Here is a 140,921-nt window from a genome sequence, read left to right on the forward strand (position 1 = left end):
CCCCCCCCCCCCCCCCCCCCCGCTCTGGAATGCTACCCGCCCCCAGCTGAGTTCCTGGCCTCCCTCCTGGCGGGGAGTCAGATCTTGCTCCAGCGCTGTCCCATCCCTTTCTAACAGCCAGAGTGTCCCACCCTCCCCATTTTTCTTCCCTCTGCTTTCAAGCGTGTCCAGGGCTCCCGTATCGTGAAAACCGCATCACTTGAACCCACGGCCCCTTGCCTCACCATCAGGGCCCTCCCCCGCCCTCCTTAGCTAAACTTGCCGGGATTATCTGCACTTATGTGCAAGTTCCCCGCCTTGACCCTCACAGCCGCTCTTTCCCAGCTCCCTTCACGAGGCGGCCACCGCATCTCCAGCCACCCTGACCCTTAGCCCTCCTCCCACTTCTCTGTTCTGGCTGTCAACCCTGGCTGTCCCCGTTGGCACTCCGAACACAATGGTGCAGTCAAATTCATTGTCTTCCACCCACGCTTCCATCTTTCTCAGGCTTCGAGACCAAGACCCAAGACCCAAGATCACACAGGTAGTGTGAGGCCAGTAGAGATTTCCCCACATGGGCCAACTAGGAGCCACCTGCCCAGTAGCCAAGCTAGATCCTGTCCCTGGAGGGCACTCACCTCTCTTTTGGGGAGAACTCTCCAAGTGTGGTGAGTGGGACTCTTCTCATAAAAATGGAAAAGCCATTTGTAAACTGGTAAGTTATCTACACAGAACAGGTGTTAAGACTATCAAAACTTTCATCGGCCCTTCTGGCTTTATATAAATGCCTTCAGCTTCTGGTATCTTTGTGTGAGCTTTTCCCCTAAAGTAAAAGGCAGAGCCAGATTCGAACTCACGAGAGCAGAGTTTTCTTCTCACCAAGCCCGCTGCCCTCAGCTCTTAGAATTTTCCCCAACCCAGATATCCCAAATTGTCTTGTGAGTCTGTGGGGGTATTCTATGCATGATGTCCGGATATTTGGGTCAGAATCTACCAGTTTTTTAAGCCCTTGTTCTTAGGAAAACATCCAGATAACAATACCAAAGGAGCCTTGAAAAGCCCAGACAGCAGAGGTAAACCAGCTGCGAAGCAGCTGTCAGGATAAAAGGTCACTCGCTTTGCCTCTCTGATTGTTAGGGGCTTCGGAGGCTCATCAGGACATTTTCTGTGCATCCCAAATACATGCTTTGAAAGCGGCCAGAGAAGCAGGCTGGGGTGGACTGGGAGGGCTATCCAGCAACAGGGGCCACCAGGGGCGGGAGCAGAAGCGTTACCTGAAGCCCTTCCTGCTGGGGCCGGGGCGGCTAAGGGGACAATTGCCCTAAGAAGGCACAGTCCAAGGGCCAGAGGTCAGCCCCGGATCTGCCCCCCATGGGAAAGCCACAGAGAGCTAAGGAAATGGAGGACGCTGGGTCCTCTGACTGTTTCTGACAAGGTTTAGTGAGCCGACCTTGGGGGGTGGTTGGTGGCCTGTGAGGACATGGCCAGAAAGGGGGGACCGTGTCTCCCTCCACCAAAAGGAGCAGGAATCAGTACACGTTGTCATAGGCCCAAATATTTGTTTTTTCTTTGTTTAAACCACAAATGCCAAGTCAGGATATGTTTTATTCAGGGGAGAAGGCAAGAGACCCCACCCAGCAATCACAGACAAAACATGGGTGAGAGCCATCCGCATTCCCATCAGGGCTTGCCTCCAGGGCTGGCTCTAGACTCCCCAGCAGCTCGCTGACTCAAGCGATGGGGCGCTCACCACTTCCCTTGGGAATCTCGCCCAGGACTCTGTCTGCTCCTCATTCGAATGTTTTCCCAGTTACTGGGCCACAAGCCCCTTTCCTGGGGGCACCGCTGCTTTTCTCCATGGGCCACAAGTTTTGACTCATCCTGGACAGAGACTGTGGCAGGAGGGGAAGGATTACGTGCAGGCATTCAGCTGGGGGTGCTGTCGTCTGTCACTGGCTCTTCTCCTGGGTCGTCAGCGGGACCAAGCAAAGGTGCCCCTTCTTGTGCTCATTCTACGCCCCGAATGAGAAGTGTGTCCCCAACTCCACCCCACTCCTTTAGACTTTAAACTTCCTGAGCTGGGAACCGGTCTCAGTCATCTCTGTATGTTGAGGGCTCAATAAACGGTTGTATGAAGTGGACCCCCCAAATCCCCCAGGTTGCATTCCGGAATGATAGGGGCCTCCTGGACAAGACTTTCCCTTGACCTCCCACAAAGACCCTAACCCCAGGACTGATGCTTTCTTCCGAGGAGGAGAGGAACTGAGCCTATTTGTAATTTGACAAAGTGGATTCAAAGCTTTTATGGCTGCTTTAGACCAGCTCTGCCCCCAGTCCTATCTGTCCCCAGAGAAAAAGCCTTGAACTAGCTCCCCTCAGTGAAGGCAGCCCCCCGCCCCCTCCCCTGCCATGGCAATTATAGGCCATTCATTTAAGGTTGCTGGACCTGGTCTCATAAACCCCATTCACTGTGAGGTGAGAAAAGTCGTAGAGAACCTCCGGCCCAAGGCAGCACAATTCCAAGGAAGCCTTTCCCTCTAATTAGTCAGGTATTTGCTAAAACAGCTCTTACTTTCCTTATTGTAAAAGCCAGAGGACAATAGCTCCTTATAGCCAAGCCAATGTGGTGGGTTCCTGGTCCCTCACTCCCTCATGCTCCCTGTGGCCCCCTTCCCCCACTAAAAGGGGGAAGCTGTCACCTTGTTTGGTTACTAATTAAGAAAAGGCAAAGCCTTCGATTATTACTATTGTTTTGTTTTGTTTCCTCACTGTACTGCATTCGAAGGCAATTTCTTTGGCAGGGTGACCTCCTACTCACTCAGGGAAGAGAAGGGGTTTCAGAATGTAAAAAAAAAAAAAAAAGGCATTTGGAAGGCACCCTGGATCCTTGCTGGCTGCTCTCTGTTGGTGCCCTGTTACTGGGGTCTGGAACAGGGTCCAGCAGCTGCAGCTTGAGCTTCTGTCTTCTGTGAAGCCTTGAACTCCCTGGACAGCTCACCCAGGGGTGCTGTGAGCTAACTTACCAACAGGACTTGGGGACCTCAGTAAAAGTATTTAAACATCGGTCTGGGCTCAGGCTAAAAACTGGGCTCTAGGGACTTTTCAGACTACTAATTCCCTTTAGTAAATATGGACGGGTAGTGCCAATTTTCTATGCCTCAGTTTCTCCATAAAAAGGCAGGCCAGTATTTCAGCCTGTCGCACCAGCGATCAGAGGATGCATTTCCCATTAGGAAACATTTCACTTGGTGAGCCCCCTCCTCCACCAGATTTCCTTATCCCTGAGATCTCTGCTGGGTGCTGTAGGAGAAGGGTGGGGGGTCCAGGACTAGGAGGGGATGACTTGGGTTTGTAAAGCGGAAATAACAGATCACTCTGCTTCTTTGGGGGGCATTCAAAGGAGGATGAACGCGTGCGAGTGGCTGGTGTAAATGGAAGAGCTGTTGCTGTATCCCTCTCGGCTCTCAGAACCTCCAGCTCTGCAGCGCCCCGAGTTCCGTGCTTCCTGGCAGGAGCGCTGGGTGTCCCGAGGGGGCTGCTGGAGGGGTGAGTCCCGCAGGTCCTCTCGGAGGACCAGGTCGAGTTCCTGGAGAAGGAGGCGGCGGGTGTGCTGGGCCGGAGGAAGGGGGCGGGCGGCGGGCCTCCGGGGGGCGGCACTGGCACCCCCGCGTCGAGGCCCGGGGTCGTTCTGCCGAGGGGCCGAGGGGGCGGGCGAGTGCGCCCGGGCGGCGGGAGGCAGGTGCGGAGGTCACGGTCCCAGCGCCTGGGAGGAGCCCTGAGGAGGGGTGTCGCGGGCTCGGCCGGTGGGAAGGAGCTAGCCGGGGGCCGGCGCGGCTGCCGGGGGGCGGGGAGGAGGCGCGGGAGGCGGGGCGGAGGCGGCGGAGCCCCGGGGATCCACTCGCCCAGCGCCGGCCCCTGCACTCCGAGCCGCGGCCACCACCCGCCCCGCAGCCAACTTGGGGCCGAAACTTCTTCGGGTCCCGCGCTCCGGAGGAGAGCGCGCGGCCCTGCGACGACCGACGGCGGCGCCCCTAGCCGGGCGCCCTGGGCCCAGGGCCTCCCTCCGGCTCGGCCGCGGGCTCCGCTCCCCGACTGCCCCCGCCCGCTGAGCTCGGGGGTCCCGGGCGCCGAGCAGGGAGCACCCTCCCTCCCCCAGCCGGCGACAGCAGGGTGCGCGGACTCCGAGACTCAGGACCGCCCCGGGAGGAGGGGCGTTGCGCGGGGCCCGCGGAGGCTGCCCCCGCATCTGGGGGACCGAGCAGACGCGCCGGCGGGACCCCCGGAGGGGAGCGCGCCGGTCCGCGCCGCCAGCCCCGCGCCGGGCGGCGGATGACGAGGCCAGCGCGGCGGCCCGAGCGGCCCGCTCGCTGAGAGGAGTAGGCAGGGTCTGCCCTGGGCGCCCCCGGCGGGGCAGGGGTCCCCCGACCGCGCGCCGCCGCGCCCGGCCGACCCAGCGCAGCCGGGCGCTGGAAGAGCCGGGCCGAGCCGAGCGGCGAGCCGGAGCCCGCGGGCCTGCCGGGCGGCGCGACATGCAGGTAAGCGCCCGACTGCCCGCTGTGGGAAAGGGAGCCGGCGGGCCCCCGCCGCCGCCCCCGGCCCTCGGCCGTCGCCGCCCGGGAGGCGTCCCCTTCCCGGGTTCGGCGGCCAAAACTTCCCGGAGCGCCCCGGCTTCGCGGCGCGCGGCTGCCGGCCGCGGGGAGGGCCGAGGGGCGGCGCGGCGGCTCCGGGGAGCGGGGCCCTGCGCTCGGCGGGGGACCGCGCGGGGCTCGGGCCGAGCGGGCGGCCGCGGGTCAGGTGGGGGGCAGGGAGCGCCGAGGGAAGCGCAGTTCCCCGCCCCCGGCCGCGAACAAAGCTGGGGCGGCGGGCTCTCGGCGCACGGCTGCCTCCAGCGAGCGTGCGGGGCTGGGCGCCCAGGGCGCGCTCCCGGCCGCGGGCAGGTAGGCTGGGGCTTGCTCGCCCTCCCCGCTGCAGCCCCGGCGTCCGCGGCTCTGCGTCCCCAGGGGAGGGCGGCCGGGACCCGTGCGAGCCCCTCGGAGCTTCTCGCTCAGTTTTCCGGGCTTGGTCGGCCCAGCTGGACTCCTGTGCTTGAGGTTTGCGCCCCGCATCAGCAGACTGGAGCGAGGGCTACATCTGGATTATTTTAACCCCCACGAGCAGGGTTAGTTTGGTGCCCGAATTCCTGCCTAAGCCTCAGAGCAGGTAAAGCCCTGAATGGAATTGCGACCTTCCTGTTTTCTTTCATTGCTTTTCCGCTCCTCTGCCTCATCCATCTCTGCCCTGGGAGAAGTGAGAAGTGACCTCTTTCTCCATCTTCTCGTGGAGCCTCCGTGGCTATTTGGCCATGCCCTCCAGTCAGAGCCAAATGTCCTAGATAGTTCCATCCTGCAGATGATTCAGTGTGCATGGAGCTTGATTGCTTCCGTTTTGCAAGAGGGAAACCGAGGTGGCTCAGCCCGGGGGTTGGTTACCCAGCTGTGAACGGAGGCATCTGCTCTCCACTCTGCCCAGCCCCTCCTTCCCTGCTCTTGCCTCCTGACCACATTGGCAAAAGCTTTCAGTTACTACCACCTCGGGCAGAGTGTCAGCCTGGTACCTGGAGGAGAAAGGCTCAGGATCATGTTACCAGTCCTCTGAACTGCTACAGTCACCCAGGAACGTGCCCACTGGACAGAGCTGTTTTGGGACATCTGTACCATGCCATCAATGTGGGTGCAGAAAGCTCTGGGTCAGTGGGGCAGGGCCCAATATCAGCACTTAGGCACACACATGGGTGGAACCTTAGGGTGCCTCCTGTGGCTGGCCCCTAAGGCAACAGAGGGCAGGGGGAGCAGTGGACCCACCCTCAGAAAAGCCTGGGGACCTTTTCCTGGACCCAGCCACTCCTGCTGCTGTCTGATTCACATGTGGGCTTGACTTATCAAAGGCAGGACTCCCAATCTCAGGCATGGATGAGTGGATGCCAGGCCCCAAGCTTGTGCCCACACGCCTGTCCAGGCTCACACACACAAGTCCTGGCAAACATACCGACCTATGAAAGGCTGAGTGGTGGTTTTCCTCCATTTCAAAATAGTGTCTGTTCTCTCTTTGACACAGAAGATTTGTGGTTATAAATGGCAAGAAGGAGGTGTGTCTCCTGGGAAGGGAAGGCAATGCTGAGAGACCTCTTTTGCATAATTGTGAGGAGTGATGTAGCTGTGCTCTTCATGGTGATGCCAAGTCCACGAGCCCAAGGGAAGAGGCAGACTTAACACCAGGTCTCAGCACTAAAATGTGCAGGTGGAGCTGACACCAGGGTAGGAGCTGAGTAGAATAAAAGGACCTAAAGAGACGATTTGTGGATAAATACCTAAGGGCAGCCACAGCTCCCTTTCCTTTCCTAAAGAAAATCAGACCAGGGGCGTGTGGCACATTGAGGGCCAGGCGGGGAAGGGGCTATGTGTGTGGTGCGGGGGTGGGGGGTGGTTCTGACTGCCGGGGGGCAGAAGCCAGCCTTGGAGGAGCTGTCTGGCCCTCTTCCATCTGTGGATTTCCTACTTTCCCAGGCTCTGGTTCCTTATATATTTGAGTATGAATATATGAGCGAGGGCGTGTGTGTGTTAGGGGTTTGGTCAGGGTGCCTGAAAACCAGTCTCCTCTTTAGTCCATTTGGCAGTTGTAGTATCTCGAAGGGTGTCTTACTGACTTGAAAAAACTGTTTCCTAAAATTTTTTCTAACCCCAAAGCATAAGTGAAAGAGCTATTGCCGAATTGCTGGGCGCCGTATGCTGTGAAAAGCAGAAATCACCTGCATATTTCATGCTTCCCCCTGCTGCCCCTCCACCCCCGACTCTAGCGGCGGCTGAAAGATTTTTTTGTTTGCTCTTCTTCAAGAAGAGCAGAGGACTAGTTCTAATTTTTACTTCTCGGATAGTTCTGCTGGTTTCTGGACTGCCCCACCTGGCATCTCCAGCAGGGGAGGAAATTTTTATATGAGGTGATAGTCCTTGCCTTCTCTGAAATAACAACCAACAGGTCCACAAAGGCGTTCCTGTTCGCTCTTCTGATTTTGTTCTCCCTAGCTCCTTTTCAAACTGTCATTTATCTCCTTAGTCTTCTACACACTCCTTCCCTCAGACACCACCTGTGTTCCAGCCCCATAGCTGAATGCAGTCCTCAGCTGTGCTGGTGCTGGTGGGTTTTGTGACTCCTCAGGTCGCTCAAGACCCACAACAGCACTGATAGAAAGATCCCCTAGCAGGGAGAGAATGTGGGGGTTCCCCAGCCTCATCTGGGCATCCTTGGCTGGTTTCTTTTTTTTTTTTTTTTTAAGATTTTATTTATTTATTTGACAGAGAGAGAGAGATGGCGAGAGAAGGAACACAAGCAGGGGAGTGGGAGAGGGAGAAGCAGGCTTCCTGCTGAGCAGGGAGCTGGATGTGGGGCTCGATCCCAGGACCCTGGGATCATGACCTGAGCTGAAGGCAGACGCTTAACCACTGAGCCACGCAGGCGTCCCTCTTGGCTGGTTTCTACTGAGCATCTTCAAACTGTGTGCCTGAGTCCAGAAAAATCCAGCAGAGGGGTTGGGAATAGAAACTGTGATAGAGATGAGAAGATCTGATAGTTTCCAATCTGAGCCACCTTTTAAAGTAAAAATAACCTTCTCCCCAGTGCTGAGGAGCAGCGTGACCCCGTTGTTGGCGGAGCCCCGGGAGCGGACCTGGGAGCGGGCCTGCTGTTTGGGGACGTTCCTGCCGCACCCTCCCTGCAGCGAGAGGTGCCCAACTCCGTGGAGCAGGTGACTGCTTTGCTGCTACCAGGCCCTCTCCTCCCGCAGAGGCCCTGTTCACCTGGCTAAATTTACCCTCCACCCCTCTCCATCCCAGTTCAACCCACTGGCTGGTGGGCTGGCCACTGGGCTGGCTGCTCCAGCAGCATTTCCTGACTTCTTTGCCCCTGTGGTTGCAGTTGGGTCTTTTTGGGCTACATGAATCCTCTTCTAGACTTTCTAAAGTCGGTCTCTCTCCTCCCTGCTTCTCCACCCATGTGGCTTTCTTCCCAACTCTTTTCCTCCTGGGTGACTTGGCACCTGGTTTGGAACTTGGGGGAGACCCTCAAAGTGCCATGCACGGAGGTTTCAGGACACCTAGACTCAGGCTGCCACCAAAGGTCCCCAGGGCCCATGCTGACTGGTCACTACCCAGGCCCTCCCGCCCGCCCGGCTCTGGGACCCCTATAAGAGCAAGTACCGTGCTGGCAGCTGTGCAATCCTTAAAGGCACAGGGGGGTTTTCTCAGACTTTCTTTTTGCACCCCCAAACCTCCAAACCTCCCAAATCCCAACCTGTCTGTTCAGTTCTTGGCATAGCCTCTTTTCCTGAGGTGTTGCCGTGAAGGTTATATGGGGGTGGGGGGGCTGGGGGTTGTCGGGAGCGGGGTGCATTGTAGCCTCTGCCTTTGGGGTGTCAGTTGTCGCTTCCATAGAGTGAGGGCGTTGGAGGCCCCTTCCAGGGCTAGCATTCTGTCGTTTTCAACAGCTTTAGCTCGTTCCTGTTGGAAATCCGTCTGCTCAGGCCCAGGCCTGGGGGGGGGCGGGAAGCAGCCAATCAAAGGAGGTGCGTTCCCACCGGAGGGGCGGGCTGGGCCGGCTGCCTTCACAGAGTTACTGTTTCACAAATCGAGCTCTTGCAGGCAGGGTTTGTGGTCGAGCAGGAGGCTCTGGTTGTGCTCCTGGCTTTGGGCTCAGGCCTGGCAGGGGCCTCTGTGGTTAGTCGGCCTCCCGAGGAGGATTATGGCGAGGCTCTGTCTCCAGCTTCGGGTGACTTGGGGTTGGTGCCTGAGTTCTGGGGGCAGGCCCCCGGAGTCCATTCTTAAAAGGGTTTCCAGTCCTTTCTCCTCTACAGCCCCCTTGAGCCCCAGAAATGCTAACTCCGCAAAGGTTGCTCTTGTCTGACTAATTGATAAAAGGTCAGGAGTGGATTTCCCCAGGCCTGGAAACCGATAGCCGGGCTTAGTTAGAAAAGGCAGTGGATTAGAAGTTTTTGGTTTGCAAACTTTAGCCCCGAAAGGTCACTTTAGAGTTATCTAGAATGTTCAGTCGGTAGGTTTGCTCTGATTCCTGCTGGGGGAGTGAAAAATACGGCAGCAAAGCTTTTCTGACACGAGCTGGGGGTAATCCACTGCTGCATCTCCGCTCTGCCCTCTTCCACGGAGGGGGAGTCAGGACTTTAAGGGGAGAAGCTGCACAGCAGCCTGAGCTCTTGTGCCTGCATGTGGGGCGTCTCCTGGGTCAGGACCAGGACTCCGGCCCCAGCCGGCATTTCTCTTCCCAGCAGATACCCCGCAATGGTAGGAGGCTGCTATCGCGGCGGGATGCTGCAGCTCAGATGAGTCCCTTCATAGATCATCTCTAAGATTATATACTTCACCACTGGGAAATTTCTCCTGGGAAAATTTCAATAATGAATTACTAAAAACTTCACACAAATTTTGTTTGGGGTGCAAGAGCTGCAATCCCGGTAATCAAACCTTTAAAGAGATTTTGCACATAAGGTTAGAACTAGAACATTCCAGGTGACATTCAGGAGCAGGAGCTGGTGAATGGGGCACGGGCAGGGGGAGGGGAGAAGAGGCCAGGGAGGAGTTCTGGATTGTACTATCAGGATATGCCATGATACGAGAGGCTGTAGAGAGCTAAGACAATAGAGACCAGCGCGTGGGAGTCAGGCTGCCTGGGCGTGAATCCCAGCACTCCGTAGCTAGCTATGTACTCTTAGGCGACACAGATTACCTGACTTCTCCGTGCCTCAGTTTCCTCCCTTGTAAAGTAGAAACAGTACCTTTATACTTATGTGATTGCTGTGAGATAGGCTGTAGTAAGCTCAGTGTATATAAAGCACGGCAGCTGTGCCCAGGACTTTGCAGGACCGTTAACAGGGCTATTGATGAAGGCCTGTTGACCGTGCAGTTAGAAGTCCTCCCCTGTCCCTGACCCCTGCTCGCTCTGCATTTAAAGGTGGAGCTGTTTTGTGTGGGACGCTAGCAGCATACCTGTTGCTTAAGTCAGCCTGTGCTGGCCAGTTCTCGAAGACTCTCATGAACATGATGGAGTCCAATCAAGCATAGATATTTTGTCTTAAAGGTTTTATTTATTTATTTGAGAGAGAGAAAGTGAGCACGAGCAGGCGGGTAAGGAGCAGAGGGAGAGGGAGAAGCAGGCTCCCCCACTGAGCAGGGAACCCGACTTGGGGCTCGATCCCAGGACCTGGGATCATGACCTGAGTTGAAGGCAGTTGCTTAACCGACTGAGCCTCCTAGGCGCTCCAAGCATAGATATTTTGATCATTACATCAGTGGGAATTGAGGGTCCCAGTTTGTGGGATGACCCAAGCCCGGAGAGCACAAATGTTCAGGGTTGGCTGTCATGAGGGAGGGAAAAGTGGGACAGTCTCAGGAGAGTGGATGTGGTCCTGTAGGGTTGAGATAGGAGCAAGTCCCTGGCTGGGAGGGAAGGGGTCTTGCTGACCCCGTCTCAAACAAGTCCATTGTTTTAACTAAGCAGATGCTGATATAATCCCTGTGTTTGGAAACCACTCAAATTCTTGACATGTTGTATTTTCTTATTCTATTATTAAAAGGGTAACCTCTATAGTATCAAATCTAAAATAAGTTTTAAATATAAAGGGGAAGATGAGAGTTGAGAGTTTTCCCTTCTCTCCTGGGCCAGGTCTGGTTCCCACTGTGAGACAGAGTCGTACAGTATATATGCAGATGGAAACACTGCAGGGTCTCCCGCTCCCAAGTCCCTGGGTGTCAAGCAGGTAGCCAGATTGAGTGAGGAAGTGAGGGTTTATAACACAGTAGTGGGTAAAGCAGAGCTCCCTGTGGCAAACTTGAGAGTGCCTTCCCATTTACAGGCATTCCAGTTCAGACATTTAAAATTCACTGTCCACCCTCCCAAACACCTCTGCCCTTGCAGAGACTGACTCGCTTTCCTAGCTAAGAGCCCTTCTCCAGAATGGAGGTGAGGCTGCCCCTAGGGGGTTGGATTGGGTCCTTTAGTTTGTCAAAACCCAGAGGTTACCCATCGTCAATCCTAAAGTAGTTGCTCCTTACCCAATCTGCCGGATTCTCTAAGACAAAGGCATCTCTTTCAGAGGTGTCAGAAACAGAGCCATTACAAACAGGGTTTCCTACAGAGTTTGTGTATCATTCCTGAAATTCACAGGGAGCTTTCACACTTCCTTACCCTCCTCCCCTCCATTGCAACTTAAAATACAACCCAGCCCTGGGGCACCTGGGTGGCTCAGTCGGTTAAGCATCTGACTCGATTTCGGCTCGGTCACGATCTGAGTCTCTGACCGACACCCCTCGTGTCGGGCTCTGTGCTGAGCATGGGGTATGCCTGAAATTCTCTCTCCCTCGGCCCTTCCTCAGCTCCTGCACGTGCACACACTCTCGCTCTCTTTCTCTCTCTCAAAAAAAAATTAAAAAATAAATTAAGAAAAAGACAACCCAGCCCTGCATGAAGGTCTTCCAAGCCCTCCACCGCCTGGCTCGTGCCTCTCCAGCTTCATCTTGCACTTCTCTCTGTCACACCCAGTTCCTGCCACACATGGGTGTGCATGATGCGGCTCAAACACCCCAAGTTCGTTTGGGGCCTCTGCACCTGCTGCTCCCTCTGCACCTGCTGCTCCCTCTGCCTGCACGGCTCTGGCACCTCTCTGGGCCCGATGGCTCCTCCCCACCCATTCAGGTCTCAGCTTCTCAGGCAGGGCCTGCCAAGCAGAATTGCCACCTGCCCACGGCACTCTCTGTTTCCTCTGGAGCCCTTCCTGCCCTCTGTAAGTCTCCTGTTCATCTATTAGTTCTTGTTAAAAGTCTATCCCTGCCCCATGTTTGTCTGGCTCTGCACTGCATCCTCAGAGCTAAAACTGTGGCTGAACAGTGTCTGAGCTTAAAAGATGTCCAAGGTAGGGGCGCCTGGGTGGCTCAGTCGTTAAGCGTCTGCCTTCGGCTCAGGTCATGATCCCAGGGTCCTGGGATCGAGCCCCGCATCGGGCTCCCTGCTCAGCGGGAAGCCTGCTTCTCCCTCTCTCACTCCCCCTGCTTGTGTTCCCTCTCTCACTGTGTCTCTCTCAATCAAATAAATAAAATCTTTAAAAAAAAAAAAAGATGTCCAATGTATACTTGTTATTGTTGATCTAAGGGCAACGAACGTTGGAATTGTATAGCATGTTCATTGCTAGAAATCGGTCCATTTTGCCAAGTAAATATGCCATCCTTTACTGATTTTCTGATGATGATTGGATTATTCATATAACAAATATTGATCTGGGCATGCCCCAGGTGCTGGAGATGCAAGATACAGCTTCTGAACTTCAGTAGCTTTCCTCTGGTAACTTCTCCAACATGCAAGTAGCAAATGTGCAGTGTTCCCAAACCTCTCAAGTCTTTTATCCTCCCATATCCTGTGCTTCAGACCCATCTTATGATTGTGCACGTCACAGGTGGTTTGGGCATGCGGTATAGGGTGGAAATGCAGAAAGAACAGGAAGCCAGAAGAAACCGTCCAGGCCAGGCAGAGAGGGAAACTTGGAGACCATGTGTCATAGAGGAGACCCCTCTCCTGGCTCATTCCACCAGCAGCGCTCTCTGGGCTCGCAGGGATGGACTCCTGACTGGTCTCCCTGTTGACCCACCTCAGATCCTGCCACTCTCCCCCTCAGAGCCCACCGATGGCCTTCCGTCTGGCACAGGGAAAAGGCAAAGTCCCTACAGTGGCTCCCTAGCCTGGGCGGCCTGACCCTTGCTTCCCTCTATGACCTCGTCTATTCTCTCCCTTCGCTCCAGCACAGTGGCCTTCTTGCTGGTCTGTGAGCCCCACGGGCACGCTCCTGCCTCCTGCCTGGGGGCTTTGCTGTTCCTCTGCCGGCACTGCCCCTCCTCCCTCCCCCTCCCTCGTACCTATTTTCGACCCTCTTCTCTGCCTTATTTTTCTCCATAGTACTTATAACCACCGAACATACATATTTTTATCTATTTTACATATTTGGTCTCTTGGCCGCTTCCTCTTACTAGAATATCAACACCCCAAGAGCAGGGATTTTGTCTGTTTTGTTCAGTGCTGTATCTTGAGCCCATAAAACAGTGCCCAACACATAGCGGGTGAAGGGATTGAAGGAGCCACGGGGGTCTCCCGCATTGACTTGGAAGAGTCTGCAAGTGGAAGAGGGGGTTCTTCCTCTGCTCTGTGGCTCCCCATTCTTCTTCCCTCATCCCTCACCAGATCCCAGAGGCAGGGCACTCGGGGAGGAATCTGTGGCCCCAGGACATACCTCTCTTTGTTCTAACTGATGAGATTAAGACGTGCTCACTGAAAAACACAGAATTGTTTTCATTTTTCAATTCATCCTTATTTTCATGGAAAAACGCGGAAAAAAATAAAAATATGAATTCCAAGTTAGAGACAGTCACTGATAATATATTGGAGCATTCCTTCTCAGTCTTTTCTGCACACACGTGTACAGGCACATCTGTGTTCCTAGACGTGTGTGTGTTTCTGTCGTGCTTTCTCCCTTCCCGCTGGCGAGGCCTCGAGGACAAGGACTGTGCCCGTTCCCATCTTCAGTGCCTCTCAGGGCCTGGCCTGTAGCAGGTGCACAAACTTGTCGATGAGAAGAATGATGAACAGGTGCGTGGTCTGTGCTGAGCCAGCCCCAGGGTTTCTTTGCCTTTTCGTCTCATGAGCGGCAGGCCCAGGGTCCCACCTTTACCACTTTTGTTTCCTTGTGGTCCTAAAACGGTGTTTCTGAACCTCACCCCTATTGATTATTTTGAACCTGATCATTCTTGGTTGAGAAGGGCTGTCCTGTGCATTGTAGGATGTTTAGCAGCATCCCTCACCTCTCCCCAGTAGATGCCAGGGGCACCCCCCTCCCAGGGGTGGTAAGGAAAAGTGTCCCGTGGGGGCCAAGTCTCCTCTGGTTAAGCACCATTGTTCTAAAGTGTCTCTCCTGTTCCCCTTGTTTTCGTGTCCCCTAAATCCTTTGGAAATGATATTCGTCTGTGTCACTGCCCAGGTGCGAGTTTTTATGCACCACACGTGAATTATGGCCCCAGCTTTCCCACCGGCTGTTTGTCCCTGGTCCGCGCCCCACAGACACCGCTCACCCTGCTCCCACACGAATCATGCTGTTGCTCCTGGTCCCTCTCCTGCTCAGAATTTATGGGTGACTCCGCATTTCCCTGCTGAAGAGATATCTTTACGCTGCTATTCAGTGCCCTTCAAAATCTTACCCTGTCCTACCTTTCCAGATCTCTCTCCTGCTACTCCCCTATACTGTAGCCAAACTAGAAATCTTGCTTCTTAGTGTTTGCTCACACCACTGGCTCCTCTCAGATCCCTTCCCCTTCCTTCTCTTCCTCGTCATACCTACCTGTTCCTCACGGTACAGCTCAGATGCCACCTCCCTGGTCGCCTCTGCCAGCAATGATCTCTCTGTGGCTGGGAGCTGGCTCCCCGAAGAGCTCTTACAGTTCAGGGGACATCTGTGACAATGGCCCTTTCCACACTTTGCCCTACGTTGTAATACCTTGTGCTCACGCCTTTTTTCACCACTAGTTGTGTGGTTGGCTAAGCTGTCTTCCCACATGCAGCTAGGACTGTGCCCAAATCACCTCCAAAAGGTGAACAGCCATCCTACTGATCAAACGGGTCCCCAGATTGGGTGAGTTGTCCGGTAGTGGAAGGGGTTTTGTTGTTTTCTGTGTCATCGTTTAGATAGAACATCAGCCTTCTAGACTTCAGGTTAGTGGAGCAGTGGTTTTCAAACGTTGAAAAGCCTTCATCCTCCCTGCTTTCTGTCCCCTGTCCAGTAGAAAGCACATGGCCTTTGGGGGGCAAAATGGACTCCGGTTTGAACCCTGACCAACCTCATGCTGGCTATTTAGCTTTTCTGAACTCCCCGTTCTTCATCCTTTAAACATTATTAAAGGGTTAATAATGCCCAACTTATAAGGTTATTTTGAGAATTCAGTGTGATAATGTATGTGAATCAGGGCAACTCCTAGCACTTAGGAGTCTGGGTCACATTTCCACTTCTACATTGCCGAGTGCTGGGCACCAAGCACTCGGTGTTAGCTCCTTTCTTTAATTCGTCACTGAAAAAGAAAAATGGGTGTCAAGAAATTGTCACCAAGATGCTCCAAATACCTGCTCAGAATTTGGTCCAGAAGAACTGAGTGTTTCGGGGCGCCTGGGTGGCTCAGTTGGTTAAGCGACTGCCTTCGGCTCAGGTCATGATCCTGGAGTCCCGGGATCGAGTCCCGCATCTGGCTCCCTGCTCAGCGGGGAGTCTGCTTCTCCCTCTGACCCTCCCCACTCTCATGCTCTCTCTATCTCATTCTCTCTCTCAAATAAATAAATAAAATCTTAAAAAAAAAAAAAAAAAAGAACTGAGTGTTTCATAATTTGATTGGTCTTGACCTTGAGGAGACAAAGGAGACCTGAAAAACACTGTTCCAAGCTCTGCAGCTCCTGGCTCTGAGAGGTGGGTTCTGAATGCTGGTGATGATGTCTTTACTCATCTTTGCTCCTCTCTTCCACTGATGGGCCCAGCACTCAGCACTGTTACTGCTTAATAATACTGATAAATTAATGAACTGGTGGCTTCCACAGAGCTTATAATCCCCAGTTTGAGAAAGCTGGTCTTGAATCATCATATTTCATCAATACTAAGATACATTTTCGTAGATCTGAGATTAGGATGCATCTTAAAATCAATGGGTGTCATAGTTTAATTGTGAGAATTTTTCTTTCTTAGTGGTACGAAATAATGGTGCACTTTAGAATCTGTAGCATCTAATAAGTCAGGTAGCGTCATTGATCACTGTTTACCAAGATGACCCATTGTCATTTCTTGGTGCCTGCCTTAGTGTTCCCTTGGAAATGTGCTTCTGTTATTTTGCCAAATAGGATAGTTCGAGTGTCACCTTCGTGTTGAATATCTCCCCACTAAGAGTTGAAATTGAGATAGGAAATATTGGGCAGAGAGCAGATGTCCCATGGGGCGTGGCCCCTGGTGCTCCGGGATGCTCAGCCTCCCAGCAGTCACCGGGGAATCCAAAGTCTGTGCTTTGTGCCCCTGTGTTACCAGGGAGCTTGGGCAGAAGATACCTTGGACAAGTCTCCCTGTCCTCCTTCTTTAATGGGTTCACAATGTAGCCCCGCCTTGCCTAGCTCACAGAGTAGTTGTTAGGATTGAGACGGTGTGTATGAAAGTGGTTTATAACCAGTGTAAGGCACTGTTCCTACCTGTAGAAGTGGAAATGTGCAGAGTGGAAATGTGACCCAGACAGAGACTTTTTAAATCCACTGACAAGACGAAGCCCCGGGTGACTCAACAGTGATTCATAGCTGGCACTTGTCTTCTTATTTCTTTATTTCTAGGAAAGAGTCTTTGAAACTTTGTAGAAGTCTGTCTGGCCAGGTGAAATAGTATCCCTAAGGATCAAAGACAAATTACATCCTATAACTAGACTGTGTACGCTTTTTTCCTTTTATTCCTGTTTTGTGTTTTCCTGTTTCACCGCCTTGGCATTGGAAACTTCGCCAGATAAAGTATCATTAACATTAAAACAAATATGGGGCTCCTGGGTGGCTCAGTCAGTTAAGTGTCTGCCTTCGGCTCAGGTCATGATACCAGGGTCCTGGGATCGAGCCCCACATCGGGCTCCCTGCTCAGCGGGGAGTCTGCTTCTCCCTCTGCCCCTCACCCCGCTTGCGCGCACATGCTCTCTCTCTCTCTCTCTCTCACACAAAAATAAATAAATAAAATACAAAAAAAAACAACACAAATATCTTGCTCATGAAAGAGTGGGTCTAATCTCTTATGTACAGTGCTGAAGAAATCAATCAGGTTCTGCAGCCCAGTAGGTGCTGGTTCAATCTCAGCCCTGAAACTCACCAGCAGTGTGAATAACACACAGAGGTGACCTTGAGCAGTTACCCCCAAACCCACTTGACCTCAGTTTTCTTGCCTGTTAAAACCCTTAAAGAGGCCCTGGTGAGAATTACACAGAGTGCATGGAAAGCACTTCGCAGGGCCTTGCGTACGGAAATCACTCCGTAGCTGTTTGCTCTAATTATGCTCCTAAACCAGCAGGAAAACTGCTATTGTGCAATCGCCAGTGACTTATTCTGCTGACATCATCAAAAGCTTGGTTGTGTCTGGAAAGAAGGGATGGAGTTAGTGTTATTTTCATAGTTAGGCATGGCTTTAATAAGCTACCCAAACATGTCGATTCCGCAGTCATTGGACCTCAATACCATTGCATTATTGGATACATACAGTTTATTATACTGTAACCGGATCAGGGGAATCCTGGTCCAAAGTTTACCAGACAGGTTTTAAATACTTTCTTTCCAGTGAGATTCTTTTTTTTTTTTTCTTTAAAGATTTCACTTATTTATTTGACAGAGAGAGACACAGTGAGAAAGGGAACACAAGCAAGGGGAGTGGGAGAGGGAGAAGCAGGCTTCCCGCGGAGCAGGGAGCCCAATGTGGGGCTCGATCCCAGGACCCCGGGATCATGACCTGAGCCGAAGGCAGACGCTTAACGACTGAGCCACCCAGGCGCCCCTCCAGTGAGATTCTTGAAGTGTACTGTTCACCATCCATGTGCTGAGGACTCGTCTTCAGTGGCATCCTCCTTTCATCCTTAAAAACTCGCTCTGGCTGCCCTCAGAGTGAGCTGTGGGGAGATGGTGTGCCATGGCTACCTCGGTCCAGGAGGGAGCACACACTTCTGAGAAAATGTTGTGAACTTACTTCTACAGTCTGTATCTGGGGGTTAGGCTAAGTCTCAGGGCCCAGACTCGTACACTTCATACGTTGTATCCTCTGTTTCTTCCCACACTGCCCTATATTGCCATAGCTGAGCAATGGGGATGCTTCGTACTTTTCCTTTTTAATCAACTGTATTGAAGTATAATTTGCATACAGTAAAATTCACTGGTTGTAAGTGCACCCTTCAGTAAATTTGGACACCCATGCAACCACCACCCCAATTCTGTTTCTACTTCCTGAGAAAGTCCCCTGGACCCCCTCACAGTCTCCACAGGCCAACCCTTCCCCCCACCTCAGGTAATCACTGATCTGATTTATGTCATTCTAGGTTACTTTTACCTGTTCTAGAATTTCACATACATAGAATTGTATCAGAATTCTCAGTTTTTTAGCTCTTTGGTGTCCGGCTCCTTTTGCTCAGCATAGTATCTGTGAAATGTGTCCATGTTATCAAGGTATTTTGTTCCTTTTTATTGCTGAATAGTAGTCCGTCAAATGAATATGGGAACAGTTTGTTTATTCCCCTTTGATGAATATTTGGATTATACTAGATATTTGGTTAATATAATAATCTTTTATTTATGTTTTTTAAGATTTATTTATTTTAGAGAGAGAGAGCACGAGCGGGAGGGGCAGAGGGAGAAAGAGAGAGAATCTCAATCAGTCTCCCGACTGAGCACAGAGCCCGATGTGGGGCTCGATCCCAGGACCCCAGATCATAACCTGAGCCTAAACCAAGAACGGGCTGCTTAACCAACTGCATCACCCAGGCGCCCCAACAATTTGTCTTTTAATTGAGATATTTAGTCTATTTACATTTAGTACCATCTTTTAACTTTTTATTTTGAAATCATTTTAGACTTACAGAAATGCTGCAATGGTAGTTCAGAGAATACCTCTATGCCCCTCCCTTAATTTCCCCTAGTGATAACAATTTATCAACCATAGAACGATGACCAGCAATAAGAAAGTCACATTGCACTATTATTAAGTCATTCACAGATCTTATTCCAATTTTGCCTATTTTTTCCTATTGTGTTTCTCTGTCCCCAAGTCTAACCCAGTGTCTCACCTCCAGTCAGTGACACTTCCTCAATGTCTCTTATGTCTTTCATGACCTTGACATTTTTGATGTGCACATTTATAGAGTGTTCCTTGGTTTGCGTTTGGGCTTGTCTGATGTTTTCTCAAGATTAGATAGTGGTTACACATTTCTGGCAGGAATACTACAGACTCGATGTTGTGTCCTCAGTTCATCATATCACAGGGTACATAATGGTGGTATTTCTTACCACTGGCGATGTTAACTTTTGATCATACAACGTAATTTTTGATATGGTTTGGCAAAGTCTACCATGTTGCTATTTGTTTTCCGCTCATCCCCTCCCATTTTGTTGTTGTTGTTTGCTTTTGGTGGGCCTCTAAGGCTAACTACAAGCATCCTTAACTTATCAGGGTCTATTTAGAATCCACGTCGCATCTCTTCACAGTCCACACTTTACAGACGTGATAAAGTTACAACAGTGTAATTCCATTCACCTGCTCCCATCCCCAGATACTGTTGTATCTTTTCCCTCAATATGTGTTACAGACTCCTATTTACAGAGTTAGTACTTTTGCTTTAAATAGTCAGTTGTCTTTTGGGTAAATTGTGGGAAGAAGGAAAACAAGTTTTGTATACTTATACTCTTATTTATCATTTCAGGTGCTCTTCATTCTTTCCTGCAGACCCACATTTCCAGCCTGATGGATATCCTTTAGCTTTTATTTTATTTTTTTATAGTACAGGTCTTTTGAAAGTGAATTCTCTCAGCTTTCATTTATCTGAAAATGCCTTTATTTCATTCATACTTGTTTTTGAAGGATAGTTTTGCTGGATATAATTTTTTTTTCTTTCAGCACCTCAAAGATGTTGTTTCTTTGTGTTCTGTCCTCTGTAGTTTTTGATGAGAAGTTGGCTGTCTTTTTAAAATGTTTTGTTCCTGTACATAATGTGTCTCCCCCACCCCCATTCCCCACTGCTTTCAACATTTTATCTTTATCTTAAGGAATTTTGACTATGATGTGCCTAGGCATGGTTCTTGCAGTTTATCCTTCTTGCAGTCTAGGGAGCTTCTTACAGCTATCAGTTAGTGGTTTTCATCAAATTTGGGAAATTTTTGGTCATTCTTTCTTCCAATATTTTTTGTGTGTGTGTGTGCCCCATTATCATCCTTTTACAGTGATATTTTAATTACACTTGTATTAGACTGATTGATACTATCACTCAGGTTCCTGAAATTTAGTTCATTTCTCTTTAATCGCTCTGTCCTTTAGATTAGGTAGTTTCTATTGATGTGTCTTAATGTTCACTGACTCTTTCTTCTACTGTCTCCAATTCGATGTTAAGATTACCCAGTGAATTTTTCATTTTAGTTATTAGTCCTTAAATTTTCATTTGGTTCTTTTTATAGTTTCCATTTCTCTGCTGAGGTTTCTTTATTTCCATATGAAGCCCATATTTTTATTAAGTTCGTTGAACATATTTTCCTTTAATTATTTAAATATAATTATAATAGCTACCTCAAAGTCTTTGTCAGCTAAGTTCAACATCTAGGCATGTCAAATTTGATTTCCTTAAAGATTTTATTTATTTGAGAGAGAGAGAAAGAGCGGGGATGGGGAGGGGCAGAAGGAGAGGGAGAAGCAGACTCCCCACTGAGCAGGACCCTGAGCTCATGACCTGAGCCAAAGGCAGAGGCTTAACTGACTGAGCCACCCAGGCACCCCTCAAATTTGATTTATTTTGACTATTTTGCCTAGTGATTTTTGATTGAATATTGGGTGATCATATGTTTTAAAGACTCTGGATTTTGTTAGCATTCTCTGAAGTGTGTTGATTCTTGTTTTGGCAGACAGTTAAATTGCTGGGTGATCACTTTGTGCCAGTGTAGGTTTGGTTTAACACTTCATTAGTGAAGATCTGAAGAAAGAACAAACTTTAACTTGGCAGGAATCATACCCTAGCTTCATCTTTCGTGCAGATCTTGTTAGGGCTTGGTTTTAGACTTTATTAGATTGGGTCTAGAGGAGGCCTCCCTGTAGGGCATGGCCCTTACTCCTAAGGCATGTGTCAGCTGATTCCAGGGGTGTTAACTACCACCTACTTTATATATACATATATATACACACATTATATATATACATATGTATATATATATAAAATTTTATTAAGATATAATTCACATGCCGTACAATTCAATGATTTAAAGTGTACAATTCAGTGGTTTTTATTATATTCACAGAGTTGTGCAACCATCACCACAATCAGTTGTAGAACATTTTCATGTCACCCAAAAGAAATCCCATACCCATTAGGAGTCACTCTGTTTTTCCCGTGTCCCCCTACCAGTCCCAGGCTGCCACGAGTCTGCTTTCAGTCTCTATAGATTCGTCTGTTCTGGACATTTCATAAAAATGGAATCATGGAATATGCGGTGTTTTGTACTAGATTCTGTTGGTTAGCATAATGATTCCAAGGTTCATCAATGTTGCAGCATGTATTGGTACTTCATTTCTTCATGTGGTGAACACTAGTCCCTTGTACACATTTTCCACATCTCTTCTTTTATCAGTTGATGGCCATTAGGGTTGTTTTTACATTTTAGCTATAATGGATAATTTTGTTACCAATATTTGTGCACAAGTTTTCAAGTCTCTTGGGCAGATACCTAGCAGTGGAATCACTGGGTCATTTGGCAACTCCATGTTTAACATTTTGAGGAACTGGCAGACTACTTTTCACAGTGGCTCTACCATTCTGCAGTGCCACCAGCAGTGGATAAGTGTTCCAGTTTCTCCACATCCTCATCAGCACCCGTTATTATCAGACTTTTTTATTATAGCCATCATCGTAGATATTGGTATAGACTGATTTATGTTCCCCTCAGATTCACATGTTGAAGCCATAACTCCCAGTGTGATGGCTATGGGGCCTTTGGGAAGTAATTAGGGCTAGATGAGGTCAGAAGAGACACGAGAGTACACAGAGTCTCTCTTTGCCTTGTTGAGGACACAGTGAGAAGGTGGCTGTCTGCAAAATAGGAAGGGAGCCTTCACCAGAACTTGACCACGCTTGCATCTTCATCTTGGACTGCAGGCTCCAGAACTATGAGAAAATCAATTTCTGTTGTTGAAGCTACCTAGTCTATGGTAAGAATAAGACATGTCACTTCATAGTGACATTTCATTGTGGTTTTAATTTGCATTATTGGCCATTTGCAAATCTTCTTTGGAGAAATGTCTATTCATCCTTTGCCCATTTAAAAAATTGGATTATTCGTCTTTTAATTATTGAGTTGTGAGTGTTCTTAGTACCTCATAGCTTACCAGATTTTATATTTGCAAATACTTTCTCCTGTTTTGTGGGTTACTTACTCTTGAGTGCATTGTTTGCACCACTAAAGATGAAACTGAAACATATTGAGTAGCTAAAACAGGTCTTTGAGGCATCCTACATTAGTTGTCAAGAGAGGAAGCGACCTGAACGTCTTTAGAGAAGCCAGTCAAGCTGTGATAAATTGCCAAAATATGAATCTCTTATGTAGAGAGAGTATTTAATGTTGTTTTCTTGTATAATAAGTAGAAAATCCTGTAATTGTCACTAACCGATATTGTTAGGGTCCCAGGAGCTCAGAAGCCTAGGGACTTTGCTTTGGAACAGATGACTTGTGCATGAAAGGCCCATCTGACAGTTGGCTTGTTGAAGGGGAGTGTTGGCTGAGTGAGGCACCTAGTGGTTAGAGCTCAGGGATCTTAGGAATGTCCAAATTCCACAGTAACTTGAGCATTTATATCCATAGCGTCTTTTCATAATTTTAGAAGCTTATAGGCGAGTGAAAGTCCCCTGAAAATAAAAGCAGACTTTTTGGAATGGAAGCATGTGTCATTACGTGTTGTGAGAATTCTTCCCTCGCTTCTCCCAAAATACTACATGCTGTGTGTCTTTTAAATGTGAATTGAAATTGAGTTTTGTGTTTCACGACAACTCTTAAGATAATTATCTTAAGATAATTAGAGCTAGGGGCGCCTGGGTGGCTCAGTCGTTAAGCGTCTGCCTTCAGCTCAGGTCATGATCCCAGAGTCCTGGGATCGAGCCCCGCATCGGGCTCCCTGCTCCGCGGGAAGCCTGCTTCTCCCTCTCCCACTCCCCCTGCTTGTGTTCCCTCTCTCGCTGTCTCTCTGTGTCAAATAAATAAATAAAATCTTTAAAAAAAATGATAATTAGAGCTGATGCGAGATAACACAAAATTCTAATTGAGTATTATCATCTTGTTAAATATTCTGAAAAGCATTTCCAGGAGTCATATTTCAATGGCATGTCCGTCACTGGGGATGAGTCAAGTCTCCCACACCAGCCTGTTCTTTCCGTCCGCCAGCACGCTTGTAGTTCATGGGAATCATCTTCCCAGAGCAGGTGATAATATGATAATGCTTCACATGTGTGTGTGACCTCAGGCAAATCATTTCACTCTGCCATTTGCCCACTTGTGTGGTAGTAAGAATGCTTTGAGGTGTTTGGATTAAAGATGAGGTAGACAGGTCCTGACTCGGAGAGGTCTGGAGGCGAGAACTCCCCATCTGACCCCAGGCCAATTCTTGCCTTTCCTGAATAACGGTTGCCTGAGGAGCCCTCGTGGGCCCCCCACTTCCCTGAGGTGTCGTGAGGATCGATGAAGGGATATGTGTGAGCGGACCTTGAAACCGGCCCTCGGGTCCTCAGATGTGGAGGATCATAGGAGATGCTGTCTGGGCTTGTTGTGGGGGGTGGGGGGCGGCCCCCTTGTCGCGCAGATGGCCCACACGGGAATGGGCGGTTCGAGAACCGGGAGGCCCTGGAGAAGGAATGTGGGAACTTCCCGCTTCGGGGCTTCCGCGAGGTCTCCACACTGACTGACGATGTGGTCGCAGATTGTTTCTGTACAGCCCTGTTTACTAAGCTCTCTGCCTCACGTGTGACTTCCACCGGATGGTTTCTGTGGTCTCGGGAGGTCTATGAATCCTGTGTTCTTAGCTTGCTGTCATCTTCGCTGCAGGGGCTTGTCAGCGTTTCGGCATGGCAGATCCATTTAATCCTTACGGACTTTCTCCTCGGCTCTTCCCTGGGGACACATTTTCTGTCAGCCACCCCATATTAAACGTACATACATGCCTCAGGCTCAGGATTTAGGAGGGTACATGAGGTGAAGTGAATTAAATGAATTCCTGCGGGCAGCCGGCTTCCCGCCGACGTACTCTGCACTTTCTTCAGAGGAGCTCTTTCTCCACAGGGGAAATAAAAACCCTTCTTGGGACAGGTAACTGGGAAATGTGGCTCACACCCGTGCATTAGGCTACGTGTGTGCGGTGCCCGCTTGCAGAAGGCCAGTCGGTCTCCTGGAACACAGCTGGAGCCGCTCACTGCGCGGCTGGGGAAGGGCTCCCGCCGTGAAGGCGCAGAGGAGCTGAGAGTGGGGATGGGGGCTCCGGGTTCCGCAGAGGAGTCGCCAGGCCCCATGGGCCCATGGGCGCCGCGGAGAGACCGGCGTCAGACGTGGGCTCCGGCGCGGCCGTAGAGAGCCACCGCCTGCCCCGGGCCGCTCACCTGCCTCCGGGGCTCCACCCCGGGCCCCCTCCTGTCGCTGGTTTTGGCGCGCGCGCGCGCGACTAGCCCCTTGGCGGTCACATGGCCTTCGTTTCACAAGTGTTGGTGCCGGGGTGGCTGGGCACCCAGAGCCGAGCGGCCCCGCAGGTCAGTCTGAGCAGGCCGACCAGCCCTCTCGCGGCTTCTGATTTTCCCACAACCCGCTGCCGGCCAGGAGGGGCGCCACTTGGGTAACTCTTGGCCACCTCTGTGTGGGCCATACAATCAATCCTTCTTTCTTCTTGCTGTGTCCTTTGGTACCTTTTTCTCACCATCCTCTCTGACGTGGCAAGCACAGTTGGCTGCTAAAAATGCCAAGCAAGAGGGGCTCTTTTGATGAAGATTATTTAGTCCAAGAACTGTTTATTCACTGTCTATTTGTGGCGTGATGCTGTGCTAACTTCTGCCGACTACAAACATGACTGAGACGTGCTCCTTGTCTCTAAGGAGCTTATATTCTTTTTTTTTTTTTAAGATTTTATTTTTTTATTTATTTGAGAGAGAGAGAGAGCACAAGCCGGGGGAGAGGCAGAGGGAGAAGCAGACTCCCCATTGGGCAGGGAGTCCGACGTGGGGCCTGATCCCAAGAACCTGGGATCATGACCTGAGCCAAGGCAGACACTTAACCGACTGAGTCACCCAGGCGCCCCTAAAGAGCTTATGTTCTAAAGGAAGACTTTTTTTTAAAAGGCAAAAGTTACTGTATTACAAGTCAGAACCATCTCTCAACTCTGAGACCTTGGGAAAGTCACCCAACTCTGAGCTTCAGCTTCCCGATCTCTAAACGGGGTTATGAGATTGCACCTCCAGGAATTATTGTGAAGTAATTTAAGAATGAAAGAAAGTATTCTTCTTTCAATTTATGTGTATCATCTTTTCAAATGGCTACTAAGTTTTTGGAGCATTAAAGGCTCATTAACTTCTTTGGACTTAACTACTGAAGAAATTGATCTATTAGGTATTTCTTTTCTTTTTTAAAAAAAATATTTAGGGCACCTGGGTGGCTCAGTTGGTTAAGCGACTGCCTTTGGCTCAGGTCATGATCCTGGAGTCCCTGGATCGAGTCCCGCATCGGGCTCCCTGCTCAGCAGGGAATCTGCTTCTCCCTCTCCCGCTCCCCCCTCTTGTGCTCTTTCTCTCTCTCAAATAAATAAATAAAATCTTTTAAAAAAATTTATTTATTTGAGAGAGAGTGCAAGCATGAGCGGGGGGGAAGGGTGGAGGGAGAGAGAGAATCTCAAGCAGACCCTCTGCTGAGCTGGGAGCCCAACGCGGGGTTTGGGGGCTGGATCCCAGGACCCCGAGATCAAGACCTGAGCTGAAGGCAGCCGCTACACTGATTGAGACACCCGGGCGTCCCCTGCTATTGGGTATTTCTTTTGGCCCGGGCACTCCATGAAAACGTATTGGGAAGCTAAGCTTGACATGAACCAAGAGCTTATTGACTCTAAGATGCCTTTGGTTTTACATGCTACTTTTATTTCTGTGTCGCAAAGAAAGACAAACACTGCCAATAACCTATGATACAATGCCTCTGAGATAACCCTGTGGAACACAGGAACTGATGCCAGGCTCGCTTGCTTTGCGGTTTCTTTCCTATCTTCCATATGATCTGAGGGATTCGTCCATTTCTCTTGCCTCCAGGTGCATTGTTTGGCCTGTAATCAGCATATCTTTGTAGGAAGTAACTTAACTTTTCCTACCTGTGGGTATCTTTCTTAGGTCCCACAAAGCTTTATTGTTTTGCAATAAAATTTGGAACTTTGGTCATTCCTCCAGTGGCAAACATGTAATGTAAAATTTACATTCTGTCCTTCTGTTTCCATGCCTTGCTATGTACCAATGACTTTGGGTTTCAGTGCTGAATCACGGTGTCATCGTTTTGAAGACATTTAAAACGGCAGTTAAACTCAGTGTGGGTAGTACCAACGGTGCACATTACTCAGACGAAATGACAACAATATAAAAACCGTGACCGGGTGCCTGGGTGGCTCAGTTGGTTAAGCGACTGCCTTCGGCTCAGGTCATGATCCTGGAGTCCCTGGATCGAGTCCCGCATCGGGCTCCCTGCTTGGCAGGGAGTCTGCTTTGCCCTCTGACCCTATCCCCTCTCATGTGTTCTCTCTCTCTCAAATAAGTAAATAAAATCTTTAAAAAAAAAAAAAAAAAAAACTGTGACCGAGTTCTGCCCAGAGGCAGCAACGATTATGTCACAACTGCATAACTGCAGCATTGAAATGTGTTTGGCTGGCAGCACTGACATTTGCGCTCAGATTTCAGGATTGTTCAATTGTGATAAAATAAAATGTATGCTTCAGTGTCATCTTGAGTGTCGACTTTCATTGACTGATGCTGGCTCCCTTGGCTTGTATACTTTATTAAGAAGGATCGTGAGGCCAAGTGTGGGTTCGGCGGGAAAGAGTGCCCTAATCCATTACTGTTGTCTTCTGATTGGCGTCTGAGCAAATTCAGAAGAGAGGGGCCTGTGTGTGACCTCCCAGAGTTTGAGGATGGAGAACATTTAGGAGGCCACTACAATAAGGGTCAGGTGGCACAGTGAGACTCCAAAGGGTGGCACAGAGGCAGATTTGATGAGACTTGCCACCTGCGTAGTCGCGGGCAGTGACTTGCTTGGCTTCCGTCTCGCAGGCCCGTGGTCCCCGAGGACATAACTTCTCTTACTTTGGGGCAGAGTGTTCTCTTGAAGTTCCCCTGAGCCCTCTCTCTCTCGGCCTTTTTTGGCACCCAAAGAATCTCTGTGGGACCCTCAGACATTTCCAAACTTTCCGAACTGATTGGGTCCTTTTTCCCTTCTGATGGAGGTTTTCCTGGCTTTAGCTTTCCACCAGTTTGTTTTCCCCTTGGGACTTTTTCAGACTTTCTGCATCGTTTCTGTCCTCACTCTGGGCCTCCCGCGTGACCCCTTCCCTTTAGCATCTCACCCCGCTTCCCGATCCATTATCCTCGTAGAATAACTGTTAGTGTGTATAAAACCCAATTATATTTCAATTACTCCAGTTCCAGCCCGGTGACTTATTCTCAATCCGTACAGCGGTGGGTTTTAATGGCTGAAAGGCAGGCTGGAAACCGTCTCATCCAGCACTTTCCCACATGTGTTCCTCCCTAGAGGCTAAGAGATATTTGGTGGGGGAAAAAAAAGAATTGTGTGATTAAATGAGTTCGGAAAATGCTGGTTTTGACCAAATTAAACACTTTTGTTTCCCCCACCACCACCACCACCACATAACTTTAATGTGTTCATATGCACTGTGAATCCCTCAGGCGGAGGAGTGTTTCCCATGCTTATATGACTGTGAAACCCTCTTGTTTGAGCACGTCACTGCCCTAGTCCATTGCCATATTTAGTAGATGAGCAAACTCACACGGACTAAGCATGTGACATCACTGAGGTTATTCGTCTTCAGCGGACTCCAGTGACTGCATCATGGCCACTCTGGGGGATGTTTATGAACCTCTAACAGTGCATCCAGCGAGGGTTCGAACGCTGCCGTGATGCCTGCAGAAAACTGTTCTGAACTTTCCCGGCTGAAAATGAGAATTGGCTACAGAATCTGGTGAGCTCCTAGCCAGCGTAAGCCCTTTTACTAGGGACCCAGGAGCAGCTGGATCCTCCCTCCCGAGTGTGGAGTTCCAAGCCCTTCCTGCCCGTGGGCCTTTGCACATTCCTTCCCCACTGTTGGCAGCGCCCTTTTGCACCCTGCAAGCCTCTCAGACGACCACGTTTACCACTAGATTCCTTCAGAGGGTTCTTCTTTTCATGCCTCCCTGACCTCCCCAGGCAAGGTTGCTTTCTCCTCAGAGCTACCAAAATCCTAACCCCCAAAGTCTAACACGCAATCTAGCACATTCCTTTAATGATTTGATTTTCATTTGTTCCTTCACCAGACTGGGGCCCTTGAGGGCAGAGATCCCTTCCCATTCACTGCTGTGCCCGTAGCAGCTCACCATGCCTGACCTAGAGTAGATCTTGGTGAACTTGGTTAAATGAATGCTCCTTCTCTGGTGAGGCTCGCCGGTCAGAGGAAGTGGCGGGAAAGCCACCAGCATGGGAGATCCATGGGAGCTTTTCAGAGACAAATGGCTTTGGAGGAAGCACTCGGAGGAAACCATCCAACTGGCAAGCAAGAGAGGTGCAGGGGAGAGTGGAAAATGAAGATGGTGGAGGTGTGTCAGGGAAAAGGAGCAAAGAAGGCAGAAGAAATTATTCTCCTGGACAGAGTGGGGAAGTGAGGTAGGACAGAAGAACAAAGAAAAGATGTGATCTGGCAAAAGAAAGGGTGGAGGGCTTTGAAGGCCCAACGTGCTGTGCAGGGAGGTAGAGGGAGGCAGAGAGGGGGGTCCTTGCCAGCGGGGGAGGCTCCGTGCCCATCTGGCCTCCAGCAGCAGAGTGGTTCTCTGGCCAGTGCCTCACCCAGATGTTCGTTCAGTGCCCAGGCCAGGCACTGAGTGAACATCCAAATAATGGAAACCATCTCCGAGGAGGGTGTATTTTTAGCCAGGGGCTCTGGCTGTGGTAGGTGATCACTCTAATAGTCCAGATAGTCACTGCAGTGGCAGAGAGGCTTGGATGGCCAAGGTAGATTTGAATTCTTTTTTTTTTTAAGATTTTATTTTATTTATTTGAGAGAGAGAGAATGAAAGACAGAGAGCATGAGAGGGAGGAGGGTCAGAGGGAGAAGCAGACTCCCCGCTGAGCAGGGAGCCCAATGCGGGACTTGATCCCGGGACTCCAGGATCATGACCTGAGCCGAAGGCAGTCGCTTAACCAACTGAGCCACCCAGGTGCCCCGTAGATTTGAATTCTAATTCTGACCTCCCTCCTGACAGACTGTGAGGTTCTGGGAAAGTCACTTGACCCTTTCTTCTTGATCACGCTTTGCCATTCGTACTGAGGGAGAATGGCGAATGCCCATACAAAGGACTGAACTGAAAAAAAAATGAATAGAGGACATTTCCCATCTAAAAGATGCTACACCAGAGTGTTAATAGCAGTTCTCTCTAGGTAATAGGGTTTTAAGTGTTATTTCTTCCCATTTCTTATTTTCTAACATTTCTGAAAGTAAACAGGTAATAGACTAAAACCCAAAATTACCTTTAAATAGGCAAATGCTAATTATTTGTAATAAAAAAAAAAAGAACCCTTAAAACATATAGTATGTACTGGAATAGCAGCTAAGACCTGGTTTTTACTTGACTTTGACATGGACTTAGTATTTGGCAGTCACTTAACTTCTCCATACCTTTTCTGTGTATTAAAAAGAAATTTAGGGGCGCCTGGGTGGCTCAGTTGGTTAAGCAACTGCCTTCGGCTCAGGTCATGATCCTGGAGTCCCTGGATCGAGTCCCGCATCGAGTCCCGCATCGGGCTCCCTGCTCGGCAGGGAGTCTGCTTCTCCCTCTGACCCTCCCCCCTCTCATGTACTCTCTCTCATTCTCGCTCTCTCAAATAAATAAATAAATCTTAAAAAAAAAAAAAAGAAATTTAGAATGCCAGTTGTTGGGGCTCCTGGATGTCTCCGTCAGTTGAGCTTGAGCGTCTGACTCTTGGTTTCGGCTTGGGTCGTGATCTCGGGGTCGTGGGATTGAGCCCTGGGTCGGGTTCTGCACTGGATGGGGAGTCTGTGTCCCCTCTCCCTCTTCTTCTGCCCCTCCCCTGCTCATGCGCATGCTCTCTCTCTCTCTCAAATAAATAAATCTTAAAAAAAAAAAAAAAAGGAATGCCAGCTGATAAAACAAATATTTATAGTTCATGCCAGTGGTACTTTGCCACTGAAATTAAGCGACAGTACCCCTGGTTGCCATGTGTGTTTGGTCTCTGTCTCAGAGGGCCGTGGTGGAGGTCTCATTTCTGTGGCAGTGGGAAGGAGGGAGCCAGTTGGGAGAGTCCTCATTTCTCCCCCACTATGGGCAGTGTTGCCTGACCTCCCTGGAGCATTGTATCAGTTCTGAGGGTCCCCTAATCATGCAGGGTAAGAATGTGTTACATGTGAGGTCGCAGTCAAAAAGGCCTCCGTGTGTCTTTTGACCCAAGGGGTGCTGCTAGCTATGAAATGGGGCAACAGAAAGGGGGACACTCTCCTTTCAACCTAGCTTCGTATCCGGGGGCAGAAGAACTTGGCCATTCACTGAGCTGAAGACGCCGTATATTCTGATAGGGACTCGTGGGAAAAGACCTTTAATTTCTTCGATTACTTGACAGGTTCACAGACTTTATTGTGTTGTTGTTTTCTTTTTTAAACACAATAAAGAAATTGTTAATGCATGCAACATAAAATTTACCACTGTTCAGTGTACAGTTCTGTGGCTTTAAGTATATTCACGCTGTTGTGCAACCATCACCACCATCCACCCCCGGAACTCTTTTGTCTTCCCCAACTGAAACTCTACCCATTCAACACTAACTCTCCAATCTCCCCTCCTCCCTCCAGCCTCTGGCAACCACCATTTTGCTGTCTGCCTCTGTGAATTTGACTATGCTGGGTGCTTCACTTAAGTGGAATCTACAATAATTGTCATTTTGCGTCTGGCTTATTTCACTTAGCATCATGTCTTCAGAGTTCATCTACGTGTCATCTCATGCACATACCACATTTTGTTTATCCAGTCATCCATCGTTGAACATTATTGTTTTTTGAAGTTTCTCTAGTTAAGGTTCTTAACACCTGATAGTGTTTCTCTTCCCTATGGCACTGTAAGCTCCTTGGTGATTTTATTCATCTTTGTTCTCCTGGTGCAGTGCATTGGTCAGTAATGTGCTGAATGAGTGAATAAACGGGTGAGCTGTCTGGGGCTTGGATTTGAATATTTGCCCAAGAATCAAAACCAGCTCTTCCCTTGAACCTGATGTTCTGGATAAAGGGAGCTACAGATCTTTACTTCTCTGAACCTTCTTATCTATGACATTGGGACGTCAGACTCACTACTCGATTGTTTGCCTGATCCAGCACTTTCTGAACTTTTTAGGTTAAAGTTGCTATTGAAACGCTCAGGAAATTAACACATGTTTTTCCCCCCAGAACTCTTCTTGAATTTAAGAAATTCAAAAGTGGCTCCATTTAAAACCATTCAAAACTTGCCATGGATTTATGTTTAAAAAAATTATTGTTATATGAAAAGAAAATAGCTTGAAATATGCCCAAACCCATGTCTTTCTTTCCGTTTCTGTTGTTGCCAGGGCTTCCCCCGCGACATCTCCTCTCCTGGCTCCTGGGCCCCCAGACTCACCCAAGACCTCTCCTCTCTCTGCGTCCTTTTCTGAGACCCTAACTTATGTCGAGTCTGCCTTCATCTCTCTTTTCTTTTCCTAGATGATTTTTTTCACACTGCATCTAACCTATTGTCACTATCAGGGTGATTCCCAAAACTTAATCTCTGCCCAGACTTCTCTCCCGAGCTTCACTTCTGCGCTCCAGCTGCATCTAGATATTTCTATCTGGAGAAGTTCATGTGTCTGACGTGAAACCTACATTTCTTCCTACATGCCGCCATCCTCCCCACGAATCCATCTTTCCTCCTCCTTGACCCTGAACATCTCATTAATTACCCAGCAAATCTCTTTTGCTGCTGGATGATACTGAATGACAGGTGCCAGGCACCGTTCTCGGCACATAATTAGCGGGTTCGTCCAACAATTCAGAAAGTGAATCGCCAAGCCTCTAATCCACAGTCTCTAACAGTTCTCTGGCTTGTTTCCTTTGCTGTTCCAGCGTGTATTTGTTTCCTAGGGCTGAGGGGACAAAGCGCCACAAAGTAGGTGGCTTAAAACTGCAGAAATATATTGTCTCATGGTTCTCGAGGCCACAAGTCTGAAATCAAGGCATCAGCAGCATTAGTCCTTCTGAGGCCTCCCATGGAGAGTCTGTTCTGTGCCTCCGTCCCAGCTGCTGGTGGCTTAGCGGCCATCTTTGGCTTCCTCGGCCTGTGGACACACTCCAGTCCTCCACCTTCACGTGGCAGTCTCCCTGTGTCTCTGCACACAGCCTTCTCTCCGTGCATGTCACTCAATCTGAATTCCCCCCCGTTTTTTAAAGATTTTATTTATTTATTTATTTGAGAGAGAGCATGTGCACAAGCAGAGGAGGGGCAGAGGGAGAGGGAGAAGCAGGCTTCTCGCCGAGCAGGGAGCCTGATGTGGGGCTCGATCCCAGGACCCTGGGACCATGACCTGAGCCGAAGGCAGACCCTTAACTGACTCAGCCACCCAGACACCTCTGAGTTTCCCCTTTTTTATAACCGTACTGGTCGTATTGGATTAGAGCCCACCCCAATGACCTCACTTTAACTTGATTACCTCTGTAAGGACCCTATTTCCAAATAAGGTCACATGAATGAATGAATGAATGGATGGATGGATGGATGGATGGATGGTTAAGTGAATGAATGAATGAATGAGTTGGTCTCAATCTGCCTTTCCAACCTCTGTGCCATCATTCCCATCCAAGCACTTTGTCCTCTGGCCCAGTGTTTGGCTTCTGTTCTCCATGCTATTTCCTTTCCCAGCCCCCGCAAGTTCAGATGCTAGCCCTTGGCTAAGGCCCATCTCAAGTTGGCGTCCATGCTGCCATGACCCACTGCCGTCTGCCTTCTCCTCACCTGGTGGTGCTCTGCCGGTGCCTCCTCCGTGGCTCTGTTAGCTTCAGCTTCGTGGCACAGTGATGTACCACAGAACTTTACTCTTGTTAGAAGCCATCTTACAGAGGGGCCAAGACCAGGATGTCTGCATGTGACCACTTGGGGGCATCTTAAAAACCATGACAGATCCCCGAGCCCCACGCTTTGAGATTCTGACCAGCAGGTGTGGGTGGGGGCCTGGAATCTATAGTTCCAAAAGCTCCTCCAGGAGATTCCGGTACCCAGTCAAGTATGAGAACCACTAATCCAATCCAACCTCCTTATTTTACTTACAGGGAAACTGAGCTCCAAAATTGTTGTATGACTTGCCCAAGGTCACGTAATTAGTACCAGAGTCATCCAGTGATATGGTTCCCTTACCTTCTCAGTCAGGTTGAAGCAGCTGAGGAGCAGAGTCTGTACCTCTCTTATCTTTGTAACCTATGTGCTGCCATCACCGTACATCAGTCCAGACAAGCAGTTCACAGTACGTGCTCTTGCTGAGTCACAGACTAGTGGTCATACCAGAAGCTCCAAGAGCACAGCTACGAGATCTGTCTTTGCTTACCTGGCATAGTGCCTGGCAAAGAGGAGGGTGCTCGGTTAATACTGGTTGTATGCACAGAGCATCTACCATGTACCAGGCACTGTAGTAGATGCTTTGCATACATCATCTCATTTCACTGATCTCAACTATGACCCTGTGAAGTGGGTTTTAATATTCCCATTTTACAGACAAGAAAACTGAGGGCCAGAATTTGGATAACTTATTCAGGGTCGTGCAGCCAATAATTGACATAACTGAGTTTTAAACCCTAGCTCTGTCTTCAGTGCTCAGCTCTCTTCAGAAGCTGTAAGTCACCCCCAAACAATATCTAGTGCAAAAGTATTTAAAAGCCCCCAGATGTTTAGAAAGCTCAGCTTGGTTCTCAGCTCTGACTCAGCCTCGCTGCCCCATGAGGTAACAGGAAAGGTCGGTCCACCGAGAGTTTTATTGTGAATGTTACGGAACATACAGTACCTGACCATTTGTGTGCTTCTATGAGTGTGACTCAGCGCTATCAAAAGCTTTTACAAGTGTTTCTTCCTCTGTCCCTTACTTTTCTAAAAACGCTTTTAGGATCCCCCTCCTTTTGTAGGGCAGAAGTGACAGGACCAGGGCAAGCAGAGTTCAGAGAGTGTCCCAGCATGAACTATTCTAATACCAGGTTTCAAATAGGAGCTGATGGCTGGGAAACCTGAGTAGGGGGTGCGAGCGGGCCCCACACACCCAGTCCCGCGCCCAGATCACTTGCGCGGTGAGCGGGTTTCATCTGTACCAGAGGCATCACGTGTCAGAGACTCCGTGTCTAGAAATGGCAGGGCTCTGATCCGAGCTGTCAGGCATGAGAGGAAAACCTAAGTAGCCACATCCCAGAGACAGAGTTTCAGTTTTGTCATCTGAAATGTTTCTGTTATTTTTTCTCTTTCCAATTTGATGATGTTTTACTTGGATCTTGGCCTTGAATCTATTCTCCATGTCGACGATTTCCTAGTTCCTTGTGGCCTCCTTTTCATTGCTTCCGAGACCAGTCCTTTCTGGGACTGTAAGGTCACCCACCCCCCACCCAGCCTCAGGGGCCTAGGGGTGAGTAAGGGGGTTGCTGCACTGGCAGGGTCTTTCAAGGAGGGGCCAGCCTCCCACTGTGATAGCTTACCTCCTCCTACTTCCAAGCAGGCTTCCACCCTGTCCCTGAATTTTTCAAATATGTACATACATTTGTTTCAAATTCTTACTTATCCTCCTGTTTTTTAAAGGGCCTCCAACATAATTACTTTAAGGACTCTGGTCTTGTAAATAACCAAGGAGGAAGCTGGGATGGTGAGCCCACGCCCAGAGGGGTCCCATGAAGCCATGGGTGGGCCTGGGGAGTCCTGACAGTTCTTTGCTCAAGGGTAGTAAATTGCCTGACTACCTGAGGAAACCGAATGAAATGAGGGGGTCCCGGGGAGTAGTGTTCCAGTGTCGGGTTGTGTTAATACGCAGCCACACTTATGGTGAGGGACTTGGAAGCCATCGCCTCTCTGCATTATCGGATCTACCACCACAAGGCCAATATATATATATACTATAGGCAAAATCTTTTTTTTTTTTTTGAAAGATTTTATTTATTTCGAGAGAGAGCGAGTGAGCAAGCAGGAAGACGGGCAGAAAGAGAGGGAGAGAGAATCCCAAGCAGGCTCCACGCTCCGCACAGAGCCCGATGCGGGGCTCAGTCTCACGACCCTGAGATCATGACCTGAGCAGAAATAAAGAATCAGATGCTTAACGGACTGAGCCACCCAGGCGCCCCATAGGCAGTCTTTTTACAGTAAAATCGAAAACACCATCCAAATTCCTTGGGAGTATAGCACTAAACTCTGGATGAGTAAGTCTTACTGGAGTTTGTAGACCATGAGCTGAATTCTAGTTTTGTTTTGTTTTTTTTTAATTGTAGTGATATGTGTTTAATGGAATCTGACCTATATTACTTCTGCCAAGAGGGAATTCAGAATTACCCATTGGAGTTAATGTGGTACGAAGAACCCCAAACTTCTCATTCTCAGGATGTGAACAGGAGTGAGTCTTTAATGAAAGCATTGAGTCAGTAATTTTTGTGGTTTAATATTGCCACATGTAGTTCTGTAGACTCAGAATATATTCTCCGAGACCGGATGCTGTAGTAGAAAGAGCAAGAGATTAAGCATCCAGAAAGTAGATTAGCCCCTGGTTCTGCAACCCAAGGCAGTTTACCTAACTTCTCGGTGTACCCATTCTGTTGCCTATAAGATGGATGGGCCGGGCTGGACAGGTGGTTTTTGAGACAGTTCTTACTGAGGAGCTAGTGTGGGGATCCTTTCCCTCTCCAAGTTTCACCTGCATAAGTGCCTTTATTTCTTATACTTCAACATGTGATTTTAGTAGAAAAGCAGAGTTCTAGCTCTTAAAAAAAAAAGTTTAAAACTACTGGACTAGATCATCACCATCTCTATATCTTTGTGATTCACTATAAGGTCTACCTGTCAAATTATCTACACCTCTGGATGGTACTCTCATGTTTTTAGGAAGGGTCTCTACACCAAAAGCACGAGTCAGCCAGGTTCAGCATGTAGGCAAGCTCATGCTTTGGCACCTTTCTAGTAGAGTCTAAGCCAGAAGGTCCTTTTGGGCAGCAGAGAGAGGGTTCTTATCAGTGTCTTTGGACAGGGCGCAGGCAGCAGTTTCTAGAACAGTCAGAAGAGACAAAGTTCTCTAACACCTCGACCATCCTGGCTGGACTAAGGCAAGCCTAGTACAGAACTTTGGAAGAGAAAATGAGGTTCCACCTCTCTGGACTTCCTAAGCTGCATAGTACAGAAGTCAGTCTCTGTGGCTCTGAAATGAGGACCAGGAGAATTGGGTCCCATCAAGTTGACAAGGTAATTTGAGAAAAGGCAATGTGAGGTGTGATGATGGGACAATTGTTTCTTGTTATCAGCTTGGCCTCCTCTTGACATATGCTCTTTCTGCCCCCAGTCATTCTTTCTTGACCCTTGCTTATGATGACCAGCCACCGGGAACCTTCCTCCATGCTGAGGAGGGGCAGCCATCCCTGCTCGGCCGGTTCCGTTTGCCTCAATTCTGCTTCCTTCCAGCCCTTACGCCCAGTCCTCTTAAATGTTCATGAAAAATTTCCCAACTCATGGAAGTGAAATGATCCAGCTTAGATTGTAAACCAGGAAATTATTCCTCTGGACCAGAGAGAAGAGAGAAAAACAGGAAACACAACAAACCCAAATGGAATATGTGAGAGGAAGACATACATATTCTATAGTTTCCATTAAAACAAAAGCTCCATGGGGAAGGGAATTGCAACTGTGAGATGTGCAGTGGATTTCTTTCACATATGGGCACTCAGGAAACATTATTAATGAATGATAATGATTTGTCAAGTGACTGAAAGTGTTTCAGGGAAAGAACAGGGAAGGAAAAATGGAGACATTCTTATATCTCAGTGGGGAATTGCTAGGCAGGCCATCCAGATGCCTTTTCTTTAGGGGGTTGTGAATTCCTTGTGTGTCCGGCCATCACTGTAGAACCTTAGTTTGTTCTCTCAGAACTATATGCAATCATTATATATATTGTCATTTTATACACACACACACACACACACACACATATATATACACACATATACATACGCACATATATATAAACATATACATGTATATATAATTTAAGTGTGCTTCTTTGAGGTCTCTTGGGGCTGGGCAATGCAAAGTATAGTCCCGAGACATTAAGAATAACCTAGAATAGCGATGCCTGGGTGGCTCAGTCGGTTAAGCGTCTGCCTTCAGCTCAAGTCATGATCTCAGGGTCCTGGGATCAAGCCCTGAGTCGGGCTCCCTGCTCAGCAGGAAGCCTGCTTCTCCCTCTCACTCTCCCTCTGTGAGCTCTCTCTCTCTAATAAAGAAATAAAATCTTAAAAAAAAGAATGACCTAGAATAATTACCTTTAATACTATAATCATAATAATCTTAAAAATATCTTCATAAGGGTGAGAAGTAAAGAACACAGTAAAATTCTTACAGAACTATGGAACAGAAAAGGAAAAGACGGGTGCATCTTTATACGTGCTAACAGAATCAGTGTCATCTTCATGTGCCTATGTGTATGTATTTATAGAGAACGTGTCTGTAAGTTGAAGCAATGAAATAGCCTGAACTTATCCTCTTTGTCTTGCCTTATCCTTTTTCTCCTTTTCATTTTTTTTCTAAGTTGAGGAAAGGTAGTGGTGGTTTGTGTAGATTATTTGCGTGGTGAGGGAACCACCGGTCAGAGAGTGGGAGAATGAGGCAGGGAAGGGAAGGCGGCCAGTAACAGGTGGGCTGATGACCTGGTTACCACTGGGGGCCTTTGAGCCTGAGCCCTCTGGAGAAGGCAGCTGGCATGGGGGGCTGGAGTGGTTATGGACCAACTGCTGTCAGTCCTGGCTGAGGGCCGTCCCAGGGAGCCTTACTTCCCAGTGCTTAATTCCTAACTGGATGGGCAAAGAGGACTTTGCTAAGAAATGTCCAGTTAAAAGGTGGCTCCTCTGCCCTGAAGTGGTGAAGCGGCGGGGGGGGGGGGGGGGGGGCTGGCTGCATGGTCTAGACCTGCAATGCGTCTTTTTTTTTTTTTTTAAGATTTTACTTATTTATTGAAGAGAGAGAGCGTGTGAGCATGAGGGGAGGGAGGAGCAGAGGGAGAGGGAGAAACAGACTTCCTGCTGAGCAGGGAGCCTGATGCAGGGCTTGATCCCAGGACCCTGAGATCATGACCTGAGCCGAAGGCAGATGCTTAAATGACTGAGCCACCCAGGCGTCCATGCAATGCGTCTTTGCTGAATCGCACTGCATTTCACTCTTGGTGATTCCCTGTAGTCTTTTCTGGATATAATGGCAAGGATTACATATACTATTTTGTCTGGTTTAACAAGTGAAAAAGACGAGGCAAGGGAAGGTAAGCTAAGCCAGGGACTAAATGAGCAAAGCAGAATAGGACCCAAGGTTCTTGACTGTTTTGCCTGTTTTGGTCCGAGCATACACTAAATATTCGATCAATCTTTGATGATATGATCATGGAGACCAAATAGTATTAATTCTCCACCGTCTCTCTCTTTTTTTTTTTTTTAAAGATTTTATTTATTTATTTGAGAGAGAGAGAATGAGAGAGAGAACATGAGAGGGGGGAGGGTCAGAGGGAGAAGCAGACTCCCTGCCGAGCAGGGAGCCCGATGCGGGACTCGATCCAGGGACTCCAGGATCATGACCTGAGCTGAAGGCAGTCGCTTAACCAACTGAGCCACCCAGGCGCCCTCCACCGTCTCTCTTGATGTTTACCCCTTGGGTGGTCTCCCGAGCGGTTGTGGTAATGCGGGGTGGGGGTGGCACCACGGCCAAGTACAGCCGAATCTCCAGAGAGAGGTCCCTGCGAGACAGTGGCAAATTAAATGTGCCATTATTGTCAACAGTCCTCGTTCCGCATGGCATTCGTTTATGACTAATAATCAGTCATTGTGATGGCCGTGTGACTGGGCAGTCCTTCAGTCACTGTTGTTGAATCTTGTGACTGTCTTAGATTTTAGACGTACTCGTGTATATCTCCACAAGCATGTTTTGTAGGGCAGTAGTTGTGAAACACTGCTTTTTTAATCAGCAAAGCTCAACAACGTAGCTCCTCAATTGCATAAATCGAAATAATGCTTTAAAAAAGATACTTGAGGGGCGCCTGGGCGGCTCAGTCGTTAAGCATCTGCCTTCGGCTCAGGTCATGATCCCGGGGTCCTGAGATTGAGCCCCATATTGGGCTCCCTGCTCCGCGGGAAGCCTGCTTCTCCCTCTCCCACTCCCCCTACTTGTGTTCCCTCTCTCGCTGTGTCTCTCTGTGTCAAATAAATAAATAAAACCTTTAAAAAAAAAAAAAAAGACTAGCATTTAAAAAAAATAAAAAAGATACTTGAGATATTCTAATCATCGTGTTGTTGCTTTGACTGAAAGGGTTACCTTGGGGTAGGGACATAGCAGTTATCAAAGAGTGACTTATTCATAAATCTGGGCTTTTCATAGATTTCTCACTAGCAAGGTTCGTGCAAGCTTGTCCCTATTCTGTTTGTCGTCATTACTAAGAGCTTTGTCTGCCTCCTTCAAGTCAGATTCACTTGAGCCTAGTGTGCAAACTATGTACCTTCTACTGCACTTGTTTCTCAGACACTTACTGAACTCCTGCTACGTACCAGGTGCTTCCCGAGTGTAGGGGTCACCAACGTGAAGACAGTTCCTGTACTGTGGTCACTTGAGACCTCACCACCCTGAGCCTGGTATTTCTACAGAGTCTTAAGTTCCAGAGCTGGACATTCTTCTACCAAGGGGATTTCAGAGGCCTCACCATCAAGGATGGGGAGGGATGACCAAAACTGTAGGGGACAAGAGAAATGACACCCACGTTTGCAAAAGTTAGCTTTGATGGAGGGAACATTTTTTATAACAACTCTACTGAAATGTAATCAATGTAGAACAAATTGCAGTCCTTTAAAGTATACACTATGGTGAGTTTTGACAGATGTATACCCCACGAAATCACCACCACAGTCAAGATACAGAGCTTTTCTTCATCCCAAAAAGTTTCCTCCTGCACCTTTGCAACTGGACACAGGGAACATTTTAATGCAAATAATGTGCCTTTTAAAATTCAGGAACATTTTCATCTGATCAAAACAGTATTTATTATACTTTTGGCTTTTTTGGCACCAGGCACTGTGAACTGTCCTGAAGTCTCAGCCCCTCTAATACTTCAAAAAGTCCCTTGCACTGGACCACCAAATCCAGGGGTCCTGCCCCCTTCCCAGATGAAGGTGCCAGGTCGTGAGAGGTTAGAAGAACCACCACCTCAGGGGCGCAGGGATGCTGGCATATACAAGTTGGGGACAGGCGGCAGTGGAGAGGAAAGGTTGGGGCCAGATCACTAAGGGTCATGGATGGTGTGTGACACAGTTTAGATTTTAACCTATAGGCAAGAGTCACTGGAGAATTGTGACTGAGGAAGTGATAGAATCAGATTTGTGCATTAGAAAAATCACTCTTGGAAACTGGGTCAAAGTTACAAATAAGGACAGTTTTAGGGCAGAGGTGGTGGGAGGAGAAAGGGGCAAACACGTGGAATCTAGAAAGTAGGACTGACAGGCTGGGATGCTCCAGTTGGGCGTAGGGTTTAATAAGAGAGTGAGAAGAATCATACATAACTCCCAGGCTTATTGTTTGGCCAACCAGGGGGTGCCTTTTATGGAGGCTGTAGATTATTTGGGCAGGTAGAGTAGGTTTGGAAAGATGTTTAGTTTTAGTTGTGCTGGGTTGAGATGTCTGCTAAGTAGAGATGTCTAATAGTCGGGCCTGTGGGTCCAGAGGCCTGGACTGGCTATTTCAGGATCATCCTCATTCAAGTGACATTTAAGAAAATGTGTTTGGGGGGCGCCTGGGTGGCTCAGTCGTTAAGCGTCTGCCTTCAGCTCAGGTCATGATCCCGGCGTCCTGGGATCGAGCCCCACATTGGGCTCCCTGCTCGGCGGGAAGCCTGCTTCTCTCTCTCCCACTCCCCCTGCTTGTGTTCCCTCTCTCGCTCTGTCTTTCTCTGTCAAATAAATAAATAAAATATTTTTTTTAAAAAAAGAAAATATGTTTGGAACATCCGAGTGTGCAGGCAACAGCTAGGATAGCAAGGGTAAGCCCTGGCTTTGTCTGGGAGACAGTCTCTGACTCCTAGACCAGGTTACGTCCTTTTGATTTGGGTCCCTCACCCCCCAACCTGTACTAAGTACTTTTCCTATCAGAACATTCATCCCCCATTATGGTACTTACTAATTGTTTCTTTTCCCCACAAGGCTGTAAGCTTGTGAGATTGGCACCAAGCTTGTTTCATTGCTGTGTCCTCAGTGCCTTTTACAGAGCTGGGCAGCTAGTAGAAACTCAACACATACTTTCATGCCTGTCAATTGAATGCCACCCCAACCACCCACGGCTAGGAGATCCTTCTAGGGAGAGGGAGCAAGGCAAGACAGAGCCAGAAGCGCTAAGACTGGAGCCTCATACAACATGGTGTGGGGATGCACAGGAGAAAGTAATGGAAGGCTCTACAAAGTTCATTTGAGCCAGGCCTTGAAGGGTGAGGAAGGGTTCTCCAATCAAGCTGGGTGGGAAGCACATTCTAGGCCTGCAGGTATAAAATATGTAAGGGCACAAAGGAGTGAAAAGTTTGCATGTGACCAGCATAAGAGGCTGGGATTTGGAAGGATGAGGACTGGCAGGTGATGGATCTTGAGGAGTCACTGGAGACCCTGAAGGCTTATGGTTCTATAGCAAGGAGCTGGGACTTGACTCTTTAAGCAACAGGAAGCTAGTGGAGATTTCTAAGCAGGATAACACTATGGTCAGATTACAGTTTTAGGGAAAAATCTCTGGGATAGAGTAGAGAGATTAAGAACCCCTCCCCCTGAAAAATGCATTTTTGGCAAGCACCTAGGTGATTCTTCCACAGGTTATCCTGAGACCACACCTAAAGAAACAGTGGTGTGAATGAGAAGCTGGAGCAAGTTAAGGCTGGTGGTAGAAGAGGTGTCTTGGGAGAGAGGCACAGCGAGTCTTCTGGCAGCTAATGAGGCCATCCCATCTAGTCAGCCAAAGGAGTCTTCAGAACCTTCTTCTGTGGAGCATCTGGGGGGCTCAGTCTGTTGGGCGTCTGCCTTCAGCTCAGGTCATGATTTTAGGGTCTTGGAATCAAACCTGGTGTTGGGCTCCCTGCTGAGCAGGGAGTCTGCTTGTCTCCCTCTCTCTCTGCCCCTCCTCCCCACTCTCGCGAATAAATAAAATCTTTTTAAAAAGAAGAAAAAGGAACCCTCTTCTGAGGCATTCAAAACTCAAGACTTCAGAGGTCCCAGAGCATCAGTGATAATAAACCACATGAAGCGGGCGCCTGGGTGGCGGCTCAGTTGGTTAAGCGACTGCCTTCGGCTCAGGTCATGATCCTGGAGTCCCTGGATCGAGTCCCGCATCGGGCTCCCTGCTCGGCAGGGAGCCTGCGTCTCCCTCTGACCCTCCCCCCTCTCATGTGCTCTCTCTCTCTCATTCTCTCTGTCTCAAATAAATAAATAAAATCTTTAAAAAAAAGAAGTCGTTTTAAAAAATAAATAAATAAATAAACCACATGAAGCTTTGCAGTCCAGCCACATGGATGCTTTTGTGGTTGGATGTGGGCAGAAAACTTTGGGGACATGGCCAGTAGGATCCTACCTTACTTCAGATGTAATCTGATCACCCCTGGTGTCCTGATGACCGTTTTAGTCCTAACATGAGCATTATTATGCCTACTGGAAAGATTTTGGTAGGAATTCGTTGGAAAAGCCAGGGGCCTTCTTTACAAGTCATCTTTGATGAACTTAATAGTGTATTTCAAAAGTACTTTCTGGCCGGTAATGACAAACAAATTGCTTCTGAACTAGATGGGAACGATCTAAACATATCCTCTAAGCACAACAGTGTCAAAAGTATCTCTGCTTGTCTTTATTTGCCCTTAAAAATCTGTTCAAAGAAATATGAACAGACTCTGGACTCTAAGAATAATATTTTCTGTGGACATATATGGACAGATAAGCAAAACCTCAAGGGAGAAAAAACTTCTATTAAAATAAAAATAAAGATCCCCCACAGCTTTATCCTTTGCTCACTGGGGTTTCTTTATTCCACTTTGAGATAAAAGTACTTCAGTTTCTCAGGAGATGCTGATTACGAGTTGAACAAAAAGAAAGTGTTTTAATCTATCTACATATCTCTATCTACCTTCCTACTTACCTGTTTCTGGCCCTGAATCTTCCAGCCATAAGTGTAGACCTGTCTGCATGGCTGGGGTTATGGTACTTTGAGTAAACACTAACACTGCTGCTTGGGACCCCTGGGAAAAAAGCCCTCCTCCTCATTGGTCAGTGAGAATACTGTGCTCACAGCTTCTACCCTGTCGAAAAGCCCCTATCTGAAGCTCATGAAAGGCTCTCAGGGATCCGAATCTCTCTCTCTCTCTCACACACACACACACACGCACACACACGCACGCACGCACGCACGCACGCCGCCTGGCACACTGTGATCCTTGCTCCTGGAGTTGCTTTTGGCCGCTGTCCATGCTCTGTGTCAGCATCTGGAGCTGACAGTCGTGGGAGCCTGTGGAGGCACCTGGCGGTTGGTCAGCAGGAACACAGTGAGTGGAGAGTGCACATTGGAGGAAGAGCACAGACAGGGTTACTGTCTCCGTGGCAGTATCTCTGGGGAACTGTCTGTGCTTTGATCCTGGGGAATTATTACAAAGTGGTATGCAGGTTGGCGGGGTGCCTGACGGGCTCAGTCGATAGAGCATGTGACTCTTGATGTCCAGGTTGTGAGTTCGAGCCCCACGTTGGGCATAGAGATTACCTTAAAAAAAAAAAAAAAAAGAAAACTCTTTAAAATAAAAAATAGTAAGGGGGGCGCCTGGGTGGCTCAGTCGGTTGAGCGTCCAACTCTTGGTTTCAGCTCAGGTCATGATCTCAGGGTTGTAGGATCAAGCCCCAGGTTAGGCTCTGCCCTCAGTGGGGACTCTGCTTAGGATTCTCTCTCCCTCTCCCTCTGCCCCTCCCCCGACTCGTGATCTCACACTCTCTTAAATAAATAAATCTTAAAATAATAAATAAATAAATAAATAAATAGGGGCACCTGGGTGGCTCAGTTGTTAAGCGTCCGCCTTCGGCTCAGGTCACGATCCCCAGGGTCCTGGGATGGAGCCCTGCATCGGGCTCCCTCCTCAGCGGGGAGCCTGCTTCTCTCTCTCCCTCTGCCTGCCACTCCCCCTCCTTGTGCTTGTGCTTGTGCACTCTCTCTCTCTCTCAAATAAATAAATGAAATCTTTAAAAAAAATTTTTTTTTAATAATAAGTAAATAAAGTGGTCTGCAGGTTGGGCAGGAACTCTGGACTTCCTCCCTTCGCAGGGTCTTCCGGAGAGAAGGTCCCATCCTAAGAAAGCAGCTCGGGGGAACAACCCTTTGCTTGTGGAGCCCGCGGGCGTAGGTTTGTGTCTACACCGAGATGCATGACAAACTGCACACAGTGCCTCAACACAGCCCAACAGGTTTTTTCTGTTTACATTTAACTAGCTTTGAACAGCAGGAGGAAACCTTAAATATTTCCTTTCTTCTCACAAACCCTTTCACTAATAAAACAAAATTACTGGAGATGAAGCAGAGAATAATTCAAATAGTCATTTAAATCAAGGACCTGGTTTGGCTTGGCCTCCCTTGGAGACTTTTTAGCTTGTGCTAATAAAGGCCAGGCAGGCTAAGCTGACCTGAGCGGAAGGGGGCGGGGGGCAGTCCCAGAGACTGGGGGGGGGGGAGGAGCAGTGTAGGTCATTGGGGCTCCTGTAGCCCCTCCCTCAGTATTTTTGTCCCAGTGAAATCAAGCTGAAACTGACATGGAGGGCTGCCTCCAGGAGAGGCGAGCAATTCCGTGTGGACTAGGACCTGGCGGTCACTCTCTAGGGAAGTTGGAAGGAATTCAGTGTCGTCTGTCCACAAACCTCACTTCGGCCTCCTTATCTGCCACTGGCTGACTCTTAGAGCCGCAACCCCCAACTTACTTTCTTTTTTTTTTTCTTTTTCCTAAAACACACATGAGGCACACTCCCATGGGCATATCCAGATTACAGGCGGCGGCACAGATAAATCAGGCTGTGGGTTGGGAGCGGTTCCCAGTGAAACTCCACTTCTTTTTCTCCCACTCAAGAAAGCAGACCTCCATACAAGTGAGTGTAAGATGTTACTCTGTGTCCTGAGCCCTGGGTGCAGGATTCTGGCCAATAGTAGCTGCCAAATAAATATTTACTAAGTGAAAGATAGTCTTGAATGCGCACTAATTTGTATTTTTGGAAAAGTCATTCATAAATTCTAGCATTTTAACTGTTAGGAATTAATCCCAATAAACCAGCAGGATCTTGTGATTGTGAACGACTGTTACGTGGGTTGGTCAGAAGGAATATTTGTTAGCATTTTTATAGGCTCTTAAAGTAGTTTTAGTGATATGACTGATAAAGCCAAGCACAAGCTTTATCAGTCCTGCCACTTGCCTGTCAGCACCATGTAGATAAACTCATAATAGTTCCCAGAGAGGAACTTAAGAGATTCTTAAGCAGGAGACCAGGGGAGAGATACTCTTAATGTTGCCAGATCACCATAGACCCTTAATGTATGCTGGCAAAAGGTTAATTTCAAGATCTTACACAAATCCAGGATAAGATTCTGTATCAGATCCAAATTTGGGGCATTTGTCACCTCACTGCTGTTGGCAACTCTGAAAGCTGGAGTTGGGTCCAGAAGAATACAGCCCACTCTGTCCCCTGGGACGTCTCAGGAGAGGGAAATGGCATTAGATGAGGGACCGAAGGGTGATTTTGCCTTGTCATCCAAATGTTTCTATTCTGGATGATTTTTTATAAGGATTTTTTGAGATAAGGATTTATGTATCCCTTTGAAGAACAGCCTTAAGTAGGCAGGCATACTTTAGTAAAAATAATACTTAAAACTGTGGTGTAGAGATTGCCACCACCAGTCTGGATGATTCTGGTAAGTTCCATAGCTGTTGGGAAGTGCCGGGGCAGACAGAGCAGGGCAAGCAGGGGAAGCCACAGTCAGGTGCACAGCGATCCCAGTCAGGGACCATGATTGCCGAGTCGAGATGGTTAGGCAGGGAAGTGGTGATTTAGGGAGTTGGGTGAGCCAGAGGATAAGTGCACCCATAATAATGGAAAATGAGTGAAGAGGGAGAATTTTAGAAATATGAAGCAACACAACACAGGTGAGCTGAGCAGGAGTCAGGTGTAGACTTCAGTTATTAAGAGCGTGAGAGAAGGAGCTAGAGAAGACACTGTAGAGAAGGAAGGCTCCATTTCTCCCTGTAGGTTATCCTGCCCGATGCAATCTGGGGAATATTTCCTCTCTTCTCCATGGATTCAAGAGCACTTCCCAACAATTTTAGGAATGCCAGCTAGACATAATGAACTTTGGACCAATAGCATTTCAACCTCAAGATATAATTTCCTTCTCTCTTTAGGTCTTAAACAAAATTTTCTTTTTGTTAATTTGAAAGCCTATACTTTGTACTTCTTAATTCTAATTATGGTAATCTTGTTTTTTGAGTGGAAAATTAAGAAAGTTGGTTGTACATTGGTTTTTACATACCTTTCTGATCTATTATTTTTTAAGATTTTATTTATTTGACAGAGAAAGACACAGAGAGGGAACACAAGGAGGGGGAGTGGGAGAAGGAGAAGCAGGCTTCCCGCGGAGCAGGGAGCCCGATGCAGGGCTCGATCCCAGGACCCCGGGATCATGACCTGAGCCAAAGGCAGACGTTTAATGACTGAGCCACCCAGGCGCCCCATACTTTTCTGATCTAATGAGAGTCTGAAAGATGTTCACATCCCAATGTACTAAAATCTTCAACCGCCCTAAAAAATTGAGATGCATTGTCATCACTGTTCTATCAAATTATTGTTTTCAAATTGCTGTTTTACTCTTCCCCAAACTGGCTTTGGTAGGAAGAGTGACTTCTAAAACAACCGATACTTTGTTGGATACAGTATGTTAAAAGAGTGGAGAAGTATAAGAATAATGATGAGTATTAAACTAATGTTGGGGCGCCTGGGTGGCTCAGTCGATTAAGCATCCGGCTCTTGATTTCGGCTCAGGTCATGATCTCAGGATCGTGGGATCGAGCCCCACGTCGGGCTCTGCGCTGGGCAAGAACCTGCTTAAGGTTCTTTCTCTGCCCCTCCCTCCTCCCACTCTCAAAAAAATAAAACAAAATAAAACAAAATAAAATAATGCTGATAAGCCGAGGAAAGGAGCAAACAGACTTTCTGGGTAATGATTCAGGAAGTGTATCCGGCAGAGGAAGATTTGGAACAACTCTCCCTTTAAGTCACACTTGGTTTGACTCATGGTTTGCTCCTTATTTAAGGAGTCAGGCCCCCTTAGACTTTTTAGAGCGAGTACACTGTCCCTGCTGATGCCCTTGAATGTATCACTTCACCTTGCTAAAACAAGTTCATCTTCATCTAAAGTAGGCTGAAAATTATTCACTCCTGGAGAAAGCTGTCACAACATTTTGATATCCAGCAGAAGTAATTCTGCAAGCCCGTCTGTCATTATTTGAGGAGAGGACCCCAGAGGGGCCACCCTTACTTGCTGTCTTTAGGGAAACTGTATGGCCCCCTCCTCCCGCAATTACCCACCAAAAAAAGTGTGAAGGCCAACGTAGAATACTAGGATGGTGTTAGTATGAGGTATCTAATGTATTCTGTAATAATTACGCTTTTATCCATCTGGTTCTCACTTGTTTAGGGTTTTTCTGCGGGAAAACTGAAAAATCAGTAAAGCAAAATAAATCAAGAATGCATTTATACTGGGGCACCTGGGTGGCTCGGTCGTTAAGCATCTGTGTTCAGCTCAGGTCATGATCCCAGGGTCTTGGGATCGAGTCCCACGTCAGGCTCCCTGCTCAACGGGGAGTCTGCTTCTCCCTCCCCCACCCCCCCACTTGTGTTCCCTCTCTTGCTGTCTCTCTCTGTCAAATAAATAAAATCTTAAAAAAGAAAAAAAAAGAAGGCATTTATACTCACAAAAAAGACCAGAGTTGGCTTTTTGTTTTTTTTGTTTTTGACCAAAGGTGTTTTAGGGACTTTGAAGAAAGGACCTAAAAATTGTTACTCAGCCTGGCATTTATTTTACAATATGTGCTGACTTCTAGCTTTCAGAGCTGAACAGCCTAATCCTTGATCATCCCAGAATGAGTTTAGGAATTTGTAATCATTTCCTTTTTACTGGGTATTTGCATACATCACTAACCAGCTCGGTTGAGAAGGATGAGCAGTTCTTCTGAGCTGAAATAGAATGATGAGAATTTAGGGCCAACCTGAAATGTTCATTTATCAATTAGTCCTTAATGAGCATTTATGTGTAAATGACAATATGCAGAGAAGACAAATTCCCTTCCATAGTGTACATTTTCAAATAGGCTAATAAGAATGGTTAGAGTTTTATATTTTTATCCATGGTTTGCATTAGGGCTCTGTGTTGAGGGGAGGGGTCAATGTATATAAATAAGAAGAAGGATATCTGGCAAGATTGAGAACATGACCTCTTGCCCTCCAAAGCCTGGGAAGCCCTAGTGAATGCTCCCAATCTTAGCAGTGTATGGACACGGTGTGAACTCTCCCCTCTGCATACAGAGTGGGGGTTAGAGGTTAATGAATGAGTGCTCTCCTCATACACGAGATCCTGTTCGATGGTGGTTTTATAAATAAGGGCTTAAACGGGGTCGGAATAGGACCTGCATATTGCTTCCAAACTCTCTAAATCTTTTTGAAGTGATGGCGTTCAGAGATGACACCCTTCCACCAGGGAAGGGAGATATGAGGCTCTCATGCTTGGGGAACTGGACACTGCTACGGGTTCCATATGTCTAAAAGCAGGACCGAATGGAAAACAAAGCCGGGGGTGGGGGGATCCTTGCTGCCCTCTATTCTTCTCTAGTAATCCCTTAAAAAATAATTGCAGACCCAAACCTCTGGCCTCCAGCACATTTTCCACTTGATTAGAGGCCTTTGTGAGGTAGGGAAAGGGACCTGCAGCCTTGTACATTGTGCTGAGGCCTGAAATGTCCAGCTGGGATTTTTTTCCATCAAAAGGGGATTTTAGTAAAACCATTATCAGGAGCTTAAGAAGAAAAGCTGTTGAGCTGCAAGTGAGGGGGTAGATTAGCATTAGCAGGCTTGTTTTGGGCCATTGGTGGAAAGGGTGGGAAGGTGTTTGCATCCCTGCACACAAGGGCTGTAGTTTCTCTGCGAGTTCCTGGCAGGTGCAGAGGCAGGAATGGGTACAGCAGTGGGAGCTCATGAGCTTGGGAATTGTCCATGGGGGGGTATGGAGGGGTCCATGGGGCATCAAGTGCAAGGCACCCCAAATCCAGGAGGATTGCACTCCCTGTGCTCCTCTGCTCACGGAGCTCGAGGAACCAGGACGTGTCTGTGCTGCATTAACTTGGATGTCTGCGTGGACACCTTTACTTTTGTGGGGCTGGGACTGAGGGGACATTAGGAAAGCAGCAGCCATGGCTGTCCTGTGGGCAGATGAGTGGCCAGGCTGTCTGGGCCGGCGAGCTCTGCCCCGGAAGCCCTCTACAAGCAGGGTTTCAGGGGATCTCTAAAAGCGCCTTCTGGGGATCACTAGAGCTGTGGGCTACACCTTCTTTGCCAAAATGGAGCCCAGAAGGCTGAGCCGAGTGCAGCTGGTGGGCAGTGGCCACTGGAGCCAACTGCTGCCTCAAGGGCCTGTGTGAGGGATGTCACCCCCCCCCCACCGCGGCCCTGGAAACGCCTGTTTTCTGTGTCTCCCAGGGTGCACTGTCGTCCTAGCTTGTTTTCCCTGTGCAACCAGGACGGTGCCAGGAGCATGCAGCTGGAGCATACATATAGCGGGAGCATACAGCTGGAGCATACATACAGCGGGAGCATACAGCAGGAGCATAGAGCTGGAGCATACATATAGCGGGAGCATGCGGCTGGAGCATACATATAGCGGGAGCATACAGCTAGAGCATATATACAGCAGGAGCATACAGCAGGAGCATATAGAGCTGGAGCATACGTATAGCGGGAGCATACAGCTGGAGCATACATACAGCAGGAGCATACAGCAGGAGCATGCAGCTGGAGCATACATATAGCAGGAGCATACAGCTGGAGCATACATACAGCAGGAGCATACAGCTGGAGACGAGGATGGCTGTGGGGGGTGGGGCAGCCAAACAGCGACCTGTCTGAGCAGGACGGGGTCAGGCACCCGGTGCTGTCACCTTCCATCACGTCCTCAGTCACAGTTCACCGCAGGCCAGCCCGGTGGCCTGTGAGTTGGAAGTTTTGTCTCAAGTCAGACTCCAACAACCAAAGAAAGAGGGCCTGTCTTCTTGGAGATATGTGCTGGTTCAGGAGAGCTGGTCTCGGAGGCTGCCAGTCGTTCCTTCTAACGACCATCTGTTGGAGGTGCTGGTCGTTAAATATGCTTGCCCTCCATGTCATGTCAGCTGCCTTGATCTGGCTCCTCGGCCTGCCCTGTGTTTTCTCCTCCTCGGCTCCGTTTGGAGGGTTACAGGCTCTCTATTCCTGCTGCTGCGACCTCTTTTCCTTACTTGGGTTGCCGTCCCTGAATCTGCATTCGGTATGGTCACTAATGGTGGCATATTTGAGCTACGATGTCCATAAAGCTGCCTGGGGAGATTTTCTGCTTTTATAAGACCTTCATGAATGGTGCGGCAAACGGTGATTTGCTTCCTGGCTGGGCCCTGAGTTTCCTTTCTTTTCTCTCATTCTCTAACCCAAAATGACCTCTGTATCACTGAGCTAATAAAGCCGTGCCCCGTCCAGTGACTACAGCTTGGTAGAAGTAGCCATAGGGGATATCCACCTTCTACCTTCCCCATTTTTATTCGGCGCCTGCACCACTGCTCCTCAGATCCAGGCATGGATTCCCCAATGCCAGACTGTTGAGCACCAAGAGGGCAAGAGCCCCGAGGCCTCACCTGGCCGGTCCTCAGCCTGTCCCTGATTGTGTCATTTTATGGAATCTGGCCAAGTTGGCTTAGAAGTTCTTTCTCTTTGTTTTAATTTCTCCTACCTTTTCCTAATGCCTGTTTTCCATAAGAGGAATTTAGACATGTGAGCAACCTTACTTCTCTGTCAGGCTCTTAAATATTTTCAGTGTCATAGATTTTATGAAGATGTCTTCATCTGGGCAATAAAGATGCTCATTTTATAATAACTTAATAAAAATAGGTACTCCTAAAATTTTTTAAAGATTTTAGTTTTTCCTGAAAGGCTCTCTAGAATTTTTCATTACAGATGATATGCTTTCTATTTTTTTGCAATAAAAAAGAAAAGCCAGCACTTTTACTCTTGCTGTTAAAATTATCTCCATGTAGGATTGTAAAATTTCACCCCATTTGTTCTCCCAAACTTCCCAAATATGGCAATGTAACAGGATTTGTACAAGATGGTCTTTAAGAAAAAATAGTAATTGGGGGCCTGGGTGGCTCAGTTAGTTAAGCTACTGCCTTCGGCTCAGATCATGATCCCGGGGTCCTGGGATCGAGCCCCGCGTCTGGCTCCCTGCTCACAGGGAGACTGCTTCTCCCTCCGCCTCTACCTGCTACTCCCCCTGCTTGTGCTCTGTCAAATAAATAAATAAATATTCCAAAAAAAAAATTAGAAATTGATGTTTGATTCCCACAGCCTCCAAAAGCAAAGCACTCACTGTGACCTGAATCAGGGAACCTTTATGAGGTCACATCTGTTATCTTGCTTGGAAAACAAAGTGCTACCTGGGCTCCTTCAAACAGCTTCTCTGATGTTTTAAAATTCAATTTCATCTTTTTGGCAACACGAGATTCCTCCTTTGTCAACTCTCAGACCCTGGGGAAATTCTTTGGTTTGGCAGAAGGTGGTGCAGGAGGTGACCAGAGGGCATTTGTCTGAGGGGTGGAGGTCTGGGCGCCCCACTGGAAATAGCCTCCAATTCGCAGACAATGCTGCCGCCTGCTGACAAAACACAGGGCGTGCAGACTTTGTGGAAAAATAAATTTCATCTTTCCACTTTCCATCTTCCACATTGGAAAACAAATTTCCATTCGTTTGCATTAACCATACTTTCTTTTTCTGTCTTATAGTGGATCTTAAAAATCATCTTAGCAAGCTTGCGGGAAAGAAAAACACAAGGTTGGACTCCCAGCTAGACCTGATTCATAGCTGCATCACAGTGGGGAGGGTCGATCTTTTATGAGTGGGAAAGGTTTGTTGTTTTTGGTTTTTGTGGGGTGGGGATGGAAAAGGTCAAGGAACAGTCTAGAAGAAGTCAAAATTGATTTTCCACCCCTGCTTTTCAGTAAAGTGTAGTGCTCGACTTCTGTCTCCTAACTTGCATATACACATTTTTATTTCTTTTAAGTTTTATTTAACTAATCCCTACACCCAGTATGGGGCGTGAACTCACGACCCTGAGATCAAAAGTTGCATGCTTTACCAACTGAGCCAGCCAGGCACCCCTACACAATTTTCTTTTCTTTTCTTTTTTTTTTAAGATTTTATTTATTTATTTATTGGAGAGCGAGCGAGAGAGAAACAGCATGAGAGAGGAGAGGGTCAGAGGGAGAAGCAGGCTCCCTGCTGAGCCGGGAGCCCGATGTGGGACTCGATCCCAGGACCCTGGGATCATGATCTGAGCCGAAGGCAGTCGCTTAACCAACTGAGCCACCCAGGCACCCCACAATTTTATTTCTAAAGTAAGCAGCAGTGAGGCTCTTTGCTGCTAAATCACTGTGTGGTGCTTACTCCAGTGAATTTCTGCAGCTCCTGTTGTGATTCCACTGAAATTTAGACCCTTGTGTGTGGGGAAAAGATAGGGCAGCTGTCTTCCTTTGGACCACACTGTTCTGTCGCCAGTTGACTCTGAGCACAATGGCAGAGCATCTGGCTCAAGTGCACAGACGTCAGCGGGGGTGGGAAGAGTCAGTCGTCTATTTATTCCAGACTCAGAGAATGTGGAGACCTTCCCTGCTTCCTCCAATGGCAAGCTGTGAGCCCGATAAAGCTTGGGAGAACCCAGAACCTGTCCATACCCTCTTTACAGATTCCTCAAACTTAGTAAATTGTGTGCATTTGAAATGATGTGGAAGAGCTAGAAATTGTCACTTTGTCATTTCCGTATTGTTTGCTTAGGAAACACCTACTTGTATTTTTTTTTTTTTTTTTTTTTTTTTGTTCATGGCTATGAGCTTTTGAGCTATGAAGCTAAGGTTTAAAACACTGAAGTAAAAATGGAAGGTAAAATTCGTTGTCTTCCATCTGAGAACATTAAGAATTTGAGGGCTTAACTGTTGCAATTCCTCTCTTATTTTATCCATCTGTCCAATTTTAGCCTCGGTGATTTTACTAAAGATTCTAGGAGTATTATGACTCATTTTTACGGTTTCTTCCTATTTAGAGACCATTTCTCAAAAGCAATGGTAGCAGGTAGCTTATTCCTACACAAATGTGTACATAAAATTGACAGTTTAGGGTAAGGATTTCCTAAGGAGAAATATTATTATGGGTGTTTGTAAATATTTTCATATTCTTTTCAGATGAGGAAAACAGTTCTTTCCAAACCATGTTGAGTTATCCCGTGCTATTTATAAAAAGCTAATCTGGTCTCAAAGAACGATTTTCCCACAGTCCAATTCCAGTGACTTGAATCCATGATAGGAGTAGTAATTATTGAACAGACAGCTGTCTGCAGGGCCCCATCCTTCTGGAGTGTGGATTACATAAACTGAGGAGTAATAAACATTAACAGCCTGCCTGATATTAACAAATTAGACCCTTGTACTCTTTCTGGACAAGAGGGATTTGTAACTAAAACATCTGTTCAGTCAAGCCTTTTTACCTTTGAATGGAGAAGAGTAGCTGGTGATCCTGCAACTCAGTTCTACTTTATGAGGATTGGGTGACAGATATTTGCAGTGCACTAAACATGCTTAAGTCCTTAGCTTCAAGACTACTGCAAGAACAGACTTAACAGCATTCGTACTTTGCATCACTACTTGTGACAAAGCAGTGCTTGGGAAACTGGCTCAAGTCCTCTGAGGACAACAGGTGACAGGTTTGACACAGCTAGCTACTTCAGTACCCTATAGCCCATTTACCAAATTGCTTCTTGAATAACCCTATACATAACGCTTGCAAAACATATCTAAATTTGCATAATGTAATGCATATTAAGTAGTAGTAACTTTCAGCACTTGGGTTTGTTTTGTTTTGTTTTTTTTGTGGGTTTTTTTGCTCCCAGTGAAAATAGGCTCTGGTTTAGCACCTTTCTAAAGCCAAGGGGTCAGGGTGGTGTTTTGCAGGGTCTCGGGGAAAGATCAAGAGCTACCTGTGTGTTTATCCTCCTCTGATGTGGTCCTTAAAGTCTGAAGCAGTCCTTATTCTGATATGCGCGCCTCACCTCACGGAGGCAAAACCTTTCCAGCCTTGTCAAGCCTTTTTCCCCACTTATAAAATTAAATGTACAATATCAACCGGATTTGTGAAAACATTTTGAGACAGAAATTGAACACTACGTCGTGACTCAATTCTTCCAGTAGATTGCGTTCACATCCCTAACACAGTCTGCAGAAGGACCTCATTCTTCTCTTTGTAACAGACACTATTTTCCACCATCACAAATAAAAGCGATCTTACAAGGATATGTGGCATTTGTCCTTTAAACAATTAAAGTCGAAGAGGAATGAGAAAATAAAAACATTGTCTTCTTTTTTTTTTTTTTTTAAGAAAATGACGTGCCCTTTTCTGGATTAACAAACAGCAAGCAGAAGAATTCCACTTCTATTTTGTTTTATTTGCGGGGCTGCTTAGGATAGCCCGCTAGGGCTGCACAGTTAAGATCTCAAGCTTACTTTCTCTGGCACCTTAACTGGAAGACTTGACTTTACATGGTACCGAATGTTCTGGGTTGGTACAGGCAACTCCACCCGGCAAAGTCAGAGCAATCCCTGGAAAAGAGAAAAAGACTGGAACTGATCATTTGTGGACATTTAAGTGTACTCATTGTCTAGAAATGATTCACTTTCTCTCCAAGCCCTGAGAGTACATACTTTTATGCTAGCTGTGCACTTACCTTTGCTAAGTTCTCAATTATTAATAGTTGGCAGTGATCCAAATATGAACGTCTTATCTGTTTGATACCATTCACTTGGCAAAATATTTTAACTTGCTACATCACGTTTGAACAAAAACGAGAGATGTGGCCTAAGCATAGGCCTGCGTCTGAACATAGCTATCCAGGTGTCGGATCCTGTGCTCTTCAGTAGTTCATCAGAAAGCCTCACCCCGGCCTCCCCAGTGGTTCCGAGGGGCACGAAATTTAGGTCTTGCCCTCTACGAAATGGATAGAATGACCTGAAAAGGGAGTGAGGTGAGCTGCAGGGAAGACAAGGGCAACCGAGAGGACGATGCCCGTGTGACTTACTGGAGCCGCCCTCTGTCCAGCAGGGCGCAGAGACCAGGGGCCCTCCCTTGCAGGGCACCGGCAAGAGACGGTTGCCAGAAGCTGCAAGGAGGCCTCGGTTTTGTTTTACAAATCCGATCTTTTATTCCAGAGGTTCTTGTTCTTTGGAAACAGAGTGGTCCCTGGGGGCCACTACCTTTCCCCTTTGAGAACTTGAATTCACATTTTCTAAGTCAGAAGCGGAAAAAGGTTTGGCTTATTCCAAGACCAGAGTCTCTCTAGTAGGCACGGCAGGGAAGCACCAGGATTTACATATCAAGTGTCCTTTTTTCAGAGAAAGTTCTTACCTTTAAAAGGAAACTCCAATAAAAGGAAACATTTGCTTTTTCAGATCTTTGTTGTTGATTTGAATCATGAAAGATTCATGATTTTGTTGTTGATTTGAATCATGATCAAATGATCAATTTGAATTTTCTTAACTAGTTAAAGACATACTGTAAGTTAGGCAAGCATCCCTTTCCCTGTTGCCAAATGTGAGGTAAATTGGGCAGGCCCTCCCCTGCCTTAGGACTGAGGAATCCCGCAGGAGGGAGTCCACAGCAGGGAGAATCATGCAGCACCAGCACTTCTAGCTGGAGGCCTATCATGGCCCTTAGGGGACTGCAGAAACTGAACCCCACTGTTGCATTTATCATCTTTTCCAGACAGACTTTAAGGGCTACTGTCCAAAGAAAGGTATATGGAGCCCTTTCCACACCACCACCCAAACAGTTTCTATGACGTTTATTACTTCTAGGTGATATGCACGAAGCTCCCATTTTGGTTTTTCACTTCTGAAGTTGCAGCAAATACCCGAACCAGGTTTTTTCCTGCTATTCTAAAAACTGCCCTGATGTGCCTTTTAACTTTTGTAGCACCCACAAAATATTATCATGTCCTTTAGTGGTTTTAGTCTTTAAAAGCATTTCTTTCCATTCCAGTAGTTATGGTGGAGATTGGATCCACCCATATTCCCTTTAAGTCGCGCCCTGTGGCCTGGGCTTGTCCACATGGTGATCGGACAGCTACCACTCACTTCTCTGAGGTCACCTCACTGGAACTCCAGGTATGATCAGTAACTGAACCTTCTCAGAGGACAGAAGGGAGCTAGACTTTGGAGCTGCCCCTGGTGTGCGTCCCGGTTTCCCTCCATCAGTGGCTGGGTGACTTCAGGCGAGTACTACGCCGTATCTGGAAATCAGGATACCTGTTTCAACAGGTTGCTTTGAGGACTGAAAGGAGAAATTTACAGGGACCATGCAAAGCATACCCCCGATTCTCAACACATATTCATTTCTTTCCATCCACAAAGGTTGAGAGATAAACAGTTAACCTTGGCTGATGAAAGTAAATGGTTTATTCATCGTTTCCAGAGACACTCCAGATATATTCGTAGTATACCCAGTTCAGGTTGAGGACTTTCAAACATTAATTTACCGACCTTTAGTCAGGCTTATCTTTAGCCTTCCAAGGAAAAAACAAAACCAAACAGAAAAGTGGAAAACCCTTCCCGTTAGTTGGTAGGATTATCTTGTGTATTAAAATGAAGAATGTGAGCACAGAGTCTAAGACTTAGGAGGTGCCCAAATTTTATTGACTGAATCCGTACAGTCATGCAGTCTCTTGAAAGAAGAAAAACAGCCCGAGAACTTACAGCTTGTGGAACCTTCATGCGGTATCGCGCCAAATGCTTAGAAAGCTGACCCTAAATCCACGTCCCGACTTCTTACTAGGGTTCACACATTTTTTTTTTCCAGGCAATAAGCACTGTGACCTAAGAGGGAAGGAAGAGATCCACACCTTCCCCAAAGAAAAGGAAGATGGATCTAGTGTCAGGCTCAGTTAGACCCAATTGTGATGGCTCTCCAAAAAGGAACAATGCCACTTTTGTGATATGCTCAAGCAGAAAGCTTGGAAATTTTACAAAACAATCTCACCCCAAGAGAAACTTGGGTTCTAGCTCTCTTCCTGGAAAGAGGTGTCTTTGCAGGAAAGTTTTATACCGCTCTTATTAGCTCTTGCTGGGATCTGTACTTTGTTGTTGTTGTTTAAAAAGCATCTCAGAAACAACTAAGACCTATGGGAAACCAGGAAAGTGAATTACTCCACCGTTGGAGCATTTATACCCTGCCACTTCCGCAGCCCAGCTGCGGGGTGTTGATTATTTACTGTCTACCAGAGGGAACTCTTCGCTGGAATTGTTGGTATTCATTTATCTGCCCCGAATTCAGCCTAAGAGCCCTCACCACAGTGGATCCGAGTGGAGTGGTGAGCTTCAGCGCTGGAAGTGCTTAAAATGCAAATGTGCAAGAACTCCTGGCCAACCTCCCCATCCCCCAGGAAAGTGCTTAAATACAGCGGGGCCTGGAGGAGAATGTTAAAAAGAGGGGCTGAACTGCCTTCCTCCTTTCCACCAGGACCCTCACTCACACTGTGAGATTCAGCATGCATGACTGAGCAAGTGAGCGAGTAGGCAAGGACAGCGCTCTTTTAACTTTTCTGAACAATGGCTTCAGTTCCCTCCACCCTTCACCATTTCACATCCTCCCCACACCCACTCAAAATGGAAAGAAGCCCGTCTTTTCTTCCCCACTTCCACATCTCATGACCCATTTTTCAACAGGACCCCTGGATCTCATTGCCACCCTGGGAAATTGTGACTCTTACAGATCTACTTTTTAAAAAGTTCCATTTTGTTCAGTTTCTTTCAATTTCCATGTTGTTGACAGTTTAAAACCAAAAATTATATGAATCTCCAGTCGTCACATTTCCAGCAACAAAACATTTAGATGTCAGTAGTAAACTTTACACAGAATAAATTTGTAACCATGAGCTTACTCACACCACATAGGATGCACCCAACTCTATACCTTATTTCCTCTTAGAGTACACAAACAGCACCTCCTACTCTGGCATGTACCCAAACACACACTGCCTTCAAAATAATTCACAGATACAAGGTTTTTTGTTTTTGTTTTGTTTTTTTTTTTTTCAAAAACATACTTCATATTTCCTCTTTTATTATATAAATATCAGTTTAACCTTTTACTGTAAGAATATAAACGTTTTAAGAGGATCTTTGTTATTATTTATACAAATTCACAAACAGTACAATTAATTGATAAAGGTCTCTGGGTTTCTTTAACTCCATGGTCTCGCATGTTGCTGTGGAGGATTCTAAAAAAATAAACAAAAACTCCAACAAAAATATACATCCTACTCAAAAGCGATTTTTTTTTTAAAGCCACAAGTCCCAACCCCCACCAAAATAAAGAAAGCCATCTATGCCTCCATTTAGAAACAGATTTTTGTTAAAACCCACAAACTCCCATTTTATTAACAGAACAGAGATAAGATGTGAGTTTTAGTCTCCTCCCCTTCACGTTACAGCCCCGGGGGCTCCGTAGGCCAACTCTGCTCCTCTGCTTCCAACAGGAAGCCTCACCGTGTGACCTTTTTTGTGGGGACACTTGGAAGAGGGTGAGGGTAGGGCAGAATTTGCATATATAATAATCATTTTCAAGACACAATCTGCATCTCAAACAAACAAAGTTCAACTCTCATTTCTTCCACACATTTGTGCTATAAATTAAGTCAAGATTTACGAACACCGTTGGGCCCTCAAATCCCAATGGGCAAGGAAAAAAAAAAATTATAGCCAGAATGTGGAAGTGGGACACACTGGATGGATGGAGTTTGGGAAGAAGCCAAAACAAAAAAGATGTACAAACCCAATGGGCATCTTTCCAGTCTAGGCACAAAAATGTTTCAGTCTCAAAATATCTCTCTTGTAGAATTCCAGGGCTTCAGAGAAAAAAGTAAACTAAAACGAGGTAGCCAGACATATATATATGTATATATATATATAATTTATATATATATAATATATAGACTATATTCAGCAGAAAAAAAAAAGGACCGTGATTTCGAATTTCTTCAAAAAATAAAAACACGAAAAAGAAAGACAAAAGGAAATGAGCGTGAACAGCAGAGTACTGTAGGAGAAGTGACGAGAAGAGCCTGGGATTAGTTACAATGTGGAAGGAAGAAGGGTGAAAAGGCCGTGGTAATTGGGTTTGCTCTTTATACACTTCAAAATAAAAACCAGATCACAGTATTCAAATGAAAGCTTAAGGAAGGCAGACATTTTCCTCAACTCCCCCAGGGTTTTAAGGACTAGGCCATCCCCACCCCCTCCCCCATTTCCAAATGTAAAGCAGTGGGGATACAGTAGCTCAAACAGTCCTCCATCCCCCTGCAGAGAGGAGTGGGTGGGTAAGTAGCTGAATCGGTCTCTCCATCGTCAGGGGAAACGAGAGGGGAGTAAGGTAGGGGTAGCAGAGGAACCCCAGATGCAATGGGAATGGGTGTGTAGTGGGCCGAGGTGCTGAAGGAGGGAGAAAATGCGCCTGAGGCTTCGTGTCACTGCCCCCATCTCATCCGCTACAATGATCTATGTGTAAGTGTGCATGTGGGGGGGGGGGGGGCGGGGGCGTGGTGGTGACCGGAGGATGAACAGGGCGGTACAAGGGGAGCAGGTGCTGCTGCCCTCACCTGACCTTCTCACTGTCCGTCATCTGCCAGAGTCCCAGGTTGAGTACCTTGAGGCAGGGCAGCTGCGTGATGCGCTCCAGGCCGCGCTTGGTGATTCGGGTACAGCCGTACAGGTCTATGCCCGTGAGCTGGCTCAGGTGCTCAGCGATCAGCTCCAGGCCCTTGTCTGTGATGCGCACACACTGTCCGATGTTGAGCGTGCGCAGCCCGTGCATCTGCCGCACCATGCGGTTGATGCCATCATCGCTGATGTGGCAGGAGCAGAGGGACAGGGACTTGAGGCCGTCCAGGCCCTGGGCTATGTAAGCCAGACTCTGGTCCCCCACCTTGTCACAGAACGACACATCCAGCCCTGAGAGGCGCAGGCTGCCCATGGCCAGGTGCATGATGCCCGTGTCACTGATGTTATCGCAGGAGCGCAGGTTAAGGCTGCGTAGGCTGCCCATGTGCGACAGGTGCAGGAGGCCCGCGTCCGAGATGCCCCCGCAGAAGCTGAGGTTGAGGAGCCTCAGGCCCGTCAGCCCCCGGGAGATGTGCTTTAGAGAAAGGTCAGTGAGCTTCTGGCAGTCCTGCAGCGTGAGCTGCTCCAGGCCCAGGCAGCCCTCGGCCGCGCTGCGCGTCATGCCGGCCAGGTGCCCGATGCCCACGTCCGAGAGGTGGCGGCAGCTGCGGAGATTAAGGCTCTTGAGGCGCTGCAGGCCCCAGGCGATGAGCAGGAGGCCGGTGTTGGTGATGTTGCTGCAACCCCCCAGCTCCAGCACCTCCAGGCCCTTGAGGTACTGGGCTATGCGGCCCAGGCTGCTGTCGGTGATCTGCTTGCAGAGGCTCAGGTTGAGGGCACGCAGGGAGCCGATCTCCTGCACAAACGCGTGGCCCAGCCCGTTGTCAGTGAGGTTGTAGCAGCCGCTTAGGTTGAGGCTCTCGATGTTGGCCATGCCCTGGATCACGTAGCTGAGGCTGCGGCGGAGGCTCAGGATCTGCACACGGCGGATACCCCGGGCCTGCAGGCTGGGGAACAGCGACGGGTTGGCCCGGCGCAGGTGCAGCTTGGCCTCCACCCCCCGCCACACCGACTTGTGGTAGGCGGCGTCCCGCCAGGCCGTGCACACCTGCGCCGCGCGCCCCTTATCCCGGACGTCCAGGTAGCCGAAGATCATGGCCAGCAGCTCGGGGAACAAGCACGAGATGTGGGTCTCCATCTTCCTCCTCCCCCCTCCGCGGCGCCGGGGGGAGGAGGCGCGGGCCCCGCCGCCCCTGTCCCGAAAGGCGACAAGAGCGGTTCGCCCCGGCCGCTGCCGCCGCCGCCTCGGGCCCAACGGACGGCCCCTCCCCGCCTTCCGGCTCCGGCCGCCGCCGCCGCTCCTCCTCCTGGTCCGTCCGTCCTTCCTTCCTTCCTGCCGGCTTCTCCTCCCTTCCCTTCCCTCCCCCCGCCCCGGGCTCCGCTCGGTCCTCACATCCCGGGCGGGGAAGGCGCCCTCTCACTCACTCCCGAGCCCGGCCGGGCCGCCGCCTCCGCCGCCTCCGCCGCCTCGGGTCTAACCACGCCGCGCTCGGGCCGCGCCGCTCCGCCCGCTCCGCCGCCGCTCCCACGCCCCCTGCCGCATCCTCTGCCTCCTGCCACTGCCGCCGCCGGCCGCCGCCGCAGCTGCTCCGGGCCGGCGGGCCGGCCGGGGGCCCCCGGGGGCTGCGAGCACGGGCTCCGGGCGCCGAGAAGGCTTCCTGCTGCCTTTGTCTCTCGCCCGCTTTTCAAACCTCCCAGCCCGGGCCGCCCGCACTCCGCCGCCCAGGCGGGGGGACCTGGAGGCCAATCCGGGCCACCGGGCGCACGTTCCTTCACCCCCACCCCCCGCCGTCCGCGGCCAGTTGGGAGCTGCGGGCCCGGGCACGGAGGACGCCGCGGCCCGCGCGGCCGGAGCGCGGCTCGGCGCCGGGCCCGGGGCGAGCAGGCGGGCGGCGCGTTTGGTAGAGTCCGGGCCGGACCCCTCTGCCCGACTGCTCCTTCGCGCGTCCCCTCCCGCCGCGCTCCCCCCGCGCGCGCCCGCGCAATGGTACGAGCCTGCGCTGCCGGAACTGTCGGAGCCGTTACCCTGGAAACCGAGTTCTTCCTAGTCTGGTCGCCCTGGTTTTTAACCCTGTAGGCGCCATTTGAGAGCAGCTGTCAGCCGGGCTCTTCCCCACCCTTCTCCTTTTCACCCCGTAGCCCGCTATTGAGCCATTCCCTTTCTGGGCCACGCCCCAACCCCATTCCTTCTCTTTTTCTTTGCTGCTGACGTCTGCGCAGTCTTTTCCCATAGTTTACCCCTACCGTTCCTGACCCTTCCTTTACACCCTTCTCCCTTTATTATCCTTGCAAGACCCTCCTCCCAGTGGTAGTACTCAGTAATCATCACTCCAACTCTCCTTCCTTTTTTTACTGTTCCTAATGCCTCTTAACATGTCCCTGTTATCACACCCCCAGTCTTCCCCAACGGGGTTGCTTCCTACGATTCCTTTCTCTCCGGTCTTGTGCCTCAAATTACGAAGAAACTCGGCTCTATTCATGACTACCTGAGCTTGACCCTGACCCTCCCCAGCCCTCATTCTAGCACTACCCATTCCTGCTGCCTTCTAGCATCTTCTGTTTGTTTCCAGACACCGCTGTGGTACTTTATACACCAAAACTTCCCTCCACTTCCGCACTTTGTTGCTGAACTGTGGACTGCCGGGAGCGCCACGGATGCCCTCGCATCGCGCCAGCCTGCTTTGCACTTCGAAGAGGGCAGCCGTCCCTAAGCCTTGCTTTATGATCTTTTTCCTTCTCGCCAGCCTCTTGGACTAAATATAAATTGTACGGACAGTTGTACTGAGAGTATATTTGTATGTACTAACACAAAGATACTTTTTAAATAAAACACAGCGACTATTGAACTTCGTTTAAGGTGCTGCAAGCAAATGTCTGCTGGTTTATAAACTGGGTTTTATGGAACCAGGGCAGTGCTCTCTTTTAGAATGTGGCTCTTGGGTCTCAAATGCCGGCACAGACGATAGGATTTCAGCGTTTCCTCCTAACTATCCCCAAACCAAGAATCTTTGGATCAGAGAAAATGACCCTCTGTACTTTTAATGAACTCATGGGTCCATACAACCTCATACAGGACAACCTGATGTATTTATCAGAAAAGGAAAATGGTTTCATTGATTCTTTGAGGGCCCAAACAAGATTTTGAATGGGTTCCCTCTTCAGTATGTGAGATTAACTTTTGGCCACCTCTCTTTGCCCGGGAGACCAATGCTAGCCCAAGTACATACAGATTCACTAATAGGCAGAAGATATTTCAGACACCCCCCCACACACACCTCTCCTGTTCCTAAATCAGGAAATGCAGAAGCAAAAATTCTTACAAGTTTGCTTCCTCGCCCATGTTACGCATGGTGTGAGGCCCATAGATTTTTATAACCTTCCTGAAATAATAGACTGTACTGTTAGTCACCTAGATGATCCAGATGCGCTGTGGCAATAAGATGTCACAATTCCGGGCCATATCCGAGCTAATACTCTTCTCCTAAAGTGTATCTGGCCTTATATTTGTCTCAGTCACTTATGCCTCAATTTTTACCTTAAACTCGACATGAAAGTCACTTTTTTGTTGTTGTGCTGAGGATGTAGATGTGTTGTATTGATGTCAAAGTATGAATCCCAAACACCTTAATCCTAGTGAACACAAAACAAAGTGCTAGACCACACATGGGGCCAAGGGAGTGTATTTGTAGACTGGGAGCATGACCTGAACAAAAGGAGCTTAGTGGTTCTCCCCTAGACAGGCCATTGTTCTCAAGTCTGAAGAGTCATTCAGAGGTGCCCAGAGCACTTTCTCTAGAAGTTGGCCACCTGATCCTAGTTCTAGCAAAACTTTTTCTTGAGGGGAACTCTGGAATTTTATTAATACAGAGCCTTTTGTTTAAGACATTCAAACATATTTCAAGGATTTTCAGTAATACAATTGTTTTCATGTTCAATAAGTAGGAAAATAAACATCAAGAGGCATCTCAGGAAATGAACATTAGTGGACAAAAAGAGGTGTGGCATCAAAGAGCCCTATGCTGTCTGGAGACATAGTGACTTTGTATGGCTTTGAGAAAACATGTCCCTTTTTGGCTCTCAGTTTCCTCATGTGACACGAGGGTGATTTGACTGGATAACCTTCAGAGGCCTTTCCAGTAGTAGCACTCTAGGAGACCATGAGCCTACATTAGTCCTGTTGTCTTCTCAACCCTGGAATTTATGGATTGTTCCTAAGGCAGGCCAGAGATTAAGAATATTTTCACATGCAGTAGCTTCTTGGGGGTTTTGGTTTAGGTTCAGATTTGGGGCACAAAAGTGGATGGAGGGTATGTATCGTGGAGCAGAGACCCTGATAATCTGAAAAAGATGGATACCATTGTAGAAAATAATCTGGATAGCTGTTCATTTTTTTCCCCCACTTTCCTGAATTTTATTAAAGAAAAAGCAATGATGATAAATCTCTAGAATGTAGTCGATTTTCTGGGCGTCTTCCCTCGAAAATGTGACACTGGATTTCCGAACACATGCCAGACTGTACATGGGTCCTAATTGTACTAAGTAGGTGAGAAGCTGAAATCCTAAAGTGTTCCTCAGTCTGTGGTCTGTCTTGGGATCGGCAGTAATTGCCTGAACAGCTACTACGTACGGCTTCATGAATTTTTGTCTGTAGCTCTCCGAGCTCTTCTATGTGCAGCAACCACAGAATTTGAGCAGCTTCATTAAGAACCACATCTCCTGTGTCAAAACCAAGAGTTGTTTGCCTAAAGTAATAGGCAAGCCCTCTTTTGTTTGATTTGCTGTAGCAGCTGCATCCTGGACCAAAATGCAAATTGCCTTAAGCATTACCAGGTAGTCATCCTGACGCTGAATCTGAAGAAGGTTAACCAAAGCCATTACACGAGCCTTAAAAATCAGGATTATTTACATCCAGATGGATCATTGCTGGCACTTTTTGTATTATCATGTCCCAAGTCCTTGTATTTTTCAGCATTATCTCCAGACTCAAGTCCTACAGCTAAACCAAGAAGCCAGTCAATTGTTTCTTGCCCATCTTGAATCCTGAAAGGACAGTTAACATCTCTAAGATACTTTTCAAAGAACTTGGGCTAGTCACTACTGTGGATGTTTCTTACATTACCTCCGCCTTCAATCTTGTAGTGTCTGATTTTCTGGTCTTTAAGCCAAACAATAAAGTTTCTAAATTCTGGTTCATCTTTGCAGTTGAAGCCAGCAGGGTTAGGGTAGTCGAGGGCCATCAGCCTGCCTCGGAACATGGTCCCTCCTTCTTGCGTTAGTTCCCTGGGCTTCTCTGGGGAGAGGGGAGGCAAGGAGGGGCGGGCAGCTCAAGTACTGGCAGCGCTGGATGGCTGTTCATATTTTAAGGACTTGTTGAGATCTTTTTTTTTTTTAAAGATTTTATTTATTTATTTGAGAGAGAGAGAGAAACAGCATGAGAGGGGATAGGGTCAGAGGGAGAAGCAGGCTCCCTGCTGAGCCGGGAGCCCCATGTGGGACTCGATCCCAGGACTCTGGGATCATGACCTGAGCCGAAGGCAGTCGCTTAACCGACTGAGCCACCCAGATGCCCAGGACTTGTTGAGATCTTTCAACAAGTTGCAACCAGAAAGAAGTTTTTTCTGAATGTGCTTCTGTACAGAAGCAGAAATGACAGCCTTGTATAGGAAGTCTCTCCAAAACTTTACCAAGATGTTTTTAAGGAACTAGATTTTCAGATAGGGTGTGTTTTTCACCTGGGTGAGGCCTGGGAAAACTGAGAGGCCCAACCCAAATATCAAGCTTACTTAAGGGTGTGTATACTTCCTCATTCAGAGAGGGAAGATCTGGCAGGAAAGTTCAGAAGAGATCTGTAGCTTTTTAAACTCATTCAAAAAAATGTAGATCCCAAACTGGTCGCCCAGAATCTAGCTGGTAGGTATTATTAGATCAAAGGAGTTAAAATATTTTGTGTGTGTTTTATTTATTTTTTTAAAGATTTATTTATTTATTTGAAAGAGAGTGTGTGAGACGGGGGCGGGTGGGGGGTGCAGGGCGCGGCACAGAGGAAGAGGGAGAGAAGCAGACTCTCCGTGAGTGGTGAGCCCGACTTGGGGCTTGATCACAGGGCCCCGAGATCATGACCTGAGCTGAAATCAAGTCAGTCCTTTATCCAACTGAGCCACCCTAGCGCCCCTTGTGTGTGTTTTATATTAACTCTAAAGTATCCATGGCACAATGTCCATTACATAGCGGGCACCCTGTAAATGTTGTTGAGCTGAAATGATTGAGAGCAGTAATAACATAATATCTTTATGAAAGACTTCAGGCATATCAAAACTTCTCCAAGAGTCTGGACAACCAATAGAAATGGAGATCTGAGATTTATAAAATGGTCCCTTTCCAACTACTTTCCAACTTCAAGATTTCTTGACAGCAACATTCTTTTCTAGTATTACTAGACAAGAGAATACCTTGGGGCACCTCTTTGTTAGAGAATATTAAAGATAATAGAGGGCGAGGACTTGATTCACTGATTGCAAATAAAAGATTTAAGCAGCAGCAAAGGAACAAATAGCCTGGTTTTATTTTTTTATTTTATTTTTTTTAAGATTTTATTTATTTATTTGACAGAGAGAGCACAAGTAGGCAGAGCGGCAGACAGAGGGAGAGGGAGAAGCAGGCTCTCTGCGGAGCAGGGAGCTGGACGCGGGGCTCGATCCCAGAATCCTGGGATCATGACCTGAGCCGAAGGCAGACGCTTAACGACCGAGCCACCCAGGCGCCCCAAATAGCCTGATTTTAAAATGGGCAAAGGACTTGAATAGACATTTCTCCAAAGAAGATATACAAATGGGCAATGAGCATATGAAAAGATGCTAAACACCAGTAATGGTTAGGGAAATGCAAATTAAAAGCACAATAAGATAGTACCTCACACCTATGAGGATAGCTGCTATTAATAAAACAGAAAATAAACAAGTGTTGATGACAACGTAGAGAAATTGGAACCCTGACATACTGTGGGTGGGAATGTAGGATGAGCCCCTGTGGAAAACAGTATGATGGGTCTTCAAAAACTTAAAAATAGAACTACCATAGGTATGATCCAGCAATTCCACTTCTGGGTTTATAACGCCCCAAAATGAAAGCAAGGTCTGAAAGAGATATTTGTACACCCATCTTCATAGCATTATTTACAATAGCCAAAATGTGGAAGCAACCCAAGTGTCCATCATGATGACTGGATAAGCAAAATGTGGTATATACATGCAGCTTTAAAAAGGAAGGAAATCTGGCACTACAACGTGGAGGAACCTTGAGGACATAATGCTAAGTGAAATAAGCCAGTCACAAAAAGACAAATACTGTATGATTTCACTTACATGAGGTATGTAGAATAATCAAAGAAACAGAAAGTAGAATGGTGTTTGCCAGAGGCTTGGAGGAAGAAGAAATGGGGAATTGTTTATTGGATATAGGGTTTCATTTTTGCAAGATGAAAAGTTCCAGAGATTTGTTACACGATGTGAATATACTTAACACTACTGAATTATATACTCAAAAATAGTCAAGATGGTGAATTTTACATTATATGTATTTCACTGTAATTAAAAATGTTTAAATAGGGCCATGTGGGTGGCTCAGTCGTTAAGCGTCTGCCTTCGGCTCAGGTCATGATCCCAGGGTCCTGGAATCGAGCCCTGCGTCGGGCTCTCTGCTCCGCGGGAAGCCTGCTTCTCCCTCTCCCACTCCCCCTGCTTGTGTTCCCTCTCTCGCTGTGTCTCCGTCAAATAAATAAATAAAATCTTTTTAAAAAATGTTTAAATAGAACAAACATTTTGAAATAAAGATGTAAATAAAAGGAAAAAAATAGGTGAAAATTGTTCTATCAACAAATTGCCAGGAATACCCTGAACTATTTGTTTACTCTTCCCAAATTATTAGTTTGCTATATCCGATAAACATGGGCTTTAACCACCACAATAAAAATCAGGGCTTGGGGTCTGGGTAGCTAGAGCCCTCTCATTAGGGTGACTGTGCACTTTATTTTTTATTTTTATTATTATTATTTGGGGGGGAGGGGGCTTCCCAAGGAATTGATTTGGGCAGACCAGGGGACAGGGAGGCTCTGCATCTAAAAGAAGGTGTTGGGCCTCTTGGTGGTGAAGCGTGGCTTGTGCTGGCGCCACAGGCCCCTGCGGGGCAGCGGGGACTTGATCTGGGAGTGACGGCACTTGCTGGCTGCAGGCTCCTCCACCTTCATGATGGGGAGCCAGTGGGCACCCATGTCCGGGTAGCACTGGTGACAGCGCCCCCAGTGGCCAGGTGCCGGAACTCCCGGTACAGGCGGTGTGCGGGCGCCGCTCTGGGAGTCGGAGCGCTGCCAGGCCCCGAAGTTCCAAACGCGCCAGGGGGGATTTCTCCAACACCGGTCCACACTGGACAGTTCCCCTGAAGCCTTCTTCATCTTCCGCTGAGACACAAAGCACCAGAAGGGGGACTTGGCGACCCCATGACGAGGTGCAAAGATTCGCACGCCATGGAGGGGCGCAGTGCGGCATCTGGGGTGGGCAGGCAGCGCGCCCAGGCCTTCAGGGTGCCGTCCCTGCTCTCGCCGTCACCCACGAAAGGCGACCGTGCAATTTGTTGTCCGAACTGGAAAAACTCATGAGAGCGAAAGGGGTGCTACTAATGATTACACCCCCGCCCCCATGAATGGTCACTCCCTCCTTCTCTGGAAACGAGTTGCCATTTGTATTTGCAACTTTTGAGCATTAACTCTAGTTATTTTATTTTTTTAAAGATTTGACAAAGAGAGTGGGCGCCTGGGTGGCTCAGATGGTTAAGCGTCTGCCTTCGGCTCAGGTCATGGTCCCAGAGTCCTCCTGCTTGTGTTCTCTCTCTCTCTCTGTCTCAGATAAATAAATAAAATCCTAAAAAAAAAAAAAAAAAGATTTAACAGAGAGAGCATAAGCAAGGGTAGTAGTAGCAGAGGGAGAGGGAGAAGCAGACTCGCCACTGAGCAGGGAGCCCAATGCGGGACCCGATCCTAGGATCCCGGGATCACGACCTGAGCCGAAGGCAGGCGCTTAACCCACTGAGCCACCCAGGTGCCCCGAGCACTAACTCTAATGTACGTTTTCATATTTTCAGGCACCTAACCAAAGGATTAGAAATACTTTGATAGACTAATCTCAAATATCAGCTGTCGTTTGTTAATATTAACAAAAACCTTAGGTACTTGTTAAAAAAAAAAAACACCTTAGGTACTTGTTATAAAGCAGATAGATATAGCAACTCTAAAAAAATAATAATAATAAGTTGTGTTGTAAATACAGCTGTTTCCAGGGCAGGGAACACCTAACAAGGTAGATTTTCAGTCAGTCAGTAGTTCAGGAAACGTTAAAACAACTTTTGTGCACGGCTTTGTGCTTTGAAGCAGACGAAGATGTGGAAGTGGTGTTTCTGCCTTTAAGGATTGAGGACCAGGCAATGAGCTCCAGAGCAGCTGCTCCTAGTGGTGTGTTTGCTGGTGTTCCAGTGCCACCAGAGTGATCGAAATAAAATGTTTCAGTTTAGAGGGTCACCATAGGGAAGCCTAGAATTGATGAGTGGGTGTTGATGGAGGAAGGTCATTACATAGGGTGGAAACCTACTCAGAGAACAGGCTGAAGTTTTTCCTTGCTTGTTTAGAAAAAAATAAAAACACTTACTACTAGCAGCCCTGCATTGTCATACTTTGTTATGGTTCTTTCATCTTGAGGCATCAGTTAGGTTAATTTTAAAAATCACCTTTTCGGGCGCCTGGGTGGCTCAGTCGGTTGAGCGACTGCCTTCGGCTCAGGTCATGATCCTGGAGTCCCTGGATCGAGTCCCGCATCGGGCTCCCCGCTCAGCGGGGAGTCTGCTTCTCCCTCTGACCCTCCTCCCTCTCGTGCTCTCTGTCTCTCATTCTCTCTCTCACAAATAAATAAATAAAATATTTTTAAAAAATAAATAAAAAAATAAAAATCACCTTTTCAAAGAATTTTTGGGGTTTTTTTTCTCTTCAAGAACAAGGAAACTTTAACTCTTATTTATCTGGAATTGGAATTCAGTATCTGAAGTCAGGAAATTTGAGTTCATGGCTTGGACTTGGCTACTGTTTTTACAAACCAGATTGCCTTGAACAAAAATGTTCTTGGGCGCCTGGGTGGCTCAGTCGTTAAGCGTCTGCCTTCAGCTCTGGTCATGATCTCCGGGTCCTGGGATGGAGCCCCGCATTAGGCTTCCTGCTCAGTAGGGAGTTTGCTTCTCTCTCTCCCTCTCTCTCTCTGCCCCTCCCCACTGCTCATTTTCTCTCTTTCTCAAATAAATAAATAAATAAATACTTAAAAAAAAAGAAAACAGAAAAAAAAATGTTCTTAATTGGTAGTCTTTCTCCTCGTTTGCCCAGTTCTCTGCTCTCTGACAGTAAAGATTGATGGCACACATCCAGGCAGGGATGGAGAAGAGCAGCCAGTCAGTGTTCTGCCTGGCTCCGGAAAAACGGCCCAGGGGCGAGGGTGGCTTCCCCGTGTGTCTCCCTTGAGTGCCTGCCTGGGAGATGGGGGCTCCTTAGATCACCTCTGTTCCCGTGAGCTCAATCTCCACCAGACTCGGAGTCTGAAGTTGGGCACGGGAATCCTAGCTCTGCCATCATAGACACATGGCCTCTGGCAAAGTGACTGAAATTCTTTGAGCTTCAATTTCCTCATCTATAAAATGAAAGTAATTCCTGTTCACAGAAATGTTGTGCGAATTCCCTGAGCAGGGGGAAAATCCACAGGAAAGGAAGGGCCTAGTGTAGAACCTGGCACATAGGAGAGATCTAATGAATGCTATTTTGGTTTTTCTTTGATAAATGCACTGTGGGAAAAAAAAAAACCACACAGGTGTGCCCCCAAATTGTATAGATATACATTTGCTGACAGTTAAACATTTTTTTAAAATGTTATTTCCTGTTTTTAAGAAATGTACAGGTTAAAGGAGCGGAAACAGCAAAAGTGCCAGTGCATAATAAAATGATCTTTCAGTTAGAGCAAACCATTCATCTCTCTGCACCTCATTGTTGCCTCCAAAAGTCAGGAAGAGCAGCATCTTGCATTCAGTCACCAGTAGTCCCGCGCTCCTCTTCTGCCGGAGGAACGTCCAACTTGTTGCCTTCAACGTGTTTTCATGACCGACTCTCACACTTTTGCTTAGAGCAGTGGTTCTCAAACCTGAGCGTGCATCCGAAGGCCTTTGAAGCCTTCTCAGTCAGGAGGTCTGGGGTGGGGCCCAGAACTGGCATTTCTAACAAGTTCCCAGGTGATGTTGATGCTGCTGACCCTGGATCACAGCACCAACAACCCCTGGTGAGCAACTTCCTACTACCCAGTTCTCTTTCTCCTGCTTTAAAACTTCTGTTAGGGGGCACCTGGGTGGCTCGGTCAGTTAAGCGTCTGCCTTCAGCTCAGGTCATGATCTCCAGGTCCTGGGATGGAGCCCCGCTCAGTGGGGAGCCTGCATCTCCCTCTCCCTCTGCCTCTCCCCCTGCTTGCACTTTCTCTGTCTCTCTCTCAAATGAATAAATAAAATCTTAAAAAAATAAATAAAACTTCTATTAAGTTATACTTCCTAAAGGCTCTCCCTTTTTAATAGAATAAAAAAAATAGGAAAAAAAAACTATGTTTCCCCCACTCATCTTTTATCTTTTAGATCATAAGCTCATGATGACTGCATTTTTCCCCCAGTGATAGAGTGAAAAGAACATAGGTTTTGTAGTCAGACAGGTTCTGGTTTAAAATCTTGACTCTATTACTTAAAAGCTCTGTGACTTTGGACAAGTTATTTAACCAGTTGGAGCCTTGGTTTTTTTGTCTGTGAAATAGGACTAGTGATTTTTGTGCCTTGGGAGTTTGGGGAGAGTTGAATGGGATAATGCATATAACCTCCTAGTACACTTCCTGACCATAATGAAAATATCTAATATTTATGGAGCATTTATTGTGCGTTAGACTTTCTTTTAAGGTCTTACATATATGGACTTATCTGTTCTTCACAACAGCTAACCTGTACCCCCTATGAAGAAAGTTCCATTTTACAGACGAAGAAACTATGGCACAGAGAAGTGACTTGCTCAAGACCAAACAGCTAGTGGAACTGGAATTTGAACTTAGTCTAGATCTGGAGACCACATTCTAAATCACTGTGCTTTGCTGCCTCCACAGTGTAGGTTAATCATTCTATCTTGCTAGGATGCAGTTTCTATATGACACCAAAGAAGGAGGGGTCCGGGAAAACAATGGTCAGCCGTGAATGAGATAGTGACTGGACTGTGAGCAGTACTGGGCCAGGGCCAGGTGTGGCTTTCATGCAAAACACTGGAAGACCCTGGTTGATTTGCTAGCCAAGGTAGGTCAGTATTTGTGTGCATGCATGTGTGTGCATGTGAGAGAGAGAGAGAGAGAGAGAGAGAGAGAGCATGTGTGAGTTGCACGCTTTGGGTAGACACACTGATCATCCATTTTACACCTCCAGGCCCAGAGGTGGACGCCTGGCTGGCTCTGGCCTCCTATGGTCCCCAAGGAATGCACTTGTGTGTAATTATGTCACCCTCTAGTGGCTACTTCCCCATTAGCCCTTTCTTCATGGAACAGCCCACTCAGTGCTTCTTCCAAATGAGACTCAGTGAGCAGAACCTGAGGAAGACTTGGGCACGGAAGGGCAGGGCTGAGAGAAGAGGAGCATGGCCCAGGGCAAGAAGAGAGTGGGAGGGTGTGAAGGAAGGAAAACGCGCTACCGGAAATAACGACTAGTCCGCTCCTGGCTGGAAGGAAGGGGAGGCAGGAAAAGCAGAACATTCGGAGAGAAGGGAGGACGGAAGGATGTTGGTTTCAAGTGAGCCTCCTACATATCAGTTTCATCAAGTACTATTTTGTATTTGTGGGATGGGACAGTTACTGCATCTAGAGCTCTTTCCAGAGCTTCAGTACTGAGGGCTGAAGTGGGAGTGGAGAAGGAATATTCTCGGCCAGTTTCAATTCTCTTTTCCAGGGGAAGTAAGCACAGACGGTGGGGCTAACAAAGGCTGGCTACATTCCAGGCTTTCACCACCCTGGAATGGAAGGCTAACTTTCCTGCCTCTCCATAGCCTGAGGCTGTGGTTCTTTCTGCTGGTGAAGGTCATCCTGATAGGTTTGTCATATCTTGATAAATATTTCAAAAGGCAAGGAGGGATCAACATCAATCTCACTCAGAACTGGTTTGTTACTCCACATTGGGCCTGGGACTCTGCTGTCTAAAGCCTTATTGAGCCGGAGTTTGAAGGTGATTCTTATTTTTGAAAAGGTACTGGGGCCGAGCCAGGCTTTTCTGGAAAGTTCTATGTGGACGAACCAGAGCATTTACATTTCTTACATAATTCCAGACCCAGTGGAGTCTGAGGGACCGGCCCTGGCCCTGTTGCAGAGCTCACAGCCAGCTTCCCTTTTCTGCCAAGACAGTAGGGTTAAAGGTTTAGAAAATAGCCAGAATTAACTCTTCACACCCCAGAAGAAAGATGGTTAGGAGATAAAAATCAGATCTTTACATCATGTGATACTGCTGTTTTCCTGAATACCAGTCATTCCTAAAGATGTCAGTAATACCAAGCACTGGCTTTTCCCTCTTCTGGGAGGGACATGAAAACAGCACAAAAACCCTGTCCAAATTTTTCTAAATTTGGAACAACTTCTCTCAGTTTCCAGGCCTAGAATTCAGTGAGGTTTTTTTATTTGTTGTTTACTTTTTATTTTTAAAATTTCATTTACCATTTAAGGCCAAAGTGTTCAAGTAACTTTTTTTTTTTTTAAAGATTTTATTTATTTATTTGACAAAGAGAGACACAGAGAGAGAGGGAACATGAGCAGGGGGAGTGGGAGAGGGAGAAGCAGGCTTCCCGCTGAGCAGAGAGCCCCACGTGGGGCTCGATCCCAGGACCCTGGGATCATGACCCCAGCCGAAGGCAGACGCCCAACGACCGAGCCACCCAGGCGCCCCAGTGTTCAAGTAACTTAACTCAAATAATCAGTGGCTACTGTTGTAACTATTGAGAATGATTTGGTTTAGCTGGGTGAGGGCACAAACTGAAATTGGAGTTGTCAACATTTTGGCACAATGACAAAACTTAGTAATTAGATGACACCTTCACTTTACAACTCTGAGAGCACTATTGGACATTTAATGGCAGCACTTGTTTGTTTGTTTTGTAAATGGAGAAAATAAAGCGTAGAACAAAGAAATGATTTTCTCAGGGCGCCTGGGTGGCTCAGTGGTTAAGCGTCTGCCTTCGGCTCAGGTCATGATCTCAGGGTCCTGGGATCGAGCCCCGCATCGCGCTCCGCATCGCGCTCCGCATCGCGCTCCCTGCTCCGCGGAAAGTCTGCTTCTCCCTCTCCCACTCCCCCTGCTTGTGTTCCCTCTCTTGCTGCGTCTCTCTCTGTCAAATACATAAATAAAATCTTAAAAAAAAAAAAAATGAAATGATTTTCTCAGGGTCCCGGGGACAATTGAGGTTAAGTGCATCTTTCCTAGGATCTGCAGAGCATCTTTGAATTCTTCACTCAGGTGCATCCTCAGGATTGCCTTTGTACTCGATGTGTGCAGCGGGAAGGATGATTAGACATTGGCAGAAGTACACAGAAATTTGATCACTTATGCTGCTAAGTGGTTAGGATTGCTAATTGGTTTAACTGCAATAAGGGAGGACCAGTGAACATTTTATTTTAGATAGAGTGATGTTAGTGACAAAGTGCTATGGGAAAACGGAAAACAATCTTTGGGATCCTCTGTCAGCCTAGTCCTCCATTTTTCTGATTTTAAACCTATAAATTTTAAAAGTTGGGCACAGTTCGAAAAAAATGTATAAACTAAGAAATGTAGCTGACAGAGCTAAAATTGAATTAGCTTGCATTATGATTTCATCAGCAACAGATCTTAGTCTGTAATGCATCACTATAGAGACTGCATATTTGCTTTCGTATGCTGCATTTAATATCCTGATTATCATAATTTTCAATACAAGCATAGCATTTATTAAACACATTCTGGGGGTGCCTGGCAGCTCAGTCGGAAGAGCATGCGACTCTTGATCTTGGGGTCGTGAGTTCAAGTCCCATGATAAGTGTAGCGATTATTAAAAATAAGTAAGTAAATAAATAAATAGGGATGCCTGGGTGGCTCAGTAAGTTAAGCTTCTGCCCTCTGCTCAGGTCATGATTCTTTGCTCAGCAGGGAGCCTGCTTTTCCCACTGCCTGCCGCTCCCCCTGCTTGTGTGCATGCGCTCTCTCTCTGTGTGTCTCTGACAAATAAATAAATAAAATCTTAAATAAATAAATAAACTTAAAAAAAGAAAAAACAGTCTGTAAGGTGTCTTAAACTGGCAGAAAGTTGTAGCTACTACATGATTAATACGCTAACTAAAGTTTTTCTGTGTTCTACAGTGTAAGATACTAAATGCTTAAAATTTGAGCACTTCTTAATCCTTGACCAATGTAAAGAATCATATGGTTAACATTAAATCATCTTAAATTATCCACAGCTTTGGGAGAAGGCTGGCTGTTCAGTTCTGATGTGGGAATCATGTTCCAAACTGAGGGTTTTGTTTGTTTGGTTGGTTGGTTTTGCTTTTTTAAAAATATCAAGTTTTAGGGCGCCTGGGTGGCTCAGTCGTTAAGAGTCTGTCTTCGGCTCAGGTCATGATCCCGGGGTCCTGGATAGAGCCCCGCGTCATGCTCCCTGCTCAGCGGGGAGCCTGCTTCTCCCTCTCCCTCTGCCCTTCCCCCTACTTGTGTTCCCTCTCTCTCGCTGCCTCTCTGTCAAATAGATAAATAAAACCTTTATTAAAAAATCAAGTTTTATTTTTATTTTTTTAAGTTTTTACTTTTTTTTTTTAAGATTTTATTTATTTATTTGAGAGAGAAAGGGAGAGAGAATGAGCAGGGGGAAGGACAGAGGGAGAAGCAGATGTGGGGCTCGATCCCAGGACCCTGAGATCATGACGAGCAGAAGGCAGACGCTTAATCGACTGAGCCACCCGGCATCCCATGGTTTTTTTTTTTTTTTAAGTTTTATTCATTTAACTAATCTCTACACCCGTCGCACGGCTGGAACTCATGACAAGATCAAGAGTCGTATGCTCCTCCGACTCAGCCAGCCCGGCATACCTCAAGTTTTATTTTTTATTCTGTTCATTTGAATTCTAAGACTAGGGACGCCTAGGTGGCTCAGTCGGTTAAGCATCTGCCTTCAGCTCAGGTCATGATCCCGGGGTCCTGGGATCGAGCCTCGCATTGGGGTCCCTGCTCAGCGGGGAGCCTGCTTCTCCCTCTCCCTCTGCTGCTCCCCTTGCTCGTGCGCGCTCTCTCTCTCTGTCAAATAAATAAATAAAATCGTTAAAAAAAAATAATAAAAATAAAAATAAAAAAATAAGGGGCATCTGGGTGGCTCAGTCGTTAAGCATCTGCCTTCAGCTCAGGTCATGATCCCGGGGTCCTGGGATCGAGTCCCCCGTCCGGCTCGCTGCCCAACGGGAAGCCTGCTTCTCCCTCTGCCTGCCGCTCTCCCTGCTTGTGCTCTCTCCCTCTCTGACAAATAAATAAATAAAATCTTTTAAAAAAAGAAATGAATTCTAAGACAAAGCTGGAAAGGGAGAATTGAAGACCTGAAAATAATACTGTCTGCCGTGCTGTTCTACCATGGAAAAGAAATGACTTGCAAAAAAAAAAGTTGGCGGGAATTAAGTTTGTGGTGTTATGCAAGAGAAGGCATTACATATAAAAGTTAAACTGCTTTCACACCCTGTTTCTAAACATAAGGGATGCAAATATGTGGCAGCAGTAGGTGGGAGCCTGAATGTTTTCTTAAACATTTCATAAATGTTAGGGATCCTGAAAGACTCTCAAACAAGTGGAAAATTCTATTCTGAATGAGTGTCTGTGTGCCTAGCTCCTGCTTGAGTGGACCTCCTTTTGCCCCCCTCCTCACAAAAAAGAATAAACTCTCTCTAAACATTGAAATAAGGGTGCCTGGGTGGCTCAGTTGGTTAAGCAACTGCCTTCGGCTCAGGTCATGATCCTGGAGTCCCGGGATTGAGTCCCATATCGGGCTCCTTGCTCAGCGGGGGGTCTGCTTCTCCCTCTGACCCTCCCCCCTCTCATGTGCTCTCTCTCTCTCATTCTCTCTCTCAAATAAATAAATAAAATCTTTAAAAAAAAAACATTGAAATAAAATCAACAACAATAACACAGCTTTTAAAAGGCACGTTAGAGATCCAACTGGATTCTATTCCTTTTTTTTTTAAGATTTTTTTTTTTTAAAGATTTTATTTATTTATTTGAGAGAGAGACTGAGATAGAGAGAGCATGAGAGGGGGGAGGGTCAGAGGGAGAAGCAGACTCCCTGCCGAGCAGGGAGCCCGACACGGGACTCGATCCGGGGACTCCAGGATCATGACCTGAGCCGAAGGCAGTTGCTTAACCAACTGAGCCACCCAGGCGCCCCAACTGGATTCTATTCCTGCATTTTTCTGTAGCATATCAATTTGATGTGCTTCATGGCTAAATGGTTCTTGATCTGGGTGATGGTTTCATGGGTGTATAAGGGTGTAAAAATTCATCAAGCTGTATATTTAAGATTTGTGCATTTTTCTCTACTTTTTGCTTCAATAAAAAAAGCGGTTTGTTTGTTTAAGTCAGAGGGGGTTTAATGGGTCAAGGAAAGTTTACTTCTCTGCATACAAATTATCACAAGTTCTGTTTGTTCAACAGGCTAACCAAACAGGTAGAGACTCTGCAGCAGCTGCTGCCTAGAATTAACAGGGATGGGAACTTGGCTCTACCCCTCAACCGCACAGCGCTGTCTTGCTTGTAATTGTCACTCCGTCCCTGGACCTTCCCTGCCCCGCTGCTCTCAGTGCAGAGCGAGGGCGAGGATTGTGTCCGTTGTTCTGTTACGCCTCACCTGCAAGCCTCCACTCCTGCCTGTCCTGCAGCCCCTGGTACAGTGGATGCAGTCAGCATTCAACAGAGATTGCCTCTAAGTCTGACCATTTGTCTTTGGTTAATATATATTGGGGGTGGGGGTAGAGTGGGAGAGAGAGGGGCAGAGGAAGCTGTTTCTCTAAAGAATGGATCAGTGAATGAATCCGTGTTGGGGCAAACAACCTGGGGGCAAGGCAGGAGCAGGAATAGAGAGCACACAGTCATTTCTGGGTTTGCCTCAGTGTTTGAGAATTGTTTTCTTAATGCTGGAAAAATGCAAGAGTTCTGTCGTTTGCTGTGTGCCGTTCCATGCTGTTCCCTACTGAACCAAATCAGGTCACATTAGACTTGTTATGTTACGCTGTGCTGTTTTCCATTGTCTTTTTGGTTGTTGATATTGGCCTTTTAGGGTTGGGTGTGTGGTTTCTCTTGATGCAAACATGAACACGTTTACCACCGAAACATTCCTAGGGGCCTGGTCATCTTCAGCTGGACGTTGTCCTTGGGATGCGTTTTTACATTCCTGTTCTTGCTTCCATCTGTGGGTGCCCTCCCGTGGCTTTCCTTGGTATGGTGGATGTGCTACATAGGAGTAGAAAAATGCAGCCTTTCCAGGAAGTCACGCAAACCATGGTGATGCTGTGTGCCATTAACGCACGTTTGTCTGTGGCCTAGCCGAGCTTCAGACCCAGCTGTCTGCCTGTTACTGCCATCCCAGACAGTGGCATCTGCAAGGGCAAGGCCCTTTTCGCAGAAGAGCAAGGACACTCCTCCCTTATTTGTGCTCCAGGGCGGCGATCCAACAGCACTCCTGCTGATAATGTTTCCTTGCTTTCAACTCGGGCACACTGGCTACTGGGCAGTTTTTACAGAGAATCCTCATTAGAATTTCCCTCTCCAGGGGTGCCTGGGTGGCTCAGTCTGTTAAGCGTCCGCCTTTGGCTCAGGTCATGATCCCAGGGTCCTGGGATTGAGCCCCGCATCGGGCTCCCTGCTCAGCGGGGAGCCTGCTTCTCCCTCTCCCTCTGCTGCTCCCCCTGCTTGTGCGATCTCTTGAGCTCTCTCTCCGACAAATAAATTAATAAAACCTTCAAAAAAAAAAAAAAGAAGAAGAATTTCCCTGTCAGTTTTTTAAACTATTTTATTGAAACGGAATTTCTGGAAACCAACGGTCTTGTTCTATTTTGCTGCTAGGACCCAGATGGCGGGAGAGAGTTGGTTTCTTCCGTCATTCGGGCACACGCACTGCGTCACCTGGATGCACATCACCAGAAGGCTGATGTGGGGACGGTGCCGGGCCACAGAGCATGGTGAGGTTCGCAGAAGCAGTAGAGCCAAAACATGCCTTCTGATTCAACACTTCCGTTCTCTGTGTCGCTTCAGCACATATCACGTTACGGGGTTTCTTTTGGCAAAAACAAATTTTTGCGCATGAGTTAGCCAGGCAAAGCCCAGGGGCTCCTTGGCCAGTGGGGTTTGAGGACCCATCTGCCTCTTACGTCATTAGCAGCATTGTTGGTGTAGGGCCTCTCCTAGAATCTTTATTCATGGAGAAGCAGAAAGAAGCTCTAACAGCCCAGCTGGATTTCCAGGTCCTGAGCAGAATTTGTAACCCCTTTGACTTCTCAACTGAGAAAATTGGATGCGGCTGTCACAGAAAGAGAATAAATATGAAACCCCACAATGCTGTGCTTGCAGCCGCTTTTCTTCCATTGAACTGAACACATAATGAAAGGCAGGCACACTCGGGGAGGCACAGAGCCGAAGCAGTGCGGGGAGTCCTACAGTTCAGTCCGTTGAGCCGGTGATGGTTATGGGTAAGATACTTTAGGCCCCTTTAGTTGCCCACTGGTGGAGAGATGCGGGCAAGAACGTGATCCTCCTGCAAGTGTTCTAATCTTAAAACTAAATGACTGATGAAAGAGGAAATGCAAGTGTACCCTCACTAATAATCAAAGAAATGTAGTTTAAAATCGGATGCCCATTTTTACCTATTAGGAGAAGAGATTCTTTTAAGTGACACTATCTAAATATCTTAACTTTTTTCACTTAAAACTAAAACCTAGTGTAATGTTTTATTAGGCTTTACTTTCTTAAAAATAATGTATTTTGAAAGAACAATCAATTGCCCAATGTACTTAATGAGCCAGTTTCACTGGGTTGGTTGACTGGTCAGTAGATGTCAAAGATGTTAGGGCAGCATAAGACGTTAGGGATTATATAGTCAGCCTTTCATTACGGCATTGAGAAATCAAGGACCCAGAGCAGCTGTGTGACTTGTCCAGGGTCACACAGTTAGGAAGAGCTGGGACTGCATTAGTAAAATATGATGGGCTGTTATTTAGATCTTCTTGTAGGTAAAATAGCTTAACATAGGATTAAACTTTTTTCCTTTTTTTTTTTTTAAAGATTTTATTTATTTATTTGAGAGAGAGACTGAGATAGAGAGAGCATGAGAGGGGGGAGGGTCAGAGGGAGAAGCAGACTCCCTGCCGAGCAGGGAGCCCGACGCGGGACTCGATCCCGGGACTCCAGGATCATGACCTGAGCTGAAGGCAGTCGCTTAACCAACTGAGCCACCCAGGCGCCCCTTTTTTCCTTTTTTAATACCTCAAGGATGTTGTGCTTTACTATCTTTCTAGACAGACAAAATGTCTTAGACCTCAAAGAACAGGAATTCAGGCATTGTTACCCTCACTCAATCTGTTCTCATATGACTGAGTAGGTGGATACCTCTATATATTTTTAATTAGAATAGCAATTTATCTACAATTGAAGTCCTTTTTTAAAAAAGATTTTATTTATTTATTTGAGAGAGAGAGAGAGAGCACCAGCAGGGGGAGAGGCAAAGGGAGAGGGAGAAGCAGACTCCCCACTGAGCAGAGAGCCCGATATGGGACTCGATCCCAGGACTCAATCCCAGGACTCTGGGATTATGACCTGAACCAAAGGCAGATGCTTAACCAACTGAGCTACCCAGGCGCCCCTACAACTGAAGTCTCTTTGGTCTTAGAAACCACTTGATCAACTATAAATAAAAATGGGGTGTTTACAGTCCAAAAAGGGGATTTTCTTTCTGATGGGCATAGAGCCTGATGCTGGGCTCAATTCCACAACCCTGAGATCACGACCTGAACTGAAACCAAGAGTTGGATGCTTAACCAACTGAGCCACCCAGGTACCCCCCCAAAGGGGATTTTCTTTAAAAGGACATAGGTGGATCTAATGCCAGGTAGAATGAGAGGGTTGTAAGAGTTTGTGTTAGTTAAGCTAATGTTAGCTTCTGTAATGAGCACACACCCAAATGTAGGTTGGCTCTAAAGCCATCAAAGTTTGTTTCTAGCCCAAGTAGAAGGCGAAATGCATGTTCCTTATTGGCAGGCAGTTCTCCAAGGGGTAATTTTGGGACCTGGGCTTTTTCTATCTTAATGACTCTGTCCTCAGCCCTCACTTTGAAAGCCACCATGCTTATCTGCATCAAGGTGAAAGAAGGAAAGTGAGCACGGAGGACTGCTTGTTGGTGGATTTTATGGGTCAGGCGTGGAAGTGGTAGACATCATTTCTTCTAACATTCCATTAGAAAGAACTCAGTCACGGGGCGCCTGGGTGGCTCAGTCGGTTAAGCGACTGCCTTCGGCTCAGGTCATGATCCCAGGGTCCTGGGATCGAGCCCCGCATCGGGCTCCCTGCTCAGCGGGAAGCCTGCTTCTCCCTCTCCCACTCCCCCTGCTTGTGTTCCCTCTCTCGCTGTGTCTCTCTCTGTCAAATAAATAAATAAAATCTTTAAAAAAAAGAAAGAACTCAGTCACATGACGACATCTTAGCGCAGTGGAGGCTGGAGGACATAGTCAAGCTGTGTGTGGTTTCAGTGACTATCAAGTGAGCTCCACCATGAATAGCTTTGAGGGTCCAAAGTGGAAAGACAGCATATGGGGGTGAAGTCACTTCATGGGCAAACATGTATATATGTATACATACATACAAACCCAGGAATGCAGAAGTTACTGCTAATTATTTCTACTATTTTTTTAAAGATTTTATTTTTAAGTAATCTCTATACCCAATGTGGGGCTCAAACTTACAACCCCGAGATCAAGAGTCACATGTTCCACTGACTGAGCCAGCCAGGCGCCCCTATTTCTACTATTAACTATATATTTTTTGATAATTTTAATGCACGTATTTCTGCTGACTCATTCTAGGTGGTAAATGTACTTTAAGCTCTTTGTTTCTTCAATAGTGGTGACTCTTTTTGATCAGTGACATGTATTTACAAGGTGGCCAGATCCCACGGGTATCAAACCTGTTCCAAGCACCTAATGGAACCTTGGAGATGAGCATAAAAATAGTGTGGGCTCTCCCCAAAGCTACATGAAGGTATACTATCATCAGTATTCTTTATTTCAATTCAGTAGTGATCAAAGGCAAGTGATCTGAGGGCCCATGCTAGTGATTGGTTCCCACCACTAACATTTGTCGTTCTCATGGCTGCATAAGGCACAGACCACACCTCCTCCCCCTCCTTCCACTCAGGCTGACAGTGCTCTTTTTCTGCCCCTTATCCTGTTTCTGCTGGATTAGTCCTCCCAGCTGGGCTCCCGGCCCCTAGACTCTCACTCTCTATACTCCATCAATCACGATTGCTGGCAAACTATCAGCAGTTTTCCCAAATACAGATCCAATGATGCCTCTCTCCTATTTAAATGCTTTGGATAGTTTCTACAGATTACAGAATGAAGCCCACACTCTTGCGTGGCGCCTCAGGTCTTCCATGGGCAAGTCCCAGTATGAAGGTCCTGCTTCACCAACAATTGATGACTTGTTTCACTTTGAATTTTGGCTTTGGTTCTCTCTCTCTCTCTGTTTTTATTTTATTCTTTAAAGAGTCATTATTTCTTTGAGAGAGAAAGAGCATGTGCTCATAAGCACAACTGGGAGAGGGGCAGAGGGAGAGAATCTTCAAGAATCTCCCCCGTGGAGCAGGGAGACCAATGCAGGGCCCAGTCACACGACCCATGAGATCACCACCTGAGCCGAAACCAAGAGTCTGACGCCCAACGCACTGAACCACCCAGGCACCCCTCTGTTTTTATTTATTTATAATTTATTTATTTATTTATTTGAGAGAGAGAGCACGCAGGCACGAGACTAGGAGGGGGTAGGGGCAGTGGCAGAGGGAGAAGCAGGCTCCCTGCTGAGCAGGGAACCCGATGCAGGGCCTGATCCCAGGACCCTGAGATCATGACCTGAGCAGAAGGCAGACGCTTAGCCAACTGAGCCACCCAGGTGCCCCTATCTTTTCATTGATTTTTAAGTAAGCTCCACTCCCAGGGCAGCGCCCAACTCGGGGCCCAAACCCATGACCCTGAGATTAAGACCTGAATTGAGATCAAGAGTCGGACGCTCAACCGGCTGAGCCACCCAGGTGCCCCTCTCTGTTTTTTATAATTGAATTTGGGGCATGAAATTGTTGTGTGATGTTCTTATCATTCTCAGAATGTGTCCTGTGTTTGCAGGCCTCTGCACTTTTGCCCAGTGGCAGGGTCTAACTCTCCCATCTCCACTTGTGGGAATTCTCCCTGTCCTTTTAGGGACAAGCTCAAATACCACTCTATCATGAAGCATGTCCTCCTTTGGAATTAATTACTCTTCTTAGGACTTGGATTCAAAGGAGAACAATCGGAAAGCAGTTGGTATCTCCATTATAGCATGTCACTCCGCTAAATATTGTAATCTTGTGCATGTCTGCCTCACCCCTATAAGATTATAAGAATTTCTCTTACTCTTTGAGTAAGACCTAGTAGATGCTCAATAGTATTTATTGATTCAAACTGGAGTCACAGAAAGAATTCCATTTATATTACTTTCTGACATTTTCATTGGGTCTGAACTTTTTCCTTTTCTCTTGAGTAGCAAATGCAAAATAGCTACACATTTAGTTCTGATCATGAAAAATTGCTCCCAACTTCATTACATTGTCTCCTTTTCCTAATGATAACTCTAAAGACGGTAAGTGGAGATTGTCATTGGAATAGAAAAAGTGTATCTCGGGCGCCTGGGTGGCTCAGTTGGTTAAGCGACTGCCTTTGGCTCAGGTCATGATCCTGGAGTCCCTGGATTGAGTCCCACATTGGGCTCCCTGCTCCGCAGGGAGTCTGCTTCTCCCTCTGACCCTCCCCCCTCTCATGTGCTCTCTCTCATTCTCTCTCTCTCAAATAAATAAATAAAATCTTAAAAAAAAAAAAAAAAGAAAGAAAAGAAAAAGTGTATCTCCCTGGCTGGTAGGTGGGGTGTTGGTCCCAGGCCGTGGGTTACAGAGTTAGCTGCCCTTACTCAAGTGCCTATAGTAGGTTATGTGTTCCCTCTATTATGGCTGCCCTCATTGCATCAAATTTAAATAATAGATTTCAAATGGAGCTTTCGGTTTTGTAGGAGTCATGATTTGTTTTCTAGCTTCCACTCTAGACCAGCACCATCCATAAGCTCTCTGTGATGATGGAAGTGTTCTACTGAAAAGCCACATGTGGCCAGTGGTACCATACTGGACAGGGCAGTGATACCGAGTTCCTGGGAGAGTAACATCTTATTACTTTATTATAATCTCCCATATAGTGCTAGGTGCTCAATAGGCCCAGACAAATATTTGTTAAATGATGAACATTTTTAAAGATTTTATTTATTTATTTATTTATTTAAGAGAGAATAAGCAGGGGCAGGGGCAGAGGGAGAAGTAGGCTCCCCACTGAGCAAGGAGCCCAATGTAGGACTCGATCCCAGGACCCTGGGATCATGACCTGAGCCGAAGGCAGATGCCTAACGACTGAGCCATCCAGGTGCCCTTCAGTGATGAACATTTGACATTCATCGGATGGTTGCCGAATGCTAGGTGCTTGCCAGGGCTTGTTTGCTTGTTTTCTTCATTTTGCACAGAGCCCCTCGCTGAGGTGGCGCAGACCACGAGCCTGGCCTCCATCACTGCAGCCTTCACCGGGGAAGCGAGCAGGTAGCCATGGAAGCAACTGAGCAAGAGGGCTAGAGCTCTGTGAAGGGGGCCCAGCAGAGCCATCAAAGCAAGGAAAGAATCTCAGCGGTGAACCAGAAGCCCCTTTAACATGCCCGGCCTGCCTAAATTTGGTGATCATGCTTTTTCCTGAAGCAGCCACAGAGTTCAATTGTATTGAATTGCCCAAATCAGAACCTGTGAGACCCACATACTGGGTCTGAAGCCGGCTGGCAGTGAGCCCCTTGGTGATGGGGGTCTTAGCCCTGCGGGGAGACGAGCAAGGCGGCCAGCTTGGCTTCTCACCCAAGAGGAAGGAAGGGAGGCACCGAACGCTTTCCTTTGATGCTTTTCCTTAGAAAGCTGCTTGACACTTCTTCCCTGTGAGGATTTAGGAGCTCTTCCATAGCCCCATCTAAGGGTCAGCTTGAAACATAGGGGCAGTAGCTCGGGGGAGTAACGTAACTTAGAGGGACTGGTTTCCCCCCAAATAAAAAGCCAAGTGTCATTTCTGCATGAGCAGTCGGCTGTGGGGGGGCGGGGTTCGTTGGCAGTCTGTCCTTTCACACACGGCCGCTGGAGCCCAGCCAGCCAGACTCTTCCTCTGCTGTTGTCCCCACTGGGGGCCATCTGGGGGACGGTCGCTGCACCCACCACTCAAGGCCTCTGGGTCCAGAGCGGCTGTTTCTGCTGCTCTTTCCACTGCAACGTTCACCTCCCACTTGTTGATAAAAACAAAACAACCATCCTGTTTTTCCAAGTGGAAATTGCCAATGTTTGAAGCCTAAGGTTGGCAGCTTCAGTAAGATTCCAAGACAGCAAGAAGACTAGAATAAGGGGAGGCAATAAATTCTCACCCAAATTGAGTTCCTGGGATGGTATGACAGAATTGTTTAGGAAAAAAAGAAGAGTTAGCGTAACTGTGTTCAGAAAATTCCATATGTGCAAATCCAGATTTATAAATAGTTCAGAGTGATTATTCATATAGTAAAATGGCTAGTGTATATGTAACATATATAATACACATATTACGGTTCCTTTAAAAAACAGTGGCATACTTAAAAGCCTTTGGGCACCTGACAAGCAAAATGAATGCGTGAAGCAGCCAGGAGAAGTGCAATGGAGAACAGTGGGATTTGGGGGAATTAGGGAGCCTGTGCACCCCTCTCCCACTCACCAAGACATTCCTAATCCAAAAATTTTAAATCATTCTGTTAGCCAAAGAGATTTATTTCGTGTCTGCCAGTTGGTGAGCCTGCTTTTTTAAATAGTAAGATTTCCCCAGGGGGCCTGGGTGGCTCAGTTGTTAAGCATCTGCCTTCAGCACAGGTCATGGTCCCAGGGTCTTGGGATGGAGCTCCTCACTGGGCTCCCTGCTCAGCGGGAAGCCTGCTTCTCCCTCTCCCACTCCCCCTGCTTGTGTTGCCTCTCTCGCTGTGTCTCTCTCTGTCAAATAAATAAATAAAATCTTAAAAAAAAAAAAAAAAAAGATTTCCCGAGGTCTTTTTACAATATGCTTCAGTTGGCAAAAACAGGAACGCATTTCCTTGATCGCACAAGATACATTTTTATTCTAATTAGCCCGTGACATAGAGAGGTCATCCCCCTGCCCAGAATGAGGATCCAGAATTCCATTTCTTTGCTTCATTCACCCTATCCAGGCCAGGGAATTTGCAGAAGTGGGTGGCAGTTTCCCAGGAAAATATTTTTTCCCATAGAACCAGACTCAGTGGAGATAAGGTTACTTGGAGAAAGATGAGACCGCTTTCCCGTCAACTCCTCAACTCTCTTGAAACAAAGTCCAAAACCACGGCTGCATGCTTCTAAAACAATTTCTTATACCACACTGATCGGTGGCCATACCTCTCTGCCTTCTTTGCTAGAGAATCTTTTGAAATTAATTTATCAGGATTTAGGAGAAGGAAAAATTCCTTTCTTATCTTTTGCATGGAATGAGACTTCCGGGGCACCTGGATGGCTCAGTGGGTTAAATGTCTGCCTTCAGCTTGAGTCATGATCTCAGGGTCCTGGGATCAAGCCCCTCACTGGGCACCCTGCTCAGGAAGGAGAAGCCTGCTTCTCCTTCTGCCCCCTCCCTCATGCTCTCTCTCTCTCTAGCACTCTCAAATAAAATAAATAAATAAATCTTTAAAAAAAATAAAATAATAAGACTTCTGGGGTGGGACTGCTTTTTTTTGCCCCCTCAAATGTGACAGACAAGGAGGGGTCAGCTGGGATATACCACTTTTGGGAACTGTGCAGGGCCTGGAGTCTCAGGGATTTGCCCTGCCTGATGTGTGGGATTATTCTGGCCGGGTGTGAGTGGCCACTTTACACTTCTCCAGGCACTAGGAGCTGGAGACCTGGGAATCGCTTTTCTCTGAAACACCAAGAACTAGATTTTAGTGTGGAGGCATCAGGATCTATTTCTGTGTGCCTGTCACCCTGTGCTGTGATTATGTCCATTTTGCTCCCATACTTCCCAGATTGTGAGAAATTTCTTATAGTGAATGGTAAACACAGTTTCTTGAAGAAGGGCAGTTTTGCATTTTTCTTGAGGGCCAGATTAAAATCTCACTGCTTTTACCCCCTCTAATCCCTTCACCCCCGCCCCCATCCCCAGAGCATAATTTCTCCTGCAAATGAGAGAAACAAAGAGAAAAGACACTATTTGGGAGATGAGTAATATTCTAGCTGGGAATACCTGCTCCAAAAAAAACTTTAATTTTATTTCCACCTACCATCGGAAAAGTAGATCACACAAAAGAATGCTCTGCCTTAGGGCTGAGAGGATTCATTGAGAAAAGCTTAGAAGGAACAGCTAGAGAGACCTAGAGACAGAGAGAGGCCCTTGGGAGAAATAATTAAGGCTGGCAGGGAAAGGCTATGTTAATTGAGCTGCAAAGAAAGATGAGCATCTGGGGATTCTTTCAAGAGGTTATGGGATTTTTCTGATCAAGTCTTGGGTACATAATTGCATTCATCTTTGGTCACTACTTAAAAAACCTTTTTTTAAAGATTTTATTTATTTATTTGACAGAGAGAGACACAGAGAGAGAGAGGGAACACAAGCAGGGGGAGTGGGAGAAGGAGAAGCAGGCCTCCCGCCGAGCAGGGAGCCCGATGTGGGGCTCGATCCCAGGACCCTGAGATCATGACCTGAACCGAAGGCAGACGCCCAACGACTGAGCCACCCAGGCGCCCCTTTAAAAATATTTTTAAGGGAGAAAAATATCTACAAAAAAATCCATCTAAGAAAACAACTAGCTATAGGACTAAATGGTAAAAATTGGAAGGAAAAAAAAGGGGGGGTGCGGCAGGCAGAGGTGGTTTTGCCAGAAGGCAGTTTTGGTCAGATCCTCGTTTTCTGGAGTGAGAAGAGAAGAAACAAAATGCTGAGCTGGCCCCTGGCGTGGTCATGGCAGCTGGGCCTACGTGTATAGTCAATGCAGACCTTGCACTCCGCGAATGGTACCCATGTGGTTTGCGCTGAGTACCCTCCCTCCCCAGCAAGCCCGCCCGCCCGCCCACCCTCAAATAGTTATCCCAAGTGGTTGTCTCTGTGCCTAAATTTTTCAACCTGCATTTAAGGCAGAGGTTTCTTTTTGAGTATGAGGACCCTTTTTTAAGCTCGTCCCCACAAAAGGTCACGTGCCCCCTGAGATTATAGTTGTACTTTCCACTGAAGAAATATATGAAGATCCTCTCAAATCATTGGGTGTTAATGAGACTTTTTCTCATTTTATTTATTCATTTATTTAAAAAAAAAAAAAAAGCTCTAGGCCCAACATGGGGCTTGAACTCACGACCCCGAAATCAAGAGTCATGTGCTCTGCTGACTGAGCCAGCCAGACACCCAGACTTGTCCTCATTTTAATTAATTTATTTTTTTTTTAAAGATTTTTATTTATTTAACTGACAGAGACACAGCAAGAGAAGGAACATAAGCAGGGGGAGTGGGAGAGGGAGAGGCAGGCCTCCCGTCGAGAAGGGAGCCCGACATGGGGCTTGATCCCAGGACCCTGGGATCATGACCTGAGCTGAAGGCAGATGCTTAACGACTGAGCCACCCAGATGCCCCTTATTTTTTTATTTTTATTTTTATTATTATTTTTTAACGATTTTATTTATTTATTTGACAGAGAGAGAGAGCGCGCACGAGCAAGGGGAGCAGCAGAGGGAGAGGGAGAAGCAGGCTCCCCGCTGAGCAGGGACCCCAATGCGAGGCTCGATCCCAGGACCTCGGGATCATGACCAGAGCCGAAGGCAGACGCTTAACCGACTGAGCCACGCAGGCGCCCTTGTCCTCATTTAAAAATGCTTTTTGAGGGGCACCTGCGTGGCTCAGTGGGTTAAGCATCTGCCTTTGGCTCCGGTCATGATCCCAGCATCCTCCCTGCTCCCTCCTTTCGGCTCCCTGCTCAGTGGGGCGTCTGCTTCTCCCTCACCCTCTCCTTCCCCCAGCTTGTGCTCTCTCAAGTAAATAAATAAAATCTTTTTTAAAAAAATGTCTTTTGGGAGCACCTGGGTGACTCAGTCGTTTGGGCGTCTGCCTTCTGCTCAGGTCATGATCCTGGGGTCCTGGGATCGAGTCCCACATCGGGCTCCTTGCGCAGCGGGGAGTCTGCTTCTCCCTCTCCCCGCTCCCCTGCTTGTGCTCTCTCTCTCTGTCAAATAAATAAATTAAATCTTTTAAAAAAGGTTTTTTTGTTGTGTGATATAACATATACAGAACAATGCATAGAGTGTATATGCACAACTTAATACATTGTTATAAAGGGGATTGCCATGTACCCCTTACTGAGGCTGAGAAACAGAACATTGCTGACACTCCACAAATTAATTCTCTTATGTCCTATCCTCATCACAGTCCCCTCTCCACCCCTGAGGAAACCACTCTCCTGACGGTCACAGTCATTGTTTCCCTGCCTTCCCCACGTATCATGTATGGATCCCTATGGAATCATAGTTTTTATATTCTTGTGTGACTTGCTCCTTCTCAACGTCATGTTTGTAAGATGCACGCATGTTGTTGCATGTAACTGTACTTCATTCACTTTCATCACTGCCTAATATTTCATTGCATTAATATATCACAATTAATTGGTCCATCCATGGTTGTGGATATGTGTGTTGTTTCTAGTTTGAGGCTCTTTTTTTTTTTTTGAGAGAGAGAGAGTGAGTGTGCAAGCCGGGCAGGAGAGGGGCAGAGGGAGAGGGAGAGAGAATCTTTTTTTTTTTAGGTTGTATTTATTTATAAGAGAGAAAGAGCAGAGGGAGGAACGGAGGGAGAGGGAGGGGCAGACTCTGCGCTGACCCCCACATGGGGCTCGATCCCATGACCCTGAGATCATGACCCGAGCCGAAACCAAGAGTCAGACAATTAACCAACTGAGCCACCCGGAAGCCACTCCATTTTGAGACCCCTAATAGCACTGCTATTCTTTTTTTTTTTTTAAGATTTTATTTATTTATTTGAGAGAGAGAATGAGATAGAGAGAGCATGAGAGGGGGGAGGGTCAGAGGGAGAAGCAGGCTCCCCGCTGAGCAGGGAGCCCGATGCGGGACTCGATCCAGGGACTCCAGGATCATGACCTGAGCCGAAGGCAGTCGCTTAACCAACTGAGCCACCCAGGCGCCCCAGCACTGCTATTCTTGACTTGCATCCTGGTGTGCACGTGGGCAGACATCTCCAGGAAAATGGAATTGCTGCATTATCAGGAACATTAAAAAAAAAAAAAAAAGTAACAGCTTTGTTGAGCTATAACTCCAATACCATACAATTCACCTGTTTAAAGTGTACAATTCTGGGTGCCTGGGTGGCTCAGATGGTTGAGCATCTGCCTTCGGCTCAGGTCATGATCTCCAGGTCCTGAGATCGAGCCCCATGTCGGGCTCCCTGCTCAGCGGGCAGTCTGCTTCTCCCTCTGCCTCTTCCTCTCTCCTGCTTGTGCTCTCTCTTTCTCTCTCAAATGAACTAAAAAAAAAAAAAAAATCTTAAAAAATAAAGTGTACAGTTCAGTGGTTTTTAATCTATTCCTGGGGTTATGCAACCACCAGCAACCACAATCATCAGTAACACTTCCAAATGAATTAGGGTTTTATTAATTATAAGGGTCTATATACATGGAGATCATCACAGTGGAAGTAGGTAGACATATGTATTCCTTCCAGAGACAGTGCTTGGTTTGCATAAGTTCTGTGGTTCTGGGGCCCCCAGGTAAGAAGCCACTGGTTTAAGGCACCGACAGGTAGAAATTTGCCATTAACACAGATACATGTTCCCTGAAAGATTTAGCGCATTAATTCCTACGGGCTGCTTTATGACAGAGGTTCTCAGATTTGGGTGTGCCCCAGAAGCACCTGGAAAGCTTGTGTAAACAGATTGTTCGGCACCATCCGCAGAGTTCAGATTTAGCAGGTCTGGGTGGGGCTCGAGAATTTGTATATCTAATCAGTTTCCAAGCCATACTGATACTGTGAGTCTGGGGACAGTACTTTGAGCAACCTGGTAGCTGGCTATTACCTTGGAAATCAGAGAACTGAGCGTGGAAGGAATTCATTCAATCATTCCAAAGATAAGAATTAGACAAAAGACACTTACAAATTGTTGGAGGCAAAGGAGGCCATTCTCAGGCTCTTGTAGCTCGAAGTGGGGCCGCAGGAGCGGAGGGTGGGGAATACGCTTTGTAAATACTATGGAGGCCCAGCCAAGAGGACTTGACAATTGGTTGGGCGTGGAAGGTAAAGGAGAGGGAGGAGTCAAGATGAGCAGCAAGATTTTAGGCCTGGATCCAGGAAGAGACTTGGAGGGCAAAGAACAAGCAAGATTGTGAGGGAGAGTGTGATCAATCAGTATCTCAACTCCTGTACTGAGCTCTCTGGGAAGATTTACCCAGCCACCATTTCAGGTCCCATTACTGCAGATCACGCGAGTTTTCCTGGGTGGCGCATGGCTGAATGCTTGTTGGGAATTCAGTATCAGGGTTCAGAGGGACTTCATAAATTTAATGAACAAGAATGATTCTGAGGGGCGCCTGGGTGGCTCAGTTGGTTGAGCGACTGCCTTCGGCTCAGGTCATGATCCTGGAGTCCCTGGATCGAGTCCCGCATCGGGCTCCCTGCTCAGCAGGGAGCCTGCTTCTCCCTCTGACCCTCCGCCTCTCATGCTCTCTCTATCTCATTCTCTCTCTCAAATAAATAAATAAAATCTTAAAAAAAAAAAAAGAATGATTCTGAGGACACTGGAAATTATTGAAGTCCTTCTTTATTGCAGTCTCTCTCCTACCTTTCTCAAAACACCTTGAAATTTTCTTTGACCAAACCCCATCTTTATGGGAAATCCTTCTTCCCCTTTTCTCCTACACATTCTTCAAGGTCCTACTCCATTCCCACTTCCTGACTGTGAAGCATCCCTTGGACTCTTCAGGCACTTGGTGTGTCCTGCCTTTCAGAGTAGCTTTTTCATGTTTCCCACGGCTAGATGAAGCGCTGCAAGGAGCACCGTTTTAGGCATTTTCAGGTTATCTTATAATAAACAGCTTTAGAGGCTGCCTGCTACTCATGTCTTTGAGGAAAAGGCAGAAACAAAGCTGAGACCTGGAATCTCCAGAATCTCAATTAGCAGCTAACAGTAGATTGCCAAATAGGGATACATTAGTAGAAGCAGCTTTTTCTGTGGGCTGGGCCATATGGAAACCAAAAGGACTCCTTTGTCCAAGAGAGACTGGCCTCCATAGCCTGCCTTCTATTTTCTCACTTTTTTTTCTTAAAGATTTTTATTTTTTTGAGAGAGAGAGCCCAAGCTGAGCTTGAGCCGGGGGAAGAAGCCGAAGGAGAGGGAGAAGCAGACTCCCCACTGAGCAGGGAGCCTGGAGCGGGGCTTGATCCCAGGACCCTGACCCAAGCCGAAGGTAGATGCTTAACCAATTGAGCCACCCAGGCGTCCCCATAAAGGATTTTTTCCCTTATATTCAAAGTGAGGATAATAATGGCATAGATCACATAGAATTTTAGTGAAGCTTAAATGAGAGAATTGGATATAAAATATTTGTCTCAGTGCATGTAGAAGGTGCTCAGTAAGTGTCCTCTAGTATCAAGTATTGTCACCAGTTATCAACCAAGAGCCATTTATTATTGTCTAGTAAAACTATACTAGGCACCGTGGTGCATACAGAGGAAGTAGGGGAGGTAAGTTTGTACGTTCGGGAAGAAATATGCACGGTTCCAAGGCAGCCTGTGTGGAATGGTGTCTTCACAGTGCCAAGGAAATCCCAAGTCAATGGAAAGATTTCCATGGCATGGAATTAATCAAAGACAACTTTATGGAAGAAGTGAATCTTGAGCACGGACTTGGAAGTATTGTTGGAGATGAGAAAGCATTCCTGGGAAGAGGAGCAGAATGAGGGCTTGGGGGGTGGGAGGGGCAGAGCTTGTTCTAGGAGCAGGGAGAGATTGGAAAAGAGACCCCAAAGCGGGAATTTCAGGAGAAGAATGAGACGTGAAATGAGGCCAGGCTGGGAAGTTTAGAATGGTTGAAGAGCTGGGAACCACTATAAGTCTTCAAATGGGAATATTATGATGCAAGATTTGTGTTTCAGGAAAATTGGTGTGGGCGCCATTGGGTTAGACCACAGAGGACTGCTCTGGTGTTCAGGTGTATTTACCTGAAAATAGAGAAGGAAATTACTGAGCCTGAGTGCATTGTCGGAGGTGTTTGTCAAGTGTTTTGAGATCCATAAAGAATCTTTCTTGGGGCACCTTGGTGGTTCAGTCAGTTAAGTGTCTGACTCTTGATCTCGGGGTCGTGAGTTCAAGCCCCGCATTGGACTCCATGCGGGGTGTGGAGCCTACTTAAAAAAAAAAAAAAAAAAGAATCTTTCTCTACAGTGGTGGAAATGATGTGGCGGAAGGGAGAGAAGGCTCCAGCATCCTGCTCCTGCCCTACCTGCCCCCACAGAAATCATGGAATCACTGGAGACAATGGGAGTGTGGCCAGAGTTCACAAAGGGAGACACTCGCTTCCCAAAGACTGCTAAGAGTGTCTGTCAGGAACACTGACAAAATTGCAAAGGTATTTTTTTTTAAGGAGGTTCCATGCCCCAGCTTGAACTCACAACCCTGAGATCAGGAGTCACGTGCTGGACTGCAGTCCAGGTGGACTGCAAATGTATTTTTTAATCACACTTTCCATAGCTCCTCCTTGGGTCACACAGAAAGAATTAGCCAGTGGCAACCAGGAAAAGGCTCCCCTGGAGGCTGTTGGTTATTTCTGAGTAGGTTTTTAGGTGTGAGGGTGCCTGTCTGGGACAACGGGGCAGGTGTGGGATGTGACACCATTTCATGTGTGACTCATACCTTACTTGAGTTCTCGGGCTCTGGGGGAGGTCAGTCCTGACCACCCAGTGGTGGCCTCTGTGAACAGCTAATGACCTTGTCAAAGCCCTGCCGTGGGGGCGTAGGGGGTTGTGCTTCATGGAGGCACTGCTCCGAGGTGTGTGTGGAAGCACAGGTCAGCCCCACTTGTCCACGTCTCTCTCCTTGCGCTCCTACCTCTGGGCTAACTACTTAAGGGAATGAAAAATGATGACCGAATCCAAAAAAGGAAGAAGACCTGGAGCCCTGTCTTCAAATATGCACCCCTTTGGTTGTGCTGGTAAAGCCGGGCATCGCAGTCTCAGTGAAGGACATGGCACAGCGGAGTCCGGGATGTGGGGTCACAGCCCTGCCACCTCCCTATCTCCACAGCAGTTTGAAGAGAGGTGGGCTGGGCAGTTATTTCAGAGTCTGGCTTTCCCTGCGGGACCCCGAAGAATGTACACTATCACCCTTTACCATTCTTGATTCTTGTCCTGGCTTTCCTTCTTGCAGTATTCACGGGACCTAACACAGGAGGCGTTTCCTTGCTCACTGCCCTGTCTCCAGCCCTTAGAGCAGTAACTGTTACAGACGAGGCCCCTGGTGCACCTTTGATTAATGACTTTAATGAATAAACAAATAACTGACTGAAGAAGTAGGGCAGAGCAGATGTCTGACCGGCTCCTTCTGGCCCTCTGGAGGCATCTTCCCTTTCCCTGACCCTCTACCACTAAAGGACAGAGACCCTGGAGTCCCCTGTGCTTCACTGTGTTTGCTGTGTTTGATAGCGGGATTCACCCCCCAGCAAGGGGAGAGGCTTTCGTTCTCTGAGGAAATCCGTGGTTATGACAAAAGGTGGAACAAGGAATTCCCTCCCCTGTCTTTTCCGTATTTACTAGCTCTTTCTTCCTATGCAAAGAAGAGCCTCCCCTGGTTGAGTCGTGCTGTAAACCTCACCTGTGAGCACAAACAGGGCTTTCCATGTGTCCCACTCATCAAAGCCAAACCATCCGGCCCCACCCAGCTTCCCTCCACCCTGGCTGGGCTGAGGCCAGAAGTTTCCATGCTGCCCATGTTGATGAACCCAATCACCAGTCTTCACTTTTCTCCTCCCAGCTCCGCACAAGGAAGGCCAAGAATGTAAGCCAGGGCCGAGAGCTGGCCCCTAGGGCTCTGTGACATGCCAAGGGTGGGTCACATCTGCCTGCGTCCTGCCAGAGAGCATCCTGAGAGGTTGTCGTGGAGGTGGTGGTGGTGGGGGGGGCAGGGAGGGCGTGCAATTTCAGGTGCCACACATCTGGAAGGCAGAGAAAGAAGTCACCACACGTGCGGCAGTCTGTTTTTTCTTTTTAAATTTTTAAAAATATATATATTTTTTAATGCACGGCCAGTTTGATGGAAAGCACAGCATGGTAGGAACAGCTGGGCCGTGAGCCCTCTCTCCGTTTATGCTCGTGAGGCACCGAGAGGTGGGATTAGCAGCTCTTGGGAAGTTTGGCCCTAGCTGGCCTGTCACTGGGGAGTCAAAGCCACAGTGACCATTAGCAGGCACGGACTCCTGTCCTTGGCTCAGAAACGGTGCCCCCCCGCCCATGTGGCCTCGGTTGAACCTAGGACTTGCAGAGCCAGAAAGATTTCACAGGAGCTTGATGAAAAGGTGTGGCAGAAGTGAGAGACGCTGGTGTGAGGGGGGCATCCCCGGGGATAAGACGTGTCACCCGTTGGGAGACAGAACTCAGCTCTCGGGCAGTAGGAACGTGTGAGGATGTGTGGGGTCGGCGGGAGGCGCGGTGGCGGGAGGGTAGGTGTGGGGGAGGGAGGAGGACCACAGGGGAATGGGGGCAGCTCAGACTCCTCAGTCCCCAAGAAGGACTGGTAGGTGGAGTTGAGGATGTTTGCACAAGGAAACCCTTTGAAGCTCTTCTCTCGTCCTCCCCTCTCTGGACCTGGTTCCCTCCCCTCCATAAAGCCATTAGCTTCTGGTGCCGGCCCTATCTCTGCTGCATCTCTCTTGGTTCCAGTCGGTGCATTCACAGACCTCCTGCCCTGAGGGACGGGGAGGATTTATGGGGGGTAGAGGGTAGAGGGGGAGGGGGCATCCTTTAGAGGAGGCGAGGTCTGTTAGGAAAGTAGAGTGTGGGGAGCTGTTAGTCCGCGGCGCTAGAGGCCAGATCATTTCCGAGCGGGCTCTGCATGACAAAGGAGAAGGAGCAAGTTTCTTCTTTGATCTGCCCCCTGCCGGCCCCACACACCTGCCTGTTGGTGCTCCCGCCCCTGCTGAGACCTCAAGAAGAAAAACCAAAAGGGGGTGGGGACCAGGCTGTGGCCCAGCTTCCCTGGACCCTGTTCAGGCCACCTTCCTCTCTTGGTGGCCCCAGGACAAAAATATCTCCTAGGCTGATGACCCGAAGCACCTGCCGCCCCCTCCTGGAGAGCCCGGAGACCCAGGGCCGCGGGAGCCGCGCGGTGAGATGGGGTGGGGCGGCTGGGAGCGCGCGCGCCAGTGGGTGTGAGAGCGTGTGTAGAGTTGGAGGTGTTAAGGGGTCCTGGGAAGAAGACTCATTGGAGATGTGGGGTCACGCCCTGGATGAAAGCTAAGGGGGAAACGAGGTGGGGGTGAGTGGGAGGGGGCGTGTTTTTATAGACTTGCTCTAGGATCCAGAAGCAAGGATTTTCCGTTTGTTTCCAAGGGCTGGAGGAAGGGTGCTCTTTCCGGGATACAGGCACAAGCGTGAGTTACAAAAAGCACAGGCAAAGATGTGGGAAACTCTTGAGCTCCAAGGGAAGGGGTCGTTGCTTTTGGAAGATGCGTCTTCGGCGCAGACCACTGAGGCCGGTGTTGCAGACCAAGAGCTCGCTGTTGCCCTCAGTGCTCCCGGCCGCCCCTCGAGGGCCACAGCGCAGAGGAGGGGAAGGAGGCCACCTAGGAAGAGACCACCTCACGCAAGGGAGCTTTAGGGGCACATGGCATTTCTCAGAGAAGCTGCCCTGAGAAAGTGCAAAGTCCTCGCCCTTCTGTCTGCTCTATTCCTGGTAAACAGGAGCTGAGATGCGGAAACTTCCCTGGAGTGAGAAGGGTACACATTGGGAGGGAAGACTCCTAGTTGGCTGCAGGCAAATCCAACTCACCAGCTGTTCTTAGCCCAGGAAGGAGCGCTCTGACTGGAGTGAGCCGTACAGGGAGGAGTGGATGGTGCCCTGGCTTCTTTGGATGTTCTGGAAGAAGGGCAGGTGTGAGCTGCAGCAAGCACAGCATCTTCCTTGATGCTACCTGAAGCACATTCTGTTTTGGAAATGACTTGTTTTCATTTCTCTTTTCTAGTTTCTCAGCTCATTGTTTCCTTTGGAATTAGGTCCTGGGTAAGGTTCCCACAGTTTGGGGTAAGAGACACAAAGGCGGTCCCCCGGTGAGAAGAGTAGCCGTAGGAGATGGAAGATGGAAAGAGGCTGAATCTCTTTGTGGGGGGAGCAGAACTTGACGTTAGCCCCCCTTAGCACCTAATCCTTGGTGCTAACCCTCTCCTCGTCTCCCCCGGTCCCGCCTCATCGGCTGCATCTCCACATTGATGCTCCCTCCATTCTGTCTTCTCCAGGGAGCCCCATTTCGGAAGCCGACCGCCCCCGGGGTCTTCCCAGGGCACTGGGGGGGGCCGAGGCCGAGGCCAACCATGGCCAGCCTCCTGCTGCTAGCCGCCGCTCTGCTGTCCAGCTGGGCCCAGCTTCCGGCCGAAGCCAGCTCCTGGTGGTGAGTGAGAGCGGCTGAGGCCCTTCTCTACAACCTACGCCTCCTTTGGTAATTAAATGTGGAGAAGGGTCACCATGCGTTGTGATCATTCCTTTATTGGTAGGAATCCTAAGGACGGCTTTCATCCCAGGAAAACTAGGACAGCCTTTCCTCGAACAAGCCCCCAGAGGTGAAGGTTCAGCGAGGATAAAGGATTAGTTCATTTGGGTTTTTCCTCTGATCCTGTCTGCTTTCCCCTTTTTTGGGACCTTCCTCAGTCCCCATGGGTTGTTAGAAATAGCTCTTGCGTTGTTATTGGATCAATAAGAACATTGATTTCTTTTTTTCTAGTGGGAGCAAGGAGAGTAGAATTCCTATTTTATAAGTCTGAAGACCAGATGAGAGGTTGAGAGATTTGCGGGACCCTTGTGTGGCCTTCTTTTGTGTTTTTAAGACTACTGTCATGGCCAAGTCAACCTGGAAATGGCCGGCCCTCCCCACCTATCTTGCCTGGGCTGGGCCCCGCTCACATTTGTACTCAGATGGCACATCTTACAGTCTTCTCATCTAACTGAACACTTTACTCTATCTGGTAGAGCATGAGCCGAAGCGAGGACCCCTGAACGGATAGAGTGGGTTAGGGGATTTGTGGGTGGGATATGGAAGCGAAAACCTTTAGACTGTGTTGTGATGTATGTAAATTGGCTTCTGTTTGCAAGGCATAAGGGCAGTGCTATTTGAAGGAATTTATTGTTTTCCATCACATACCCTGCGCACGGGCTAAAGTGAATGAATCATCTGCACCCCCTGAATAAGTCATGTGCTGTCCTGTTAAGGTTTGGCTGTTTCTGTCCTCCACCTGGAATGAATGTCCTCTGCCCTCTCTGTTGCCCTTCTCTGCCTGCCCCATCCCTTAAGACCCATTTCACACTCTGGCCATTGCTTATAAAATCTTTTCTCTGGGGATGCCTGGGTGGCTCAGTCGGTTAAGCGGCTGCCTTCGGCCCGGGTCATGATCCCAGGGCCCTGGGATCGAGTCCCACATCAGGCTCCTTGCTCAGCAGGGAGCCTGCTTCTCCCTCTCTCTCCTGCTTGTGCTCTGTCAAATAAATAAAATCTTTAAAAAAAAAAAAATCTTTTCTTTGGCTGTAAGAGCTCTGTCTCTGTCTGGTCACTGTGGATGCAGAAGCGCAAGTCTGGCTTTGGCCCTTGACACCTCCCGTGTCATCCGCATTTGTGCTTCAGTTTCCTAGAATGCCCTTTGAAGACAGGGCCTCTGTTTTAGGAAGTTTCCTTTCCAAACCCTCGGTACAGGGCCTTGCACACAGAAGGAAAGCACTTGCTAAATGTGTCGAACGAATGACTTCATGCTGCACACAGCGCACGCTCACCCCTTGGACTTCTGTCCCTTTTCTGGCTCTCCGCTGTAGGTCATTAGCTATGAGCCCGGTGCAGAGACCCGAGATGTTTATCATCGGTGCCCAGCCCGTGTGCAGCCAGCTTCCTGGGCTTTCCCCTGGCCAGAGGAAGCTGTGCCAACTGTACCAGGAGCACATGGCCTACATCGGGGAGGGAGCCAAGACGGGCATCCAGGAGTGCCAGTACCAGTTTCGCCAGCGGCGGTGGAACTGTAGCACGGTGGACAACGCGTCCGTCTTTGGCAGAGTCATGCAGATAGGTAAGAGCCCACCGGCACATGGCTGCCTAGAGGAGCCGGGCTCGCCCCCCAGGCCCGGCACAGAGAGCCCTCACCGTGTCTGAGTTCTCCGAGGCTTGGAAGCGGTGTGCAAGGGGAGACGGAGATGCACACAGGAAACAGGGTCTCAGATGCCGTGTGGGCCACCCAGCTAGCGCCCAGCTTCGCCCTGTCTGCGGCGGTCAGCGGCCACTCGCTCTGGGAGGGTGGCAGAACAGCGGAGTTGAGTCCGAGCGGATGACACTGCCCTTTGTCTCAGCACAGGGGGCGGGGGGGAGGGGGCTTGGACAGCATTGGGTAGCTCTGAAAATTGCAGCTCTGAAAGTGTAGATGACTTTTACCTCTGCCACTTGGACCCTGAGAGAGAGATAGAAACTTTGGGCCAAATTGGTGATAGCTGTCATTAACCTGACCCAGATCCAGTCCTGGCTTTTTCATTCCAAAGGGATGTGTGTGAACGTGGGGGAAGGGGACAGACCAGAAGAAAGATGAGAGGCCACCTCTTCCTGGATTCCTGTCCCTTCCCCTCTCCCCTCTGCTCTCCGGCTGCCCTATTGCTTAGGTGGAGGTGTGATTTGGGGTCTAATTGTTTGAGGTCCTTTTGAAATGCAATCCTCCCCTCCCTGGCAAGAAATTGAGAAATCCGGCCCTATTCTACTGGGTCTGATTGGCAGGGCCATAGAAGGAAGGTGTTAGGGCACTGTGTTCTTCTGTCTCACATTCTCTAAAAGAGTTTCCCCTCCAAGGAAGGAGGGCATTTGGGAGTTACTTGAGGCTGAGTTTTTCCCAAAGGACGATTTTAGCAGCAAGGAGGGTATGAGGAAGGCCCCTCTCTCCTGACCTCTTTCCCCTACCTATGTTGACAAGTGAGGACCAGGGGGAAGTATGCTTTGAACCTTGCTGCCCTCGTCCTTCCTTTAATATCAACTCAAGGTCTAGACAAGGAGGGCTCAGATGTTCCTGCCACAGTCTTACTGGGCAGCTTTCCTAAAAGAATGGACTTGGGGTTAAGTGGGAATTGTTCATAATTTATTGATTCTCCTCAAATACACTTAGTATCTGGTAAAGTCTTAGCAGCACTCCCTGCGCTGGGTTCTGGATGAGGAGAGCAGGAGGACCCCAGGTGTAGAGAGAGGCATCCACAAATCACTTTCAGGGACCTAATGCGTGCCTGACATCCCCTAGATCCTTTTCATGTGTAATTTTGTTTGAGTGACAGCCAAAAAGTGAGCTTTACTTGAGGAAAGGAAGGAGTTAGCAGGCATGGAAATGCCACTGGGTGAGGACTGGCTTGGGGGAATGACTTGTGCCAGCCGGCCCTCCCATTCTCCCCGGACCCTGTTCTGTTATGAACGGAAACCCCTGCTTGCCTTATTTTCACAGTTTCTTTTTGTAGCTTCCCTGCAGACTTATGCTACCTGGGAAGCTATCCTCCATTCATGCCCTTGGTCCCAGAGTGGCTCCTGGGGAATCCTCTCTCTCTCTCTTTCTCTCTTTCATATATATGACTTCCAAGAAAGTCCTCCCTTCTTTGAAGCTGCTGCCAGAGTCCACCACCAGAGGGCAGCAGAGCACCTTGGAGGGAGCCGTGGTGCATGGCTCAGCCTTGTTCAGGGGTGCATGGGGGCACCTTCCTGGTAGTTGGGTGGCACTACTGAGAAACAGAGAGAGAGGGCGTGCTCCTGTCCTGCTGTCTCCTTGTAGGCGGAAGATGCCAGGTCTCTCTAGCAGCAACATGGCTGCGGGTTTATTAGCCTCTATCCTTGAGATGGTTTGAGTTTCCACTCTGAGTTGTTGCACGTTTAGAGAAGCCCCCCAGCTTGCTTGTCCATTCTGAAGCCCTGCATTATGTCTTGCTGGCTGAGAGCAGCACTCGTAGTCTGCACTTAGCAGAGGACCCAGTTGCTCCCCAGGAATGCAGAGCTGCCCACCCTCGATGCCCCAACCAAAAGAGGCAGAGCACCTGCAAGGACACCTAATCCACCTGAGGACAGAGTGGGATCCGAGCCCATCATGATAGGCCAGGACGGTCAGAGCAGAGTGTCTGCATAATTATGCTCAGATGCGGGCACATTATTTTGAAAGGCAATTCTGAGAGACGTGATTCAGCTCGGAAAAGCATGTTTGCTAAAGAACTGAGGAAGAAATCAGACTTCTGTAGCCTGGAAATGACAAAACATAAAAGGCCTATCAGTTGTTTTCAAATGCTGAAAGGCTGTCAAATGGGAAGGGATTAGACAGCGTAGCTCCAGCAGGCGGAAGTTACAGGGAGGCATTTTTCAAATGACTATAAAAAAGAATGTTCTGGTGGTTAAAGTCATTAAAAGATGATGGGCTGGGTTGCCTTGAAAACCCAGCCGGCTTCCCTGAGGAATGCTGTGAAAAGGAAGAGTCACAGTGGGAGGGATGTAGGTCAGGCTGCACATCAGGGCTCCTCCCTGTCCCAGGACGCCAGGTCAGGGGCTTGCGACTCCATCTCAGGAAGACTTCTCAGGCATGGCTCCCGCACCGAGGGGAATAGGCCCTCCTCCAGACGAGCCTGTTGGTCACCCTAGCATCCTGGTTGCTCATTCTCCTAGTCTGACTACCCTAGATTAGATAGAGCCCTGGTCTCTGGCAGTGGATCAGCAACTGACTCAGATGTCAGTCCTGATGGCTGAATCATGAGTGTGACTTCCCACCTCATCTGGGTTTTTCTTGTCCTGCTCCTAGTCCACGTCTGACCAGAAGCTGACCCCTGGTTCCTTGAGAAAAACTGACTTGGCCAGTCTGGTCTGGTTGCAAGCTTGACTGTGTCCTACCTAGACAATCAAGAAGGAGGGCAAAGTGAGAGACCAGTTGAGGACTGTAGACTGCTTCCGTCTCCACCTGCCAAGACAGGATTATGGGAGGTCTACTTTTTTTTTTTTTTTTTAAGATTTTATTTATTTATTTGAGAGAGAGAGAGAGAGAGTGGGGAGAACAACAAGGCGGGGCGGAGGAGCAAACTCCCTGCTGAGCAAGGAGCCTGATGTGGGACCCAGGACCCTGGGATCATGACCTGAGCCAAAGGCAGATGCTTAACTGACTGAGCCACCCAGGCGCCCCTATTTTATTTTATTTTTAAGATTTGTTTTTTATGTAATTTCTATACCCATCCCCACGATGAAGCAGCCAAGCGCCCTACTACTTGCCTTTTTGATTCTAGCCATCCTCATGAGTGTACAGTGGTATCTCATGGTGATTTTTTTTTTTTTAAGATTTTATTTGTCAGAGAGAGACACAAGCAGGGGGAGCAGCAGGCAGAGGGAGAAGCAGGCTTCCCGCTGAGCAAGGAGCCGGATGTGGTGGGACTCGATCCCAGGACTCTAGGATCATGACCTGAGCTGAAGGCGGACACTTAACTGACTGAGCCACCCAAGCGTCCCCTCATGGTGATTTTGATTTGCATTTCCCTGGTGGCTGAGTATTATTTTTTTATAAACATTTTTATTGAAGTGGAACGTGCATCATAGGAGTTTTTAAGCGGTTCACTACAGCAATAGAGAGGAACACAGTTCAGAGTTTCTACTGGAAGTGATCTGGACATTTGGTGAGATGGTGCTGAGTATCCTGTAGATGTGGTTCCCCAGTGCTCTCAAGTAGGGAGGCAGCGTGGATCCCGTGCAAGGCTGGGGAAAACAGCATGGATGATTCTGGACATTGTAATTCTGGCTCGCTTCTCCTCCTCGTCTCTGCCACTGTCTAGCTAGATAACGGCAACAATAAAAAAGACAGATGTGTGGCCCATTGAGTGGTGAGAAATTGGCAGCTGTGAGGGAGAGGTTTTTGCTAGGATACAGAGTCCTACTATTGGTCCCATGATTTCTACTCTGGCTCATTCTGTTTGTCCCACATGTCCCATAAATTCCTTAATGCCCACCCTCCCCTCCATTTAGGTCTGCCTCCTCGGAATCTACTGGCCATGTACCCTTCCCTGGAACGGATATTAGTGTGGGCCAGGGCTGGAGGGATTCATTCGTCTGTGTGTTCACAGGGTAGGGGAGGCAAATTTCTGCTCGTTATGAAGAGCAGTTTCCAACCCTTAGAGCCATGGGAAGTGAAAGACGCTTCTGCTGACATCGTTTCGCCTCCTGGGAGTGTTACCGGCCAGGTGATGGTGTTGGGCCCAGGAGAGGCTGAAGGAAGGAAAGGGCCTCGGTAGGAGGCTGGCATCCCTCCCCCCCTCTCCCGCCTTCTCTTGCAGGAAGCCGGGAGACCGCCTTCACGTACGCAGTGAGCGCCGCGGGGGTGGTGAACGCCATCAGCCGGGCCTGCAGGGAGGGTGAGCTCTCCACGTGCGGCTGCAGCCGGACAGCGCGGCCCAAGGACCTTCCCCGGGACTGGCTGTGGGGCGGCTGCGGGGACAATGTGGAGTACGGCTACCGCTTTGCCAAGGAGTTCGTGGATGCCCGCGAGCGGGAGAAGAACTTTGCCAAGGGCTCGGAGGAGCAGGGCCGAGTGCTCATGAACCTGCAGAACAACGAGGCGGGGCGGAGGGTAAGCGGAGCTCCCCCACCTCCAGGCACGCACGCGCCGCCCGCTAACCAGCTGTTCTGGGCCGAGCTGGGAGCCGTGGCCTGGCCATGAGGAAGGGGGTCGTGCTGACCACGGTGATTCTGACCTACAGCCGCCGACCTAGATGCCCGCATTGCCGACCTGATCCATTTCACGAGGCTCCATTCCCCAGCAGGGCACGTGCACTTGTCGTTTTTATGAACCTTGTTTATTTCTGCCCAGGACAGCTGTCCCTAGAGCACTTGGGAGCAGCCTCGTCGTCAGGATTCCAGGCGCTCGAAGTAGAGGTCTTGTCTTCACTGCCCCTCCTCTGTAACGGGAGCGGATAGGACAGCCGCCAGTTAAGGCCGTTAGACCCAGCCTAGGGTTTATGATTTGTGAGAGGTGCAGGCGGAAGCACAGCTGACTTTTAAGAGCTGCTATCACGCACATCCGGAGGCCCGATCCAAAAGCAGGGGTCGGCGCTAATGGCAGACACGCTTCTACACCCAGAGTGCCTTGCGGGAGCCGAGTGGGAGAGAGAACCATCTTTTTTTTTTTTTTTTTTAAGATTTTATTTATTTATTTGAGAGAGAGAGAGAATGAGAGACAGAGAGCACGAGAGGGAGGAGGGTCAGAGGGAGAAGCAGGCTCCCCGCCGAGCAGGGAGCCCGATGCGGGACTCGATCCCGGGACTCCAGGATCATGACCTGAGCCGAAGGCAGTCGCTTAACCAACTGAGCCACCCAGGCGCCCGAGAACCATCTTTTGAAGGCTGTCTCACCAATCACATGTGAGACGTGACTGTTTTTGAGTCTCAGTTTCAGTAGAAACTCAAATGTGGGCTTTGAGGTGAGCGTGGTTTCCCGCTCGTGCAGAGCGTACCTGGGCATCGGCTCTAGGCTTCCTTGATGGCCGGGCGGAGGGCGCGCGCTTTCTCTGCCTGCACCTCGCTCGTGAGGACCTCACCCCTGGGCACATGCTCGGTCTCTACTTCCCTTTGCTGCGCCTGACATGGTCTGCCTCCGCCGCAGGATCCCGGAGGGCTCGCTCAGGCAGCAGCTCTGCTTGCTGCTGGTTCGGGGTTATCCCGTGTGGAGGGGAGGGTGGGGGTGCATCAGGGTCTCCCTTATAGAGAGACGTGAGGTCTGAGTGCTGGGTGGTAGGAGTCGCTGCCGGCACAGGGCCAGGGCGGACCACAGACCTCTCAGGAAGCTACACAGACTTCTTTCTAGGCGTGTTTTCTGCATTCAGGTCTGTGTCGAGCCAGCTGGCTCAGGGGCCCAGGCAAGATACTGTCGTGAGACCAAAGATGAAGTAATGAAACAATGAGACTAGCAGTTTCCTGAGAAGAAATCAATTCAGAAAGTTTATGTTGGTTCATTGGTGATTCAGGAACAGGATATGGATATATTTCTAAAAAAGTATTTACCAATTTAAAAGATCGACTCATGTTTCCCAGTGAGCACGTATCAAATAAATGGAATTGAAATGGCTTTTCTGTGACTCGGGACCTGTAATGTTGGTTTGGTAGAACGTGGTAGGCTTGTGTAAACTTAGTCTTGTCAGTAGTGTGCTGTCCAGTTGAAATTAGCGTTGGTCATTTGCCCCGTGTCTTCCTTTTAGAGCCCATATCCGAGGCTAGCTGTGGGTGCGAGGGGTCGTGTTAATCCAGGGCAATGTTAGGAGTTTTGGCTGTTGCTCTGGTTCAAACCAGGGCACAGAGAACAGCACAGTCTTAGATGACTTTCCACTCAGGACATCTGTGGGCCCACCTCTGTCCCCCACAACTTCCTCTCTGGCAGTCTGCTTGCCAGTCTTTGGGGCTCTAACCACGAGAGACTGGAAAAAAAGGTTAAGATCTTCACTTTATCTCCCGAATGCCCAAATTCTATCCATTTTTTAAGATCCCGGTTCAGATACCACCTGTTCCTTAAAATCTTTCCCATCCTCCATCATTAGTAGGCTCTCTGCATCTGAACTGCAGTAGGTTATTTGCTACATTTTGAGGTCTGGCCTACTTCGCCTCCTCCCTCTGGCTCGCTTTCTCAGCCCAGGGATTCTGTCCATAGCTCCCCGTGCTTTACTCTGGTGGGTGGGCGCATGTGAATCCAAGCAAAGTTCCCATACTGCCGCTTAGGAAGAGGTCAAATTCATGGAAGGCTGTTTCCTGTCCTTACTCTGAGCTCTCCTTGGGGCGTTGCGGCAGATGCCGAGGTGACGGCATTCATCCTCATCCGGGCCCCATTGCAGTCGCAGGCTTGACCCCACTTCTGCTGGCTCCTCGTTTTATTGCCCTTAATTGTTTGTTTGTTTGTTCTGGCCCTTATCTTGGCCAACCTTCCTTCCATCTGCCTTGTTTCTCACTTACACACCTTCCCCGTCTTCCTCTGTCTGTCTCCCTGCCTTTGGGCCTCCTTCCCCCAGTCTCCACACCTCTTCCACAGCCTTTATCTCTTCCTTTGCTTCTGTCTGCACCGGGTTGGGAATTCCTGTCCCTCTCTATTTTTTATCCCCTCTCCAAGGAGCAGGCCTCCGCCATCAATCACCATCTGAGGCCAAAGGTATTCACCTCCCACCTCCTCACACCTACACAAAAAAATTCCGTAGGAAAGACTAAAATGGTGGCAGGAATTGAAAATTCCCTGGATTGTATTTTACAACCAGTTAATTTTATTTTTAAGTCATCTCTACACCCAACATGAGGCTCAAACTCCCAACCCCAAGATCAAGAGTTGCCCACTCCACCGACTGAGCCAGCCAGGCACCTCAACCCCCAATTTTTTTTAATGGACTATCTAGGATCTGACATCTTGGCCACAGAGTAGATCTGGGGCATACTTTGCAGGAAATTTCTCTTGGCCTTTGAGAGTCTCTAGTAGCCCCATTGTAGACATTGATGGCCAGAGCGGTGGGCTGATACTGCCTTGTCACTCAAGGGCTTAAGCACTTTCCAGATAAAAGCTGCCTAATCCTCGTGACATTACTATCAGTTACCAAGCTCAGTCATACCATTAGACAGTGCAGAAGAGGGACTTAGGGCTTTGCCAGGAGGCAAGATGTAGAACTAAGAAAATGTTTTAAAAATTAGCTTTTATCGCTTTTTCAGTTAGCAGGAAAGGCTAAAAATTGGGATTTTTTTTTGGGGGGGGGGGACTTCTCCTGTCAGAAGAGCTTCCATATATTATCAATAGTAAAATACTTAAGAATACAATTATTACAGTGTCTTTCTTCATAGAGGAGGGGTGGAATGAATGTCTCCTTAGTGAAGATCAGTGACACTTTACTCTCGGATTCGTTTTACAAAAGCTCCCATTCTTACTCTGTGGAGTCTCCTTCAACTCTCCTTCCTCAAATCTCCCTAAGTGTAGGCTTCCAGTAGAGATGCTTATCCTGTCCCCTTGGTCACTTAGTGGCAGGGTACACAGTTTTAGGCCCTTAATGTTTCCTGCTTCCAGCAGCGCCAGATGCCTGACCTCCCTCTCTAAACCAAGGACCACTTCCAGAGGAATGTCAGGCCCCAGCTCAGACTTGGGGTGGGGGGGAATATGTGCCAGAAGAAGGTAATTGCAGACCCCATCTTTGAAGTGCCTGTTGGAATGGGGTGTTGGTCCCTTTATGCCCTGGGCCTGGAGCTGCCCGCACAATGCTGGTGCCTTTAACCTTGGGGAGGAGCCTCCTTCCTTCTCTACTAAGCCGTTTTTAAGCCCCAAGATTGGAGTGCAAAAGGGCTAGTCATTCTGACTCCCTTCTGGGTGGCCCTGAACAGATTACTGAGCCTCTCTAGAGCTTCAGTTTCTCCAACACAAAATAGTAGGAATAATTCCACACCAGAAAAGAAAAAATCAGGAAGAGTTTTGACAGTAGTAACATGAGCTGATGATGCTGAAGCGATTTCTTGTCGGCACCGCACCGAATAAAGACACAATCTGGGGACTCTTGAAAAGAAATCTGAGAGAAATCCTTGGAAAATGAGTCCCGACTCATTTGGTGACAATGGCTGTGGCATAAGAAAATGTTCTGCAGCGGGCTTGCATTTTTATCCTGCCATCTGTACGCCCGGGCCTGCTGCCAGGGCCGTTGGACACAATGCGTCAGGATGCTTTCATTGAAAAGCACTTTGTAAGCAGCATTCCGGTCGACTCTTGCTTTTTACAGTTTTGATTTGGGATAACCCAAGTTCAAATCCACTCCACATTGTTGTGGTTCAGTGGCTTTGAGATGGGTTTGTTTTCAGATGAATCGCCCCTGATGGTGGGCCCAGCGGTGACCCGCTCTTGCTTGGCCCAGGGCCCCCCCCTTCCTCCCCACTCAGCCTCTTCAGGGGGTGTCTGCTGGTGCCGGGGTGCAAGAAAATGGTCTTGGTCACAAGTACAGCGTGGTTTGTGGTGAGGCCCCTATGACTTCGTGGAGTTAATGACCAAATGTTAACACAGAAAAAGGCACTGTTGAGTTCTTAGGGGATTTGGCGGAGAGTCATGGAGAGCTTTTGCAAACCACCGCCATGCCTGCAGTTTCTGTCGCAGGCTGGTATCACGGCTGGATTTTTTTTTTTCCGACTGTACTCCATTTCATGCAAAAGCTGGACAGGGTTTGTTGCTTTGTATTTGTTTGTTTGAGACTTTTGGTCAAGGTAGAAGTATCCTTTTTTCCCCCTGATCGTAAATATGACACATGTATCATAACAAGTTTGAAGTAATAAGAAATGGACAAAGTAGGAAGGGCAAGGGCACCAAATGCCATCATCCCTGGAGCATTGCCTCCCCAGTGTTTTTCTACGTGGTGCTCCTTTTATCTGCTTTCAATCTGGGTAACCGAGCTTCCTGGAAAGATCTTTCTGTACATTTGAAGACTACTCCCCCCGCCCAGGCCTCTTCCGTATTTGGCCTCTGGCGCCCCCAGGCACCCTCCTGACACCTTCCCCCGGGGGTCCTCCTTCTGACCGCCTTCTTTCTCCTCCCCTCAGGCTGTGTACAAGATGGCGGACGTGGCCTGCAAATGCCACGGCGTCTCGGGGTCCTGCAGCCTCAAGACGTGCTGGCTGCAGCTGGCCGAGTTCCGCAAGGTGGGGGACCAGCTGAAGGAGAAGTACGACAGCGCGGCCGCCATGCGCATCACCCGCAAGGGCAAGCTGGAGCTGGTCAACAGCCGCTTCAACCAGCCCACCCCGGAGGACCTGGTCTACGTGGACCCCAGCCCGGACTACTGCCTGCGCAACGAGACCACGGGCTCGCTGGGCACGCAGGGCCGCCTGTGCAACAAGACGTCGGAGGGCATGGACGGCTGCGAGCTCATGTGCTGCGGCCGCGGCTACGACCAGTTCAAGAGCGTGCAGGTGGAGCGCTGCCACTGCAAGTTCCACTGGTGCTGCTACGTCAAGTGCAGGAAGTGCACGCAGATCGTCGACCAGTACGTCTGTAAATAGCCAGCGGGGGGCGCTCTTCCGGCCGCTTCTCCACTCTGCCTCACAAAGTTTATATTATATAAATCTATATAAATCTATTTTATATTTGTATAAATAAAGGGATGGATGATAAATAATTAAAAGAAGAAAATGGAAAGGAAAAGCTTATTTAAGAGACGCTGCTGGAGATGTTTGAGGATTGCACTGTGCCGGGGCGGGGCGCGGGGCAGGGGCTTTCCCCCCTCCCTCAGGACGTCGGGACTTGGGGCTAGTCGCTGTCTATCCACCGTGGCCTTGAGGAGTGGCGGGTAGATGGAGAAGATGATTTTGTCTGGAGTCTGCCGGCCGGATGACCGCCCTGTGACCCCCGTCATTAGGCCAGGAGGCCTGCGCAAGGTGGCAGGAACTGCGCTTACACCATCCCGTCTTCAGGGTCTTGTCCAGAATACGGATTGGTTCCGGAAGAGGCCCGGTATTTTCTTCCCCTTTCACTCGTGTGCATCCCGGCAGAACCCACAGTTACAGGAATGAGCAGAGGTCGATGTCATCTCTGACAGGTGACCACACAGAGGGACCCGCGCCTCCCCAGACTCCCAGGCCTATCTGTCCAGCGAGAATGTCTGTCCCTCCACAGTTCACTAGGTCCTGCCAACGGTTCCCTGAACCGAGGGGAAAGGGGGTCAACTGGCCTGACGTGTTAGGAGAGAGATGAACTGAATGTTTGTGCCGGAGCCGTCGTCGAGAGCCAGGAGCGTCCCTGGAGCGAGTGAACGTTGCACTGTGCTCCCATGGGGAGAGGAAACGGGGTGCTGCTGCAGTCACTTCCTCCACCACGGGGCCCCCCGAGCGACAGGAGGTGCGGCCAGCTCAGGCTCGGCTGGCCTGGCACGCTCTTTCCATCTCTGCCCCGGATGTACAGTGTCTCTCTGACATTAAATACCCTTCACTGGAGTCTCTCTCCCTTTCCTTCTTTGGACACATGATTATCTTTCATGAGTCTCCTTTTCTTTTTGATCTGATCCTTAGAACCCTGCTACGCAGCGCGTCCGTGTGGGAGAGGGTAAGGAAATGGACACTTTTTAGGGCTCTAGTCTGGTGGTTGGAGACAGAGACAGAATATTATGAGAACTGAATAAGGTAAAGCATTTAAGCACTCTCCCCAAGGGCCAACACAAAGTTAAATACTCGTAAATACTAGCTATTAACTCTTACTATTAGGAACAAAAGATTCAGAGATTTCAGTTTAAAACTCATGTTGACCTTCCTTTCTCGCATCCTACAGCCCACCCGGTCACCTCTGGTTTATTCACTGGGTTCTTGGTAAAGCACAGGTGATGGGGACACTCTCTGCAGGCTTCTCTGTGTTGCCATGTCCAGTCTCAGACTCCAGGATCTGGAGCCGAGAGAGAGAGGAAGCAGAGCTCAGGGATAATCCACGAAGGGAAATGTTATATTCTAGAAAGGGAGGCAGTAGTTTCTGGGACACATTGATCCAGGTGCACTGGAGTGATCAGCCTGCAGGTGACCCAGTAAATCATCCCATAAAGACACCGGTTTTATTCTAGAAAAATTTACTTCTGGGGAAATAGTGGAATTAGGGAGTCCACTTGGGTTATAATGAGCAAATTATGTTGCAAAACAATCTAGAAGAGATTCTGTCAGAATCAGAATCATGGCCATGTATATGACTTGTGACTTTAGGGCCTAAAGAAGAACCTCCTGACGTGTCATCAAAGAACATCAGACCTCGGGTTATTTCGCCCTATTCCTCACACTATTACTCAGATTCCTTTGGTTGACATTTTCAAGATGAATAGTCCATGAAAGAAAGTGATTGAAGTCGACTGGCCTACAAAAGATCCAAACCATGTCCTTGGCTTCATTAGCTGGCATTTAGCCAAACGAACTTGGTCACACAGATCAACCATGATAATAAGAGCGGGCTGGCACTATGGCTCTTCCCTACATCACCGTCGTAACTCCTGGAGGGTTACCTTATGTCAGGTGCTTCGAGTGTTTAAGAGCCGAAATCCAGTTCATCTTTAGAAACTTCAGGAAATTAGCCGTGAGAGACTAGTCCAGAGAAAGTGACTTTCATGTTCACGAAAGGAGAGGCATCATCCCTGAATTCTTTTGAGGTCTTCCTGCAGAGTCATGGCAAGGGGATTGAGTAAATAGTAAATATTTTCTTTCTGACCTAGGGAGCAAGTCGTGTGTTCAAATACCAATGCGATTGTTGCAGCCACTGACCACCAAGGTTAGGAAAGATTGAATTGCCCAAATAGATTGGGATGAAGTTATGGTTACATGTGTGTTAAGCCCTGGTGAGCTGGCAGTTGTCTGTGATGTGACCAGAAATGTGTAGGAATGTGGCTAGAAAATCTGAAGACCAACCTGAGACCGTGAGCTTCTGCTCAGAAACCACACACTGGGGTTGCCTGGGCGGCTCAGTTAGTTAAGTGGCTGCCTTCAGCTCAGGTCACGATCCTGGGATCGAGTCGCGCATTGGGTTTCTTGCTCGGTGGGGACCCTGCTTCCCCTCTGCTTGCTTATCCCCTGCTTGTGTTCTCTCTCTGACAAATAAATAAATAAAATCTTAAAAAAAAAAAAAGAAAGAAAAAAGAAACCACACACTGTTAGAGCATGGACAGAATGTGGCAGTCAGAGCTCCTGCTCTTCCAGATGAGGACCTCCAAATCTTGAGCAGGTCCCAAACGTCCCAGGCCTCCAGCCTCAGAACTTTGTATCCAGTTGGTCTGGGGTAGAGCTGGGGCAACTGTCTGAATCTTTAACAAGGCCCTGAGGGGCTCCTCTGCTGGTGGTCCAGAGCCTGCCCTGGACCTATGGTCAGGATGAGCTGGCCCACGATCCACAGGGAGAGAGGCATCCAGGTCCTCTCAGCTACCCTGTGTAGGATTTTTCTAGTACCTGAAATGTATTATGATTAACACGTAGTCTGACTGAAGGATCACGGATGTGATGGATCATGGATGTAATGCCTGGATGTAAAGCAGTCCTAGCCATCCCAGGGATCCTTTCTATTGAGGGGAAAAAGCATTCTGGCACAGAGCAGAACTGTTTTGCCCTGGGATGTTCTACGTCCCTCCTCTGCCTAGGAGCAGTAGGGGGAAGCCTACAGATCTATTACAAATATAGTAAGGTAATATTCTCTTAGCTATTTGTTTGCATGTATCCATCTTGTCTTCAAGATAAAATTAGGAGAGCGGTGGGGCGCCTGGGTGGCTCAGATGGTTAAGCGTCTGCCTTCGGCTCAGGTCGTGATCTCAGGGTCCTGGGATCGAGTCCCGCATCGGGCTCCCTGCTCCTTGGGAGCCTGCTTCTCCCTCTGCCTCTCTCTCTCTCTCTCTCTGTCTCTCATGAATAAATAAATAAATAATCTTAAAAAAAAAAATTAGGAGAGCGGTATGTCTGACTGCCTCCATTTAAAAGTTGACAAGAGAGTCGGAAGGCAGTCACAGCTAGGCTTAAGGTGAGGGCAGGCCTCTGTTCACAAAGGCATTCTGATGGAAGTCGCTCAAGAATTTGGATTCGAAACCCTAGTTTGGAGAACTCAGTTCCCAGTCGGCTGCTCTCTATCCCAGGAGGTGAGAAACAAAACTTGCTCTGTTTATTCCTCCCTGCTTGCTGTCTCACTTTGTCATCTGTGGCTGAGAGGGCTCCACGACACACCGCTCTCCCAGCTGCAGTCGTTCATCAAAAAAGAAACCTACTGCTTGGGCAGAGAGCCACACGATCTCAAGAAGGTGGAAGAAAATAGTTATTTCCATCTTAAAACGGGCTCTGACGCATAGCCAGACCCCACTGACACTGGTCACATGTATCTCAGGAGAACTTCAGTGTGTACATGCATGTCCGTGGGTGGGTGTATGGGGGTGTGCATGCGTGCTCATGCACACCCATGCACGCAGGAATGGATGTTTCTCATCAGTTTTGGAGGGGATGTGGGGAGGCACTTGAGGCAAGGAAGCTATAACAAAAAAGTAAAAATCACTGTCACCCCTTCTGGCCGAAATGCTGCAGAATATGGATGGTCCGTCTTTACTGGAAGTCCTTGCGCTCTGGTTGGCGAATGATGACAAGCTTCCCATCTCTGGAAGGAATGTTGGGAAGCTGAGAAGGGCCACCTGAGCCACTCTTGCTTGCTAAATATTCTTGGTAGTCCTTTATTATTCTGGAACCCCTGCACTGTATTTATACCAAAACAATAAGTAAAGGATGCTTTAATTCCTGGTTTTACAGAAGATTTGTGGGTAATTTGCCCATAAGCAGGAAGGTTTTGCATAGATGTGAGGGTCAGACATTAGGCAACAGCAAGACTGAGCTCTCAGCTCTCGCACAGCTAATTTTCTAGATTCTTTGGGCATTCATCCTATAGATTATCCACATTCTTTTCTTTCTCCCTCCTGCTGTCTGCCTTTTGGTCTTCAGTCTGTTCATTTGCAACTCTACCACAGGCAGCGACAGAAGATAGAACCAAATCAGTTCATTTGGGCCTCCTAAGTAGTTTTGATAAATAACTGAGTGGGAAAAGGAGGGGCTAAAATTAGATTTTAAAATTATCTGTGAATTCAATGTGTCACTTACGTGTATTATCTACTACTCCCCAGGATAACTGAAAATAGATAGAAGCTGTCTGCAGCCAAAGTAGGTAGGAAACCACAGTGTCTGTGAAGACAGAGTTTGCCTCCGTGTGGGGCCTCTCAACAAAGCATCAGAAGGGGCCTGCAAAAGAAATACGCTACAGGAAGGGTGAATTTTTTTTTTTAAGATTTATTTATCTACCTTAGAGAAAGAGAGAGCACAAACAAGGGGAGGGGCAGAGGGAGAGAAAGAGGGGAAGCAGACTCCCCGGCTGAGGAGGGAGCCCAATTGGGGGGGTGCGGCTCTATCCTGTTAGACCCTGAGATCTGAGCAGAAACCAAGAGTCCAAGGTCCAGCTGACTGAGCCACCCAGGTGCCCCAGGGTAAACTTTTTAATTCAATTATAAAGTCAAAAGGAAGAGGTATTGGTTTTTTTTTTTTTTTTTTTTTGACAGGAAGTAGGTTTTATTGGTGGGCATGAGTCGGGAGGGGGCAGTGCCGAGGTTCTCATGAGTGCAGAGCCCTCCATTTGTCCAAGGGGCCACGATTAGGGATGTATTTGACCCCACAGCCATCTGGGATAAGCCGCTTTTCAGCCACCATGTCTTCAAATTCATCCGCATTAAACTTAGTAAAGCCCCACTTCTTGGAGATGTGGATCTTCTGGCAGCCAGGGAACTTGAACTTGGCCCTGCGTAGGGCCTCAATCACATGCTCCTTGTTCTGCAGCTTGGTACGGATGGACATGATGACTTGGCCAATGTGGACCCTGGCTACTGAGCCCTGGGGCTTTCCAAAGGCACCCCGCATACCTGTCTGCAGCCTAGATTGGAGATAGCATGAAGTCAGACCTCAGTGTCCACTGGAAAGAGCTGTCTCCAAGGTCCCTTAGGGCAACCCATACAATCAACAGGCTGCATACACTACCAAGGAGGCTACTGTTTGCAGCCATGGCACACTGGGCCCCCATGGACAAAGAGCACAGTCGGCTTAATTGGCTGCAGAGGAAGAGGTATTGTTTTAAGTGGCCCTGTGACTCCAGTATATTTTCTAAGACTTGGGGTGTCGGGTCAACCAGCCCTTCCGCTGGTACTCGATTTGAAGTTTATGTCCTTTTCTCATATACTTATGTTATTTCCAGAGACCGTTTGAGTAGAAAGGAAGTTTCATAGAGGATTTTTTAAAAAAGATTTTATTTATTTATTTGACAGACAGAGAGAGAGGGAGCACAAGCAGGGGGAGTGGGAGATGGAGAAGCAGGCTTCCTGCTGAGCAGGTAGCCCAATGTGAGGCTCGACCCCAGGACCCTGGGATCATGACCTGAGCCGAAGGCAGCCGCTTAACAACTGAGCCACCCAGGCGCCCCCATAAAGGATTTTTAAAAATCTCTTTTGTTTCCAGCTGTCTCCTAGAACCTTAAAAAATGCCTCGCACAGAGAAAGCATTCAATAAATACTTGCTGAATAAATGAATAAAAGATGATTTTTACTAAACAGATGAGGAAATCGAGGGATAAGATTAACTGCCCAGGCTCAAAGCTGTAAGCAACAGAAATCAACTTGAATCAGCTTCAAGGGAGGGAGGCAGTACAAGGGTTCAGGAGAGTCTTAGTGACTCCAGGGTCTTTGGGAGCTGAAGGCAGACACCCCTGACTCTCCCTCCCCCTCCTTCTTCTCTGCGGTCCGCTTCCCTCTGTGTCTCTGCAGACCAGCTTCCTCTGCTCCTCATGGCAGGAAACATGGCAGCGAACAGCATCCGAAATAACAGGCTCTGGCTCCAGCCATGGGAAATTGATTCCAAATTTCTACTGACCCTTGTGCCAAATTCCCAGGCAAGGGGCTCCTGGGCCAGGGCTCCCTCCACCATCCCGTGATCTTACAGGGGTTCAAGTCAATGAAGTGTAAGGGGTTTAAAAATTCATCGAAAGAGGAGAAGCTGCTCGATCCTCATCAGTTTCTGTGCTGATGGTTAGATCAGACAACACGTAATCTAGCTTGCTGTAGTGCATGCAAATACCTAAGTTTTTACCCTGGAAATGCTCATGAAGAGTCTTTTATTGTTGAAATGCCTAATTATGGGACAAGTCCTGAAACTCTTCTCAAAGAGGTAAAAACATGAGCCCAATGGTGTGAAGAGGAAGGCTCCTGTTCCCCAAATCACTTCTGGGAGGAGGAGGATACCCGTTGCCGTGTTTGATAGAGTTGAGGGAGTGAAGTTGCTAGGAAGCAGATGACTAGACTAGACTCAGTGACGACCCCTGGCTGACATGCCATCCCCCAGATGTAGCGATTTTGTATACTGTTATTTTATACTGTCATTCCTGTTCATGATTTAGAGATACCTCCCCGTTGATGGGGTAAATCTACAGTGTCAATCGCTTCCATCATCCTTTTCCCAGTTCTTCGAGGTCTGAGTACACGCCAAAAAGAAATACCTGAGAGGGATAAGGACTACGAGATTTTTCTGTAAATCTTCCACAGCTCCCGAGAGCAGTGACACAGCAAACGTCTGAAACTGTACACGGGTCCCACATATGGCCAGCCTTGTCTTTTTTGCTCTGAGAGCACGAGCCATCCAGCCTTCAGATCTTAAGCTGTGGGCAGGGAGGACACATTTGTAAGGTAGGAAGCAGTTCCTCTCCCACACTTGCAAGGTGCTGTGTTTCCTTCCTTGTTTTGGGTTCTAACTGGCTGATAGAAGGGCTCCTCGCGGTCCTCCGCCAGCCGCAGAGCGCGGGCTCAGGCCGCCCCCGCGCCGGGCTGCGCTGCCGTCCTGCCGGCCACACGGTGTCGCTGTTCTATCAGTTCTGGCCACACGTCTTCGGGGCTCACACCTTCGCTCAACATTTGGGCCGTGGGGTCCTGGTGCAGATGACAGAAACAGAATGTGAACAGCAGCAAAGCTGAGTTTTAGAGTTTTCGTTTGGACGGATTTGGGAAGAGTTAAGTGTTGTTTTACTTATTTTTTAAAGATGGAGTGTGGAAGGTAGTGCAGTCAAGAAAACCATGAGATTACAAAAATCAAGCAACCATGGGGGGTGGGGGGGGGCGGGGAAACAAAAGGAAACCGTGAGAATCGTGGCTAGTCTTGCTCGGCTGGGCCACTGAACATGAGCGATGACAATGGAGTGCGGGCCAGGGAAGTGGCTGCATCCTGGGCATGTGTTTAGCCGCGGTTTATTCCCTGCTCCTAACTAGTTTCCATGCAGCCAAATACTTTGCATGCCTGACGGTTATCATCATAGAAGTGGGGAATAACTAGAGCTACCAATTATCGAATGCTTGTTGTATACCAGCTGCTTTACATACGTTATATACAATTCTCTCAGGACCTCTGTAGGCTAGGCATTCTTATCCACACGTGACAGATGGGAAAACCAAGACTCAGAGAGGTTAAGTAACATTATTTTTGACTCACACAGCTAATAACTGATGCTGACACCAAGCTCTTTCTGGTTCCTCAGTGGATTTCTAGGTAATTACAGCATCTAGTCACCCGAAACAAGAGGTGCCCATTTCCTTCTAAGTCTCAAGGTGTGTACAGTAATCTTCCCCATCTGGCCACCATGAATTTTAAATGAGAAGAGCGACTGAGGAAATTTCTTTTGATGGAGCACATGGTGGAGGGAACTTCATGATAGTGAGTCTAAAGTAACAGGACAGGGGCGCCTGGCTGGCTCAGCTGGCGGAGGATGTGACTCTTGATCTTGGGGTTGTGAGTTTGAGCCCCATGCTGGATGTAGAGATCAGTTAAAAATAAAATCTTTTTTTTTTTTTTAAGATTTTATTCATTTATTTGACAAAGAGAGACACAGCAAGAAAGGGAACACAAGCAGGGGGAGTGGGAGAGGGAGAAGCAGGCTTCCCGCTGAGCAGGGAGCCCGATGCGGGGCTCGATCCCAGGACCCTGAGATCATGACCTGAGCCGAAGGCAGACGCTTAACGAATGAGCCACCCAGGTGCCCCATAAATAAAATCTTAAAAAGAAAAGTAAGGTAAAAGGACAAGGCACACAGGGCTAATGACAGAAAATCAGGCACAAAATGACCTGAGTATATTGACATACACGTTGAAGCACAGAGAAAACTGTGTATTGCTGACTTGAGGAGTTACATGCCTAGGACAATGCAAACAACTAGGTAGCTCACAGTTAGTATGAATTATAGAGCTGCCTCCTGGTGGGGTCATTATACACAAGAGTTGGCTTTTTCTTTTCTTTTTTTTAAAGTAAGCTCCAGGGGCGCCTGGGTGGCTCAGATGGTTAAGCAGCTAGCTGCCTTTGGCTAGGGTCATGATCCCGGGGTCTTGGGATCGAGCCCTGCGTCTGGCTCCCTGCTCGGCGGAGAGCCTGCTTCTCCCTTTCCCTCTGCCTGCCACTCTGCCTACTTGTGTTCTCTCTCTATCTCTCTGTCAAATAAATAAATAAAATCTTTTAAAAAAAATAAAAAATAAATAAATGAAGTAAGCTCCACACCCAACATGGGGCTTGAACTTATGACTCTGAGCTCAAGAGTGGCATGCTCTACCAACTGAGCCAGCCAAGGTGCCCTGGCTTTTTTTTTTTTTTCCCTCTGAAAATCTTAATTTGTTTTGGCAACGTAACTAAGCCCTCAGGCTAGGCAAGAAATTATGGCCCTTGGAGAAAGCACCAAGCTAGCAGGATGCAGTAAGATGGATGCCACATGGAAAAGGGATGAACCGCACAGATGAACGATGGGTAAGTTTCAGGTGTCAAGGCCCAAGTCCTAAGAGGGAGAGGATGAACTGGCCCAGCCTTAATGTGGTGCTTAAAGAGAAAAAATACCCTTCCTTTCAATTATCAGGGAGAGGTCTGAGGGGAAGGGGGTAAGTTGCTCAAGGCTTGCCCCTCCCTGGACCTACAGCATCTGTGAGCAGAGGAAACAATGGGATTGGGCTGGTGGGAGACCAAGAGTGGGAAAGGGGAGTCACATAGTTCCCTGGGTTGATGAGTCAAACCCCGGGCTTGGCCTTCATCCCCCAGGGCCGGAGCAACATCTCTTCCTTCTGAGATGGCTTGAGCTCGCGGGACTGGGACCGTCAGCTTTCGCACCTTCCCCAGGATCCTTCGTTATTGGGATTCCCTAATGTCTCAAAACCCTTGGAGCAGTGAAGTCTCTCTCCAGGCGTTTCCTTTCCAGTCAATAAGCGGCCAAGTCTCCTGGCACAAATGTCCTTTCCGTACCAGGAGGGTGGAAATCTGGCCAGCCCTCAAGAAGGCCCCCTCCACGCCCCCAGGCTCAGCACAGAGAATGGTTACTCTCTACTGTAATGCTTCCCTCAAATTTACACACAGGCAAACTCCCTTTCCATCGCCTCTCCCAGGTATTAGGAGTCTGAGGTTTTGAATAATAGTGCTCTTCATAATTCACAAGTGCTCTGGAAGTGTCTGCTAGTGAACAGACAAAACCACGAACTGAGCTTCTGAACTTCCTCTCCTGATGTGCTCTTCCAGCCCGTTAGTCTCTGCACCAGGACTTAAATCTTCATCACAAAAAATAATTTGTATCGCAAGAAAAGGAGACAACCTGAAATACTTTTTTTTCTTTAAGATTTTATTTGTTTATTTGACAGAGAGAGAGCACAAGTAGGGGGAGCAACAGAGGCAGAGGGAGAAGCAGGCTCCCTGCGTGGCAGGGAGCCCGACACGGGGCTCGATCCCAGGACCCTGGGATCATGACCTGAGCTGAAGGCAGACGCTTAACCGACTGAGCCACCCAGGCGCCCCTCCCCTTTTTAGTAAGAATACTTTTGAATTACACGACATATTTAGCCACTGAAAGGCCCCCTCCCCAAATTCAGTATGGCCTTGGCACTTGGCCGTGCGGCTGATATAGCCAGACCAGTCAAGGCGTGGAGCCTGCATGGCGTCAGACACGCTATGGGGACAGAGAGCAGGACGCGTGGTCCGGTGTTTTGACGCCAAGTGAAAACATGGAGCTCTTCTCACTCACACTTCCCAGGTGTGCCCCGGGGTTCTGGGCTCAGAGCAAGAGTGGAGGAGTGCTGTGGAGGGAGCAGCTCTTGGGACTAGCCATCCTCCAGCTGCTGAGAGACAGGAGCCCAGGTCAGAGCAAGGCCAGGGAGGGAGCTTGAAGTGGACATTGAGCAGAGCTTGGAATACAGCCGGTTACTTTGGGTCCGGGGTGAGGCAGCACTCTCTCTAGGATATGGAAATGGTGACGCAAGTGGTTGTGTTCCCGTTTCGGTGGTGCTGCTAAGGAGGGCACGCTAGGCACTGCTTCCTCATTGCTGGCCCTCAATCTGGCTGAGTTGAAAATTCGGACTCCCAGGACCCAGACTTAGAGATGCTCCTGAGTGAATCTGGGGTGGGGTCTGGGAACCTGCGTTTTAAAAAGACACCTGGGGGGGCGCCTGGGTGGCTCAGATGGTTAAGCGTCTGCCTTCGGCTCAGGTCATGATCCCAGGGTCCTGGGATCGAGTCCCGCATCGGGCTCCCTGCTCCTTGGGAGCCTGCTTCTCCCTCTGCCTCTCTCTCTCTCTCTCTCTGTCTCTCATGAATAAATAAATAAAATCTTAAAAAAAAAAAAAAAAAAAAGACACCTGGGGGGGCGCCTGAGTGGCTCAGTCGGTTAAGCGTCTGCCTTCAGCTCAGGTCATGATCCCAGGGTCCTGGGATCGAGCCCCGCATCGGGCTCCCTGCTCGGAGGAGAGCCTGCTTTTTCCTCTCCCTCTGTCTGCCACTCTGCCTACTTGTGCTCTCTATCTCTGTTAAATAAAAAAAAAAAAAAAAAAATCTTTAAAAAGACACCTTGGGTGATTTTGTTCTGCAGTAAGGTTTGGGAATTGCTGATAGGTTACTGTGTCCGACTACACCAAACAGTCCATGCAGTGAGATGGCTGTTTGCCGGAATAGGTGGGCTTAGAAGTGTGACCAAGACCTCAGGGTGTTAGAAGTCTGAGGATGGGAATCCGGAGTAAATCATCAATGTCTACACACTCAAGAGCAAACTGGGAGAGGGACTGGCAAGCTATCCTGGATTAGAATCTCCCAAGAGACTAAGAACGGTACAGTCTGTCCCAAATCCTCCTACATAATAACATGTGCAAGTGTAACCTCCTGAACCCATGTCCAATCTCTATTGCGGTCAGCCAGCTCCTCTGGCTTTGGAGAGATGCACAAGACACAGTGTGCATCCCGCAGCCTTGCCCCAGCCCCTGCAGCTTCTGTGCGGATCTGGGCAGGCCTGGGAGAGAATGGCTCAGGACAAGGCTCCGAACGCTGCCGGGTCCCATGCAGGCCAGAGCAGGGCAAAGCCTGCAGTTGCCCCGTTCCACACAGTCGCTGGCTCTGCCCCAGGACCCGCCGGCAGAAGCCAACTGGGGCTTCGTGTTCTCTAACCAGAGTCCCCAGGGAGCATCTCTGTTTCTGCCTTCCACAGTTCTGAATTTGGGCTTGGCACTAAATTAAGAACTCACCCCCATAAAAACCCGGGTAACCTGGAAAGTCAGCATGACTTTTTGATGGGCACAGAGACCTGGTGTTTTAGGCCTAGGGCCAGAGACCAGTATTCTAGTCAGCTCTGTGGTGGATTGGTATTGGAAGCTTGAACAGTAATACATCAGGCTTCCAGCTGGAAGCTTGCTTCCAGTCTCCTGGCCAGCTCTGCCCACCCCCGGGGGTTCTGTAAGGTTTAGCTGCCACAGAGGATGAGGAAGTAACATGGAAAATGTACACAGTTGAAAATGTACACAGTCCATTCTCGTGTTAGTTATTATTTCAGTTGTGCTGTCAATGGTCGTGAACAGACCCAATCATCTCCGGCCAGTCCCATGTTTTCTCAGCCCCCTATTGTGGTTTCCCAACAAGTAGTAAAAAATACTTTCTCTATGGGGTGCCTGGGTGGCTCAGTCGTTAAGCGTCTGCCTTTGGCTCAGGTCATGATCCCAGGGTCCTGGGATCGAGCCCCGCATCGGGCTCCCTGCTCAGCGGGAAGCCTGCTTCTCCCTCTCCCACTCCCCCTGGTTGTGTTCCCTCTCTCGCTGTGTCTCTCTCTGTCAAATAAATAAAATCTTTAAAAAAAAAATTTTTTTTCTCGGCCAAACAAAGGGGTTTTTTGGTAACAAAAACAATCAAGGTGGATATAAAGGATGTCTCTCTAACCAGACAGAGGCTTTTTGTTCACCAGGACAGGTAACTGAGAATTATAGATTTCATTCCCTAGAGAAATTTTAGAAGAGGCATTTAGATGTTTTGGGAAATTTAGTAAAGTCTGGGGACAGGGAGAAAACCGGACATACTCCAGAGACTCAGTTCAGCTACAGGACTCTGTGAGCCCTGCCTCCCTTGGGGAATTAACCAACCTCTAAAAAACATTATGAAGGACACAGATATGGTGCCCAAGACCTGGCTTCCCAAGCAACAAGCTAAGTGATCTCTCGCAGTTTCCCTAGCAATAAAACAGGGATAATAATATCTTTAACCTCAAATAAAATAATGGATGTGAAAGGCTTTTGTAAAATATAGTCCTTTTTTAAAGATTTTATTTATTTATTTGAGAGAGAGAGCGCAGGAGCAGGGGAGAGGGGCAGAGGGAGAGGGAGAAGCAGGCTCCCCACTGAACAGGGAGCCCAATGTGGGACTCGATCCAATGACCCTGGGATCATGACCTGAGCCGAAGGCAGACGCTTAACCGACTGAGCTACCCAGGTGCCCTAATAATCCTTTGAAAGAGTGAGATATTGGTATAGATGTGTTGAGCCTTGGGACACCTGGGTGGCTCGGTTGGTTAAGCGGTTAAGCGTCTGCCTTCGGCTCAGGTCATGATCACAGGGTCCTGGGATCAAGCCCCACATCAGGCTCCCTGCTCAGTGGGGAGTCTGCTTCTCCCTCTCCCTCTGCTGCTCTCTCTGTCAAATAAATAAATTAAATTAAATTTTAAAAAAAGATGTGTTGAGCCTGTTTCAAGGCAAGAGCAAAGAAAACATGATTTTTAAAAAAGTACAGGAATCATCTCTTAGTTGAAGCTAACTACAAATGCAAGGACTTTAACCTGGATCTAGTTTGGTCTTTGGTATACCTCAAAACCCACCATTCTTTCCTATGTCAGCTATGGTCTTTCCTGAGAGGGTCCTTAACTGAAAAATAAGTGAAAATTTATAAATTAAAATTTTCAAAAAAGTGAAAATTAAAAATTCAGTGAAAAATTCCACTCCTCTTTAAAAAGGAGCCACTTTTTAGAGCTGCAGTCTGTTTACCATTGTTTCTGGGGTCCAAGACCTTAGGAAACTTCAAAAGGGCCAAGGAACCTGGACTAGAGGCAGAACGGAAGTAGGCTTATCCCTGGGCCCTCAGAAGATGTGGATGAAGAGCCAGAGGCTCAAAGGAATTCTGGAATTTACTCTGCCTCCCTCCGAGTGTGGCTACCCTGCTCATAGCTCTCTTTCCTCTCCGGCTTCCACACCACGCCAGGGCAGTCACACAGAGGGGCTGAGAATTGGGGAAGTCCCGCTCAGCCCCCCAAAAAGTCTATAAAAGGGAAAAAGAGTCCCAGGATCTCGGGTTAGAAATCAGAAGGCATTTTCTGAAGGATACATGTTTACACAGGGTGGGGTTTCTGTTACCACTGTCCAGACTAGGATTTCAGGGACACACCATGGAGTTCTTTTGGGCTGCCCTGAATAATAAAGATTACACATAGCCTTGTTTATCTAGGGGAACTGTCTTCCAGTTCTAAACAATAGACTTACAAATTCCCTTTCTGAGAACAATGCCCATTCAGGAGCTGGGGACATTCTGTGCAAACAATTGCTGGCTATCAGTCACAGTTCTCAGGAGAGGGAGGTGGGGAGGGTGTTACCCCTACAGAGTAGAGTGTGCTTAGAAACTCAACTCCCAGTGTTTGTTAGAGACACAGAAGCACACTGAGGTGACGGGTCCAAACTTGCCCAGACGATCACACCCTGTGCATGTGACAGTCACAGGTCCTAACAGCATGTCACCTTACCTTTACTCGGAGCTGAAGAATATGGGGTAATTGTTACTTCCACTGAGGACAAAGTAACACACCCTCGGGTATGATCCAGGGCAACAATGCTAAGAAGAAAGGAACTCCCAGGTAGCACACTTCTCATTTTTCCTGCTTATCTTTTTTAAGATTTTATTTTTAAGTCATCTCTATGCCCAGTGTGGGCCTGGAACGCAGGACCCCAAGATCAAGAGTCATAAGCTCACCAATGGAGCCCACCAGGCGCCCCTTTCCTGCCTATCTTTTAACAATAGGGGACTAGAGAAATTATTTGGAAATCAGAACACTGAGGTTGTTTTTGGTTTTCTGGTTGTTGGGGTTTTGTTTGTTTGTTTTTTGTTTTTTTTTTGTTTTTTTTTGCATTGCATAGTTTTATTTATTTCTATTTCAGTTTTTTTGCGATATCATTGACATAAATACTGTACAAGTTTAGGATGTACAGCATAATGACCTGGCTTACATATATTACATAATAATTGCCATAGTAAGTTTAGTTAACACCCACCATCTCAGATAGACTCCCCTACCCCCCAAAAAAGCTTTTTTCTTCCTGAGAACTTTTAGGATCTACCCTCTTATTGATGAGGGATCAGAAGGCAAGCTGAGGACAAAACACAAGATGACACTCTGCAACCAACACCCCCCCACACACACACACTCCTGGGTGGGATAGGTGTGACATTCCTCCAGGAAACTTAGAACTATCTTAATGTTAATGCTTTGCTAGAGGGAAAAGACACCCTTAGCTTAATAATAGCAAGTCCTCCGGTATCCTGAGGGTCTTCTTTAGCATATCAAAGTGCTTTTGGACACCTCCCTTTTTCCTTACCAACCCCAACTCCCAAGTATACAATCGGCCACTCCTCACAACCCCCGTGCAGCAGCTCATTCTACACACGGTTCCTTGTCTCTGTGTTGCGGAAAATAATCAGACAGGCGAGAAACCAAGTGGCTCTTGGAGAAGCGGGAGAACTCAGGTTTATCTTACGCCGGCGGACCCAGACGAGCTCGCACATGAAATTCTGGGCCCCGGGCAGCGGGGTTATAGAGCTTTTTATAGGGGAGTGCAGGTGGTCAGGTTCCACGGGCTGTGCTGACTGCTGGTAGGTAGGTTTACACTGGGGGTGGGGTGGGGGGTGCTTTAGGCGGGACGGCGATTAGGGCAGCGGTTAGAGTGGACAAGATGCTGGTGGTGAGAAGCCTGTAGAGGCCGAAACGGCGAGTTTTCACTTCTCCACCGACTGAGCTAGTAACTTTCCATCTTCTGGGTCCTGCTCGCCTGGGCCTGCTCTGGGTAATTTTCCTCTTCACCCAGGCTTTAATAAAACCACCATTTTGCACCAAAGTCGTCTCAAGAATTCTCTCTTGGCCATCGGCTCTGGACCTCACTCCACCAAACCTCACCACCATTCCAAATCTACATCATTAACAACTTTCAAATGTACCATAAAGCGTGTTAACCATGGTCATCACACTGTACGTTACATCCCCAGTACTTATTTACAGAAACCAGCCTTCTTCCAAACCCACAATTTGTAGAGTTCTAGGTGGAGGTAGATGAAGCTTCTCTGGAGCTTAAAGGCTATACAATGGAGGGGGGGACGATAAAAAAATTATGAATACCAAATTATGAATAGAGCCTTACAAAGCTAAAGAGAGGCCCTGAAGCTTAATCTTCATTCACTTTATGTAAAAGTCAAATCTGGTTCTAGGGCAAGTATCCAGAAGATTCCATGAAAATCTTACAGAGCCTTAAATTACGTTCTCGCTCCCTCTTGCCTTAACTGAATTCTGGATTTCCCCCGACAATATCTTCTGTTGAAAAGTTGAAAAACTCTCTGGGGTAAAGGCTCTTCCTTCTCCCGTGTCCCCATGCTGTGGTCTTGAAGGGGCAAGGATTGCTGCCTGCACACTCCACTGTTACAGAGCCTGCTCAGCAAACCCTGCAGCCAGACCTTCCCCTCTGCCCATGTGGGGGCTCCCCTGCAAACGCAGTGGGATTGGGGCATAGGGCTACCTCTTCCCCCTGACAGTCTCTGACAGTAAGCTGGCCACAGCTGTGGAACTCCTTCCCTCCTTCCCTGTATTATTTGTTAGCTCCAAAGCCTAGATCCCCTTCCCAAACCCCATCCCCAGCCTCTCCCCTGCCAAGCCCTCAGGGCTTCCAAACCTGCCCTGTGCTCTCATTACTACACTTCCCGGGGTGTCTGCCCTCCCCTGCTCTCATATTTTCTCCTCTTGGGACTCGGCCCTCCCACCGCCAGTCATGTGCACCCCATCCCACCAGCTTCCATCTTGCGCCGGCCGCCTTGTTGAGAGCAGCGCTCAGCAGCATGAGTTACAAGGGTGAGCCCGGCGGCATCCAGCCACGGAGGAAATACACTTTACTTTCTCTCCCACCGGGAGAAAGAGCCTTCTCAGAGCCATCAAGCAATCTGATTCCTGACCCCCGCAGGGTAATGAGAATCTCTGGCATCTGTATACACGTAGCTTTCATATATGCAAAGCGCTTCCCTGAGCATGACCCCCTCCACCTTGACCTACCGCTGTCTAATTTCTCTCTGTTCATTTCTCCTGCTGTGGAGTTTGCTGAAGAAAACTGGGCCACTTCGCCCTTAGACAGACCCATGCGGCTTCCCCTCCCTGCTCCTCAGCTGCGCCCCCTCTCCCCTCCCCCCGCACGCACGGGGGTCCTCCCCCGCTGACCCTGCTCCGCCCCGGCTTAGAGACTAGGAGTGTCATGAATTTCTGCCGCTTCTCTCCCCCTCTCCCTCCAAACTTGTTCCTATCTTCACGCTTCCACCCCGACAGCCTTCACCGTGGAGAGAAAGTTCGAGGAAGTTCCCTGTGTGGCTTTGCTCTTACACCCGCGAGATGCCCTCGTCACACGCAGAGCAGCTGTCTGCATATCTGTTTCCCCTCTTCAATCACGAGCTCTCTAAGGGTAGGGGCTGTGTCTTCCTGGGCCTGGTCCGCGCCCCGGCCTGCGGCGGTGGCCCCGTAGGTTCGCATGCCTCTGAGCCTACTGATGAATATAAAGAACGGGAAGGACCTGCTGAAGTTAAGAGAGCAAAATACAGAAGAGGACTGCGGGGCTAAAGCAATGAATGCCGTACATGTGAGCAGGACCCCCTGTGGAAGCAGGGGCACCCCCAGCCTGCTGTCTCGGCTAGGAAAGCGGGACAGGAGTCTGGATTCCTGGGGAAGGAAGTGAGGCGGCGAACGCGGGGCTGGACCCGGCGGCCTTTAAAGTCGGCCCGCCCTGATGCGCTCCCCATCCCCCCAGCACGAGCGCGGCGCCCCCTGCTCGCTGCCCTTGGGTCAGCCCCGCTTCTCATCTATACGACGCAGATCGGAGGTCTTCCCCCCGCCCCTGAGAGGAGCCAGTGAGCCGGCGTGCCAAACCGAAAAATCTCCGTTTTTATTAATCTGCTGGAAGCAAGGGGATCAGAGTACTTCAAAGCTCTCTCCTCCAGTGGGAGAGAGGAAAGCGCTTTTCTTGAGGCTACAGTGAGGACCTGCTAATAGCCACCTTTCCAGTGAGGGTGGGCTTCTGGAAGGAAGGGCCCCGGTTTATTTAGTGATTCATTATTATGTTCTTTGGTCGTACACTTGCGGAAGGCGGCACCTGTGTCCCCGGATACAGCACCCGTTCGCTGCCCGATTGCCTGTACCGGGCACGTGCGACTGACACATGTTAAAAGCTCTGTAAACATTTGTGGGAGGGAGGGAGGAAAGAAGGAAAGAACTTAGGGGTAAATGCTTCTAGGGAGGATGCAGCCATGCTAAGGGCCCGTAGAAGGTGCAGAAGGTCAACCCCCTGAGAAGGGCCGTGGGAAGCAAAAAGGCTGAAGGAATGCACCACTCAGTCCAGAACAACTAATGAGCTTTTTAGGTTTTTGTGTTTTTTTACATTTAATTATGTTTATTTATTTACTTAAGATTTTATTTATTTATTTAAGAGAGAGAGAGCGAGCCCAAGCAGGGGGGAGGAGCAGAGGGAGAGGGAGAAGCAGCCCCCCGCTGAGCAGGGAGCCCAATGCGGGGCTCAATCCCAGGACCCTGAAATCATGACCTGAGCGGAAGGCAGACGCTTAACGACTGAGCCACCCCGGCGCTCCTTATTTATTTATTTTTAAATTAAATTAAATTTTATTTAAATTCAAGGAATTAGTATAGAGTGTATTTCTGAGGTAGAGTTCAGTGATTCATCAGTTGCATACAACACCCAGTGCTCATTCCATCAGGTGCCCTCCTTAATGCCCATCACTCTGTTACTCCATCCCTCCACCCTGTTTTGGTTTTTTTTTTTTTTTCCTTCAGTCTTATTTTTAAATCCCCCAGTGCTTAAATAATGACATTTTGTGCAGCAGTTTCTATTTGTGATAGAAGAGATATGGGAGAGCACAGGAAATAGCCGACCACACCCTTGTCTTCACAAACAAGGGGAGAAAGATTCAAGGAAGAAGATGAAAAGGCTGTGTGTGTGAAACCTTTGAAGAATACACAAAAGCAAATTCACAATTATGCACACAGCTATACATCTGTATTTATCTCTATAGCTTTCTCTAGGGACTGGAAATCATGACTTCACACTGATAAGCAGATTCCAATTCCAGTGGACACCATAAAACTCATTCTTGTTTTCTCTGACAGTGAGAAACCTGGCTCCAAGGAGGAGTATTTTAAGGAGCTGGAAAGAAGAAAAAAGAAGCAATAGGTCACCATGATCTTAGGTTCCCACGTGCCAGCCTCCCTGCAACACCTCAAGGGTGGAGGTCAGACTAGGACAGAGGCAGTGTAAGAAGACCAGCTTGGCTGTGGGGCACCCCCAGATTGTAAGAAGTCCCAAAAGTGTCAGTGCCTCGGACTGATTTAGGACACCCTATAAATACACTCTATAAATACACACTAGGGCAGAGTTGAGTCAAAGTCAGCTGGAGCCTCTGTGCTTATGTCAAAGCTCCAGAGTTCACCTTGATTATCTCTGGGTGACTTCAGTTGTTGATCTCATCCTAGACCCAGGAATATGAGGTATGATTAATTTTGGTATTTGGAGAAAACAGGAAGGGAAGAGAGAAAGAGAAGGAAGAGAAAGCAATAAATGTATCATCGCTTCAAAGCATTCATAAAGATGGATAAAGTTGACCGCATACAAAATTTCCATGGGACAAAAATAATAAGGCAAATCAGAACATTAGCAGTAGACTGGGAAAATCTTGGTAGTGTACATCATGAGAAAGAGCTAATTTTCATTTGTACATGCAAAGAACACTTGGAAGTCAATAAGACCATTTAACCCAAAAGAAAAGTGGGCAAAGGACCTTAAAAAAATCATAAAAGAAGAAGTATGCATGGCTTTCAAACCATGAAAAAGTGATCAGCCTCATTTTCAGCAAAAGAAATGTATATTCGAATTAAAAGAGATAATTTTTCGCCTAATAGATGAGTAAAGATGAATGATTTTGATAAATTACTGTGTGAGAGGGTGTGGAGAAACAGGTACTCCATGCATTGTTGGGGGGGTAAAAATTGGTACCACTTCTTTGGAACAATCTATCAAAATTAAAAATGCACATATCCTTTGCTCCAGAGAACCCACCTCTACAGAATTATCTTAAGCATATCCTTACATGTGTGTACAAAGATGTATGCACAAAATCCTTCCTGCATCGTTATTTGGGGAGGAAAAGTCTGAAAGAACCTAAATGCCTGTCTGTAGTGGGAATGAATATTACACATGGCTGTTATGTAAATTGAAAACTTACACAAAATGGTTCATAGACATATATATGTATGCATGTAAAAATATACAAGCTCAGGGCGCCTGGGTGGTTCTGTCGGTTCAGCATCTGCCTTCGGCTCAGGTCGTGGTCTCTGGGTCCTGGGATCGAGCCCCGTGTTGGGCTCCCTGCTTGGCGGGGAGTCTGCTTCTCTCTCTCTCCCCTTCTGAACTTTCCCACTGCTCGTTCTCTCTCTCTCAAATAAATAAATAAAATCTTAAAAAAAAAGAGAAAATATACAAGCTTATTGAAAGGATATAACAAATTCATGATAGTGTTTACCCCCGGGGATAGGGACAAGGGGAACAGGATTGGCTGTGAAGGTCATAGAATTTTTTTTTTTTTTTTTTTTTGGTCATAGACTATTTCAATTTTGTCTGTAACATTTTATTTCATTTATGTAAGAAAAAAAGTTACGTCTAAACATTCTCATCAGCTCTGAAACTTTGTGTATTATACTCTTTCTTTTCTGTGTTTTTCCATGAGGCAGGATACAGATCAGTGGGTATAAGGTGATATCTTTTGTGTAAAAGAGGCGCCTGTGTGCTTGTTTACATGGAATTGTCTCTGGAAAGACAGACGAGGTGGACAAGATGACGGTGGTTGACCGCAGGCAAGGGGAACGAGGAAGCCCTTCTGGGGTGGGAGGGAGATTTATTTTTCACAGCACATTCCGACTGTGTATGTATTTAACCATGTGAATGTACTACTTATAAAGAGCAAACAAACAAAAAGCATGTGTTAAGAGCCAGCTGTACTTAGGAAGATAAGCCTGGCCTGCCCTCCAGGTCTAGAGTCACCTTGCATTCCCGAGGGAAGGAAGGGCTTCTCTGGGTTCTCTGAGGGCTTTGCCTGAGGGGATAGAGGAGAGAGCCAGGGGTGCGCACCCTCCTACCTCCCCGCGGAGCCACGCTGACGCTGGGGGCTGCCATTAACACAGCAGTTATGTAGTGGGTGGACAAGGCAGGCAAAAAACACTGGAAAATGTCCAGTATGGCAAAGATAAGTATATTTTAGGGTGGTGAGAAGGAAGCCCCGTGGCCAGGCAAACTTCCAGATGGTTATCCTGTTTTCAAGTCAGAGTCCTCAGCAAGAAAACAAAACAAAGAGTCCAATCAATGGAAAACAAGCCATACAGATCTAATGACAAACGTTGATGAACCTTGAAGCCATTATGCTAAGTGAAATAGACCAGTCACAAAAGGACAGACACTGTGTGACTCCACTTCTATGAGGGACCTAGAGTAGTCGGATTCAGAGAGACAGAGAGTAGAGTGGGGGTGGCCAGGGATGGGCTGGGGGTGGGGGATGGGGAATTCACATTTAATGGGGACAGAGTTTCAGCTGGAGATGAAAAAGTTCTGGATATGGATGGTGGTGATGGAGGCACCGCAATGTGAATGTACTGACTGCACTGAACTGTATGCTTAAAAATAATTAAAATGATAAATTTTAGTGTCAGTGCCTATTTTACCACAATTAAGAAAAAAAGTTGCCTACCCAGCTGACTGACAATCCTGGTAAGCCTAAAACCTTTAACTAGTCATTTAAAGGTGCAATGCTTAACCAGTCTTATTATTGCCTCATGATCTTTAACTAAGCCCTCCTTTATTTTTTCCCTATCAATTTTCTGACGAGGGTGTGAGATACAACTTTGACCCTTATGCATAAACACGGGCACATGTGCGCTAACATAACAATGTATATATAACCATCACCAACAGCAAAACCAAACTAAACAAACAGCTCTTAAGTGATGAAGGCAGTTGAGTCTTATTTAGATTTCCTTCACAGAAGGAGGAAACATCCAATAAATCCATTTGTTTTCTGTGATGGTCGAGAGAGGAGAAAAGTTGCAATTGTGAGAGCAACCCCCACCCCTGCCCCACTCCTTCCACACAAAGCCACCCCTTGCTAACTTTCAGGTAGATGAGATTTCACGGCTTTTTGATTTTTTCACCAGTGTCCTAACTCAATTTCTTTCCAAAGACAGTGTCATAATCTGAGTGAGCCAGCATATCTCCAGCTCTGGGCTTTAGGGAGAGTCCTGGTCTCTGGACTTTGAAAAGAACTAGGGCAGAGGGAGTCTGGTATCTGGAAGAGATACTGCTGTTCACTTATGCTAGCCAAATGCTGGTTTTGTAACTTTGTGTAGCCATGACCCAATCTTTATTTACCCTAAAGCCCACTTTATTCTGCTTTTGAAATAACAGCCCAAGGAGAAACAAGGTGTCTGGTGGCATGTCACCCTAAAGAGAGTGCCCAGAGCAGGCCTGTGCTCTGGACCCTGCACCTCCCACTCAGCACCACGCGATCGTGCATGAAAACATAACCACCATAACCGAGACTCAGACCAGGGAGAAGTTGAACCATCCATCGTTGACTGGCAAATCTAGCTAAATCCAGCGAAAATATTCCTAATCTGCCTTGACCCTTACCTAAAAAGAACTTTTATTTCAGTTGGAGTTTATTTGTCTGGCAAATAGGAGCTCTGGCACAGGGAGCAGGATTGGGGAGAAATAGACGATTACAGCAACTGGGTGCAATTTGAAACCTTGACACATTAGTTTTGTTTGTACCATGCTCAAATAATCTCTAATTACTTGTCAGAAACATCACAAGCTTTTGCTCTCACAGACTGGAGAACCCCTCAGTATATCTTATTTCTTCTGGTGTGAGAAAAAACAGGGCTCATTTTTCAGTCTTACATACTTGCAAACACTCAGGCGGCAGGTGATACTTGGCTTCTTCCACACTCCAATCTGACTCTCTTTCTGGAAAACATGGAGAGGCTGGTGCTAATATCACATCCCTTTCTGAGGGCTGAGAATTCGAGGGCAGAGGAGGATCAGCTCCTGAAAGGGGGAGAATAAACCAAACCAGGAAGGGGGTGCATGGGACTGCTTGGGCCCTTTAAAGCTTTCTTTGAAGACCTTGCCTGGAGACAAAAGCTTCTTCACGCTGTCACCCTTTCTTCACTCACTTTCATTTTTTTTTTTTCTTAAGATTTTATTTATTTATTTGAGAGAGAGAATGAGAGAGAGAGAGCATGAGAGAGGGGAGGGTCAGAGGGAGAAGCAGACTCCCTGCCGAGCAGGGAGCCCGATGTGGGACTCGATCCAGGGACTCCAGGATCACGACCTGAGCCGAAGGCAGTCGCTTAACCAACTGAGCCACCCAGGCGCCCTCTCACTTTCAACTTTAATATTAACTGCCTGCCTTTATGTTTCCACTGCGTGCGATTCTCTACAGTGCCCTTCCGGCGGCCACTCTCTCCCCCTTACTCTTCTGTGCTTTTATCTCCACCTTTTTCACATTGGTGGTACAGGTCTGCCATAAAACTGGTTAACGGAGGAAATCCCAGTGGTTTGTTCCTTCATTCACCTTACAGTTACTGAGCACACAATTTACAAAGCACTAAAGGTTTAGACTTCATTCTGTTAATTTAAGAAATGAGATGATTTACAACTCATTTGAAACTTGTTACATTTCTCACTTCAACTAAGTTATATATATTTTTTCAATATGAAGTTGTGGGGTGTTATCAGATGCTGTCCGGTACAATGTTGTGAGTCACGGGTCTACACACCTGACATCTGGTCAAAGGTCTGCCAGTGTATTTACACCTGTAATTACAGGGCTCATTTTACCCTGTGGTTCTCACTAGTACCAATGTCTTAATCTTGAAGCTGGAGCAGTAGAACTTTCCCCTAAGATTCAGAGGTACTTACTTTTTCACCTTTAAAAACACCCAGCATTTTGGGGTGGCTCAGTCAGTTAAGTGTCTGCCTTCGGCTCAGGTCATGATCCCAGGGTCCTGGGATTGAGCCCCAGGTTAGGCTCCCTGCTCAGTGGGGAGCCTGCTTTTCCCTCTCCCTCTATCCCTCTCCCTGCTCATTCTCTCTCTTGCTCTCAAATAAATAAAAAAATAAAATCTTTAAAATAAATAAATAGGGCGCCTGGGTGGCTCAGTTGGTTAAGCGACTGCCTTCGGCTCAGGTCATGATCCTGGAGTCCCGGGATCGAGTCCCACATCGGGCTCCCTGCTCGGCGGGGGGTCTGCTTCTCCCTCTGCCCTCTTCCCTCTCGTGCTCTCTGTCTCTCATTCTCTCTCTCTCAAATAAATAAATAAAATCTTTAAAAAAAATAAAAATAAAAAATAAAATAAAATAAATAAATAAAAATTAAAAAACCAGCATTTTAACTTCACCAATACAGCTAAACATGTATTGTTTTTCCTCCTATTATCTCCTAAAGCTGGATGTTCCTGGAGCTTCATGTCTCTCCCAGGCCCATTCCCCATCCACAATAGGGATGGGAAGTACACAGAAGCTTCAGCCTCAGTCCCATTATTGTAACTCTGATTACAGCCCAGGGCTCTGCTGTTCCCTTCCTAGTTTTTTCACATTGATGCCACAGGGCTCTGTTTGTACTTGGTTTCCCTGTGTAGGCTTCTAGTTTCCTATTGAGATCAAAGACTGAAGTGTCTATGTCTTCCCAGTATTGGTTCTTTTAGGCACCCCTCTAAAGTTTATGTGATCCTGATGAAGCTATGAAGGCTGACGCCATCTCCCTCCTAATCCCCAGATAATAAAATGTGTGTGTATGGCCTATGTTGGCCAGTCAGAGGAGTCTATCTTCCTTGGCTGTAGTGGTTGGTTCAGGAATAGGTAGAACCCACGCCAGCCCAAACAGAGCCCTTATTATACTTTTTTTTTTTTTCTTAACTAAAGTTACCTGGAAAGATGTTCTCTATCCATTAGGACTGCCAAGCTTGGGAAAGTGAGACAGGAACAGCTAACAGTTATCTTGCCTTTGGCAACAGAGCTACAGGCAGGGGAAGAAGACAAGCAGGGGCAAGGAAAGTTTAGAGATAGTGTGGAGGATTGGGTTATTTCTTCCAACTCTTTATGCTTAATTTGAAATTATTTAATAGAGAGATTTATCTAGCAATCTATCATCTATCATCTATCTATCCATCTCTCTCTCTCTCTCTAATCCTCTAATCTTTTGCAATTTGACTTTGCAGTGCCTCCCTCTAGAGTAAATGGAATTTACGTCTGTGCTCATTGACCTTGGACTTGGCCATATGACTTGCTTTGACCAGTAGACTATGGATGAAAATCATGTGTGCCCATCCTAAGCTGAGGCCTTATGAGTTTCCACCAACAATTTTGGATCTTTTGCTCTCTCCCATGAAAAGAACAGATAGCTGTTCATCCTTCTGCTTTGATCCCAGGATGAAGACATGGAGCAGATCTGTAGCCAACCTGAAGACTGGAGTCCACCTGAGCCCAGCCATGCCCGGCCACTATTAGCTTACACATAGCCAATCTGCAGACCTGTGAGCATGAAATAAATAAATGTTTGCTGTTATGGGCCATTGAAATTTTGATGTTAATTGTTATGTAGCATTTAAGATTTGAGGCTACTTGCTACAAAGCATGATTATACTAAACATGACTAACATAGATGGCCAGTGAAAAAGAGTTCTGAGTGTATCTGATCACATTGCGTCTGAAGTCAATGCCATCCAATTATGTGAGTTGAGTTTCTATTAGGAACTAAACAGGTCAGAACCGATGCAAAAACCCTTCTTAAACTCCTACGATGTAGTCTTATAATCTTGACCAGTCATTACCAAATCCCTTTCCCAGAATATTGGTTCTGTGTATCTGCTGGGATCTTGACATAAGTGGTCAGATGAGCACAGCAATTGCACTGTTGCCACAGCCTGACCTTTAATCTCACCCAACACCCAACACTTTGAACAGGGCTGCTGTATCCCAATTGCCAAATAATCATCTGTCCCTTAACCTTAGGGCTGATACCTGCCCGCACTACAGCTGAACTGGTCCTAATCCTTGGATGCTGCCCTTTTTAGACCCAGCCGCTGCTGCTGGGTCTGTTTCTTCTATTCCTTTGGTCTCCTTAGCATTGCGCTGTACCCTTGCCCATAAACCTACATATCTGAAACAAATTACTACGACAGTGTAAATATGGTAAACATAAAAAATAAATGCAGGATAAACATTTTTCCTTAATTCATGATATTATCTTTGTATTGCAAATAGAATGTTTTTTCCTAACTTACCCTAAATTCTATTCTGGAGTTAAGTTCATGAGGAGAGGAAATCTGAAAATGTAGATCAACTTTGTCATGATCTAGAAATGGGAGGATGGAGAGCAAAATTGGTGGATATCCTTCCATGGAGCAGGTGCATAGCTCCAAGAAAATCCACACCTTAGCAGGGATTATTTAAACAGCATAGACAACATTAGGTCAAAATTTTAGATTGCTTTTGAACTCCTTAATTCTTCTTTCAAAAAATGTATATAATTTTCAGACATTTATAAGATATTTTAAAAATTTAAGCACAGATAACAATATAGAAAACACAAATAAGGGGGGCGGAGCAAGATGGCGGAGGAGTAGGAGACCTGGATTTCCTCTCCTCTCAGGAATTCAGCTGGATAGGGATCAAACCATTCTGAACACCTACAAACTCAACAGGAGATCGAAGAAAAGAATAGCAACAACTCTCTCATCAGAAAAGCAACCACTTTCTGGAAGTTAGGATGTGCGGAGAAGTGAATCCGAGGCGATATTCGGGAGGATAGATGGGGGGGGGGGGCGCTCCGTCGGCCGCTTCTGGCAAGTGATAGAACCACGGAGCACTAAATCGGAACTTTTAAAAGTCTGCTCCACGGGGCGCCCGGGTGGCTCAGTTGGTTAAGCGACTGCCTTCAGCTCAGGTCATGATCCTGGAGTCCTGGGATCGAGTCCCGCATCGGGCTCCCTGCTCAGCAGGGAGTCTGCTTCTCCCTCTGACCCTCTCATGCTCTCTCTCTCTCTCTCTCTCTCTCTCTCTCTCATTCTCTCAAATAAATAAATAAAATCTTAAAAAGAAAAAAAAAAGTCTGCTCCGCTGAGGGACATCACTTTGGTGGCTAAGTGGGGGGTGGTACCCTCCGGGACAGTGTGGTCTCAGGACCCTCGGGGTCACAGAAAGACCGGGGGTGCCCGAGTGTGGCAGAGCTCCCAGGGATCGGAGCAGGGAAGCCGGCTGCAGAGGCGGAGCCCAGGCGCGGGCCCTCAGCTTGGGGTTGCCATAAACCGGGATCGCCGGCACAGTCGGGCCACTGCTCCTCTAGCAGGGACCCAATAAGCAGCAGATCCGGGGAGACTCACCTTCCTCCCCCGGGAGGAGCTGTGCAGGAGTGCACCGCAGGGATCTGCTGGGTTTGGAGACTCCACACGGGGTCGGGTGCCAGAGATAGAGGCGTGCGGTCGCGGGCCGGGTGAGCACGGAGTGCGGCCGGAGACCGGGGAGACGGGAGTGACTGACGGCTTTTCTCTGGGGGCTCACTGAGGAGCGGGCCGAGTTCTCGGCTCCTCCGGGGCAGAGATTGGGAGGCCGCCATTTTCACTCTCCGCCTCCAAAGCTGTACGGAAAGCTCGCAGGGAACAAAAGCCCCGGAGAGCAAACCCGAGCAGATTACTTAGCCGGGAGGGGGCAAGGGTGGGGCAATTCCGCCTCCGGCAGAGACATTTGGAAACCATGGCAACAGGCCCCTCCCCAGAAGATCAGCGAGAACAGCCAGCCAAGACCAAGTTTACAGATCAATGAGAACGGCAGAACTCCAGCGCTAGGGGACTACTGCACATAGAATTCACGGCTTTTTTACCATGATTCTTTACTCTTTCAAAGTTGAGTTTTTTTTAACTGTCTTTTTTTTTTTAATTTTTCTTTTTCCCTTTTTCAGCCAACATCTTATCAATCCCTTTTTTTAAAAAACATTTTTATTTTTCATTTTTAGAGTCATATTCTATCCCTTCATAGTAGTTACCCATATTTTTGGCATATATATAAGTTGTTCTCTCTTTAAAATTTTGAGATAGTTTCTTCTAACAGATTAAAATATACCCTAAATCTCTAGTATATGGTTTTTTCTACTCCCCTGCCTGATCACATTCTCTCCCTTTTTTTTTCTTTTTTCTTTTTTTAAATCCTCTTCTTTCTTTTTTCAAACAACTTCTTATCAATTCCTTTTATAAATGTTTTTATAATTTCCATCTTTACAGTCATATTCCATCCCTTCATCATATCAACCCTTATTTTTGTACATATGTAAGTTTTTCTTTCTTTAAAATTTTGGGAGGCACTTTCTTCTAAAAGACCAAAATACACCCCAAATCTAGTGTGTGGCACTGATCTATATACCACCCTGATCATATTTGATCACATTCTGTTTTTTTGTTATTGTTGTTGTTTTGTTTTGTTTGTTTTTATCTTTATCTTTTTCTTTTTTTTTTCCCTCTCTTTCCGTTTCTTTTTCCACTGCTTCAGGTCTTTTCTGATTTGTTTAGAGTATATTTCTATAGGGACGTTGTTACTCTGCTAGCATTTTGTTCTCTCATTAATCTATTCTCCTCTGCACAAAATGACAAGACGGAAAAAATCACCTCAACAAAAAGAACAAGAGGTAGTACCGACTGCCAGGGACCTACTCAATACGGACATTAGTACGATGTCAGATCTATAGTTCAGAATCATCACTTTAAAGATACTAGCTGGGCTTGAAAAAAATATGGAAGTTATTAGAGAAACCCTTTCTGGAGAAGTAAAAGAACTAAAATCTAACCAAGTAGAAATCAAAAAGGCTATTAATGAGGTGCAATCAAAAATGGGGGCACTAACTACTAGGATGAATGAGGCAGAAGAGAGAATCAGTAATATAGAAGACCAAATGATGGAAAATAAAGAAGCTGAGAAAAAGAGAGATAAACAACTACTGGATCACGAGGGCAGAATTCGAGAGATAAGCGATACCATAAGATGAAACATTAGAATAATTGGGATCCCAGAAGAAGAAGAAAGAGAGAGAGGGGCAGAAGGTATAATGGAGCAAATTATAGCAGCGAACTTCCCTAATTTGGGGAAGGAAACAGGCATCAAAATCCAGGAAGCACAGAGAACCCCTCTCAAAATCAATAAAAATAGGTCAACACCCCGACATCTAATAGTAAAACTTACGAGTCTCAGAGACAAAGAGAAAATCCTGAAAGCAGCTCGGGAGAAGTGGTCTGTAATCTACAATGGTAGAAACATTAGATTGGCAACAGACCTATCCACAGAGACCTGGCAGGCCAGAAAGGACTGGCATGATATATTCAGAGCACTAAATGAGAAAAATATGCAGCCAAGAATACTATATCCAGCTAGGCCGTCATTGAAAATTGAAGGAGAGGTAAAAAGCTTCCAGGACAACAAAAACTAAAGGAATTTGCAAACACAAAACCAGCCCTACAAGAAATCTTGAAAGGGGTCCTCTAAGCAAAGAGAGAGCCTAAAAGCAACATAGACCAGAAAGGAACACAGACAATATATGGTAACAGTCACCTTACAGGCAATACAATGGCACTAAATTCCTATCTTTCAATAGTTACCCCGAATGTAAATGGGCTAAATGCCCCAATCAAAAGACACAGGCTATCAGACTGGATTAAAAAACAAGACCCATCGATATGCTGTCTGCAAGAGACTCATTTTAGAACCAAAGACACCCCCAGATTGAAAGTGAGGGGATGGAAAACCATTTACCATGCTAATGGACACCAAAAGAAAGCTGGGGTGGCAATCCTTATATCAGACAAATTAGATTTTAAACCAAAGACTGTAATAAGAGATGAGGAAGGACACTATATCCTACTTAAAGGGTCTATCCAACAAGAAGATCTAACAATTGTAAATATTTATGCCCCTAACATGGGAGCAGCCAATTATATAAGGCAATTAATAACAAAAGCAAAGAAACACATCGACAACAATACAATAATAGTGGGGGACTTTAACACCCCCCTCACTGAAATGGACAGATCATCTAAGCAAAAGATCAACAAGGACATAAAGACTTTAAATGACACACTGGACCAAATGGACTTCACAGACATATTCAGAACATTCCATCCCAAAGCAATGGAATACACATTCTTCTCTAGTCCCCATGGAACATTCTCCAGAATAGATCACATCCTAGGTCATAAATCAGGTCTCAACCGGTACCAAAAGATTGGGATCATTCCCTGCCTATTTTCAGACCAGAATGCTTTGAAACTAGAACTCAATCATAAGAGGAAAGTCGGAAAGAACTCAAATACATAGAGGCTAAAGAGCATCCTACTGAAGAATGAATGGGTCAACCAGGAAATTAAAGAAGAATTAAAAAAATACATGGAAACCAATGAAAATGAAAACACAACTGTTCAAAATCTTTGGGATGCAGCAAAGGCAGTCCTAAGAGGAAAGTATATAGCAATACAAGCCTTTCTCAAGAAACAAGAAAGGTCTCAAGTACACAACCTAACCCTACACCTAAAGGAGCTGGAGAAAGAACAGCAAATAAAGCCTAAACCCAGCAGGAGAAGAGAAAT

General features: G+C 47.8%; 3 protein-coding genes, 1 long non-coding RNA gene, 1 other non-coding gene and 2 pseudogenes across 9 annotated transcripts; 2 read left to right on the top strand and 5 right to left on the bottom strand.

The window, feature by feature from the left end:
- Nucleotides 1-4,449: 4,449 nt before the first annotated feature.
- Nucleotides 4,450-111,046, top strand: WNT5B (Wnt family member 5B). Of its 4 annotated transcripts, XM_035028528.1 has the most exons (5): nt 4,450-4,514; nt 98,350-98,501; nt 99,911-100,158; nt 104,402-104,694; nt 109,658-111,046. In XM_035028528.1, exons 1-5 carry the CDS (start codon nt 4,509-4,511, stop codon nt 110,114-110,116), a joined length of 1,158 nt encoding a protein of 385 aa, XP_034884419.1. In that variant the 5' UTR covers nt 4,450-4,508; the 3' UTR covers nt 110,117-111,046. The 4 variants fall into 4 exon arrangements, with proteins under 4 accessions (XP_034884419.1, XP_034884416.1, XP_034884420.1 ...); XM_035028525.1 differs by lacking the exon at nt 4,450-4,514 and having other exon boundaries at nt 97,428-98,501; XM_035028529.1 differs by lacking the exons at nt 4,450-4,514; nt 98,350-98,501 and adding an exon at nt 98,506-98,549.
- On the bottom strand, nt 55,070-61,702 carry FBXL14 (F-box and leucine rich repeat protein 14). 2 transcript variants are annotated; one of them, XM_035028523.1, is made up of 2 exons: nt 60,339-61,702; nt 55,070-55,290 (listed from the first exon to the last, which is right to left on the bottom strand). In XM_035028523.1, the coding sequence occupies exons 1-2, from the start codon at nt 61,535-61,537 to the stop codon at nt 55,227-55,229; spliced, it is 1,263 nt and encodes a 420-aa protein (XP_034884414.1). In that variant the 5' UTR covers nt 61,538-61,702; the 3' UTR covers nt 55,070-55,226. The 2 variants fall into 2 exon arrangements, with proteins under 2 accessions (XP_034884414.1, XP_034884415.1); XM_035028524.1 differs by having other exon boundaries at nt 55,214-55,290; nt 60,386-61,702.
- Nucleotides 61,821-65,654, bottom strand: LOC118025405 (annotated as a pseudogene).
- Nucleotides 68,513-71,496, bottom strand: LOC118025406 (annotated as a pseudogene).
- Nucleotides 111,047-115,126: 4,080 nt separating the features above from the next.
- LOC118025803 (60S ribosomal protein L10-like) lies at nt 115,127-115,517 on the bottom strand. The gene has a single exon (XM_035028530.1). The coding sequence runs from the start codon at nt 115,505-115,507 to the stop codon at nt 115,205-115,207; it is 303 nt and encodes a 100-aa protein (XP_034884421.1). The 5' UTR covers nt 115,508-115,517; the 3' UTR covers nt 115,127-115,204.
- Nucleotides 115,518-115,567: 50 nt separating this feature from the next.
- On the bottom strand, nt 115,568-115,701 carry LOC118025861. Its single transcript, XR_004683422.1, has one exon. It is a non-coding gene; the product is annotated as a small nucleolar RNA SNORA70 (small nucleolar RNA).
- Nucleotides 115,702-126,400: 10,699 nt separating this feature from the next.
- LOC118025804 lies at nt 126,401-135,869 on the top strand. Its single transcript, XR_004683390.1, has 2 exons — nt 126,401-127,159; nt 135,516-135,869. It is a non-coding gene; the product is annotated as an uncharacterized LOC118025804 (long non-coding RNA).
- Nucleotides 135,870-140,921: the final 5,052 nt, after the last annotated feature.

Source organism: Mirounga leonina, unplaced genomic scaffold (assembly GCF_011800145.1).
Source record: "Mirounga leonina isolate KUSES-001 unplaced genomic scaffold, KU_Mleo_1.0 Mir_201, whole genome shotgun sequence".
Lineage (NCBI taxonomy): Eukaryota > Metazoa > Chordata > Mammalia > Carnivora > Phocidae > Mirounga > Mirounga leonina.

What these genes read in the sequence shown, in the direction of transcription:
- FBXL14 (XM_035028523.1), bottom strand. Translation starts at nt 61,537, where the DNA reads ATGGAGACCCACATCTCGTGCTTGTTCCCCGAGCTGCTGGCCATGATC. An exon ending in ACGGACAGTGAGAAGGTCAG is followed by an intron (nt 55,291 to 60,338) that starts GTGAGGGCAGCA and finishes TCTCTTTTCCAG; the next exon opens with GGATTGCTCTGACTTTGCCG.
- WNT5B (XM_035028525.1), top strand. Translation starts at nt 98,323, where the DNA reads ATGCTCCCTCCATTCTGTCTTCTCCAGGGAGCCCCATTTCGGAAGCCG. An exon ending in TGGCAGAGTCATGCAGATAG is followed by an intron (nt 100,159 to 104,401) that starts GTAAGAGCCCAC and finishes CTTCTCTTGCAG; the next exon opens with GAAGCCGGGAGACCGCCTTC. An exon ending in ACAACGAGGCGGGGCGGAGG is followed by an intron (nt 104,695 to 109,657) that starts GTAAGCGGAGCT and finishes TCCTCCCCTCAG; the next exon opens with GCTGTGTACAAGATGGCGGA.
- LOC118025803 (XM_035028530.1), bottom strand. Translation starts at nt 115,507, where the DNA reads ATGCGGGGTGCCTTTGGAAAGCCCCAGGGCTCAGTAGCCAGGGTCCAC.